General features: G+C 34.5%; 7 protein-coding genes, 5 non-coding genes and 2 pseudogenes across 12 annotated transcripts; 9 read left to right on the top strand and 5 right to left on the bottom strand.

The window, feature by feature from the left end:
- Positions 1 to 15,328: 15,328 nt before the first annotated feature.
- LOC143917358 (uncharacterized) lies at positions 15,329 to 20,607 on the bottom strand. The gene is made up of 4 exons (XM_077438838.1): positions 20,425 to 20,607; positions 18,374 to 18,417; positions 15,407 to 18,298; positions 15,329 to 15,333 (listed from the first exon to the last, which is right to left on the bottom strand). The coding sequence occupies exons 1-4, from the start codon at positions 20,496 to 20,498 to the stop codon at positions 15,329 to 15,331; spliced, it is 3,015 nt and encodes a 1,004-aa protein (XP_077294964.1). The 5' UTR covers positions 20,499 to 20,607.
- A 3,825-nt stretch (positions 20,608 to 24,432) lies between these two features.
- On the bottom strand, positions 24,433 to 41,120 carry LOC143917357 (uncharacterized). The gene is made up of 9 exons (XM_077438837.1): positions 40,937 to 41,120; positions 35,254 to 35,363; positions 33,755 to 34,034; positions 33,441 to 33,677; positions 31,636 to 31,857; positions 27,604 to 27,713; positions 25,957 to 26,236; positions 24,796 to 25,032; positions 24,433 to 24,719 (listed from the first exon to the last, which is right to left on the bottom strand). The coding sequence occupies exons 1-9, from the start codon at positions 41,118 to 41,120 to the stop codon at positions 24,433 to 24,435; spliced, it is 1,947 nt and encodes a 648-aa protein (XP_077294963.1).
- A 5,792-nt stretch (positions 41,121 to 46,912) lies between these two features.
- On the bottom strand, positions 46,913 to 51,774 carry LOC143917356 (sodium-dependent nutrient amino acid transporter 1-like). Its single transcript, XM_077438836.1, has 10 exons — positions 51,489 to 51,774; positions 50,090 to 50,324; positions 49,735 to 50,005; positions 48,530 to 48,633; positions 48,255 to 48,444; positions 47,990 to 48,166; positions 47,822 to 47,921; positions 47,560 to 47,742; positions 47,397 to 47,491; positions 46,913 to 47,319 (listed from the first exon to the last, which is right to left on the bottom strand). Exons 1-10 carry the CDS (start codon positions 51,772 to 51,774, stop codon positions 47,161 to 47,163), a joined length of 1,800 nt encoding a protein of 599 aa, XP_077294962.1. The 3' UTR covers positions 46,913 to 47,160.
- An 8,796-nt stretch (positions 51,775 to 60,570) lies between these two features.
- On the top strand, positions 60,571 to 65,590 carry LOC143917385 (uncharacterized). Its single transcript, XM_077438878.1, has 5 exons — positions 60,571 to 60,840; positions 60,923 to 61,056; positions 61,309 to 61,400; positions 61,477 to 61,690; positions 64,038 to 65,590. The coding sequence occupies exons 1-5, from the start codon at positions 60,728 to 60,730 to the stop codon at positions 64,406 to 64,408; spliced, it is 924 nt and encodes a 307-aa protein (XP_077295004.1). The 5' UTR covers positions 60,571 to 60,727; the 3' UTR covers positions 64,409 to 65,590.
- Positions 65,517 to 70,875, bottom strand: KdelR (ER lumen protein-retaining receptor). Its single transcript, XM_077438879.1, has 5 exons — positions 70,612 to 70,875; positions 67,848 to 68,107; positions 67,614 to 67,760; positions 67,420 to 67,525; positions 65,517 to 67,320 (listed from the first exon to the last, which is right to left on the bottom strand). Exons 1-5 carry the CDS (start codon positions 70,700 to 70,702, stop codon positions 67,286 to 67,288), a joined length of 639 nt encoding a protein of 212 aa, XP_077295005.1. The 5' UTR covers positions 70,703 to 70,875; the 3' UTR covers positions 65,517 to 67,285.
- A 5,939-nt stretch (positions 70,876 to 76,814) lies between these two features.
- On the top strand, positions 76,815 to 92,577 carry LOC143917408 (E3 ubiquitin-protein ligase ZNF598). The gene is made up of 8 exons (XM_077438911.1): positions 76,815 to 77,169; positions 84,548 to 84,802; positions 86,351 to 86,436; positions 86,518 to 86,756; positions 88,330 to 88,459; positions 88,536 to 88,846; positions 88,917 to 89,155; positions 90,252 to 92,577. Exons 1-8 carry the CDS (start codon positions 77,011 to 77,013, stop codon positions 91,605 to 91,607), a joined length of 2,775 nt encoding a protein of 924 aa, XP_077295037.1. The 5' UTR covers positions 76,815 to 77,010; the 3' UTR covers positions 91,608 to 92,577.
- Positions 92,578 to 107,263: 14,686 nt separating this feature from the next.
- LOC143917503 (5S ribosomal RNA) lies at positions 107,264 to 107,384 on the top strand (annotated as a pseudogene).
- Positions 107,385 to 107,467: 83 nt separating this feature from the next.
- LOC143917497 (5S ribosomal RNA) lies at positions 107,468 to 107,586 on the top strand. The gene has a single exon (XR_013261062.1). It is a non-coding gene; the product is annotated as a 5S ribosomal RNA (ribosomal RNA).
- Positions 107,587 to 107,670: 84 nt separating this feature from the next.
- LOC143917496 (5S ribosomal RNA) lies at positions 107,671 to 107,789 on the top strand. The gene has a single exon (XR_013261061.1). It is a non-coding gene; the product is annotated as a 5S ribosomal RNA (ribosomal RNA).
- Positions 107,790 to 107,873: 84 nt separating this feature from the next.
- Positions 107,874 to 107,992, top strand: LOC143917498 (5S ribosomal RNA). The gene has a single exon (XR_013261063.1). It is a non-coding gene; the product is annotated as a 5S ribosomal RNA (ribosomal RNA).
- An 83-nt stretch (positions 107,993 to 108,075) lies between these two features.
- On the top strand, positions 108,076 to 108,194 carry LOC143917514 (5S ribosomal RNA). The gene has a single exon (XR_013261076.1). It is a non-coding gene; the product is annotated as a 5S ribosomal RNA (ribosomal RNA).
- Positions 108,195 to 108,278: 84 nt separating this feature from the next.
- On the top strand, positions 108,279 to 108,397 carry LOC143917502 (5S ribosomal RNA; annotated as a pseudogene).
- Positions 108,398 to 108,481: 84 nt separating this feature from the next.
- LOC143917513 (5S ribosomal RNA) lies at positions 108,482 to 108,600 on the top strand. The gene has a single exon (XR_013261075.1). It is a non-coding gene; the product is annotated as a 5S ribosomal RNA (ribosomal RNA).
- Positions 108,601 to 124,377: 15,777 nt separating this feature from the next.
- Positions 124,378 to 129,343, bottom strand: LOC143917407 (uncharacterized). Its single transcript, XM_077438910.1, has 3 exons — positions 129,171 to 129,343; positions 128,508 to 128,548; positions 124,378 to 128,434 (listed from the first exon to the last, which is right to left on the bottom strand). Exons 1-3 carry the CDS (start codon positions 129,242 to 129,244, stop codon positions 124,434 to 124,436), a joined length of 4,116 nt encoding a protein of 1,371 aa, XP_077295036.1. The 5' UTR covers positions 129,245 to 129,343; the 3' UTR covers positions 124,378 to 124,433.
- Positions 129,344 to 144,179: the final 14,836 nt, after the last annotated feature.

The raw sequence follows: 144,179 nt of genomic DNA, 5'->3' as shown, positions 1-144,179 counted from the left end.
AAATATAGTATGTATAAATATTATAAAATACATTTTTATAGTAAAAATTTGCTCCCCCCCTTCTTATAATTAAAATAATGCTTGCATTTAATTCTGTGTTGAAAAACCGAAAATATTACATTTTATATTTTTGGTCCATTATTGTAATAAATGGTAAGTAATTATAAAAAATCGTCAGTGATTTACAAAAATGATCAGTAAATGAGCCATAGAAAAGCCTTGAAAAAAAAAACTGGTGAAAATATTCAGATCAGTAGAGAAACAATCAGTTATTATAATAAATAGACGATTATATATTTATCGATTGAAATTTTTTTATGAATGGTCAGTACATTAATAAAATGGTCACTATATTTTGACGCGTGTCTTAATTTATGATATATGAAGTTGTATTGTGCAATTACGATTACTGAAATGATTATTTAAAGCTAAAGTGTGGATGATTTTATAATTCTTTGAATTGGACATTTTTCTATTTTAAATGCAAAATAAAACTGACCACAATTTAAGTTACTGACCATTGAAATTGGAAAAAATCAAGCTCATTTGATGGCTCTATTGGAAATTAGCTAAGGCAATTCACAGAACAAAACAATCATTAGACGAAAACCAAAAAGAAAATATTAACCACTTGAAATGGATGGAAATAAAACAAACAAGAGAAAATACAAAAGAAAAACATTAACATAAAAAAAGAAACATTAAAAAAAAAACTACAAAAACCCATTTGTTTTAAGGAAATCAAAAGTTTATTTTTAAAAAGGTTCATATTACTAAAAGTCACTAATTCATTGGATAGATTATTCCAAACTTTAACCAATCTATTTAAAAAGATGGATTCTCTAATTATTTTGTAATAACTATTTTTTTTTTGAGTCTGAGAGAATGACCTCTCAGAAAAGTGTTATTGTTAAACGTAAGGAGGTTTATAATAGGACAATTTTAAAGGTTATTTAATTTTAATGTTCGTTTAGTTGATAAACTTTCTAATTTCTTCGACATCTGACTAATTAACATGACTAAAATATGAAACTTGGATTACATACTTTAATGAAGCCCAAGCCTTAACAAGGTTATTAATTATTCGATGAATTATTTCATCGAATTCATTTAAGGTTAATTTCACGACATTCAATATATTCGAGGGTTCAATCTCGAACGAGTTGGATTCGAAAGTTCCAAATTGCGTTTTGATATTTAAATCAAGGACTCTTGGAATATTTCACTCGACAAAACAATAATACCTGAATCTCATTAATGTTTAAATACGTTGAATGCCTTACCGAGTTTCACTCGGCCAAAATGCTAATGCATTTATCTTTCAACGACGAAAGTTGTAAAAATGTTTACTTTATATGAATTTATAATACCTTTTGTATGGCATATTCTTTTGGAAAATTAAAAAAACTCGTTTGACTAAACTTTTATAAGCAAACGGGTCAGACTCGATTTACAGAACGCGGATGAAATATGCAGTTGCTAATTTAAACGTGTTTTCGTTTATTGTCTCCATCATTAAAATTTACAGCAGTGTATAGTGTTGTAAATTTTAAATTATTTAACTGTGAATATTTCACCCCGATTTCGATACATTTTAGTTAATAAATGGAATATGAAAAGGCTTTTTTTTTCAATTTTCGCTCACACGATTGACGACGGTCAATTCGACTGCAGTGAACAAAAAATATTTATATTTATAATGTATGAACAACCTTCAAAATTTTCCGACCTCTTCAAAAACACGTCTACGGTCTAACTTTTGAAATGTGTGGAATTGTATGGAAAACAAACACACTTGCCCAGCGTAACCCTGGTGTTTTCGTATGAAAATCGCCAAATCCGTATAAATTCTGAGCTAGGACACCATGAGTTTGAAGTGTAAACTTTTATGAAAACCGTAGATTTATGTATATATGTAGGTTAAAGGCACGACACTTACCAGAAACCGACCCCTTTAAAAATCCATCTACGGTTTTAGTTTGGGTATTATGAGATAGTATAACAAGGTTGAAAACTGTAAATTTGTATAACGTAAAAATATACATAAAGATTTCTTTATTATTATTATAACGTTATATTTATCTTATTGGTAGAATTTAATTATGGAACGGAGAATTTAAATGAGATACGTAGAACTGTTTCAATTTAACTTTGCTTCACTATTGTGATGCTGATGTGTTGACTGCTACTCTCGGAGTCTCGATGGTATCGACTACCACTCTCGGAGTCTTGATGGTGATGACTGTCACTCTCGCAGTGGATGGTGATGACTAACTTAAATTCTAACAGTAAGGAGTTTATGTACTCTTCTTTAAAACAATGAAGTGTTGAAGACACGTGTCGTGCAATTTCGGTTTATCAGTATTTAAGGTGTCCTATGAATCAATGATGTTACTTATTAAATTAGGTGTGCCACAAATCAATGGTGCTACTCATTAACTTAGGTGTGCCACAAATCAATGGTGCGTCTTATCCCTACTGATTAATCGACTACATTGATAAGCTAGGTACATAACAATATATATGTATATATATATATATATATATATATATATATATATATATATATATATATATATATATATATATATATATGCTCTATTTTTAGAATAGCTTTGCCCATTCTAAAAATAGAGCATATTGAATCCAATGAGGGAATTTAATAAGAGTCTAAACTTCTAAAGAGAATTCGTCGGATTTCACTCGACTTATGCAAATAACCGTACGAAAAGCTCCTCAATTTTCCGGAATGGCGACTTTTGTCTGTTTCGTCACTCCGGTTTTTCTCCGTCGCTTTTCTCCATTCGCGTCGTAGTAATTTGATTACCGTTCAATCATTTGAGTAAACATCACAACTCGAACTTCGCACGCCAACAATAAATAAACACCAACACGCACAACATACATCTAATACATACCTATATATATAATATATAATAAAGCGAACTTATGTACGTAGAAGGAACAGCCTCTTTGATAAATGCGATACGAGGTTTCTTTAATTAAATTTGATCGGAAACGTGTCGATTATATCGCTCGCAAACTATATATGTATGTATTTAATTTAGATTGACTATGCGAAAGGAGTTTGTTGCGTAATAATTAAACATAATTTTATTTAAGGTCTTTTGAGTTAAAAAATAATGAAGTCAAAGTTAAAAAATAAAAAGAAAGGTAGATTGTTAAGTGAGTCTTTAAGTGGAAGTGAAAAATGGCTTAGGTGGAATTAGCATAAAAATGCTGGTGACATCTTTATTTCGCCTCCTAGCGTCTTTTTCTTGATTTTTTTATACACAGACAAACTTTACAGCCTGTAGAATGATATATTTATGTATATTTTATTTAAAAAAATAGTAATTTTCAATATAAAATAAAATAAATTAATGTGAAGCCACACACGTAAAATTTGAAACTTTTGTGTTGCATTTTGATTATAACGGAAAATAGGCAAATTTCCTATTTAAAAATCTGATTTTTATTCAAAAAATAATGTTTATTAATAAAAAACGGGATATTTTTTTTGTATCGTGAACTTTTCCGTAAAACATGATTTTTTCAATACCTAATTGTATTTAAGATTGACCCCAAATCATTGCTCCCATTTTCCTACTGTCAACATTTAATTTTCCAGTTTCCTACTTCAATTTTCCTATTATTCGTTTATTTTGTCGAGGTTAGCCAGTTATCAATAGAGTTTCTGTTATTAATCCACAAGAATAGTCGAAATATGATTTTTTATTTAATTCTCATATAAAGACAATTTAATATATTATTCCTATCAATTCAATTCATATTCGTGTAAATACGAGTAAATACTAGTACGAGCTTTTAGGTCGCAATTTTACCCATTTAAAATTCAGCATACTCTCAATTAACCCTTTTAAACGAAAACAAAAAATTGGGTGGCCAGAACACTATCCCAATAAACATGTGTCAATAGAACATACTCAATATAATATAGTATTAACAGTGGGAAAAAATCCCAAGTGAAAATACGTACTTTTGACTTTTGAGTACTGAAAAGTACTACAAATGAAAGATAAAATACCCGACTATACATGTACTATACTATGTAGATTCCAATATTCATTTTGACAGGAAATTGACAGATTTTGAGACATCAACCGAACAACACCTATAGATATAGAAAAATAGCGCGATTTAAAATACACATTCATATATCTCCGAATCTCGATCCAATCAACATTTTTCATTACCAGATTCATGTTCACTGGGCATAGATCTATAAGAAAATTCATATCTCGTCTCTAAGCCAAAAAAAGTCGTCATTTGTCAAACAGTGTTATTAGTATTATATAAAATACCTAACATTATATTAACTAGCAGTTTGGCTTAATGGTAGCGTGCATGTTTAGCACCAAGTGATCAGTGGATTCAATCCGCCATACGGCTGGTTAGATTTGGGGGTATTTGTGACTCCAAATAGATCGTTTCTTATCAGAGTTTCCAAATTTTATCTGAACATTTTTTAAACGGTTCTTCAAAATTGGCAAAAAATCGTCTTTCCTGTTGTCACAAATCTTCCGTATTTATTGTGTGTATAATTTTTAAAAAAAAATGTACAAAATCTAAATCCATAAATGTCTCAATGGATTAATTCTGTAATAAATTAATTGTTATTTCGTGTTCTTCAGCTTCTGGAAAAACAGTGATTTATGTAATAATAAAAAAATCCTGCATTGTTTGTAATTAATTGTCCAGGAAGGCGCTTTGGGGTCTTCCTGTGAAGCTTTCCTGGTATATATCTATGTAAAAATAATAAAATAAATACATATCAATTAATATCCACAGAGACATCTATATTCAAATTTGTAAATTTTCAGCATTTTAAACAATTCAGTAAATACATATCAATTAACATCCACAGGCATTTAAGGTCAAATTTGTAAGTTTGCAGCATTTTATACAATTCAGCAAAATTCGAGATTACTGAAAACTTGAGATTTTGCGAGAAAATGGGTAAAGTTATGAACTTGTTGGAACCGTTTCAATTCACAAATCCAGGGCCAGCAGAAACCAGTGGGATTTGAACACCATTTATTTAAAGTACACCTTCAATTTCTTCTACAGAAGTGAAAAAATTTTACTTCGAGATTTTGACTCCTTGATACTCAGCATTGGACCTTGATGACGTTTTAATAGTTTCTAGAAAATGTATATATTTTTAGATAGTTTTGAGAGTTGTAAAAAGATGACATTGATGGATAGTGGTGATACATGATACCATATTTGAGACCATTATTAGCACTCAGGTCTCAAAGGAAAATACGCTTTTCTGCATTGTTTGACTTAGCTTTTCACGAACGGCACAATACAGGGTAAGTTTTCTCATCCCTAAGAAAACACCCCCCCCCCCACCCAATTTCCCCACTACTGTCCTCTTTCCCTCTCATCCCTATCGCTTTATCGGTGAACTTTCACCTTGGTCTTATTTGTTCAGGCTTCTCGAGGGGTTTGTCGAGAGTTTCGACCAAATGTGACGATCACACGTATATGTCTATTACAGAATTATATTATGACAGTCATAAAGTCTTGGACGTTTGAGAATTGAATGGCTTTTTCCGTTTGCGCTTAAGTTTAACGGATTATCGCCTAGGCGTTAAGTTTAACGGAAAAACGATTTTTGTCAGTTTCAATGCTACATTTCTGAAAAATAATATATTTCTTAACAATTATGTATGATTCTCATGTAGCTTTATTTTTATAATAAAAATTATAATAAATTCCAGCTGGTTTAGTCAACTAATATTGCTGGAAAAAGTTTACATTTTTGGGATGAAATCATATTTTAATGAAACCAAATGTGATGATCACACGTATATGTCTGGTACAGAATTATATTATGACAGTCATAAAGCCTTGGACGTTTGAGAATCGAATGGCTTTATCTGTTTGCGCTTTAGCTTAACGGATTATCACCTAGGCGTTAAGTTTAACGGAAAAACGATTTTCGACAGTTTCAATGCTACATTTCTGAAAAATATAGTTCTAACAATTGTGTAAGACCGTCATGTTACTTTTCTTTTGTTACTTATTAATAAAATTTCGCCTCGTTTAGTTACCTAATATTCCTGGAACAAGTTCACATTTTTGGGATAAAATCATATTTTTATGGAATATATCAAACTCTCAATTCTAAAATCACATTTTGAGGATAAAATTAACATATTGTCTGAAATAATCAAATAAAATCTAAATTTGCAGCTCAGAAGTTTCACTCACAGTCTTCACATACATTTGGATTTAAAAAACTCTCAATTCGACCGTCTGAATTTGTACCTTGAATCAAATTGTACGTATGAAATTTCAGTTATCGTAATTTTCCTCGACGAAAAATGAAAATAGAAAGCCAGCAAATTCCCATGAAGATTGTACGAATACGTGTACGGATTTCGAGATGATACTTTCTTACACACATCCCGAAAGCAGGGGATTTCAATTTACTTTTTAAATATTGAATTTTTTATCGCAAGTGCTTCCTTCGTTTTTTTATTCACATTTTTATCCGTTTTCTCGCTGTAACTTTCGCACAGCGTAAATGTATTACGCACGTGCGCGTGCAGACCAAGAGACGCGCTCATATAACGAAAAGCAATAAAATGTATCTGAGGAATGAGGATAAAAAAAAAATACGTACGACTCGAATAAAAGACACTGTGCCAAGAAGTAAGAGCGAGTTTGTTTAACTTTGAGGTACGGTTTGGCGTTTTAAATGGAAATCCATTAAACTTTTCCGCTCTCATGTGAAAATGTGTGAATGGATCGACTTTACTACGAAATTTTGTTCAAAAATTCTTTAAATCGAATTTAAACTGCTTCAAACAATATATTGAAATTTAAACAATTTCATTTGAAATTCATGTAGTTTTAAAAAGTAGACGGTTAAAATTTGAAAAAATTAAGACTATCATGCTTATGATTTGCTTTTTTGCATCGTATTGCTTCATAAAATATCATAAATATCATAAAAAGAATAGATGAATGATTTTTTCAACAATACAACTCAAACAAAAAAAAAAAATTCAATTTTGTTGCATAAAATTATTGTACAATCGAAAATAGAAAGTTTAGGTTAAAAATAAATAAATAAAAAATTTTATATCTGAAAAATAAAATAAATAAATGATTTCAAATACTGTTTCCAGATTTCGCTCTTTAAGATATTATTATTATATATATATATATATATATATATATATATATATATATATATATATATATATATATATATATATATATATATATATATATATATATATATATATATATATATATATATATATATATATATATATATATATATATATATAATAATAATATCTTAAAGAGCGAAATCTGGAAACAGTATTTGAAATCATTTATTTATTTTATTTTTCAGATATAAAATTTTTTATTTATTTATTTTTAACCTAAACTTTCTATTTTCGATTGTACAATAATTTTATGCAACAAAATTGAATTTTTTTTTTTTGTTTGAGTTGTATTGTTGAAAAAATCATTCATCTATTCTTTTTATGATACTTTTGTAAATGATTTTTTCCAAATTGGACACCCATTCCAATCGTTTTTTGGGCCAGAAAAGGGTAGTTTCAAGTATTTTTTCAAAAAATTGGCAAACATACAAATAATTTCACCTTTAATATTATTATTTTATTTTAATACATATATACATACTACAGTGTCTTCACTGGTTACTACAATATGACACTTTGGCCAGATTTCATAACACATATTTTATATAATCATACATATATGTATGTATGAATATGTATGTACATATAAAATATATAAAAACACATTTAATTTTATTAAAAAACCATTCACATGCTACCCAAAAAATTTAAAAAAAATTGAATAAATAAGAAAAGAAAATTAAAAATCAAAAATTGAAAATCTTAAATTATAATTATATATGCATACATATTTTATAAGGTTAAATTCAAGGTTTATTAAAAATTTAAATCGTTTTTTAGATTTAACAGATTAAGTTTTTCATATTTTTTATATTATTATCAATACATATACAAATACATATTAAATTGAATTGACTCATCCTAGTGAGTTTTTTTTTCCTGAAAAGATAAGTAAGATAAATTTGATTAAAATATTCGCTTGTTTGATAAATATAAAATATCATTTATTTCTATATATCTATAATATACATATTTATAATATTTCCATTCAGTATAAAAAAATTGTATTATTAAATCGTCGTTCAGAAGTTGTATATATATATGTATGTATGTACATTCAAATGCCAAGTAATTAACTGGATAATATCATAAACGCACCTTTTATTGTTGTATTTCATTTTTGGAGTGTTATAGATTATGTGTAATTATTTAAATTTTAATTTGAACACCGCTGACGTTTCCATTTAAACGTTTCGTTTGTTCGCGAGTTTTGCCTCGCTTTGTGGCTCAATTTTTCAAGCGATAAAGACGAATTCGTATAAGTTTCCCGTCAATTTGTATCCGTCAACACCGCATCACCTCACACTTCCCGGTTTCAAACGGGAAAACAAGCCATCAACATCCGGGAAAACCCTTTTTCCATTCGCGCTCTCTCTCTCTCCGAGCAGGAATAAAAAAAAAAGGAAAAATATAATGGATTTCTTCCATCGCGTGTAAAATGCTCGTCATTTCGACGAGACAATGTCAACTTTATTCACGTAAAAGTATGTACTTATGTATATATGTATATGTACATATACTATATGTATTAATAATATATAAATAAATCGGTATTATAAGTATTATTTATTGGAACTGGCTGTAGGTGCAAGGCATTCCTTATGTCATATTTTATATTTGATATTTTTACGTATCTGCTATTATAATTTCCATTGTTTTTTTTATGATTATGTATGTATAAATGTATTTTTGTCTGTGTATATACATATTTTAATATTTATTTTTCTTTCTCTTTTTTCTGTTATAAAACACTAGCTGTATTAACCGGCTTCGCTCGGTATTTGTAATATAAACCACTTTGATTTTTGATTTTTAAATGCTTTTTATTATTACGAAATTATGTTCACAATACATCTTATATCTATTTTAATAGCTACTGATCTACTGATCATTTTCTATTTTACAATTTTAATTTAATTTGGTTAGTAATCACAGTATTATATTATTCTAATGTTAATCTAAAGCATAATAGGAAAAAGAGCTCAAAAACCTATTTACAATCCTTATAAATGTTCATAATACATCTAATACATAATATTAATTAAAGACTATCTAAAGTCGATGACCTAAAGCAGATTGTGTTTAGGTAATCTGTGTTTATACCTGAAGGGTATAGACATTTTGTTGTAATCACCGAGACTCTTCACAAGTGTGTTAGTATGGTTATTAGTGATTCTTTCATAGAATCTACTGGTTAGTTTGTTAGTAATGTCTGTAACAAACGGAATATTATATATAGCATGCAGTTTTTTCAGGTTAGTATATATGGGTGTATTATAAATTATTTTAAGGGATTTATTTTGTATTACTTGGAGCTTGGAAAGGTTAGTATTCGAGGCGTTATTCCATACAGGTGAAGCATAGGTTAATAATGGTAATATGAGCGCGCGATATAATTTTATTTTATTTAGCGTTGATAAAGAACTATGGCGATTAAATATTGGATATATTGAGGATATACCCCGCATCGCCTTGCATTTCGCTGCCTCAATGTGAGGTGCCCATCTCATTCTTTTATCAAACGTTACTCCTAAATATTTTATTACTGACTGCCATTTCAGACTTTCTCCAGAGGGGATTTTCAGATCTGAACTTGGCTTATGTTTTCTAACACTAAAGAATATGGCGTCTGTTTTGGTTTGATTAATTTGAATTTTCCACTTAGTGAAGTGTTCAGTCATTGTTTTAATTGCAAATTCAAGATTTTTAAGAATAGTGTCTGGTTTTTTGCTACTTGTGAAGCAAGCTGTATCATCTGCATATAGGGCTATGTGACAGTTTTTTGGAATAGGTATGTCATTTATATATATAGGAAGTCCGCTGGGTAGTAGGGAGGATTGCAGGAGAGAGAGACAAGTAAAGACGATCTCAATTCAATCTTATGTTTATTTAGAACAATAGGTAATCGATGCGCGTACGCAACCGGCGCGTCAAGGCGCGACGCCAACTACTGTCGCTACCGCACACGGTTCGGTAGTACCAACCTTAACATTAATACATACAGTGCGTAACTGTTCGGCATGAGCCACATCATTATACATAATTGTAATCATTCTTATATTAATATCCTACATATATATGGAGAACAAGAGTGGGCCAAGCAAGCTCCCCTGCGGAACGCCAGCTGCGATTATTTTTGGAGATGATAATTCATTATTTACGCTAACCACTAGCTTTCTACGAGTTAAGTACGATTTGATGATGAGAGTTAGGTAGTTTGGTATTTTGTTAATAAGGAGCTTATGAATGAGTCCATCGTGCCAAACCGTGTCGAAGGCCTTTTCTATGTCGAGACATACCATTCCGGTACTTCTCTTCATATTAAAGTTCTTCGTCACGTGTTCAGTTAGTCTTGTTAGTTGTTGGGTCGTGGAATGTCCAGTGCGAAATCCAAATTGTTCATTTATTAATTTCTTATTTACGACTTTAAGTAAACTTGTGTAGGTTATTTTTTCCAGAATTTTTGAAAGCGTGCAAAGTAAGTAATGGGTCGATAATTGGCCGGGTTTTTTGAGCTTTTATCGGGCTTAAGTATGGGAATTACGTTGGCTGTTTTCCAGTATTCTGGGAAATACCCGGTGAGTAAACATGCGTTGAATATTTTAGATAGTGAGACTAAAGCTTTAAATGGAAGTTGTTTGATTATGATGTTATCTATTGAATCTCGCCCAGGTGCCTTTTTATTTTTTAAATTACGTATTATATTTTGAATTTCACACGGATGCACCAATTTTATATTTTTAGTACTGTTAGTGGGAGTTTTTGTGATGATTTTAATGGACCGGTTGACTTTATTATGCGTTGGTATGTGATTGTAATGTTGTGTGAGTGTGTGATGTTTTTGGAAGGATTTTGATAATAGTTCTGCTTTGTCGCAATCACGCGTCACTGAGATTCCTGCATCATCTAATGGAGGAATCGAGTTTTTTGTCCTGCGAATCGCTTTAGCTAATTTCCATAGAGAGCCATCAACTGAGCTCAATTTTTCTAATTTTTTAGACCAAGCTTCATTTTTGATTTCTTTGATTCTAATTTTAATTTGATATGTGAGCTTATTAATTAATGTTTTCAATGCTGGATTTTTTGACGTTTGCCAATTGCCAAGAGTTTATTTTTACTTTTAATTAGATTTGCAACAAAGTCAGTTATCTCTAATTTGTGTTCAATGTATTGTGTCTTAGGTATGTGAAGGTGTTTGGATCGAGTTATTGATTCCGTTAGGTGTATAATGGAGCTGTCGATTTCGGTTTTGTTTGTGAGTGTGGTAGAAGTTAGAATGGTTTGGTCATTTATGTACGACTCGAACTCTCGCCGGTTAGCTCTCCCGTAATCCCAACTATGCTTGATGATTTCCTCGGGTTTCCCGTCGATTGAGAAGATTATCGGGAGATGATCAGACGACAGGGTTTGAAGGGCATTTGGTGTCGATATTTTTGGGCAGTTCTTGACGAGGACAAGATCTAGTGTGGATGGTTGTGAGTTATTTGTGGGATAGTGTGTGTATGTATCCGGATGAAGTAAGATTGTATCTGTTAGTTGAATGTATTTAAAAAGAGTTGTGCCTTGTTGGTCAGTGTTTACGCAACTCCATAACGGATGTTTGGCATTAAAGTCACCAGCTACCACTACCGAACTACCAATGTTAAATATTTTGTTAAGATCGGATGCCAATAATCGTTTTTGGGGAGGATTGTAAGCGGATACTACTATGTGACGGGTGTTGTTAATTGTTAGTTCGATGGCGATTAGTTCTAAATTTTTTAGTGGCGGAGTTATTACGCGACAATGTTTAATTGACGATTTTATAAAAATGGCAACTCCCCCTCCATGCTGTTCTCGGTCTTCGCGATAGCAGTTAAAGTTAGGTAGGTTAATACGGATATGAGGTTTTAAGAAGGTCTCGGAGATTAAAACTATATCAACACAGTACTCACCGATCACCGACTCTAGTTCGTCAATCTTATTCTTAAGTCCACGAGCATTCGAAGCTAGAATGTTCAGGCGCCTCCCGTTAATCAAAGACATCGAGATATTCGACAAGCATGAGTGCCAGCTCTAGTTTGTCGGTGCAACCGCTGGCCTTGGCACGAATCTCCTGGAGGATCTTCAACATCTTCGTCATAGACGCCATGGAAGTTAGGTCTGTTGTTGGTTGAATGTTGGGATTGGTTGGTTGGTGGGGTTTTTTAGGGATATTTGGGATATTTGGTGAAGGAGTTTTAATGGTCGGTAGCTTTGGGAAGTTATGATCGTTAACGACCGGGATATTTTGTGGCTGCACCACTGGGATTTTCCAAGGGTTGGCTTTGACAATTGATGCTCGATTCTTCCTCGATTCCAGCATTTTCAGATAGCTCTGTCTTTTTGGACAGTCTTTGAAGTTAGCGGGGTGAGATCCTGAACAGCCTGAGCAGACAGCAGGGGTAACTATTCCTTGATTGCATTGTGCGGTGAGGTGAGTGCCGGCACATTTGACGCACTTGGCCTGCCGATTGCAGTTTTTCGCAGCGTGTCCATATTCTTGGCATCTGAAACATTGAGTAATATTTTGTGATTTACTAGTATATTTAACGACACTGACCTTTGTGTAACAGATGTACCGGATTTCTTTAATCTTCTTTGCCGATACCGATGGCTCGAAGAACACCAAGTATAGCTCGGTGGCGTTGCTCCTAGGCTCCTTCGTCTTCATCTGTATGACTTTGGTTACAGGGAATCCCTGTCTGATGATGTCATCTTTAATATCAGCTTCCGGCAATTTCGGCAAGCCACGTACGACACTTTTTATTTCCTTTTCCTCCTTCCTGGAAAAGGTATGGAATTGTCGGTCTGGTGTCAATCCATCCCGAAGTTTTTTAAAGTCTTCAAGACTTTTACATTGTATCTTGACATTATTTTGACCAATGTAAGTCATTGTGAAGTCTTTTATAAACTTCTTGATCGACTCGATCATGCTGCCGTGAGTGCCAGTAGCTGTCATGATGATGGGCGGGATTCTTCCACCGCTTCTGGGGACATCGGAAACTTCCAAGAGCCCTTCAAATTTGTTTTTCTCCTGAATTTTAAATTCAGGAGCAACATCTTTCACGTTCTTTGCCGTATGTTTTGGAAACTGCCACTCGGTCTCCATCTGAGCGGTCTGAGAGCAGCCTGGTTGAGGAGCTTCGGTTGTAGTTATCAGTGTCTTCTTAAGTCGCTTTTTCAGGTTGGATCCTCGCATGGTGCCAACATGTGTTTTTTTGGTGTTCGTTTTGTGGGGGGTGTTTGTTGTGTATGTTAAAAGGTGTGGGTTTTTTGACGGTATGGCGTATCGCTGTATTATGAGCGCTCGCACAGAGAGTACGTCTTCGGCACGTCCGTTCTCACGGAGCGTCGAGAGACGAGTGATATAAACCACTTAAACATGACTAATCTAATAGTAAACATTTTATTAAATTTATTTTAATAGTTTTATTTTATATAAATTTATTTGAATACTTATTTGTTTTTTTTTTTTTATTAAATTGAATGTCACGAAAAAACAAACATATTATATAGTAAGTCTCTTATAAAAAATTATATGTATACGAAATTATATGTATAGCAAAATCCGGTGCCTGCGCCCCCTAGGGCAGAGCCCCCGGCGTCTGCGCCCCCTAAGGGGCAGAGCCCTAGGGCTTCGCTCCCAGCGTCTGCGCTCCCGGGGACCTTAAATCCTTTGAATAAAAAAAATCGAATTATTTGTTCGATGACGTCACAGATTTATGACCCAGCGAACGAAGGATACATACATACAAATTCTCTTTCCAAATTATATATTAGATTTCCTTCTTTGTTGTTTTTTATAATTTGTAATTATTATTATTAGTTGTTTATGTATATATAATATATGTTTTGTTTTTGTTATGTCTAATTTCTTTAGTTTTTATTTTGTTTCTTTTATTTTCTGTTATATTTTTGACCATTCTGGCGCAATAGAAATTCCTGTAATGCTACAATGGTCCAAACTTTAAATAAATAAATAAATAATTAAATATGTAATTAAAGTATGGCGAAAAAGTGAACCAGTTCTTACGGCGAGTTTTGATTTAAATACTGAACGTCTCGATATTTTATTTTAAATTACATTCGATTTTTTTTTGCAATGGAAATAATGTCCAAACTTTGGATGAATCGAAAGACATTTATAAAAATTTCTGATAATAACTTTTTTTATCGATTGGAACACTTCATATAAATTGCAGAAAACTGTAATTTATATACATATAAATAACATAAAATTTGAAAAATACCCACATATGCATGTATGTACATATGTATAATTGTTTTCCACACGGTTTTGTTTTTAAATACACTTATATGCAGATAGATTTTTTTCTAATATTTACATAAACAATACCATTTTAAATTAATATTATTAAAAGCTATCAACAATCAAAATTTTCAATTTGAAGCCACGATGAAAGTATACATATACATTTGTATGAATTCTAAATTTGTATATTTTAAGTATAAATGTGTATGAATGTATATTCTCAAAATCAAAGCAGATTGAAAAAAAATACAAATAAAATTTTATTTCATTTATATAAACAATTATCAAAATTATAAATTCATTTAAACTCATTATATGGTTTTAAAAGAATACACAATACATAGTAATATGAGTCTGCTTGGGTTATAATTAAAAAGTATTATAATATTATATCTTGATTTATATACATATATACATATTTACTTATCAATGTATGTATATACATAATTTAAATACGTGTGTTTAGTTAATTTACGCATTGACAGGTTAATACATATGTATGTAAATTCATTCTTCCGTGTATACTATAGCTGGGTTTTTATAGACAATATATGTACATTTGTAAATATACACTTTATTGTGAATGTATATATTAACTAATAAGTTTACAATTTAACTTAAACATGTACAATACATTAAAAATATACGGGATTTTTTTTTAACATTCATTTCATTTTTTTAAAATGCAAGCAAAATAAACATCAATTTACATAGTTTAATTTACAAACTTTTAAAACAGACGATTTATAACGTTACTTAAATTTATACACATTACTTAAATTGTATATTAAAAAATTATAAACAGATTTCGGTTATAAGTTTAACCTATTTTGATACAAAACTCACTGTGTATGTTCTAAACACTTACTTGCAATATTTAAAGTTATTAGAATCTTACCTGTAATTACAGGATTTGCATTTTCTTTTTCGTAATTTGATAAGAACACAGTCAATGCTCTTTGGCAATGGGATTTTGCCGCAACGTAATTACCCAAATTGCATTCTATTCTACCTAAATATGATAAACAATTAGCAGTTTCTGTGTGATCTTCTCCAAAAAACTTTAAATACACTGGTATTACCTTTTCAAAATGAACCTTTGCAGCTTCGTAGTTTTCCAAACTTAATTCAACATTTCCCAAGCCCATTAAAGCATCCACAGTACTTATATGATCTTCCCCGTAATTTTTCATACGCACTTCCAATACGTTCTCATATTCAGCTTTTGCCACATTGTAGTTACCCAAATTAAATTCAACGTTGGCTAGACCCATCAAAGCCACTGCAGTTTCTGTGTGATCGTCTCCGAAATGCATCAAACGAATTTCCAACACTTTTTCGTAAAATGTTCTTGCTGCGGAATAGTTAGCTAAATTTAACTCAACATTACCCAAGCCTAATAAATTTGCGGAAATTTCTAAAGGCTGTACTGCATTATTTTTCAAACGTACTTCCAAGCTTTTTTTATAATGAGCTTTCGCTAAAACGATGTTGCCCATATCAAATTCAACATCTCCCAAAGACAATAATACACTAGCAGTGTCTATATGATTTTCCCTATAACTTACCGTTAGAACTTCATCATAAAGTCTTTTAGCCGCAACGAAATTTCTCAATTTAGATTCAACTATTCCCAAACTATATTTTACATCAGCAGTTCTTACGTGATCTTCCCCGTAAGCCTCCAAAAAAACCTCTAGGGCTTTATCGTAGTGCACTTTTGCTGCTATATAATTACCTGAATGTAATTCTACATCACCCAAGCCCATTAAAACAGAAACAGTTTGCACGTGGTGTTCCCCATAATTTTTCAAACGCACTGCCAAAACTTTTTCATAATGAATTTTAGCTCCATCATAGTTCTCTAATTTTATCTCTATATTACCCAAGTTTAAAAATACAGACGATGTTTCTGTATGATCTTCGCCATAATTTGATAAACGCACTGCCAGCACTTTTTCATAATGAGCTTTCGCTAAAGTGTGGTTACCTAATTTTGATTCAACAATACCTATATTCAATATAACATTGGCAGTTTCTACGTGATTTTCTCCATAACTTTTCAAACGTACCGCTAGCACGTTTAAGAAGTGGGTTTTTGCAACGCTGTAATTGCCCAATTTTAATTCTACACTGCCCAAATTAAAAACAATTTGAGCTGTTCTTGTGTGGTCTTTTCCAAAAGCTTTCAAACTAATTGCTAAAACTTTCACATAATATTTTTTCGCAGCACTGTAGTTACCCAAATCTGATTCTAAAACTCCCAGGTTTAAATATATGTTTATAATTTTTGAATGCTCTTCTCCAAAAAATCTAAGCCGAATATCCAATACTTTATCATAATATTCTTTTGCAACACTGTAATTGCCTAGTTTTGATTCTATGACTCCCAAATTTAATAAGATAGTAGAAGTATTTAAGTGATATGTTCCATATTGCTTCAATCGTATCGCTAGCACCTTTTCGTAATGAGCTTTCGCTGATTTGTAGTTACCCAATTTTGATTCTATAATACCCAAGGACATCAAAGCACTTGCAGTTACTAAATGTTCATTTCCATAGGTCCTCAAACGCACGTCTAGCCCTTTTTGAAAATTATATTTTGCCACGGCATAGTTGCCCAATTTTAATTCCACTTTGCCCATATTTAAAGTCACGGTAGCCGTGACTATATGATCTTCGCCGTAATTTTTCGTTCTGATAGCTAAGACATTTTGGAATTGCAATTTTGCCGAATTATAGTTACCTAAACATATTTCTACGATGCCTAAGTTCATTAAAACATTGGCAGTCTCTACGTGTTCTTTTCCATAAGTTTTCAAACACACAACTAGAACTTTCTCGTAATACACATTGTCGATTTCAAATTCTTCATTTGAGCATTCCCAATTTGGAAACTCCTTGATTTCTTTCACCCTGTCGTTCAAAGAATCGATACTTAATTTTAAGCCTCCCTTGTTGCTTTTTTTATTATTAATGCGATCAATTTCTTCCACCAACTTCTGTCTGAATAATTGAGCCTCCTTCGTCATGTTTTTCTTGTTCATCAGTGAGAAACTTTCCCGGAACCTGCTCTCGCCAACGTCCAAAACATTTTCAACTAAAAACTTCCAATATGGTTTGATGACGTGTTCTAATTCTTGAATATCCTTATTATTCAATAGCCAATCTTTAAGTGCTTGTGCGAGCCTAGTTAAATTATATTCATTTGCCTTGGATTTCAAGATGCTTGTTAATTTATCATCAAACTTATAACGACAAGACTTGTCATTTTTCACATCAAGAATGTCATCAGAATCGACTATAGGCACCAACACATCTTTTAATTTTTTGATATCAGAAACGGATGTCAACGATTTAAATTGTTTCCACGCATCGGATACGATCATTTTGGGTCCTATTACGTTGTTCTTATCTAAAGGAAAATTCGTATAGACTATGAGGTCTTTTTGGGTTACTCCGTGAAAATAATCTTCCCGCACCAAATCCTTAAATGAAAAAAAGTACTTGACAATACTAAAATCACTCTGCTCAGTTGTTAGTAAGCCCATTGAGTCGATCTTTTTCTTTGACGCTGTGGTGTATTTAGCCTGAAGACACCTGCTGTATTTTTTTCCTTCTTTGTGGTATAGAAATAGCAAATCGTCAAATTTATAAGCTTCGTCAATTTCAACGCCAACATCGAATCTGTACTTGTTAATAGCACCTCTCAAAATGAAAAGCATGGCTATGTGTCCTTCGTAGTCTCGACCACTCTGGAACGCATTTTCCGCTTGCATCTTCGGATTTCCTATTAATATTTATACTTAACTAAATATGATATTTGCATTCAAAATTTCAATTAAAATACCAAAGTCGTACTTACCATTGACTGAAGATTTTTCAATTATTTTTTCTCCAATTAAATTTCTAAATGAATAAACACCATTAGTAAATATGAGGAAAAATAGTGAAATACATAGGGCAGGGTCACGTTTAAAATAAAAACCTTTTTGTCTTGAATTTAATGTAATATTGATTTATTTATTGTAACTCTAAATCCTTGTTTCAGAATTAAAAAATATTTAAGACTGCAAAACAAAAACAATACTAATTAGGTTGCATTCCAAAGCATCAATTTTCTTTGATCTTAGGATAAAAAAACAGTTCTCACATAAAAAAATTCGGGTGTGACCAACCCATGACTTTATCTATGTATTTGAGGAATATAAGAAGGTTACAAAACAAAATTCGATATTGAACTAATAACTATGATAGCGATACAAATTGAGCGCAAATATATGCAAATACTTGCACAAGACAAAAGTTCTACTTCCGGTTGTCGAATTTTGTTCAAATTTTTTTTATTATTTAAAATCAGTATAATTATTATACACATTAAATATTAAGAGGATAAAAATAACATAAAAGGTCAAAATAAAATAATGAAATATTGTTTTAAAAAAAAATACTACTTCCGGTTTACTAATTCTGACCAAAACGTAACCAAATCTAAGTTAGTACATAAATAATACAAATATAAATTTTCAGATTAATACGTTCAGGGGTGTGGTCAGGATCCAGGCGACAACATTTTTGACCTTCCTTCCGGAAGCTTCCGGAAGGGAAAAAATCCCACTTCCGGTTTATTAAATTTAATGATTTTTTTTTATTTTAATCACATTGATACAAGAATTATACTTGAATTTTTTCGTGAAGACCACACATGTTTAAGGGGTCGAAAAAAATAGTGGAAGAAAAATCGAACAAGAGTAAACTGCCACTTTCGGTTGACGGACGCTTACCAAATTTTATACATAGCTTGGTATTAAGCTTAAACTGATCGATATGAAATTTCAGTTCGATACATCAAAAGGCTTTTGAGAAAAACATAAAAAACCTCGATTCTCTAGAGTAAAAGTACTACTTCCGGTTCAGATAAAAATATTCAAAAAATATAAAATTATAAAAATTATTATTTCTTGTACATGTAAAAAAAATTCAGACCGATTCAGTTAGTAGTTTGGGAGAAAATCGAATTCAAAAACTTAAAAAAAAGAGGACACCTATAAGGGGAGGTACCATTTTCGGTCAACTTAAAAATTTGAAAAAAATGTACGTAGTGTCGATAAAAATTTCAGTAACCGATACTAAGTTTCAGTTCGATATGACAAACGGTGTTGAAAAAATCCCCAAAGTACACAGACAAACACACATTTTTTCTAGATCATGAAAACGTGATCAGTAATCGATTCTGAGTTCGAATCAGTCAAAATCTCGAGTTCGAATTTTTGCATGATCACAAAACTTCATCAATTGTTACTACGTATATAGATAAAGTAAAAATGACCTTGTGTATATATTATATAAATGCTTTATATGATTTAAACTATTCTTGGCACATTTAAATGCCTTGGAATCTTTTGGCAAACGATAGATAATCTTTATCCATATTTTGCAGTATATTTAGCAGTAAATTTGACGTGGTTTTTGGGACAATTAAAAGATAATAAATTAAAAATGTTTTTAGTAAAACATAAAACCAATATTTAAATTCTGGACAAATACAATAAAAATGTAGAAATTGTTACGGAATTTACGATGAATGTGACTTTTATATGTATGTTATACTAGCATCTATATTTACACAAATTTAACTACTTATATTTTGAAGCTAAAACAAAACAAGATATATATATAATTGTTTTATATAGTTGGGATCAACTTAAAGAAATATTCGATAAGATATGCATTATTATCTACTATGCCTATCAAATTATCGATTACGATATGTATGTATGTATTTATGTCTCTATATGATAACGGCACTGGTGTAAAAAATATTTATATACATCAAGTTATCCAGATTCAAAAATATATACATACATACATATCTAAATCCGCCTTAATTTAAAAACAATATAGTGTAGTACATACCTGTCAGTGATATCACTGGATTCTTCACTAATCAGGTGATTTAGATTGGTGTGGGCAATTTCTGGGATCGCCATTGTATTATTTATTATAAGAAAATTACATGTCTTGAATAATCAAAGATTTAAATAAACTCTATATAAATTAATGAGTACAGTCACTGTATTAGAAAAAATGCACGAGTGCAAAAATAAATGGGAGTCTTTACATATATAAGTAAATAGTATCTTATCATTTGAAGTAATCATCATGATAAAATATAGGTAATCAGATACAAAAAAGTTTGGCGCAATTTTCAAAACAGTCACTGAATAAATAAAAAAAAATTATCAATGTGCGAATCAGAATTCACCTCACGCAAACTCAGCTCATTTTTTTATCTTGTAAAAAGTGATTTATTTTCTAGAAAGGTTAGAATTTCTATAGAAAGCCATAAAATACGTCTCAATAAACTGTTAAGGAAGAATTAGGTCAACTTTTATCTCTTCGAACACAAAAGCGCAATAAAAAAAAATAAAGGTGTCTTCAGAAAAAATAAAATTCAACTATTATAATATATTATATTTGTTTCGGGCGCAGGAGACGCGTCGATTAATTCCGAGGCTGGAAAAGAAGTCGTAAAAATTGAATTTGAGAATTATTCGCAATTTTCGTATCTTCAGATGCGATTTACGAGGCGAAATTGGAAGCTCGCTTTTTTTTCGTCTCGTTTCGAACGAGCTTTTTAGGTTATTGACTATCGACTGGGCGAAAAGTGGAGGTCGAGAAGGATATGTGTTATTTTTATTACCACTACCGAAAACCGTCGTAAGCTTTTCCACGCTTAAAATATGAAAATTTATTATGGGGAAGAAATCAAATAAAATAAAACAATAGAGCAGAGCGCAAGGGGAAAAGTCCAAAATGTCTGGCAAATTTCCATAGACTATGCGGTAGGTTTGCGTAATATTTTCAGCATGAAAATAAGGTCGAGATTACGCTTAACGTCTTAGCAATAGTAAATATCGGAAGAGAAAATATACAAATCATTCGTCGAGGCAAAACAACGTAAACATCTTGTATAATAGGCACATCGTATTGCAGATCATAAACCAAAACAGCCCCTGTTCATTTATATAAATCAATTATTAAAATGCCCGTTTTGTGATATTAAAAACATAATTTACAAAAATTTTAAGTTGATAGCTGTTCATCAAAATCAGAGGCTTTAACTTTTTAATGACAGCTAGAAGCGATCATTAAAAGTTCTGAATCATCTGAACTATTTTTATTTAAAAGTGACCTAGATATTGAATGATTACACGACTCGTTTTTATTGTGTTCAATTTGATTTGTTTTTAAATGCTTTTTATTATATTACTAAATTATGTTCTCAGTGCATCTTATATCTATTTTAATAGCTATTGATCTACTGATTATTTTCTATTTTACAATTTTAATTTATTTTTGTTAGTAATTAAAGTATTATATTATTCTAATGTTAATATGTACAGCGTAATAGGAAAAAGGGCTCAAAAACCTATTTACAATTCTTATAAATGCTCATAATACATAATATTAATTAAAGACTCTAAAGTCGATGACCTAAAGTAGATTGTGTTTAGGTAATCTGTGTGTTATACCTGAAGGGTATAGACATTTAGTTGTAATCACCGAGACTCTTCACAAGTGTGTTAGTATGGTTATTAGTGATTCTGTCATAGAATCTACTGGTTAGTTTGTTAGTAATGCAGTTTTTTCAAGTTAATATATATGGGTGTATTATAAATTATTTTTAGAGATTTATTTTGTATTACTTGGAGCTTGGAAAATATTATTCTAATGTGAATGTACAGCATAGTAGGAAAAATAGCTCAAAAACCTATTTACAAATCTGTGTTCAATTTGAGTTATTTTATAGTCAAAATAACAAATGTCAAAGCGTTATTTAATTCATTGTAATCAGAAACTTCATTTCCCTACCTACGAATAATCAATTTAAGTAATAAATCAATCAAAAACATCATAATTTTACAAATCAGGATACGTGAATGTGTAATTTCCGCGTAGTTAAAATATACATAAGCGTAATTGGATTCGAATTCACTGAAACGTTATCACAATTTTACTATAATATATACATACGAAAATATGTGTACGTAGTATAAATGTATAGATGTTCAAAATCGAATTTGCCAAACACGCCCGGATGATTATCTCGTAATGAACATTACAAACCGAAATACACGCGAACGTATACACATTTACGTATGTATGTATATCGAAGTATGATTATACAGGGCTAAGTGTAAATACGGCCGATCAAATTGATCCAGGTATAACAGATTACGATGGCAAATGAGTCGAAAAGGTAAACTCATCGGAAGGTCCGAGGGTTAATAGTAAGACGATCCCAGCTTCCTGATCCGTGCGTCGGGAAAGCAATTTCCCGAAAGTAATAGCCTTCCCCGTGCTAGATCGATACTACATATTGCACGTATTCAGATGTGTGTTTGTTTGTACCATATTACATATATGTATACATATATTTGAATGGGGAGAGAAAAACCTGGCAAATTTCACGAATATCCGTTTCCTCGTCTGGGGAAAAATTAACTCTGTAACTTTGGGTCGTTTTTCACTCGCTTAATTGAATGTGAGCCTCTAGTTGAAATTAACTGGTACGGATAAGGTGTCTGGATATATAAATTTAGACTCGGATTTCGCTTCTAGTGCGATATAAACACGTGGATGGTTATGTGTGTATGTGCAAAAGTTTGAAAGTTTGCAATGGAACTAATTTCAAAGAGTGAAAATTTACATTGAGCTCACTTCAGATTCGATTAGATGTGTTATAAAGATTATGTATGTGGGTCTTTTAAATGTAATTTTATACCATTTGTGAGTATTAAGTTGGTATTTTAATTATACTATTCGGTTTATTCGGCTTCGCACGGTAGATATTTTCAATAAAAACGGCTTATAGTAAACATGGATTTATTTTTACTAATAGTATTTTCGTCATAGAAAATTTGATTTTTTCGATAACGTCACGGATTCGAACACCCAAAACTTGCATACATACAAAGTCTATTTCGAAATTATATATTAGATGTATATAAAAGATATGTGATCAGTATTTACATGAAAAACTATGTGTATTGAATTGTCAATATTAAAGTATACATATAATAATAATAAAGTACATTTCATTTTTCTTCTCAAATTTAAATGATTTTGGTTAGTTATTTTAATATAACAAATAGTCAATAAAATAATATAAAAAAACAGTTGGTAATTATAAATGATCAGTTATACATATTTTATTTTATTTTAATTTAACATATTTGCCACAGTGACATTACAGAGAACTCGAACGCGTCACTTTGGCAAAGCTGACCATACATCTTTTATTTAAAAGGATCGTCCTTTATTTCATTGGTCTGATCGTTTTAGTAAAATAATACTGACCATTTTGTCAATAAGATAGTTACATATATTGATATACATATGTATGTACATATATCCTGCTGCTGGCGAAACCTTGGACTGGAACCCCAGGTCGATCGTTATCAGAGTTTTCCAATATTTCTGATATTCATTGAAACGGTTACTGTAAAATTGGAATCCCCTTTTCTATCTCACTTGCTAATCTCAAGTTATTCAGCGTTTTAAGGTTCGCTAATGTGATTATAAAATGCTACAAAAGTTTCTCCATAGATGTCACTGTGGATGTTTATATGAATTCGTTGTATAAAATGCTTATGTATATAGATTGTATTGTATCTGTCAAAAAGCACTATGAAATAAAATAAGGCTTGTATTCATGCTCTATGAAATAAAATAAAATATTTACGTACATACGAGTATACATATATTATGTATGTATGTATGTAGGTATAAACACTTGTCAATTAGATGAGTGCTATTTTAAACAAAAACACAGCAAAATAATTATAATTTAGTTTATTTATTAAAGTAAAACAAATATTTAAGTATACAATTTAATATAAAGTTTAATCCTATAATTTATTATAGTATTCCAGCTTTTCCAAGACCGTATGGAGCTTCAGCTAAAGTTTGTAAGTAATATTTACCAGGTTTTGTAGTTTTTTTTAACCAATGTCCCAACAAAGCCTTCGCATTAGTCGTGCACTTTTTATTCTTAAACGCACCCCAGCTGTCACATTTGACAGATAAAAATGCTTTTCGGTTTTTGACACTTTCCATGTAATATCTCACAGCCATCGCATGATGGCAAGACATCATATGACATCCTGGCATCTCTGTACCATTGTTAGGGAAAAAATCAACGTGACCTATAAAATAATGACATTTTGATTTCGTCACAAACAAAAACAACAGTAACCTATTTTAATGTAATCGATTTCTAACCGACTGGAATTGTAACTCCAAGCACTCCCACGCTAGTGCGTATTGCATCGACCAAAATTGCATCAGTTTTCGTCAATTGCATTTCGACCGGTTCTCTGAAGAAGCAAGGACCTGCAGGATCGAGTCCCGTAATTCTGTCGATCTTCTCACCTGTCATGGTGAAGAATTCTTTGCCGACAAAACCACATAAATGAGCACCCAAACTGAGACCAATCATGTGAATATATCCAACGCCACCTGAAATGTTTAAAATTTAAATAATGTATGTACCTATACATATTGTCACGTTCTAATGAAAGATTAAATAAAATTTCCATTTTTTTAAAACTAATTCATTAACTAACCAAGATTTATTTATTACTAGCTTTATTACCCGGCTTCGCTCGGTATTTGTAATATAAAACGCTTAAACACGACTAATCTAATAGTAAACATTTTATTAAATTTATTTAAATACTCATTTGTTTTTTTATTAAATTGACTGTCACGAACAAACAAACATATACATATAGTAAGTCTCTTATAAAAAAATATTTGTACACCCCTGGGGTCTGCGCCCTTTAGGGGGCAGAGCCCTAGGGCTTCGCCATCGGCGTCTGCGCCCCCGGGAACTTCAAATGTTTTGAATCAGAAAAAAGAGAATTATTTGTTCGATGACGTCAGAACAATAGACTGTCGACTATTAATTAAATTGACGAAAAATACATAGGTACATACATACATAGAGAATTTAAATGAGATACGTAACAGTTTCACTTTAACTTTGATTCACTATTTAACTTTGTTCTGCTGCTGATGTGTTGACTGCTACTCTCGGAGTCTCGATGGTATCGACTACCACTCTCGGAGTCTTGATGTTGATGACTACCACTCTCTGATGACTAATTTAAATTCTAACAGTAATGAGTTTATATACTCTTCTTTAAAACAATGAAGTGTTGAAGACACGTGTCGTACAATTTCGGTTAATCAGTGTTTAAAGTGTGCTATAAATCAATGGTGAGTCTTTTCCCTACTGGTTAGTCCACTACATTGATAAGCGAGATACATAACAATATGTACACATGTAAGGTTTTAAAAGATTTGAAAGTGAAACTTCATGGAACTTGACCAAATGCTACATCACCGAAATATATAATATTATAAAAACAATGCACTCACTTGAACGCATGTCAGCAATCACTCTAGCCAATGATTTAGCCATGATTTGAACTGCGACAGTAGAATACAAATAGTTTTCAATCGTCACAATATTATGATCGTACGTCAATACATTTGAATTGCCTAAAGTCTGGATCTCCAAAGCGAGTGCTCTCCCCAAACTGTTATTGGATGTAGAGTCTTCTATATAGCCGTGAATTACTATGACTGTCGGCAAAGTTAAGTCGAATTCGGGTAATTCAGTTAAACATTGACTGGCGCCATTGAACGGACAACGAACCTGAAATCGAAAAATATGTAAGATATATGTATATGTATGTAAATATTTGTATTGAAAATTCAAAATGTTTTTATTCTATTGACAGATAATTTATACACTAATAATCAACTATCGAAATAGTGAAAATAGGCTAAATAAAACCAAATTATGACAATAAGGTATACACATTATTGTCTGCAGTGATTCTTTAACCCTTTGAATGCCGATCGCTTTTGTCAATAATCCCGTGAGCCTGAAATACTTATTATTACTTATTTTTTGAGTATGTATAAACAAGAATACTACCCGCTAAGCCTTTTCAGGTAGCATTGAAAAAAAAATGTTTGAATATGGGTCGTGTAATCCGTGTCAATGTTTATAAATACTTTACACCGGAATTTCTGAATTTATAACCATAGCAGAATTTCTCGACGGAAATCCCTAACTGCTGAGTATTTTAGATTGTGGCTTGGCATTTAGATTGTGAGCATTACATTTTAAATATAATAAAGAAGGTGGAACTATGTAGTTTTGGAAAAATACATTCATTAATAGACTTATTTTGTTTATTTTATATTGTTGCAAGATATATTAGAAAGTCTAAACACACCTTTACAAAACTCTAAATGTTGGCGGTAGTTATCTAGGGTTTGTTTGTATTAGCTATAATTTTTATACCTGCTTTCTATTGGATTTCTAAATACATAATTCTAGTTGGAAATTTGCAGCGTGGCGGGCTTTTAAACAGAAAAGACCTCACCACTCAAAGGGTTAAATATATTTTACTAATAACAAGATAAATCTTATTATTTGCTTCACTCTATATTAGTTCGTCGACATTTCTGCCCGGCAAAAATTTGTTATCTGATTTTGAACCAGTTCCAGTCTTTAGATTACTTTTGAACATGAGGGGTGGGGGGAGGGGGGCTAGCTGACATTGAAGTAAGCTTATGTCTCCAAAAATCGAGATACTCAATAGCTCAAATTTTGCGAAAGAGATAGAACAGGGATTCCAATTTGTTACAATCGTTACAATAAAAATCAGATAAATTCGCAAACTAAGGTGGATGACAATCGAACTTGGAGTCAAATATCCAAGGTCTGGCCAGCAGCACACATCAAGTATAGAACCCGTGACCACACAATTAAAAGCACTACATGCTAACCATTGCTCTATGGTGCTGTTTAATATAATATGTCGAAATACTGCTAATTTTTAATTCAAATGTTACTCTGAATGCGATGCTACTTTATTTCCATTGGGAATTATATTCGACATAAACGAATACATATAGGAAATCGTTCAATGCAACGTTTGGCAAAAGAGAACGCCGGTTGAGAAGCACTGGATTATCTAGTATTTAATGTAACATTTAGCAACTACTTACAGTCTTTTCGTTATCCAAACGCAGATCAAAGAAGGTATGCTGTATTTTCTGATTTACTTTACCTTCTATATTGTCATGCGATATTTTGAATGGAATCCGACCAAGGGGACCTTCGAATTGAAATGTTTTAATAATAAAAGTTAATCTATATTAAAGTTGTATGAGTTTTAAATTTAAAACTGCGTCTCAGTTTCCTCACCGCTTTACATACATATAGTATAATAAATGTACATGCAAAGCAGATTCAGAATAGCAAATATTTAAATTTTTGGTCAGGTATTAATTACAGTCCAGTCACTACATCCAAACATACGAATTTGATCAATATGTAATTTTATTTGATTTGCCAAAATTCCAAATTAAAAATTCGTTTAATTTTGGGTAATAGCTAAAAAAAATTATATGTAAAATTACAAACAATCTGTCATAAAGTAAATTTAACATTTAACTGTATAAAATTACATATTAAATATGAGAGTCTGACAAATCAATTTACATATGTACGAACTGCTATCAATGTAAAAACTGACCATTTTTATAATAGCTGACCATTTAAAATATAAAGCCACCGACCAATCAGAATTTAATCTGATTTGCAGTTTTTCTAGGCACGTACATACATATGTATTTAAAATAATAATATAAATAATGATACTATAAATTCTATACGTACAATTAAGAAAATAAAAAAGAGGTTCTAGTGGCCTTGTAAGATCAATTTGCATTTTGATACTTTGAATGCATCCAGCAATAATGAAGAACTGCAAAATAATACTCATCTTTTTCATTGTGATTTCTGTAAAAATCATTTATAATATATTATATGTATGTTAAAACCATTAAGAATAACCGTAGCCTGAAAAAGTGCAAACAGGATCTTTTCTTAGGCAAAAACCAAATGATCGCAATCAGATCAGAGAGCGGAGTAATAATTAGGAATAGAGAAGAAATCACAGACAGAGTTTACACGTTCTATGCAAAACTATACGAGAACAAAAACGGCCAATTCCCCGCTCCGGAATCGACACACGGCCAAAGGGTTCCTGCAGTATTGCCTAGCGAAGTAGAGGCCGCGCTAAAAACTGCAAAGAACGGTTAAACTCCAGGGGAAGATAATATTCCCGTTGACTTACTAAAATGTGGCGGCCCCCCCTTAATTAATATCTTAGCTAGGCTTTTCAGAAAATGCATCCAGAACCAAGCTATACCAGAAGGATGGAATAACGCAACTATCATTTTAATACACAAAAAAGGCGACAAAAACGATATCAAGAACTACCGACCCATTAGTTTACTTTCAGCGGTCTACAAGCTCTTCACGAAGGTTATTACAGAAAGGCTGAAAAATATCCTCGACGAGAACCAACCTATAGAGCAGGCAGGGTTTAGGGCAAATTTCAGCACAATGGACCACCTCCAAGTAGTTGGCGAACTAATCGAGCGCGCCAACGAATATCAAAGGCCATTGTGCCTAGGTTTCGTCAATTATGAGAAAGCCTTCGATACAGTTAGCCATAATGCAGTACTTAACGTTCTACAAACACAGGGAGTGCCGGAACCCTATGTGGGACTGTTAGCTGCAATATATAAGAATGCCACAGCTTCGGTTAAAATTTTTTCAGGTACAGATAGATTTAGCATAGGAAAAGTAGTAAGACAAGGAGATACAATCTCGCCCAAGTTATTCAATGCGGTGCTTGAGGGAGTTTTCAGGAAATTGGATTGGGACGCAGCCGGAGTAAGCATCAACGGTCGCTTCTTGAGTCACCTTCGGTTCGCAGACGATATAGTTTTAATAGCTCGTGATTCAGCTGACCTACTTAACAGACTAACACAGCTGGACAGGGAAAGTAGAAAAGTAGGATTAAAAATTAACGTAGATAAGACCAAACTAATGTTCAATAGTTATTGCATGCCTGATAGCATCCCATTAGATGATAAACCAGTAGAAGTAGTAAATAATTATTTATATTTAGGTCAAATAATTGACATGTCTGGTAGTAAAGATGAAGAGATAAAGAGACGTATGAAATTAGGATGGAGTGCATTTGGACGGATGAATGCTGTTTTTAAATCAAAAATGCCACTCTGCCTGAAGAAAAGGATCTTTGATCAATGCGTTTTGCCAGTGATGACGTATGGATGTGAAACTTGGAAACTGAACGCCAAGATGCTAAATAAAATCCAATGCACTCAAAGAGTATGGAACGCTGTATGCTTGGCATAACGAGGAAAGACAGAAAGCAGAACACGTGGGTGAGAAGTATGACAAGGGTAGTGGACATAGTGGATAGAGTGAAGAGATTGAAATGGCAATGGGCGGGTCACGTAGCTAGGAGGATGGACGGAAGGTGGACAAAAGAAGTGCTTGACTGGTACCCGAGAGAATGCAAAAGAGTAAAAGGAAGACCGCAAGGAAGATGGGTGAACGAAATTAGAAAAATGTGCGGACTGAGATGGATGAGTGTTGCGCAAAACAGAGACGAGTGGAAGCGTGTTGGAGAGGCCTTCATCCAGCAGTGGATGGCGAATGGCTGTAAATAATGATGATGATATGTATGTTATCAAATTTAGAATTTGGAACAATTTCATTTTTCCAATTTTTAAATTGGTCGACGAGTGGTAAGGGTTAAAAATTGTAATATAAATTTTTAATAATATTTGATTGTTGAATCCAAATCATTCAGATTTATGCGAAAGTTATACAATTCTTTTAATTTTTTTATATCTGCATTGATCTTTAACCCAGCTTGTTTCATTGATATTCAAAAACACGCATTTTGCAATCGATAATGTTACGTTATCGACAAAAGGTGATTTTGCAAATTAAATAAAATATTTTTCTGTACATTTCTGCATATAAGATAGACTTATCTGAACTCACAATAAAAAAAGCAATCAGTTTTTATTCCAAGACATTTTATGAATGTAAATTTTTAATTAAAAAATTAACAATGTATCGCAATTTTTATACTAACGAACATTAAGTAAAAAAAAAAAATTAAAAATGCTCAGGTTACAGTTACTTTGTAATAAAAAACTAATCTAGAGAAAAATGAAATCCCTGAACGTTAAACTCTTCACGACAAAATTTTCCGGACTGTTTATATTGTACTTTATTACATTGTCTCATTTTTAGTTTATCGTTTATTCAACTAAATAATTACAGGTACATAAATGTATGTATATTGATTCAATTTATTGTGTCATAATAAAATGAGACAAATTTTGAATCACTATTTCTTCTCTTCATTGAATTTTTTTAAATCAGAAAGGTACATTTTCGATTTGTCCACATCTATGTACATCACGTGTATGGTAATTTGTCGAACTTTGGTAAAAAAAATTGAATTAATTTGATGTTACGCTTCATCTACTACAAAACACACACAATTTTGATTAATTTAATTAGATTTTAACATTGAAAGTGATGGAAATTGTGGAAAAATAACCTTTTAATTCGAACCTGTCTATGTTCTGTGTTCCAAGCCGCGTTCCATAGCTCACTGATATATAAAATATCAAGACAGTTTCATACATATTTATGAAATCATGTTAAAATAAAAATCATATTGTAATTTTTCAACGAAAAAATATATATACACAATTTATTTTGCATTTTAATTCGATTCCTAAAAGAAAGAGTGAGTTTTTTGTTTATAATGGAACAAAGAGCACATATACATATGTATTTTTAATACATATGTACACCCTATGTGTGTGTGTAGGATTTCATTCATGAAGGGATTAATAAGTAAGGGTAATTAATAAGGCCCGTTTGGCGCTAAATTCCCAAAAATTGACCCAAAAATTCCAACTTAATCATACATATTCATACGTTGCATACACTTGTAAATTTTTGAGGTTTAGAAAATACACTAAAATGTATCTCGACCTTAATAAAACACATTTTTAGCTTGTAAAAATACAAATTAAAGCGTATTTATTCAAATAGTATAAAATTTTATGTTAACATTCCAGATTTGCCCAGTCCATATGGAGATTTGGCTAAAGTTTTCAGATAATATTTACCAGGTTTTGCATTGCTTTTTAACCAATGTCCCATTGAAGCCTTCGAGTCGTTGGAGCAATCTCTATTTTTAAATGCAGACCAACTCTGGCATTTGACAGACTTAAATGCATTGCGCCTTTTGACACTCTCAATGTAATAAAATACGGACATGGCGTGATGGCAAGGAAACAAATAGCATCCTGGCATGAATGTGCCATTGTTTGGGAAAAAATCCAAATGACCTATAAAAAAAATCCTTAATTAATGCTTAGAATATACAAAAATGCAGGTCAAAGTTTACTCCGACATTTCGGCGCTGACAAAATTGCGCTAATATTTCGACGCGTGACATTTCAGCGCAGCGTCATTTATGGATTTGTCATCGGATTAAAAAAATACTTGATGATTGTACTTAATATATTTGATGCGGAGGGTTCTGATTTTATATTGGAGTGGTCACGGTTCGATTCCCACTACATAGTAGCTGTTTGCTAGACCTTGGTTTGTGACTCCAGTTCAATCGCTTCCTTTCAGATTTTGCAAATTTTTCTGAATTTCATTGAAACAGTTCCTATAAATTGGCATTTCCGTTCCAATCACTCTTGCAAATCTCAAATTATTCAGAGTCTTGAGGTTCGCCAATTTCTATAATAAAATTCTAAATAGATGTCACTGTGGATGATGTTTGTATGAATTCACATTGTATAAAAATACTTGTATTAATTGTATTGTATATGTATTAGTACACTCGTCGCTTTGGATCGATCTGTTAAGGCAAATAAACGAATGTACATACATGTTCGATTGAAATAAAAATAAATAAATCATTCGCTTCTCGTGACACATTAACTGAAGTTATCGACCAATGGAAATTTACATAAATATAACGATATAAAAATTATTCGTATTGACATTTAAAAAATCACTAGAAGAACATTTAATAATAGTTTGATTTAAGAATCTATAAAAGTGCATCTTCTCATTTGCATTCTTCACTGTATGTACATATGTCCATATGTTCGATGAATGGAAATACTCCACTGACCGCCTTAAATAGACATTAAATTTATTAATTATTTAATTATTCTTATTATTATTTATTATTATTATTATTTATTATTATTTATTATTATTATTATTTATTATTATTATTATTTATTATTATTATTATTTATGTATTATTATTATTATTATTATTTATTATTATTTATTATTATTATTATTATTATTATTGTTTATATATTTATTTATGTATTTTTCTATATTTTCTATTCAATAATATTGTATTTATTGTCTATATGTATATATTATTTATATGGGCGTTGGAGGTTGCACTATTCTCCTATTCTCCCTATCGTTTAGAATGAAAGTTATTATTATTATTATTATTTTAAAACAAACTAAAATACCAATATGTAGTTTAGATTATTCATTGGACAGCTCTCTATCATTAGCCCGGATAGTGGTAATATATTGTAATATTTATTTATTTTGCAAACAAATTTTGTTTTTCTTGTTAAGATTAAATTTTTTGATACCCTCAAATGACGCTGCGCCAAAATGCCGGTGCGCGGTAATGTCTTTCGCCGAAATGATGCCGCGCTCAGTTGTACCGATCTGAAATCTCGGCGCGATTTTGTCCGCGCGAAAATGACGGGAAACCAGACGCAAGACATCTGGGCGCAAATACATACATATATAAGAATGATAATTTTTTAAACAAAAGGCTAAAATTATTTCTATTGCATATTTGATTAATTATTTCGTCACTTTTATTTTGTATGTATTTGCCAAGTTTCTTCCGGGTCCAGAATAGACTTCTTACCGACTGGATCAGTGATTCCATACCATCCCACGTTTGTGCGTATGGCATCGACGAATTTTGCATCAGTTTTCGTCAATTTCCTTTCTTGAGGTTCTTTGAAGAAGCAAGGTCCAGCAGGTTCGAGCCCTGTGATTCTGTCGATCTTTTCTCCTGTCAGTTTGAAAAATTCTTTGCCGATGAAACCACATAAATGGGCGCTTAAGCTGAGACCGATCATGTGAATATATCCGACGCCTTCTTTAATTTAAAATAAGAAATTTGAGTATGGGTCAAATTTGAGTTCAATGCACTACTTCTACTTAAATTGCACTTACTCGAACGCATTTGAGCAATCACTCTCGCCAATGACTTCCCTATAATTTGAATTGCCAAGGAAGAATAAAAATAGTTTTCAAACGTCACAGCATTGTGATCGTACGTCAACACATTTGAATTGCCCAAATTTTGTATCGCCAAAGCGGTTGTTCTCCCCAAACCATCTTTGCAATCGGAGCATTCTAAATGTCCGTGAAATATTATGACCGTCGGTAAAGATATGTTGAAATCGGGCGATTGAGTTAAACATTGACTGGCGCCAATAAACGGACAGTGAACCTGAAATCAAAATAATAATATATATATATAAAAACGGACGCGATATATGTATGTATGTTTGCGAGTATGTGGCGGACGCGTCAACCAACAACCAACTCCTGATATTGAGCGCCGAGCGACGTCAGCGTCAGATACGCTGCGCCGGAGCGTACACACATACACACATCCACGAAGACACACACACACATTCATTCATCATTTACTGGTATTTACTGAGAGTGACATTTTTTCGATTTGCCGGTTAACCGGTATACTGGTACTGCAATCTCTATCTCCAGTGGGGTGAGATTCATTCATTTAAAAACTTTTGAATATCTTTGCACTTTGCAACGACCCCATTCACTAATTATCGAAATTTTTGTCGATATTCGTAATGGTTTTTATAATCGATTGAGGAACGCTATATCGAATTTTAGTTATATTGTACAGGCAGCGGATACTCATTAGAGCAATATGGTTTTTGGCGTTATGGCTATTATTAACTTCGTAGAAAAAGCATTTTTTTGCTGTCTTACTTTCAACACTGTTAGAACTGTATTGTACAGAGACGTGCTAATGATTTTGGTGCCCTAGGCAAATAACAAAAAATCGCTCCTTTGTCTTTGTTTAATAGCTAAAAACATAATTAAACAAATAATATTATTATGAATATTAATTATTGTATTTAGATCGTATTCACATAATCTTTTTACCCTCGTAAAAAGTAGATATAGTTTTCTGAAATCACTATTGTCGGGCTTAAATCCAATGTTAAATAAAATGATTTGCGTGGATGGGTACCCACTAACTAAAGGAATAAGCTTTTCAATGAACTTTTAATAAATGTATTGTTCATGTTATATTTTTCGTCGTAAGAAAGTTTTACTTCACGCTTCGGGCGCCCTTCAGATTTTTGCGGCCTTGGCAAATGTCCTGTTGCCAATGCCTTGGTACGGTTCTGGTATTGTATTTTGAGATTGCCCTAACGAGTATTGGTTCTTTACTCGTGTGCTTTATTTAAAATATAATATTTTTCGATTGAAAGATTCTACAGCTAAATATCTGATTAAGAACAATTTTTTTAACGGCTCATTGATGTGTATATACATATGTGTAATATCTAAATAAATCACAGAACGGTACAATTAATGCAAAATTAAAAAAATATATTGTTTAATTGCTCAGTTAACTTGTGCCCAATTGTCTTTCGCCTAGTTTATAAAATTCAACGATTAATTACCTTTTTATTGTTGTCCAAGCGCAGATCAAAAAATGTGTGGCGTAATCCTATTTTAACTTTGCCTTTAATATTTTCATACGATATATTGAGTGTTTTTCGAGCAAATGAACCTTAAAATTAATACATGTTTTAATATGTAAAATAATATCATAATTTTGTAAATAGGTTTTTGAGCTATTTGTCCTATTATGCTGTACATTAACATTAGAATGATATAATACTATGATTACTAACAAAATTAAATTAAAATTGTAAAATAGAAAGTGATCAGTAGATCAGTAGCTATTAAAATAGATGTAAGATGTATTGTGAACATAATTTCGTAATAATAAAAAGCCTTTAAAAAACAAAATAATATCATATAATACAGATATCATAAGCTAATAATATTTTATATAACATAATATTTCAAATATGCGTATTACTTATTAACATGTGTTCATGTATTATACACGTAAAAAAATGAAATTATTGAAAATGCAATGCATACAATCACCAAAAGCTGATTGAAAATAACTTTGTAATAAATTCGTAGAATCAGACTGCATTTCAATACTTTGAATCCAACCAGCAATAATGATAGACTGCAAAATAATATTCATCTTTTTCCCTGTGATTTTCTGCAAATAGAATTCATTTTTAATTATATTAACAGATTTATTTCCCATTTTATTGGCTTTGTTTTTTTTGTTGTATCTGATTAAGTTTGCTGAACCCAAATATTAAATGAAAACGGTCATATTCCTGTTAACGATGCGTATTAATTGAATATAAAAAATATACATATTTTATATTATAAATATGTGGTGGCGTGTAATTTATACAAAAAATATGTTAAAACTATTTTTTAAAAACTGCATGATTTAGTGCACGTTGAAATTTTAGTAAATGTGTTTCATTGATATTTAAAATCACTTATTTAGAGTCGACAGTTATGTTTCAAACAAAAAGCAAAATGTACAACATGAAATTTAATATATGCAGCTATGTATGTTCAAAATAAAATTGCTTACTTTTAATTGATGAAATCCAACTAATAAATTGTCAAATTCGAAATAATTCATAGGAAAATATAAATACTGATAGGTATTATTAAAATAATTATAATGCAATTTTATTAGGAATCAACGTTGATTTCCTCGGCAACTGCAATATCATTTGCATACATGTGTACATATTTTGCTAATTCAAATGGTCGTTTACATAAGATTAACCAGATCTAACAAGGACAAACAGGGGTCAACGTTTTTAGTTGAATCATATAAATATGAAGCATAAGATTAATTGAAATCACTATATAATCTGTTAAATGGAATTTTACAAACAGGATACATTTTCATAATATATGTATAATAATTTTTTGGGAGTCTTTAATTATAATCGAAAAATCGTATTTATGTTGGCGTTAGTTCGGAATGATTTTTTTTAAGTCAAAAGCACCTGCGATTTTCTAATTTTATAGAATAGACATTTTGATCAATCCAATAAAATTATGTAAGTATATACCGACCAAAACACTTAACTAATTACTGATACATATGTACAAATGTAGTAACTAACTATTAACTGTAACTAAAAACTGGTCAAAAATTTTGTTGCCATGCGTATGTATGTACCTTTATATAACTGACTCAACTGACTGTATTCTGCTATATTTGTATAATATTCAGATTATATTTTTACATGACCGTAATACATATTTAGAAAAATAGTATATATATAGAAAAAAAATATATAAAATCAAATTTACAAATTTTTATTTTAATTCAACGCCTCGGGTGAAATTTTTTCAATAAATAGCATGATTAATTCATAAAATAATAGAATGTCGATTATTATATTCAATACGATATTTCAGTCGTATGAATTATCTAAAATAAAAATTTTTTTTCTATTGAAAAAATGCCTAGGGAGAGGGGGTGGTTTGACCCTGTGTTAAAAGCCCTCCCTTAAAAAACTTTCAACACTGTTAGAACTGTATTGTATTTTGAGATTGCCCTAACGAGTATTGGTTCTTTACTCGTGTGTTTTATATAAAATATTATATTTTTCGATTGACAGATGCTACAGCTAAATATCTGATTCAAAATATTTTTTTTAACGGCTCACTGATATGTATAATACATATGTATAAACATATCTAATATATAATTTTGAAAGAGACTTTGTATATATATATATGTATTGTTGGTTCGTAAATCCGTGACGTCATTGATTTTTTTTCAATTCAAAGGATTCAAAGTCTACGGGGGCGAAGCCTCTAGGGCTGTGCTACTCAAACTTTTTCAGCTGGCGGACCAGTATATATTTTTCAGTAATTCTCACGGACCAGCATCATATTTTAAAATAAAAAGGTTATATGTATGTATATGTATATGGTTGAAAACTTGTAAACAAATAAAATAAAAAAAAATCTAAGTAGTAAAATTTATTTTATTGAATTCAAAGAAGTACAATATGTATATACTTAGACAAAGATAAAAATGAAAAATAAAAAAAAACTAATGAGACATATGTACATATGAGCTTGTTTGTTATTAGATAACTTATCCAGTCGTGGTTTAATCGAAGACTATGCCACACGCAATGGATCAAAAATATCCACACTATTACGATGTTTTGTTTTAATTATACTCATGGTTGAGAAACCAGTATCGCAAAGGTAAGTTGATGCAAATGGTAAAATAGTTTTCACTGCAAGTTCATAAAAATATGGGAATTCTACTTTTAATCTGATCCAAAAGCCTGCAAGTGAAGTTGTGGTTTCAAAACATTTTTTTTTTTAATTCTTGATTTGTAGTCAGAACAATTAGTTTATCTTCCAAATTAGGTGATATTTCATCATTCCATGGAAAAAATTGATTTCGTATCCATCCTTTTCCCTTTCGTGGATCGTCATCTGGTGGAAAATAGAAATCGAATCGCTCTGATAAATTTGTCAAATGACAACGATTATATCGCGCAAAGACGTCATATTAAATGCTCCTCTCCTCCTTCGTAAATAATATCAGCCAAATTGTGAAACAGGTCAAAGCAATCGTTTGAAACATGGATCTTCCATTTTTTTTTAGTTTAGTTTCAACTCATCTGTATTGTCTGCCATTGTGAAACAAGATGACATTCTTCCTTGCATGGATAAGTTAAGGTCATTCAAAATGCAAAATATATCTGTCAAATAAGCTAGCTTGGCTAACCAGTCTATATTTTGAAATAGTTCTGACATAAGCTATTGTTTTATGTTTTTAATTACGTCTTTCTTCGGGGACCAGTAATGAGCCGCGGACCATAGTTTGAGTAGCACTGCTCTAGGAGCAAAGGCTCCGGGGGCGCAAGCAACAGATTCTGGTATACATATAATTTCGAAAGAGACAGTATATATGTATGTTTGTTTGTTCGTGACAGTCAATTTAATAAAATAAAGAAATGGGTATTCAAATAAATTTATATAAAATAAAACTATTCAAATAAATTTAATAAAATGTTTACTATTAGATTAGTCATGAAATATTACAAATAACGAGCGAAGCCGGGTAAAACCACTAGTGTATAATATTTAAATAAATCACAGAATGGTACAATTAATGCACAATTAAATTATTTCTCAAAAAAATACATTGCTTAATTGCTCAGTTAACTTGACCGTAATAAATATTTAGAAAAATACATAAAATCAAATTTAATTTTTTTATTTTAATTCAATGCCTCGGTTGAAATTTTTTCAATAAATATCCAATACAAAGCTTGATTAATTCATAAAAATAAAGAAATGTCTACTATTATAATCAACACGATATTCCAGTCTTATGAATTATCTAAAAAAAAACATTTTTTTCTATTGAAAAAACGCCTGTGGGGGGGGGGGTTGCGTTTGTGTTAAAGCCCTCCCTTAAAGTCCTGGCTATATATACATATATCCGTGTTGTTTTATATTACATTTATATTTTATATTATTAAAAAAAAATTATTTTAAATTTATTCACTTATGTATATGTAGGTACATATGTATAGGTACATACATATATGTAGTTATTTGATGGTCTTATATATGTTATTGTAATACCTATTGTTGTTTTTGTAAATAAATAAATAACGAAGTATCAACTTATTGCTAAGCTTTTAAAATTTCGTTTAAATATGAGATTTTATTATTGAATTAATTGAACATTACAAAAAATTACCTTTTAATTCGATTCCGTATACAACACTGCTTTGTGTGTTTCAAACCGTGTTCCGTAGCACATTGATGTGTGTCGAGACGAAATCTCATATATAATATACATATGTATACTAATACCGATTTATATTTGTGTAAAATTTTCATGTAGCATATTTAAGAATGGCTTCTTAGTTATAAAATTAATAAATTACACGCATTTTTTTATTTCAATATTCAAATAATAGGAGTACAACTTTTATTAACCACACTAAGTTTAAATATGTATCATCATCGATTCATCATAACGTATTGTTTTTTACTCATTGCAACGTGTAACATAATGAAAAAATGCTCTTTCGATTGCATTTTAACTGTTTGAATTTCAGCATGTACGAGATATTCATGGGGTTGCGCAGATGACATTGCGATGTACATTAATGATTGGCAATTCTTAAAATTGAGTTGGATCTTTCTGGCAAGTTTAAAATGGCAAAATCCGAGACAAAAGTATTAAATGAGCATGCGGGCGCTTGGTTTGCAATCGTTTGCAGCGCAGGGATATTTATTATAAAGTTTTCTTTTTGACTAAAATTAACTTGAACGCATATCTCTTCAAATTGCAATTTTCATTTTTTACGTCTAGTGTCTTTATATTTATGATTTTCAGTAAGAATATTAGAATCTTTTTCAATTTCACTGAATTGATTTCTCGTATTTTGAATAAACTCTGAAAGCGGTTTTATCAATCTTGTTCCTAACAACAAACTGTGCTGCATATTTTGTACTGATTTATTTGTAGCATTGATGCACTGTAACAATTTATCACACAAAGTAGTTAGTAATGCAGTCTCATATTAATCGAAATAAACTGTCAATTTTTTTGCCTCCAGTTTTCCCATAGGTTTTTCAAATACGAACGTACTGATTTTAATAAGAGCTTCTTTAATATTTTGATTTTAAAACAAAAACAGCCTCTGCTCTAGACGCCCATCGAATACTATTAATTCTTTTTAAATATTGGTTATTCAAAATATTACTTAAAAAAATATTCCATCGTTAAGTCGATGATGAAAAAAAAACACAAATTTGATCAAAAACAGAACGAAACAAACAAAGATAAAAAACAGATCGCCAATATCTCCGTTCTGTTTTTTTTTCTAAGTTTGTATCTATACGCCCATTAATCGATATCCGTTTTTGGAAAGTTAACTTCGATTTGAAATGAACTACGTGTTATGTTTTTCCAATCGTTAAATCCTGTTAACAATTTAGTTTTAGCTTGTGAAAATAGTTTACATACAGAACAATAAATGGATTTGCTTTTTTCTGAAAATATCAACCTGTGTCGGAGTCCTTTATTACCATTTGCTTTTACACAATTAAAATTTGATTCATAGATATTTTTATACTATGTTCGGTTTCTCTTTGTATACTCTACTTTTATTTTTTTTACGTATGGCACGGTTTATTTATTAAAAAAAAAGAATAATTTTTTCAGATATATGCTCTGGCCACAATCATTTTTACCTTTACTTTCTTCCTCATTTTCTTTTTCAGAAAACTGTTCTTCAGTACTTTCTGGGATCAGTTCTTCAGACGTTGTAGAATGCTGCTCATTAATTTTTCCAAAGGGGTGTTCATGTTCTTCTACAGGGCTGCGTTTCGATCCTTTCCAGTGGTTGGTCTTCGTTCCTTTCAGACAGCTGCTCATCAGTTCTTATATAGGGCTGTTTTTCGGCCCTTTCAAGAGGTTGATATTCATTCCTTTCAGGGAGCTGCTCTTCAGTTCTTTCAGAAGACTGTTCTTCAAGTTGTGCCAATATTCTGCCATTTTTAATGTAATTAATTAGCGAATTCTTTTGTAGCAGTGAAATTTATCTAGAAAGGCCAAACAATCGACGACGGCGAGAGCAATTATCGCAAAGCTTTATACTTTACATAAAAAAAGTAGTAAACTCCAAAATGCATAGGAATTTCCGAATTATAATTTTTCTCAGAACGATTTGGAGGCCCCTTAAATTTAGAGGCCACAGATATGTGCCAATTTTGCTGTTCGATAGTCCGCCACTGATGTTACATATGTATGTACATGTACCCAAAAAAATATTAAAAAATTGGAATAACTTAATTAAATAGAAGAATGCGTGCAAGACATTGAAAATACTGGAAAGGATATTTTTTTAATGTAATTACATACATATTATACACATATGTAGTATGTATGTACATATGTAGCAACTTATAAGTGAATTTAAAAAAATTACATTTTCGTTTTCATCCAAATGGAGATCAAAGAAAGTGTTGGCTAATTTCAAATTCTACCTTCAAATACTCTACCTTATATTTCTATATATTTCTATACGATATTTTGAAGACTTTTCTTTGAAGCGTATCTTAGCGTTGCAATTCACATATATATTTGCAATTCACAATTGCCTATTTTTTTATCAGAAATACCCAACGAAGCCAGAATTTTTTTAAACTTATTTAAATTGTATTATTATATTATATATAGATTTAGTACATACATACATACAATCGCTTATAGTCATTTGAACGATAGATCTTGAAAACCAATCTGCATTTTAATACTTTTAATACAACCAGCAATAATGAATAGCTGCAATAGACATAAATAAAAAGCTTTATTTTTTTATTAATTGATTAGTAAATAAATAAAACACCAAATTGATTTATTTTAAATGAAACTGGAGTGCTTAGCTTGAGCTTAAATATACTACTTTTGATTTGCTATAAAATACGTAATAAAATATATCGATCTAACAATTACAGTTTTAATTTTTATTGTTCAAATATATAAGTCAACGATTTAGTCTTGAATAACACATAAAAATATTTAAAGCATCTACAATACAATAATTCTGTAATAAAATCTGAACTACTAAGGAATGAAATCCTTGACCGTTAAACTTTTCAAGACCAAGTTTTCCGCAGTGTGTGCACTTTATTACAATGTCTCGTTTTAACTTTATTGTTTATACACTGCAAACTGCAACTGTGTCTAGTATATATAATATTATAGAGTAAAATAAATATTTTAACGAACAGTGCTGATGATTAACACAGAAAATCGTCGTTTCATCTGCCATTGCTATCCAACGATTTTCCAAACCGAGGGTATATAATATGAACGATTTTCCGAGGCGTTCAAATTTACACATAGCACATTCGTTCTCGTTATAGCAGAAATTTTTTGACAGATTTCAATTAGCGAAAGCCTATTTAGTTTGGCGTAACGAGTTATTAATTAATCCACTGCACGAGCATCAATTAAGCTAACGTCAGATTTACATATATTCAAATTTGACCACACTTTTAGTTGAATATTATACATGCATACATATGTATATATTTTATATATATGTGCATCCGTGAATGTTTTATATGAAATAATTTTTTGTTCATATTAAAAGTACGTGACTAAATTTGGACTATAATTAGACGAGAGTATCGATTTTGCAACATTTGAAAATAAAAAAGAAAATTGTGTGGTGAAGTCGATTCAAGAATACATACTTGGATAAGTTTTCCCCACACACAAAAAAAAAAACTTTCTTTTGGCAGTGAATCTCTTTAAGCTGGAAATAATACTAGACGTAGGTATCATCGCAAAAAAAGAAGAAAAATACAAGATATCTCAAACAAAGTGTCTAACTTACTTTAAGGGTCAATATATTACAATATATGTATATATATATGTATACATATGTATGTAACATGGTTATTTTGAATGTGCAAATATATTTTATTTGGAAGTATCAAAGATTTCATAATCCCTGCATATATTTAGAGCGTGTTTTCTTTATTAGCAAAAATGAAAAAGAGGCAACAGAAATTTAATACGGTTCTTGTGATATTGTCTTCATAGTATATTTACATACGATTGTTATAAAAGCACTGAAAGGAAACACACGTCTTTAGAAATGTATTTCAAAACGCTTAAAACAATGCTTGTTTTGTTGTCGAGAGAGAATTTAACTCTTCAGTGACTGAAAATGTTATTTCAAAACATCCAAAGACATTTATAGTTATATTTGAAGCAATAGGAAATTCCATAGAAGATTTTCAAATATTAATCAAAGTGGTCCAAAATGTTTCACCCTATAAAAAAAAGAAGTTTCTTTTCTAATTACAGCTTTTTATTGTTTCTTATTTTTTATAATTAAATTAAAACACATAAAAATTTGTTTCTTTAACAAATAATAAATTAAAAAAATAAAATAGCATATTATTAAAAGACATGGAAAGGAGGTTGCGTCGGGGTTGGTTCGCTCATTTGCGCTAATATTAGATATTCTCGTCAGATGAGAGCATTTCTCACGTCCCTTCTACCATCCCCTGCTTATGTTTTATTCCTGAGCCACCCCTGAAAATACGTGTGCTTTCCTCTGACGCTTTTCCGCTTGTTTTTCTTTCGTAATATTAGCGCATCAAACGAATTAATGCGAGGTTGACTACGAAAAGCGCATACAAAAGTCAAGAATTGATATACGCGCAATTTCAATATGAACAAGATATTTGTATTCAGTGAGTTCCGGCTGTTCCAAAACGTATTCCACGGTACACTGATGTTACTCAAGATGTGATTATATATTAAAAATGATATTACACATAAAAGTACTAAAGTTTTTTATTGACTTTTCAATTCGACTTTGAAAAACAATCGTTTTTGTAAAAAAAATTAGCAATCACATTTTTCATATATGGACTTATATGTACATATGTATATATTATTTATGTATGAAATTTTTTGCATAATTTTACACCATATATGTGTAGATATGTTCCAGGTACAAAAAAATAAATGGATACAACATATGTATATGTATAAATATATCATAAATGTATACAATTGCAAAGTGATATATCAGATTAAAAAGGGGGAAAATTAGGCTAGTTTAGAATATTAAAATTTAGATTGTGTAAGGTTTAATTAGTTTAGATTCTCCCTGCCATCCCATGAGTTGGCAACAGTAGCCTGTGTTTGGGATGGCCACACTCTGGCCGAGAGTTTTTACCGCGAAAACCAGGAGCGAGCCGTCTCGGCCATTCGCACTTCAATCGTCAAAGGGTACAGGCGTGCCCTCCCCCCTCTATCTCTCCCGAGCCGTCTCCATCGCAGACGCGCCCAGATATCAGCCATCTTGTTGAAGAACCGCGGGACGGTTGAGTTCCAACAGTTCATCTCCTGTATCTCCACGCAGCTTCCTACCCCCGTGCGGGTTAACCTTTCCGTGGTAGCCAAGGGCTCCGGAAACCCCTAGAAGCATCAGCCGCTGGAAGACCGAGACGAGGACTTCTGATCAGGAACCTAACGAAAATTACACGACATCCCAGGTCAGTCAATCTGTTCCCTTTGACCCCCACCACGGAACGAACGCACCTGGAAGAACGAAAAAACGTATCCCTGTACGCCCAGTAACTGTCCCATCGAGAGAGTTATATTCCCGCGTAAAATACGTCTGTTACAATAATAATTTATTATTAATAATTGTATTTATGTATTCATCAGTGTATGTAGTTTTATCATGTGTTAATTTTCCTTGGGTCTTTTCCTACATTGTGTAATTTATTCGAATCAAAAATAGTCCGATTGACGAATAATAATAAAATTCTGGTATATATAAGACATGTATTTGAGCCAGTTGCGTGGTTCGGTGATGGCGTTGATATTAAGCACCGAGAGGTCACCGGGTTCGATCCCATGAGCTGACCTCGATTTAAAATAATTTATTCCGAGTATAATCTTAAATATCTTGGATATTTGTGACTCCAAATCGATCGTTTCCTATCAGAGTTTGCCAATTTATCTGATTTCATTGTTGAAGCGGTTCCTACATCAAATTGGCAGCAGAAACCATCCTACCCACTATGTCACCACTATTTGAATATGATTTCAAATTTTTTTCATCTATAACATATATGTCTCGCTAATTTTTATATATAGTATTTGTATTATGCTTATATAGGTATGTATGTCTGGTCACGGTGACATATTTATTCTGTTATGTCACTGTGGCAAAAATATGTAAATAAATATATACAAACATGCATGTAGCGCACAAGTGCATGGATTTATGTGCAGTTTGCACTCAGTTCTGATTGGAAAACTCGACCCAAAGGCGAATTTAAAACCGTATGTCGTCAAAGCATCGATTTTGCGAATGTTTTTCACACCTAAATTGCTGTACAGCAATTTTCAACGAAGTGTCTCATATGTGCTGACAGTTTTTGCAGATTTGTCTATTCCAAGGCGATTTACAACTCGACGTATAAATTATAAGACATTACGAAGAAAATTGTGTACATGCACGCTCATTATTATATAGGTACAATATTTATGTAATAGCAAAAAAAATATATGTATAGATAGATGTGTCACAGTTTTATATGTGTATATTCGAGGTACATGGGTTGTTTACATACTACATACAATATGTGTTGTGTACATCCATATAGGCACAATGTTGTTCGGCTTTGATATATTAACTTGGTAATCCTCTGAGAGGACGCAGACCCATCTAAAAGTAAACAAAACGACGATATTTCGACCTTCAAGACGAGCTTGAAAGTAAACTGGAAATTCGTATAAAGATAGGAAAGAAAATCTCAAATTTCGATACATAAAGGAAAATTGCTTCTCCATTCTGTGTAGTGGTCGGAAAAACCTTCAGCTATGTGAAATTACATTCACTAAATCACCTCTACTGGGAAACTATAAATTTCCCAATTGTCGTACTGTTCCAAAAGAAAATGTTAGAAAAAAATTAATTCGGTTTGATTGAAAAAACCAAAAAAAAAATGTTTGCTTACTTCGATTAACACATCGTATTTTATTATTGAAAAATACATATACTTTCATTTTGATTCATAAAAAAAATAATAAATACTTGCATTACGAAAAGCAACATTCACTTATCAACAGTTTTTATTTAAAAATATATATATAATTATATCAATAAAATTGGCCTATATTTAAACGACAAGTAAAAAATTCACATTTTGATCAGTTAAACAAAACATTTGGTAGGTAAAAATAATGGATTGATCAGTGAATATAATAAATGATCAGTTGCTATGCGATCAGTTATTAAATAGAATGATAAGTATTTAAATAATATGAGCAGTAATTAAACCAAAATGATCAGTATATAAAACGAAATGATAAGATTTTAAAATAAATGATCAATTATTAAATGAACAGATGAAGTAGAGCTTTTTATTTAATAACTGATTGCATAGCAACTGATCAATACAAACTGATCATTTATTATATTCACTGATCAATTCATTATTTTTACCTACCAAATGTTTTGTTTAACTGATCAAAATGTGAATTTTTACTGATCATTTATATTATTTAACTGATCACTTATTTAATAAATTACTCATTAATCATTTTAACCCACTAAATAATTAGTTCCCAATTAAATTCAATTATGTACTTTCTATGGGAGTAAGTGAACAAAAATCACGATAAACCACGTGATTTATGTACTTCAAAATAGCTACAATATAAATATAAAATAAATCAAAATGAAAAATTGATTTTTTCATGAACTAATAAATAGGCATCTATTGGCAGAAAATTTATATTACAAATTTCAGCTGAAATATCACAGATATATTTAAATTGGTTCAAGTCTTGGATGAATAGTTTATTATATATAAATGCATGTTTTTTTTAACCTTATCGTTAAATAATGTTAAAACGAGCAATTAACTGTAGTTTAATATCCTAAAACGCGATCGAAAACCTTTTGAAATATCGTACGTGGTTTGAGCTTCGATTCTTGGTCTTTCTGTTGGGAAAAATTCAACCAATCGTTTTTAATAACTGGGTCTACTGGACCCCATTCTTCTTTAGGCTTGAACGCAGACAGGAACATCTAAAATATAAAACGAAGAATTTAATATATAAAACAACAACCGTGCTTAATAAAAACAAACATATTATAATACTCACTTCTTGCACACCCAAATGACGTCTCTTATAAAAAGAAAACAAAGCAAACATAGGCACCAGTGAAATTCCGAAAGCAGACAGAATCCACCCACAGACTAAAATGCAAGCAAACATTGTATCAAATATTGAACAGATATTTAATTAATTTTTTTTTCAAACATACCTATAGCACTTGTAGGATACGGAATGCCAGAATAATTTATGGCTGTGCTTAAAACAGTGATCAGTGAGTATATCAAAATGACGATCAGGATCAGAGGAGTCAAAACGGACCAACATAATCTCCAATATATGCTGACCTTCATGTTTAACATGAACTCTATATCGTTACAGAATCTTCTAACACCTATAAAGTCGACCGAATTAGAATATTCATAAAACTATGCTAGTTTGAAGGATTCTGTCAGGTTTCAACTGGCACTAACCATATATCCAAGCAACTCCAATGATTTGACCGAGTCCTAGTATGTATACGACGAATTTGCAACCGTGTTCGTCTACGAGATTTAAAATGAACATTCCACCCTATAAATAACAGTTCAATTAATCGATTGCATTGAGCATTTAAATCGACATAGATATATAGTACTTACAGGTGTTATATATAGCAACGATGCAAGAAAGCCGCATATTGTAACACCTGTGACAGCTTGCCACCTCTTGACTGAGGGAAATTTATCCTTGATGACTGTGACAGAACAGGAGATCATTGGAGAAATAGATCCTACACTCAATACGAACATCATGGAGAAGAACAACATTCCGAAAATCTATATAAACAAAGAAATTTTGATTAAAACATCAGAAAAGCATTCTGAAGTGTGAGAATAATCTGGGTACAATTTATTAGATCCTCACAACTGCTGTAACGTTGTCAAATTTGCTGATGGCTTCTGGATACGTCACAAACGCCAACTCCCAGCCACCTGTTACGACTTCGGTTATACTTTGGTTTTTTGTGTGAGCTAAATTTCCCAATATGCCGAAAATTGTCACGCCAGCAATCATGCTAGTCACCATGTCGAGTGTAGTCACTATCAAAGCGTCCCTGTAAAATATGAAAACGATTAACGCACTTGCGATTTTCTGTCAAAGTGTCAAATTGACGTCACTTGACTTTCAAGGAAACTAACCTGTACATATTATGGTGAAAATCGTTGTATGACGAATACATTATGATGACTCCGAAGCACACTGATAAGGAAAAGAAGCATTGACTAACAGCTTCGTACCATACCTGTCATTGCAAAAAAATGTATACATATGTATATGCATATTGTATGTAGTTGAACCGATCTAGCACGAGACTCACGTAAAAATTTTCTTTTTTGTTTTCTTATATGTCGTGCTCACTTGTACAGTACCCGGCCATATTACTTGTTATACTTTCCATATGCGTAAACTTTCACATTTTTTTTCTATTTAAGAACACCCTTGTCAACTGAATGTTTTTTTTTTGTATGCACCCATTTCTCCTTAATTTATTGCGTAACTTCTGATGACCATACAAAAAAAATCCGACCCTTTTTTATCATTATGCAAGAAATGCATCAAATTTAATGTATCCTCAAAACAGTGTTCGAGCGTCGGCTGAAGAAAACACATCTACATTGTTTTTACGCGACATCAATTGCTGATTTTAGTGATTTTATATAATTCAGTGTTGTCTTTGAAAATTTCTGGTGAGGTAAATTTATTTTATCAAATATGATTTCTCATTCTGTGTTTATTAAATAAAAAATAGATTTTCAAGAAAAAATGGGTGGTCCAGATATCTCAGATGATAAAAAACGGCCATTGAGGGACTTTTGGAATCTGGGAAGCTATCCAAACGAGAAATTTCCCAAATAATTGGAGTATCCGTCAATTCTGTGAAGCTAATAGTGAAGAATGTTGCAGTTATGGCACCCCTAGAATCAAGAAGGGTCAAAAAATGTGGCTCGCGCAAACGTCCATTGTTTATATTGTATGTCCAGATATATCGACTCCACGGTCACAATTTTTTTTTTAATTTTGTTAGTGGTTGTTGACCTATCCTCCCGAACCTCAGCTACAATTTGACTATCAATTCTGGGGTTTGTTTTTCGTTTGCAGCCACATTTTGGTCAAGAAATACAGCATTGTTCGTGCGTTTAGCGGTCGGTAGAATTTAACTTTTATTTTTTGTTAGTTTTGAGTTCGTGTTTCGTATTTTGAAAATATTTAAATTAACAAAATTTTAATATAAAATACGTTGTTAATATTATTAATTTATTTATTTATTTATGTATCTTCTAATATATAATCGGTTCTCGTAAGTCTCACGCTACATCGGATCGAATATATATGTAGTACCCACCATGGGATCTAAAAGTGCCATAAAGTTTGGATTTAAGAAGTACATTATTCCATCCATGGATCCTGGCAGAGTCACAGCTTTGATGAGTAAAATTGTTATTACAATATATGGGAAAATCGCCAAGAAGTACGCAGCTTTTCCGGTGCTTTTCACGCCCCTCAGCACGACAAAGAAGATCGTTATCCACGCCAATGCCAGGCACAAACACAATTTCAAACTAGGCGATCCAATTCCATCGTTGATGTTGGGCACTTGATTCAAAACACTACGTCTAAACACACATACATAAAACCCAATATTAAAGTACAATATTTTGACATTTTTCACATGCATAATAATCGTGTGAATCGCTTACACGAAGAAAAGCTCCGATGAGCTTTTTTCGTCGGACGTTATGTTGGAAAACATCCCTGAAACTAATACTTTCGTTAGTTTTGGCTCATCAGATGGAAAGCAGCCTGTCCAACTGCTGTCGCATTTTGACCAAGCAGTCGTAAAAGAAGCATACATATAATAGACTATCATTGCCATCAGTCCTGAGTAATACGTCATTACGTATGACACGGATAACGTTTGGCCAACGCCAATACCTGCAAGAAAAAGTTAAATAAATACCAAAATAATTAAAAGAAAAAATTAAATAAATCCCCAAATAGTTAAAAGAAGATCTTGAGAGTAATTCTAATACCCAGTACATATGTACATACTACATATGTAGTTTCCATTTCACAAAAGCACATTATATATGTATACAAAGGTCTGTATTTAATTGATCGGTTATTATAATGAACTAGTGTTGTGCCCAATGAAATTTGAACTGGTTGTTTCGGAAACTAATTGATACATGATTTAAAATAAAGTTACAATACGTATTATAATAATCAATCGGAATCAGAACTGAAAAAAGATAGCGGCAATCGGAATTGAAACAGGAATTGGGAATTGGAATTGAAGCAGAAATCGGGAATCGGGAATCACAATTGAAGCAGAAATCGGGAATCGTAATTGAAACAGGAATTGGGATTCAGAATTGAAGCAGGGATTTGGGATCGGAATTGAAGCAGAAATCGGGAATAGGAACTGAAACAGGATTCGGGAATCGGAATTAAATTAGACATCGGGAATCGGAACTGAAACAAGAATTAGGAATCGAAATTTAAGCAGAAATCGGGAATTGGAACTGAAACAGGGATCAGGAATTGGAATTGAAAAAGGAATCGGGAATTAGGACCGAAACAGAATTCCGGAACCGGAACTGAAATATATATATATATATATATATATATATATATATATATATATATATATATATATATATATATACATATATATATATATATATATATATATATATATATATATATATATATATATATATATATATATATATATATATATATATATATATATATATATATATATATATATGTATATATATATATATATATATATATATATACATATATATATATATATATATATGAGTGTGTGTATATATCATTATATTATTATATGCTCATGGATTGGTCTAAATGTCCAAAGTGATTCAAAACAAAAGCAAGTTTCAAGTTCCCGGATTAAATTGATACAATTAGTTAATTGTGATGACGCTACACCGCAGTTGCAAATTTCGACTACAATTGCAACCTGTAGTTATTCACAAGGCAACACAGCCACTTGCACGAAAAAAGCAGTAAATTTAAATACATTTTGAGTACTTGAGAAATTTTAAATGATATATTGTGTTTACATACCTCTCAGAGCCGGAATGAAGTCGTACACTTTGACGCAACCCTTGCTGGAAAACTGTCCCAAGACCATTTCCATAAAGTATATAGGTTTCGCCACCAAAAATAATACCAAAATGTATGGTATCAAAAATGCACCACCTCCATTTTTGTATGCGGTGTATGGGAAACGCCAAATATTTCCCAAGCCTACTGACATCGCTATACATGAGAGCAGGAATTCGATACTTTTGGTCCATTTGGCTCTTGGCTTCGACGGCACATCCTCTGCCATTTCCAATACTTCAGTCATCTAGTTAAATAAAAATATAATCAAAAAAACAACACTTCAACATCGCGTCCTAAGAGCGCAGTTTTGTTCCCGTTTTCATTTTCTATCGGAGCACATTTTAATATAGCGTCTTAAGTGTATAAGTGTAAACACTTCTATAGCTACTACAGCGAAAGCCTACAGGAAGTCCCCACTGTTACAAAGCAGTAACCGAACAAAGTGGCGCCAATTCGACAAGTTTCAAATACGTCACAGACACGTGGAGTCAGAGGACTTTGGGCCGGGCCGCACCGCTCAACTCGCGAACAACTTGGTTGAGGGCGACCAGACTAATGCATGCAAGTAGATGGGACATCGCCGCACCCGTCAACTTGTTTGTCGCACACATTTCCATACATTTTTTCGTGTCGCGCGACTAGTCGGCCGACAAAGTTGCACGGTGCGGCCCGGCCCTTATGGGGTGTCGGGGAGGGGGATGGGGTATTTTCGTCCAATAGGGGTCTAATGAGAGTCACGCATGCGCACTGCGTTTTAACCTAACCTTAAATAATACGAATATTTAAGAAGTCACCGGCGAAATATACATTTTTATAAGAAATGATAATGAAAAAAAATATATATTGAAATTATTATTGGCTGTAAAAACGAGGTGGAATTCAATGGCAACTATGATAAGACGATTCATTCAAATTTATGCTTGGTACACCTTTTTTTTTAATTTTCGAATATATTCGAATATCTCTTGATTTACTATTCGATATTCTTCGATATTAGATTCTTGGCGAATTATTATTATGGGCTCGAGCGACGCCGGGTATATTTGTTAGGGCACTTTGTAGAAACGAAAGCTTACTTTGTATATGGTGTTTGCCGACCAGGTGCTCAAGAGAAACTGAACTCATTCGCGCGTTCAATTGCATAAGTTAAGCTTGTATATTATGACTAATGCATTATTATCATTATTGTTTATTCAAATATCACCAGATGGAAAATTATTTCACATAATAGAGTTTCCGCACGGAAATTCCCGTTACGATCACCCAATTCAAATTTGATAAAATGCGGTCAAAGCAGTGTTTATCATCGGATGTGTGTTTTCCTTAAAAGTGTGGTTTTTCATCTACTTACTGATGTCTTGTTATGCAATTGCTTTAACGTCATTGCAATTCACTAAAAACATGACATGATAATTATAATTAAATCGATTGACTTTACAACAAATGTAGCAACATTTTTTTTTCAAATTTATGTATGTATTGTCATGTTTCAAAACGCAGTTTATATATTTTTTAAATTACTTGGTTAACAAACCAATATTTCTTTATTATTGTTACGTACGCCGCGGATTAAGCGAATAGAATCCCAGAGACTATGTGACCGTTCAAGGGTTATCTGTTAACGGATTAACTAAGTGCTTGCACTTAGGACCAATGGATATCTGTTAACGGATTAACTAAGTGCTTGCACTTACTTCCAGGATTATATCTGGACTCTAAGTGCATTTAGGCTAAACAATGACCCAATGTCGTGGGAATACATATCCGAATACGTGACTATACAACAGGTAAACAGCTAAGACGTCCTGAGAGATCAACCCTTTATAAGGCGGTACGTAGGCGATATCAGGTCATTCTGGACTGAGCACTGCGAGTGCGTGTATTTCCTTAATCATCAATAAATGCTGTGAGACGACTAAGGCCTTTTACTTGGATCCTCCACCCACCCCTACGCAACATTATCATAAAAACGTTACATTTATGTTATTGGTAGATATACATATGTATGTATTATATATTCGAAAACTACAGATTTAATTATGGAACGATGATGAATTTAAAATGAGATACGTAGAACTTTGTTTCACTAATTAACTTTTGTTCACTTTGTTCTGCTGCTGTGCTGACTGTCACTTGCGGGGTTGATATTAATGACTACCAATCTCGGAGTCTCGATGGTGATGACTCACTTATGTGATCGAATCGTGATCTATATAAATGATTTTTATCTTTTGGGTTGGGCAAAGTCCGGCATTCCTGGGTTGGGTAAAGTCCGGCACTCCTGTCTTATCTGATTATCCCTTTACAGGAATTTTAATGGACTTGTTACGTATATGAATGTGAGATAGTGAATTTGATTATTGTAGAAACTACATTAATAAGCGAGGTACGTAGGTGAGTGCAGCTGGGTGAAGACATGTGGGCGCAGTCTAATTGGGTACCAGACAACTGGCGTAAGACATCAGATCAAATATGAAAATTAATTTAAAATAAACCGGCAATATATGTAGCTCAGTGGTAAGCGTATAATGTTATCATCAAATGGGTCCTGGGTTCAACCCCTGGCCCGGTGCTGCTGGCCAGACCTAGGACATATATGACACCAAGTAGATGGTTTCCTATCAAAGTTTGCCAATTTATCTGATTTTATTGTTGAAACGGTTTTGAACAAATTGGCAACCTATCCCCATTTGTCACCATTATTTAAATAATAGTGTTGTACCCGATGACATATGTCATAGTGAGCGTAAATTGTCGGAAATTACTCTAACCCATTTATCTGGTAGTCTGCGCTCATCATTGTTTTCATGATTGATTGTGATTTATGAGTGAAATTTTGATTAACTCTCTTCCATTTGGGCCTTACAGGGATGTTTTGTATTTGTAGTTGTTTCTTACATATTTATTGAAACTTATATTTTATTTGATATTTTTACTTTATCTGTTATTATTAAATGTTATTTTTTATGTTTATGTATGGATGTATTTATGTTTATGTTTATTTTGTTTTTTTTTTTTTGTGTTATATTTTTTGACCATTGTGGCGCTTTAGGAATTCCTGTTATGCCACAATGGTCTGTTTAGAATAAATAAATAAATAAATAAATAAATGTATGTACCATCGCATGGGTGTTGGCATATAAAGTTATTAAATAAAAAAAATTAAAAGAAATGTGTCTCGTTTGTCATATGTTCGATCCTAACGCGGTCGAATTTTTTCAAATACCTTTTAAATATATTTAATTTAATAATTATATTTATAGTAATATGAAAAAAAAAATGGTAAAAATTACCTATTACATATAAACAATATAAAACACCGATAGAAAAATTAATTAATTAAATAAATTTTCAATAGATGACGGTAAATTATCTGTCAAGAAGAAACTATATAGAATTTTTTATTTTGTTATTGTATTCGTATATACGTTTTGGCAGTGGCTTAACTGTGACGTACATATGTATGTATGTCGAGTCAAAATGACTATTATAGTATGGCATGCGTTATCTCAGATATACAGACACACAGACATAATAGCGATATTATATTCTTAAATATAATTAAATTTTTTTAATAATACTGTTATTATGATATAAATTTATATAAAGTACCCCGTATTTTTTCCCGTAATAATATCATAGTAAATATTAATTAAAAATATATGTATGTACACTAGTTGTTTTATCCGACTTCGCTCAGTATTTGTAATATAAACAGCTTAAACATGACGAATCTAATAGTAGATATAATCATTTGTTTTTTTATTAAATTCATTTGAATCAAAAAAAAATAATATTCAACCATATCGAATCGTCGTCATAGAAACTTTGATTTGTTTTTCGATTACCAACAAACCTTACATACATTAAAAATCAAAAGTATCCGGAAACCCGTCAGAAATCTAAAAATTGCTATAATTTTTGCCAAAAATTATACAAATCTTGAAAATTGTTTTCGACGGTTACATAGCAGGTAAAGATAAAATACCTGTTTTCGAAATATATATACGATATATATTTCGAAGTATATATTGTATATAAATTGAAAAAAAATTTGAAACCAGTTGTTCCAAAATTGAGGTGACACCACTGATTGTACTGTAAATTTGCATTTGAAATCATTCTTTGAGTCTCATGCAGTGATTCATCTAATTTAAATATATCAAGTGGATGACACAGTTACCATTAAATGACCTAATTTAATAACTACATTGACAAATTTTCGCACCCTTTGATGAATCCCGCGAATTATTCATTGGCTTATTTGGTGAGTATACATCTGGGAACGAAACGATGCAATTACCATTATTGCCATAGATTGTTCAATTCAATGCACTTGGTTTGTCAAAATCTGAACTATAAATAAAATAATTGTTTTTGCCAATTTTTTTCGCTTCTCTTTTAGCCCACCCCTAGTCTAGGGTCCAGTGCATGTGCCACTATTACGCCTGTCTACATATTTGTAGGTTTATAGTTCTCACGTGAAAATCATCATCATTTCATTGGCATCAGCGATCATGTAGAAATGTCCCTTTGCCGCACTGATTAATTTTCTTCGGTGTGATTAAAAATTACATCTATTTTTATTTAAATAAAATATTCGATATGGTTTAGTAATTGTATAATCGATAAAGTAATCAAGTTGTAATCTTTAAACTTGATTCTTTTATGTTGTAATTATTCTATGCTAGGGGTTTTATTTGCTGCTTTTCAATATATGCATGTTTGTATTTACAATGTTAGTTGAATAAATCTTCTTGTATCTAACTAGTGGTTTTACCCGGCTTCGCTCGGTATTTGGAATATAAACCGCTTAAACATGACTAATCTTATAGTAAAATTTTTATTAAATTTATTTGAATAGTTTTATTTTATTTTATTATTAACCAGTAGCGTAGTCAAGTGGTGAATGTTGAATTATCTCGTACTTGATGTTACGAGTTCGATTCCCGCTAAGTCTCGCTATTGGCCAGACCTTGATTTGTCATGGTCAATCGTTTCTTATCAGAATTTGCCAATTTTTCTGATTTTCATTGAAACGATTCCTGTAAAATTGGCGTTTCCTTCCCAATTTTCTGTTGCGAACCTTTAGTTATTGTTATATCTTAGGTTTCGCCATATTGCTCACCATAGATGTCTCTGTGGTTGTTTATCGAATATTAAATTCGTATTGTTACATGAAAGTTATTCATCGTTATTTATCGTATTAATACAATATTTGTAATATCTGACGATAGATGTCAGATATTGTTTAGATTTACATGTATCTATGTAATAATTATGTGGACCAGGAAGTCGCATTTGGGGTTTACCTGTTAAGCCTTCCTGGTATATTTGTATTTATGTATGTAAAATAAATAAATAAATATAAATTTATTTAAATATAGATTTGTTTTTTTTATTAAATTGACTGTCACGAACAAACAAACATATGCAGTGGCGGACTGGCCATACAAGCGAACATGCCCGATGGCATGTGGGCCCCACTATCTGTTAGAAAATATGGGCCCTCAGTAAAATTAAATAACTTTTTAACTATTTCACGTGTGTAAAAATGTATAGGATATTGCAACTTTAGGACCTAAAGTTTGGGTATTTCAACAAAACAAATTTCTTACGATATACACAAATAACTAATACCTGCTTTAACAGCCCAAGGATCGGTTAACTTTTTTTATTAGGCTTGAAATGTAAGTTTCAACATTTGTGTGGGCCCTTTTGCCGGGCCTATTCCAACGTCAAGATTATGTATATACCAATACCTATGTAACAACTAACTACTGAAATAAAAATGGGAATAAACAAATTTTCGTGAATAATATAAACTGAATTGCTTAAAACAATTTTGATAGGACGATTCATCATCAACCAGCGATTTAAATTTACTTCATACTTTCAAAATAACATTTGATTATACTTCGATGATATAGTAAGATTTAAATACACAATTTTAAACAGTTTCCGAATATAAAATCTATTCCTAATCTAGACACACCCATGTAAATAGAAATATAGGATAGGGGCCCCCTCCCCAAAATCCCGATTTTCGATTAACATTAATTGAAAATATTATGCATTTTTTTCAGGGACGTAATTTGGGGGGGCCATAGGGGGGCACTCGCCTAAATTAAGGAATAGTGTGAATTTAGAAAATATTATGAATTTAATGATTAATGAGATACTATGGATCTATGAATGCTACGTGTATTTCTTATGTATGTTACTTTTGGGTAACTAATAAAATAATCGCTGCTATGTGCTTTGAAAAAAAACAAAACAAAACTTTATCTAATGTTATTACGTACATATGTACATAGATAAAGTGACAAGACAGTCGGTAGAAATTAAGTTAATTGATAGTTTTTTGGAGAATCAGTTTGATGGTCGATTAATGTTGACTATGTAAAGATTTGTGGAAAAAAATTTTCGCCTGCGGCGCTTTTTTCTCTTTTTACATAATATTTTTTTATAATTACTTTTTCAAAAATAAGCTTATTTTTTTCATATTTTATAACTCAATAAAGTAAAGAATATTTTCCATTTTTATTCCGATATAAAAAAGATTTTTTGAAAAAAAATTCAATTTGACCAATCTTTGCCTGCCCTGCCCCCCAAAGAAAAAGCTGAAATGACGTCCCTGATTGCTTTCTACCGAAAGTAAAAGCCGCTTTTATGCCGCATTCTTTTATGATGCATTATATTTACCTAGGACAAGGGTTAAAACGAAATATACAATATAATTTATGGATCTATTTTGCTTTTGCCATTTTTCTTGTACCTAAATTTGTTTATTCCCAATTTTGAAAAAAAAAAAAATTTCCCTTGATTTTTAGCGTTATGGAAAGAAGAAAATTTTGTTATATGGGGGGGGGGGGGACAAATTATTTTAACCCTGGGTGGGGCCCCCTTTGACTCCTGGCATGCACTGATTTCAGTCCCAGTCCGCCACTGAACATATGTATATACTAAGTCTCTTTCAAAATTATATGTATACCAGAATCCGGCGCTGCGAAGGCCCGTCCCCCGTCCCTATGTCGTCATGAATACTTTGACTTGTTTACAAAGTTCCCAACGAATGTTACATAATACATACATACAAAGTCTCTTTCGAAATTATATTAGATATATAATTTCGAAAGAGACTTTGTATGTATGCTTGGTTCATAGAGTCCGTGACGTTCAATTTAAAAAACAAAAAACAAATGAATATTCAAATAAATTTTAATAAAATAAAACTATTTAAATAAATTTAATAAAATGTTTACTATTATTGTAGATTGGTAATGTTTTAACGGTTTATATTACAAATACCGAGCGAAGCCGGGTAAAAACACTAGTGTATAATAAAGAGGAAAATTGTATATAAACAATTTTAATATATGTATGTATGTATGTATATTGACGCAGAATTTACGCACGTTTGTTCATAGTTACATAAATAATATTAAATAGTTGTTGATACAAAACATTCATTTTCATTGTGTTATATTCCTAAATAAATCACTGAATCATTTTACGGAAAACTTTGATGTTTCATAGTTTTTGAATGTAAAATATAATATTTGAGTCATTATTTTTTGACACAAAATATTGTACAAACTCTGTTTTACAGTCGTAATAAAATAATAGAAAATTATTCAATTATAATTAGAGTGACCATTCATCCCGTTTTAGCCGGAGGAGTCCCATTTTTAACGTGCTTTGTGTTCGTCCCGTTGTTTTCGAAAAAATTGTTTGATTTGTCCCGTTTTGTTCGTCCACTGATGCACAGAAGATTTTTTTTGTAAAAAAAATCGCTTTGTGCAATTATTTTCATCATAACTATAGGTGGAAATATTATAAAAATTTTGGAAGTGCAACACATTTTTTTTTATAAATGAGAGGGGGAGACAATTTTTATGCAAAGCGTCCTGTTTTGATTTCTATGAAATATGGTCACCCTAATTATAAGGCTCAACAAGTTCAAAAGACATTTTCAATGACTTGGCTAGTGAAAAAGAGAAGGTTGCCACTAAGAAACAGGAAAAACTAAATTAAACACTGTCAAAAAAGAGATGAAACCCTGACATATGTATGTTTTTGTTGTTCAACTAGAATTATGGTTAAAAATGGTAATCGGATTATTACGCACATTGCGATCTCCCAAAAGACAATTTTTGCCATGAAAATCGGGAATACGGAATATTTGGCACTCGAGTTCTCGTTAGTATGATAGCTATAGTTAATATGATGGACTTTCAAGCTGCCGGATGTTCCGTTATACAGATTTTAGTGACTTTTGGGCGAACGCTTTGTGGGCAATAATCACCGAACCGTTAAATATAGTGACCTCAACTAATAAACATTATTTTCTTTCTCAAATATTCATACATCCTTATACTAGTTCAATTTAGGTAAACGGACTACTAGTCATATGTAAACCAGTCACAGGACAACCGGTCGCTCTAGATCGGTCACACGTGATCACCCGTCACACTAAAACTGGTCACACCCTAAAACTGGTCACGATAAAACTGGTCACGATAAAACTGGTCACACCCTAAAATCGGTCAACCAGTTTTCTCGTGACCGATTTTAGGGTGTGACCAGTTTTAGTGTGACGGGTGATCACGTGTGACCAATCTAGAGCGACCGGTTGTCCTGTGACCAGTTCATATTTGACTAGTAATCACCGAACCTTCAATTTAATAGTCTATTTACTTATTTTACAAATGAAAAGATACGTGTTCGCAGATCTGCGAATCAGTTTATCGTCTAAAATCTGAAATTTGATAATATTATGATTTCTATTCGATCAATAATTTTGAATGAATAATTGTTGAATAAATTCCCCTCTATTTGAAATTGTTTTTAATTTTTAGTGGGTTTGGATGGAATGGGGGGGAAATGTTCGCGAATTTCCAACTGTTGAAGGAATTAATTATGGTATTAAAATATTATGTTATCAAATATGGTTGGTTGTATTTATTTAATTTAAATTTAAAGAGTGTTTAAAATGTGAAATTTTTTTAATTTAACTTTTTTTTATTAAATTATAATTATCCGACGAGACGTGTTCGCAAATCTCACGTCTCAATATGTCATCTGACATTTGACACCAGATAACAACATTGCTCAACTGATACGAAACTAATTTCCGTTAAATATCATTCAAAGAACAAACGTAAGACACAATTTAACAATATAAAAACGTATAAATGTATCAGAGCCTATTGACGAGGACTTTCACGCTGTGGAAAAGATCACTCATAACCTCAAAGGAAGTGTTGGTACTTTGCCCCTTTGCTATCGCTCCGGCGTCCAATAAGAGGTCATTTAGTTAGAATCGTCATCATAATTCTACACTTTTTATATACGAACTAATTCATTGTAAGACCAATCTTTAATTTCAGAAATTTCCACCACGTCATGGACAATTCTAATATAAACAAATTGTTTCAAGGGGTCGAAGATCGATACAATGGCGTGACTATAGATTCCAACTCGGAGTCGTGCAGCTTTGACGATTTTCCTAACAAGCTCAAAGGTCAATATGTATTCAATGATATTTAATGTTTATTTGTTATCCCTGAAATAATTTGTGCTATAGCTATTTCTATAAATGTAGCTCTAATGATCATTGATAAATTGAACATTAATATTGACACCAATATACATAGAGTATGCAAATTAAAGTCTATAAATTGTAACTGTTAATCTAACTCGTCCAATATACTAGGATTCTTGGTACCATTCCTAGTCATATATGTGTGTAATATATTTAAAATTAAATTTGTAGAATCTCTCGCAGCATGGATAACCGCCGGCCGACGAGGAATATGGTTCAAAATCCACGTGAAAGACAGCGATTGGGTACCGGAATTAGCAAAAGTTAGTAAATCCTACATCACAATCGATCAATTCCGCACGATATATGGACATAACATTGCTTTACACGATGTTTCAGAGCGGTTTCGACTACCATCACGCTCGTGAAGGATTCGTAATGATGTATAAATGGCTGCCGAAGGACAACGAGCCGTGCAACGTTCCACCGTACGCTCACACCAACTTGGGGGTCGGAGCAGTCGTGATCAACGACGCTAACCAGGTGCTCGTGGTCAGAGAGAAATACTTGAATGTACCACATTGGAAATTGCCCGGCGGATACGTCGAAAGAGGTACCAAATATGATATATTGAGCTATCCTGAAACTTGATGTATCGGTGAAGCAGAAATTATCTTAATCAAAACTAGTTCTTTTATATAACATGAACAAATATAGTAAGTTAACAAGCCAGCACTTGTCGCTTGTGAAAAATCCCATGTCCGAGTGTGACGCATCATACGATGACTTAAACTGTTTGCCCGTGGCCGTCTTCTATGGAAGCTTTGGGCGACAAGTCTGTAGCGCGGTTGTCTTCCATAGAATTTCTGAACTTTGCACGGGATTTTGAGCCTTATATGCGCCTATTTCAACTGCTTTAAGGTTCAAAATTGGTTGAATATATTACTGAGAGTTGAATACCATCTATTAAATTTGCTTAAAATGAATATATACAAGTCAAAATTAGTTTTTTATGGAACCATACTGAAACCTCGTTTAGGTGACGTCACGTCTGTTGAACAATGGCGACGATACATCTCAATTGTATGAAGAATGATTATTTGACAATTAAGCCAAAGCTACGAGATATATTATGTATTTTATTGTTTAAAATAGTACTTTATGTGTTAATTAACATATCTGGTTACTTGAGTAAATATTAAAATCTGTATTTAAGGTCGAAAACTCGATTGCCAAATTCGCGAAAAATGTGCCGCGTACAGGGCTTGTTCGCTATATTTATTAAAAGGCTAAAACCAGCAGAATATACTAGTGGTTAGCATATAATGCTTTGAACAGAGTGGTCACGATTTCAAATCCCACTGGTTTCGGCTAGCCACACCTTGGATTTGTGACTCCGGGTCGATGGTTTCCTATCAGAGTTTGTCAATCTATCTGATTTTCATTGAAATGGTTCCAACAAATCGGCAACCTTACCCACTTTCTCGCAAAATCTCGAGTTTTCAGCCATCTCGAATTTCGCTGAATTTTATAAAATGGTGCGCATTTACAAATTTGACCATAGATGTCTCTATGGATGTTAATTGATATATATTTTATTTTATTTTATTTTTATTACACTCAATGTACACTCGTCATTACAGATCGCTCCAATGCGATGAGTGTACGAAAACGGTCAGACAACGTATACAATACGTTGAATGGTCAGACAACGTATACAGTACGTTCAATAAACATCGTATACAATAATTAATCAAGTACAGAAATAATAATCATAGAGACATCTATGGATTATTTTCAGATTTTGTGCACAATTATTATTACAATTTTTATACACATAATAAACACGAAATTATAGAGACATCTATAGATTTCAGATTTCTGTGCATAATTTTTACAAATTATACACAAAGATTTTGTGACAACAGGAAATGATCTATTACCAATTTTCAGGAATCGTTTCAACAATGATCAGATAAAATTGGCGAACTCTGATAGAGAAACGATCGATTTGGAGTCACAAACCCCCAAATCTAACCAGCAGTTTGGTGATCGAACCAGTGATCTCAGTGGTGCTAAATATATACGCTACCATTAAGCCAAACTGCTGGCTTATATATTTACTGAATTGTTTAAAATGCTGCACATTTACAAATTTGACCATAGATGTCTCTGTGGATATTAATTGATTTTTTTTTTGTATAATAATGTTACATACGCCGCGGATTAAGCGAATGGAATCCCAGAGACTATGTGACCGCTCAGGGGTTATCTGTTATCGGATTAACTAAGTGCTTGCACTTAGACCAACGGATATCTGTTATCGGATTAACTAAGTGCTTGCACTTACCTTCCAGGATTATATCTGGACTCTAAGTGCATTTAGGCTAAACAATGACCGTTATTAGTCTTTTCTCACAATCGGTACGGGGAGACCCAATGTCGTGGAAATACATATCCGAATACGTGACTATACAACAGGTAAACAGATTAGACGACCTGAGAGATCTACCCTTTATAAGGCGGTACGTAGGCAATATCAGGTCATTCTGGACTGAGCACTGCCAGTGCGTGTATCTCCTTAATCATCAATAAATGCTGTGAGACGACTGTTGGCCTTTTACTTGGATCCTCCACCCACTCCTACGCAACAATACTAATAATATTTGTATCAAATGTACAATGTTTCTGGCCAGAAAGGCGCATTGTGGTTACCTGTTAGGGCTTCCTGGTATGAATTAAAGATAAAATAAACTATCGACAGTCAAAACTAATCACGATCGACTTATATAATCAAATGGGTGACTATTTTTCGTTTATATTTACTAAAAATAGTAATGAAATCATTATCAATAAATTTCCCATTATCCTTCTAGGCCGTATAAAACGCAAAAAGCTCATAGTTAAACTGGCCCGTTTGAAACTATATCTTCTTATGTCTATTTTATGTTAATCCACAGGCGAAGACATATCCGACGCGGCGATGAGAGAAGTCAAAGAAGAGACTGGCATCGATACCGAGTTTCATTCGATCGTCTCTTTCAGACACGCTCACAAGATGATGTTCGGCAATTCCGACGTGTACATAATCGTTAATCTGATACCCAAGTCGACCGACATCGTCCAATGTCAGCGGGAGCTGATGGGTTGTCAGTGGATGGACATTGAAGAGTATTTGAATCACCCCGACGTGCACATGCTGAATAGAATGCTCGTGCAGAAGACGCTAGAGTACAAAAGTAAAGGCATCAAATTCGGCGGCGTCAAAGACACATACCAAATGTACACCATGAGAAAAGAGTTAACCATATTCACGCTGTCTAATTTGTAGTATGTGAAGCAGTAGATTTAGATTGTAGTTTTTTTCACGGTGAATGATGTGAAGTGTCGGTGAATACGATCAATTCACTATGTTTTTGCAGCAAAGTGAGTCGTTTCGTATTCATCGGCTTTTGTTTAGTAATTGTATATATTTTCTATTGTCTTGGGATCTACTTTGAACTTGAAGGCTGCCGTAATTTCGAAGATTCCGAGACAATTAAGTTATAACACTGACTTTGATTCTTATTTCACACAAGTAATGATAATTGCATGAAGATTTGTGCAATCAGGTTTTGTATGCCATAGTTTTGACTAATCTAGAAGATTTTTAGTGGTAAATTTGTAATTGGAAGATCGTTTTTTTCGTCTAATTTTATAATACTGATATACTGTTGTTGGTAATTTAAGCGCCACAATCATGGTAATAGTTTTAGTTCATTTTTTAACTAATATGAGTGTTATATGTATAATTTTAAATATTCTGTAAGATCATTTAAATTAGTCTGCACTGCCAAAAGATTATTAGAAGTAAAAAATTTTGTAACACAAATATGTATATACGAATGAAATTTCAGCTAGAACAATGTTATAGCCACCATTTTCGTTTTCTCTTATAGAATTCAATGCATAGATTCGATTTTGAATTTTTGGTGCTTACAGCATTGTTCTATCTATTTCAAATATTTAAATAAAACGAGTACATTTGAATAAAAATGTATGTAGATATATAATGTAAAAAGAAAAAAGGCTGTAATTGTATTGCAATATTAGATAAAATCGAATTTGTATATGAATATGATTGTTTATTATAATAATAATGCATAGACGTCGTCGTCGATAGTTTAGGCTAAATATTTATTAATAAAGAAACGTCACTGTAAAAATGTATAAAGATGTCGACGATGCCGAGCAAATTATTTGTTATATATTTATGTACATGTTAAGTCATAAACTTTTTATTGTTTGTTATTGATCTTTTTTTTTATATATATATTATACATGTAAATTAGTAACGAAGTGGTGACCTCGATTTCAAATCATGACTTGTGGTAAAAAGTGTTCCAATTCTAATATTATGACGAAAAACAATTATTGATATGCTCCAAAAATAAATAAATAAGTTGTCGAAGAGATGAAAAAAAATGTTTTTTATTGATTGAATTTCAAAACTTCATAAACAATAGATCCATGCAAACATTTGTCTTCTTATTTCGCTAACATATTGTAAATACATAATATATATTGTACATTCTTTTTTAAATTAACATTTAATACTAATACACAAAAAAAAAGGAAAATTTTATTTAATTGTAAACTTTTCTTATTAAAAAAAAAAAAAATGCAACAAACAATAGGTTTCTCATAAAATTCCAAAAATAAATATATTCACGGGTTCATCGCACAGATTAACTATCGGGTGTGAACCTAAACAATACTATATTTTAAGTTCAACGTCGAGCGTTGAGAATCATCGTCAAATGCAACAAGTTTTAAAACGACTAAAATTTAAATACACATATATATATATATATATCTGACAAGGAACCGTCAAATTCAAATTCAATTCCTATTGATTCGATCCGGTCAGAAACGACGAATGAAACTTAACATCTGAGACTATGTAAAGCTGCAAATCCACCGAAAATAATAATATTCAGTCCAATAAATTATAATGCAATTCATTTAAATTAATCAATCGTATCATTCGCAAATATTTGGCATTAATAGAATAAGATTTTAAACGTCACCTATGTACTTACGTAAGGGAGTGGGATATTTACTCGTTAGATCTACTGCAATCCTAATTTTTTTCATTTTTTAAACATTATAAATTATTAAGTTTATCCTTATGCATAGCGATAATAAAAAATAGAAAAAAAATAGGTTATCATAATAATATTCAAATTAAAAAGTGCTAGAAAGCGACGAGCGAGGTGTAATTATTGTCTCGTTTTATTCTTCGACGGTGCGAACCTTCGCCGTCCTGTGATGTCAACTCGTCTACATTTAGCGGTTATTCTATACAATCAACAAAACTCAATTTAAAATCTACAATGAATGAAATTGTTGTAATAGTTGAAAAAAAAACAGGAATCGATGTGTTTATTTTGTACATTAGTGTCGACATCGCAACGGCTATCCGGAATTTTCAGCACCGAGAAGGAATGTCGGCACGGAATAGTCGGCATTACACCTCGGTTATCATAGTCTCAGCCGTTGAATTTGAAGTATTATTCTAATGACGGTGATCTAGGAACGAGGACTATACAACATTCGGTAACATTTTCATTACAAATTCATCCTATATATTCATTACGAAGTTACAATTTTATACAAATAAAAACTGATAGCAAACCAAGATATCCAGATTCATCACCACCCACACACCATCTCTAATAAAAAATGTCATTTACCGGATACGTTACGACAATACATTGCGTTAATAACTACTATACTCTCTTGTGCATACTTCATTTCAAAATATTCGGCAGTCTCGATTATACATTTAAAAAGAGAAATTAAAAACACACTTATTTTTTTTTAATATATGAATGTTAAATATCTTCGTTTCTCAAGATCATTCACAGAACAATAGAGAGTATCAAATAATAAAAATAAAATAAAAGGAATGATTAAAAACAGATTTTAAAATACGGTACTTTTCCATCTATATATGGTACAAAACAATATTTAAAAATAAAACTAGGAAGATGCACTTTGGAATATGTTCAAATTTTGAAGATGATATTATATATAATTCATTAACATTATATACTCTTTTCGACGACGTCCTCGTATTTCCAATAATGTTCAAAACACTGTCACACAACATTCAAACGAAATTAAGTAATACACAAGATTCACTTTTATATTATTCAGATTGCGTTTACGCCGGCAACTGCAATTTTTTCCCTTTAAGTACTGAAAAAACAAACAAAGCAACATATTAATCGATTAATAAACGTATATTATACAATAGAAAACGATTCGACGGTCACACTTATTACATATATATTATACCTTTAGTAATATAGAGGTAGAAAAAGTCACAGTATAAAACGGTTTGCACGGCTCCGGCCACTATGGCGATCAAATCGTGATGATTTTCTACCATGTAACGGTAAACCTGAAATAAAAAACACATTTCCATATAGAAATTCATTCAACAACATGTAAACAATTCAAATATATATGTATATAAACAAAATAATTACCCAATTCAATAAATACAAAGCCCGGTACGAGCCGAGAGCGAATAGATAATGCGACGTAATACTTTCAGCTTCGCCTGTCTTCGAGACGAGGAACAGCTGAGGCAAAATGGCAACCGACTCCAAGTAAATCGAAAACGTCCACAGAATCTGAAATCAACACCAACATTGTTTAAGCAAAATGGCATAAGGAAGACAAGTATATGGAAGTTTTCAAGACCCAATGATTCTATGTACCTCCAAGACGGTGAAGTCGTGGTTGATGAGCAGGGCGAGCGCGGCAGCCGGGATAATCAAGAATTCGATCCTGAACGTGTCGTGGTTGTGGTCGTACGTGGCTTTGAACTTGATGTACATCAGGTAAAGCGTGGCGTACGACGCGACTATGAAGATCAGCTTCATGAACGTGTTGTACGCCGATATGTACGTCGTCACCAGGTCCAGGTATCTCGTTGTGTACACGATGGCGAACAGTATTTGAGACTTTCCCGATATGCCTGCGAAATTACAACATATATGTATATATCGTATGTAAGATCAGACTGTTCGAAATGTTCGGCAACGTGACGGCCACCTGGTTAACCGGCTATTAACATTTTCAGTTGTTTGCAGAACATGTTTTATGTTTACATTGTGAAATTCGCTGTATTTTTATCGTAGACGAAATCTATTACCGATACATATGCATATAAAATTATATGTCTTTCTGTAATAATTCCTTACCGTTTAAGTATATGGTTATATAACTTATCTGCTATGAGAAGAATATATACTCGTATATACAAATATACGATCAAAAACTTAGTCATGATTCTAGAAATGTTTAAAACAATGTCACAATGAAGCGTTTACGGATAAAACATCTAACACAACGTCCACGACTAAATGATAAAGCGACATAATGCTCACTGACGAAAAGATTACGTGACCTAATTCGAAATTTCGAAGGACGAAATTATAACGCGACTAAATGGCTATGGACAAAATGATCACGTGATTTAATGCTCACGGACGAAATGATTACGCGACATAATGTTGACGATCGAAAGGATAACGCGATATAATGCTCATGGACGAAACAATTACGCGACATTAATGCTCATGGACGAAATGATATGAGACATAATGCTCACTGACGAAATAAATACGCGACATAATGTTGACGGACAAAATGATTGCGCAAATAAATGGCTATGGAAAAGATGATTAAGTGACATGATGCTAATGGACAAAATGACTGCGTGACTAAACAGCTACGGACAAAATGATTACGCGACATAATGCTCATAATGGACTAGCGGTTAGAATATTATGCTTTCGAGCAGATTCCCACTAGTAGCTGTTGGCTAGCCCTGGGTTTGTGACTCCAGGTCGATAGTTTCCTTTAAGTGTTTGCCAATTTTTCTGATTTTCATTGAAACAATTCCTGTAAATTGGCATTTCATTCCCAATATCTCTTGCAAATCTCAAGTTATTCAGCGTCTTAAGGTTCGCCAATTTCTATAATAAAATTCAGCAAAAATTTCTCCATATATGTCACTGTGGATGTTTGTAAGAATTCGCACTGTATGAAAATGCTTGTATTATTGTATATAAGTTGACCCGTAGCTTAGGAGCGATCCGTAAAGGCGAGTGTAAATGTTCGATTGAAAAAAGTCATGGACGAAATGATTATGCGACATAATGTTAACGTACAAAAACAATACAAATCATATGCTGATTTGTGACATAATGTCCGTGAACATTATGTCGCGTTATCATTTTGTAAACATTAATTGGCGTTATCATTAAGTCGTGGACATTGTGTCATTGGACATTTTTTCTGTAAACGTTTCGTCATGCAACTGTTTCAAACATGTAGGAATACATACTAGGCGTCGCCCAAGTCGTGATTATAATTTCATATTCGATATATATGTATGCAATCTTAGGCTTCAGCAACGCCTGGTATATTTGCCAATTATAATGTATTCAATAGAAGATGGGACAAAATCAACATGATGATAATCGTCATTATCTGATCTGTTTAATCAAACAGATCAGCTCTTTGAGGTTTGGTGTTTCAAATCGTAGGATAAATTGGACTCAATCCAACAGCCGATTCTATCCAATATGTACAAAGCGGAATTGAATAAGATAGAGGTCATCATGACGACCGCCCTCATTGTTTAGTTGAGCCAAAAGAATACACAAAATTGGACGACTAGGCCGGAGCATCAATATTTTTATTTCTATCGCACATATTTCATTTTCAGCAGAGAATGAAGATCTGAAAAAATCAATTGTAAACTTATTAAATATATAATTATTGTACTTGTTTGTGTTCCCGGTGAGATCTCCTACATTCTACAATCTATATGCAAAGATAGAAGCATACATCTCTCATATCTCCGAAAACCTGTAAAGATTTTCATACCATCGATGAAAGGTCCAGACAGCCGATAGATAGCACGTCAATTACTGATACCGATAGGTCAGTACATTTAAAGCAATCCGACTCAATCTGGGGCACGACACCGTGCATAAATCAAATCCACACAACAAAACACCAATCAATAATTGTGCAGATAACCCAATAAACTAGTAACCAGGCAGTCGGTAAAAATACAAAAAAAAAAAACTCGAATCAAAATGTAATATGATTCATATCAGCCGACTGTAGAGATTTGATATCGTAAATTAATCCAGTATTTAAGTATATCAAGAAAATATCACAGGCCGATTCGTGTTTTTTTAATGACTCATCAGCCCTACTAGTGTAAGTCTTTGAAGTTTACTCATTAGTAATGCATATATAGATTGGGTATGGGACATCTGTTTATTCGATGGAATGTGACGTTTACAAATATACAATATAATTAGCACATGATCATTATGAATGATGACTGGTTGGGGGTGGGAGAGGGGGTGGATGTGAGGGGTGGTGTTGAAGATTGAGGGGAGTATGTGGAAGTGGGTGGTGGGTGGGTGGGTGTGTGTGAGTGTGAGTGTTGGCGTGTACCGGCACAAGATCTGGTGCGCCATATCTTGAGCAGCAGGATGATGATGGCGAGCAGATGCGACAGGTCGCCGAGGAGCCGGAAGACGTTCATGACTGGTGAGGAGTCGGCCGAGACGGAGACGGAGACGGAGACGGAGACGATGACGACGACGACGAGCGGTGACGGTGACGTGTCACGCAGCGCGACACACACCGACAGAGACTCGCAGACCACTCGGCACGCCGAGCCGGCACACTCTAACCTCTCCGTTCACAGCCATGTCTGACGGACACGTCACACTTTGGCTTCCGCTCTTCGAATCGTCTGCGCGGCTTTATTTCGATTTTAGCTTTATCCAGGCCGAACTTGTAGACTCGTTCTAAATAAAATGCTACTCTGTCCCGATTTTAAAAATTTAAACATATCAAATTCAGTACTGTTCTTTGTATTGTAGGCGGGGTAGGATGTGTTGACCGTAACCCAGCCTAACGAAACACTGTTGTGCTTGTTTTAATAAAGTTTTATTGTTTGCCTAAATATTGTATTAGAATATGTATTAGATATACTAAATATAATATAATATAATACCTAAATAGGTATTAGAATATGTGGGCAAAAGTATGTCGTTCAGCGGTCTCTGGATATGGTATAGTGTCGCTGGCTCGGCATTCGGCTATATTCAGAAGGTCTTTGGATGCGGCAGTGTGTTGCTGGCTCGGCGTTCGGCTATGTTCAGAAGGTCTCTGGTGCGGCAGTGTGTTGCTGGCTCGTTGTTCGGCTATGTTCAGAAGGTCTCTGGATGCGGCATTGTGTTGCTGGCTCGGCGTTTGGCTATGTTCAGAAGGTCTCTGGTCTGCTGCTGTGTGTCGACGCTTGCTGCTGTGGGTCGACTAGTCTGCTGCTGTGTGTCGACGCTTGCTGCTGTGGGTCGACTGGTGTTGTTTGGGTTGTACCTCATTTTATAGTGTTTCTGGTTGCTGGCTGTTGTTGATGCGTATGCGAGGAATGTGTTTTTGTCGATGGGGTAGACTTTTCTGGAACGATTGGCACCGTTCCGCTCGATGTAGTTTAATGGCTGCAGGTGTGCTTCGACTGGTTTGTTTCCGCTCTACTGGTAGGGGTGGAGCTTTCTCGAAGGTTTTGGCACCGTTCCGCTTGAGTTTAGTTTAATGGCTGCAGGTGTGCTTCGACTGGTTTGTTTCCGCTCTACTGGTAGGGGTGGAGCTTTCTCGAAGGTTTGGCGATTGATTCCAAGAAGTGCACGTGTTGTTTACGTGTGCGAGTTCTGCGAGGAATGTGGTTTGTTGTTGTGGAATATTCTCGAATGTTTCGATGACGATGACGATGACGAGATTCCTACAGTATATATTCAGTGCCGGCCTTACACCCAATAGCGCTATGGGGACTGATCTAGTTGTGAAGGTGTTCTTCACCACCAGTCCGCCATGTATTATAGACGAGTTCATCTGTGTTTTAGTAGTTAATACTGCTGTTTGTTTGAATAAGGTACTTTATTGTTTGAATATACAAGTGTGTCCGAGCCAAAAACCCTCATGGCCGTTGGTTGTCCTCTTACGGCTTCGGCTTTTGTTTTCTCTCTTTTACACTGACCATCTGTCAGTCGTGCTAGATTCTCCCGTGGGTCCGGCGCCCGGTGATCCCGGCGCGGACCGCCAGATGCAGCGTCCCTCGTAAAAGCCGGCCTCGAACTAAGGCAGGCTGGCCCCGTGATCCACCCAAGCGATCACGGCGAGCGCTCATTGGCATCATAGAAGCCCTCCGAGGAGTATGGCTTCTTCCATAGTCGTACCACACCGACTATACTCGACCACGTGTTCGACCCAAGCCTCGAGCACGACGAGCTCTCAGACGCTCGTGAGACTCCGACCGAGAAGGTCTTGGCGTGGCTGGTCTACCCTTCCTGACCAGCCACAGCCTACTCGATCCACAGCCTCCGCCATAAAGGGGCACAGGCGCCGAGAAACTCCCCGGCGCGCCATCTATTCATCAATAAAAACGAGATCATAACCGTTACTCTCTGTATAATTCCCCCACCCCGCACCGTTCCAGAGCAAGCTGATCGAGACGACGACACACACACATAGCCACTGGTCACCCATACATATACACACATTACAGCTGCTGCAGCTATCGTTCAGCTACTCTGTCCCGATTTTAAAAATTTAAACATATCGAATTCAGCACTGTTCTTTGTATATATTCAGTGCGGGCCTTACACCCAATGGCGCCCTCGGGCATTTTTTTCTAAACACCTGTAAGACAGGGAAGGTATGTTGACTGTATCCCGGTCTAACGAAACACGTGTTGTGTAGTTTGAAAGAGGATCGTTTATTTTCGTTCAATTTGGTACAATGGTTATTGTACGTACGAAGAGGTTTCTTCGGAGAAGTGATCTGTATGAACTGCAGAGGCTCACTCTGCCGGTGGAGGTTGCTGCGTTGCTTTATAATCGTTTTGGGTTGAAGTGTGTCGTGTGCACATCTTTTGTTCTTGGTACTCGCGCTGACCTATAGCGTGGTTTTATGGGTTCATACGCCTGGACGTACATAGTTCGTGGTTTTTATGGGTTCAATGTGTTCTTCCTTTGTTTCCAAGACACGTGTATAGAAACACGTGTCGACCTTTTTACGAGGCGAGCGTGTGCCATGCGTTAATGACTTTCCTGGATATGTGTCGCAGTGACCTGATGAGATCATTTAAGTTGTACTATATAAAAAACTGGATTACAATCCTCTTTTTTCCCCGCCTTGGGACCTTGCTACATTTGTGTCAGCAAAGCATAGAAACCCAAATGTTTGTAAATTGTGCCGTTTTATAAAATTTAATACAATGAATGGATTAATTTTACCTTGAACTTTGTTCAGACTATGTCTGATGATCGGCTTTCGTGGCCTTACGACCCACAATTTGGCCGGTATATTTTTGTGCTGACCACCCTGACACAGCGGTTTGCCAGCCACTGACAGTTGCGCGCCAACGGCTTCGGCATAAACACGCAGTTAGCTCCTCGCCACCGAAATCACCAGCTCGGCCACTGGTGATGGTGGACGATATTTGGAGACCAGCTCTAGTATCCGTCCGGTGTGCACCAGAGGAAGCCTGGTCTGTCTTCGTCCAGAAGGCAGACAACTGAGCTACGCGTGGCAAACCTCAAAAAGCACGCGTGGTTACTTTGTTTACTCCCCCCCCCCCTTTTCCCCCCTGCTTGATCTCTGTATACCTTATACAAAATACAGTCGCAATACATAAACAGATTTACGCCTTTTTTCCACATCACGCATCCCACGCACACTACGAACGAGAAAGGAACAGAGCAGAGCAGCCATCATCAGCAGAGACCAGACCACCGACGACGAAGTAAGGCACCGTGAGGAAACCAGTCCCGCCCACGCTTACCACGAGCTATCTCACAAACCGACTTCAGGTGTCTCTTGAGTTGAGGACCCCTGGCGTCTGTACAAACTTTATTTGAAAGAAAGGAAGAAATTGATAAGTTCATTGCTAATAATGGTAAACGGACTACTAAACCGATCTAGAGCGACCGGTTGTCCTGTGACCGGTTCACATTTGACTAGTAATCACCGAACCATAATAATATCAGATTTTGAATTCGGTTTTTTCCAGTAGATTGTTTGACTAGAATTTGCCGACTACAAATGTAGGACCTTTGGCGCTCTAATTTTAATTTTAAAGCGCTTTTGGCGCATCAATCGGCACCCCAACTTATTTGGTGCCATCGGGAACTGCCCGGTCCAGCCCCCCCCACCCCCCCTAAAACCGGCACTGTATAGTGTATATCTTAGATATGTATTTTTGTGCAAGCTACGGTTGTATTTCTGTAGAGGTATATTTATAGGACGGGTGATAGGTAAAGCCCGGACCCTGAAGGGGCTGTATATTGTTAAAATGTTGTAAATACATTGTTAAAGGTTTGCCGAACCTTTTTTACAAAGGATTTACAACAATTGAACAATAAACGGCACGATTCCGGTCCTACCTCTAGTGATAGGTTTCGACCGTTTCCCGGCCTATGGAAACTCGGTTGAGTTTTGAAGAGTATACTTAATTGCAGAGCCACACAACCTCTGAATATTCGCGGCACACATTGTTTACGACTCGTAGAGTTTGTCACCTACGGTGTCACGAAAAATCACTCACGAATTTTACACTCAACGGCGTTACGCGCATGAAATTTCACTCACGTGACAACTGGCTTACGACCATTACACTCACAGATAAATCACTCACGCGACAAATCGCTCACTGACTTACAATCAGAAATAAATCACTCACGCGACATTTCGCTCACATGTAACGCCGTTGAGTGTAAAGTTCGTGAGTGATTTGTCGCGGAACCGTACTTCATCGGCAGTCACTAGCTATTCCGTATATGTATAGGTGACAAAACGCTAACTAACATCGGCTTTCTCCCTCACACGCGATCTTAATTGCACGCGTTAGATCGAAGTGCTGTACGCGGCACAAATAATACCGGGGCACTCGCCTTACGATGCTCTTCTTTATTGTATGTATAGTTAATACAAGTGTTTAGTATTTAGGCAGCGCGGGATGATAATTGATGGTATGTTGACCATGTCCCACGGCCTATAGAAACACGCGGTTGAGTTGGGTAGAAGAGGATTTTTATTTCTCGAAATGAATACAGTTGTCGAAGTCGGAGTAACGGGGGTGTTGAAATAATAGAGCGTGTTTAGATCGTGTGTTGTTTATTGAGTTGTCGTACTCCGAGTGGGGCGCTTCTGTCAGACGCGCCGAATCGCGCGCGTCCCAGCGCTGCCAACCTGCATAAAAGCCGGTGTGGTAGCCCCCAAGACCGCTGGCTCGGCAAGCCTCCACACAGTTGTATTTGTAAGTACGACGAAGTATATATATATGTAATGTCGTTGCCCATTGATCTATATCATTTTATTTTAGATTTGGTACAGATGCATTGTGTTAACAGATTGCACAATTTTTTTTATAATAAAGCTATGAATGTCGATAAAAATGATTTTTGGGGGGGGGGGGGGAGGTGTGCCTGTCGGTAATCCGACAATTATGGCAGCCCTAATCTAGTAGGGTCTAAGCTTTGCTTGTAATTTTTGTAAATTATAATTCTTATTGTAACGCGACGTTCTCCCCATCGTCCCATAGGGCAACACTCGCCCTTTATTTCGAGTGGCCACCCATAAAAAAGCCTTATAGGCGCGCGCGCATGTAGAGCGAGCCTCTCTCACCCGCGTTCGCCCGTCGAAGAAAGATCTCTCCTGTGCACGTCTCCAGGGGGAGACGGGGCCCAGAGATCCACCATCAGTGCTGAAGAACCGCTTTGAGGTCGAGTGTAGCTGCACTCCCTCCCCTGAGTTCCAGCACAACGTCCCCTGCATTCCTCACGCCGTTTCCGGAGAAACCTCAGCCGTGAGAGGACCGACCAGAGGACCGCAGAGCCTCTTCTCTCTACAGCCAGCCGTCAGCCGGGAAGGACCTCCCTATCCGGCATCTCCGCCGAGCGTCTTCAGAGACGCCCAGAGATCGCCATCTTGTGTCCACACGAGGCAGTACGGAGTTTGTCTCCTGCCTCCCCTTCCCGCTGCTGTGACCCGACCAGCGGTGCTTCAACGAAGACGATTTGCAGTCAGGAACCTCCCCGACTATATATATATATAACACTATCCCAAGGTTAGTCCACGTTTCCATAGAACCCGACCCTTGGAAGAACGACGTAAACGCCCTCTAGATCTTCCATCGCGAGATCAGATAAGCGCGCGTAAATCCGTTCGTTACATTATCAAATTAAACCGACACTTATTTTTAAGATTATGAGGAGCGGTGAAGTGAAATGATGGGGTGATTTTGTGGGAACTCTTGTATCTTGCGTGGTGGTAGGTCCACAACCTTCCCAACGAACGGCCCACAGGCCAATTTTAAAACCAGTAGCGTAAAAATGCTGCATTTTTTGTAATTGACCAGGAAGGCGCATTGGAATATATGTATGTATATATTTGTATATATATGTATGTATGTAAAAAATAAAAAAAACATGTTAAATTCATAAAAAAATTAAGAATGAATAATTTCTTACATACGAATTTGAAAATTCCGGTCACGAATTTAAAACTCAATGAGTATCATCCCCTAACCGTCAATAAGTGGTTGGATAAAAATAAAAAAGAGCGAAAATGTGAATCGAAATATGGCCGTGTTTTGGCGCGTTATTGTCTGTATAGTGCGGTCGGTTTTGATAGCGAGTGTTCAGAGGCGAGAGAGCAGGCGTGACAGGTGGCAGGCGAGTGCAGGCGGAGAGCGAAGAGTGAAGACAGCTGTCCTCGTTTCTTCAGCGTCCCGAGTTGCGAGTGCGAGTGCGAGCGCGAAGAGAGCCAAGTGCCAAGAGAGCGAAGATGAGCTCCACGGAAGGCGACTGCGTGGTGTGCTTCAAGCCGGTGGACGTGCTGTCGGTGGGCGAGTGCGACCACCCCGTCTGCTTCGAGTGCTCCACTCGCATGAGGGTGCTCTGCCTCCAGGACGAGTGCCCCATCTGCCGACACCACCTCGACAAGGTCTGAAACCCCTCACCCCTCACCCCTCACCTCCTACCCCTACTCACCTCCACGTCGCACCCTCGCTATTGTGCAATACCGATTATACCGTATTGCACAATAGTGAGGGTGCAATACTCGTCATGTTGTCCAATTGGTTGCACTCCACTCTTGCACAATAGTTGGTGAGCGATGAGATTAGCTAAGGATATAATATATTTTTTTTCGTTATTTGTTTAGACCTATATGTGATAATATGTACTCTATGTATATGATATATTTGAATGAATTAGAAATGCACGAAAAACCAAATATCGGAATGATCGAAAATCGAAAGATCTTAAGTCGAAAGATCAAAAAAAAGGGTGATTTGCTTAATTTGGAACAAAAGAAACAGGCTTTTCCTCCCGTATTCTGCGCGCGCACATTAATACGGGAGGAAAAGCCTGTTTTTCTTGTTCCTGTTGTATCCTGATCTCGCAAGATAAGTGAGGATGTACGTGAGTATGCACCGTTTACCATGCACCCTTATTTTTGATCTATCGATTTTCGATATTTGGTTTTTCGTGCATTTCTAATTCGATCCCGTGAGGTAGACCCGATATATTTAGGGTTGCCAAGTGTAGCGACTTCAGAATAATTAGCCTAATGAGTCACACATTGAAGATCCTACTAAAGATAATACAGGGCAGAATTTACTCACGGTGTGAAGAGGCGATTAGCAGAGCAGTTTGGGTTCAGACAATGCTTGGGTACCCGAGAGGCCCTTTTCTGTATGAAAACACTACTCCAAAGATGCAGAGAAGTCCGTAAACCTGTGTACATCTGCTTTATAGACTTTGAAAAGGCCTTTGACCGTGTCCAACACGCTCGCCTGATGGAAACATTAAAAAATATTGGCCTGGATGACAGAGATGTCAGATTGCTACGAAATATTTATTGGAATCAGACTGCAGTAGTACGTGTCGATGATCAATTTACTGATGAGATTCCTATAGAACGGGGCGTCAGGCAAGGATGCATCCTATCACCTACTCTTTTTAACACCTACACCGAATCCATCTTCCACAATGCTCTCCAAGAGGCGGAGGGCATCAAGGTGGGCGGCGAGACGATCACCAATATAAGATATGCTGATGACACGGCACTAGTCGCTGAAAATTTAGCAGACCTGCAAATATCTCTAGACCGTGTACATCAAGAAAGCAATCGAAGAGGTCTGCGCATAAATCTAAAGGAGACAAAATTTATGATAGTAGATAGAATGCAAACAGACACCGGGAATCTGACCTTGGATGGAGAGGTGATAGAAAGAGTAAAAAGATTCAAATACCTGGGTACCTTGCTGAATGAAGAGATGGACCCAGATGAAGATCTAAGAATCGGCATCGAGATGGCTAGAACGGCATTTGTAAAAATGAAGGCGGCGCTTACAAACAAGCATCTCAATGTTCATACGCGGTTGAGATTCGCGAAGAGCTACGTCTGGACAGTATTACTACACGGATGTGAGACGTGGACTCTGAAAACCAAGATGATCAGCCGCATTGAAGCTTTTGAGATGTGGGTCTATAGGCGTATGCTGAAGATTCCGTGGACCAAAAGGATATCAAACGAAGCTGTCCTCGGCGTGATGGGGAGAGGCAGGGAACTTGTTTCTGTCATCAAGCGGAGAAAGATGGAGTACCTCGGACACATGATACGGGGTCCAAAATATGAATTTCTCCGTTTGATAACCATGGGGAAAATAGAAGGAAAAAAATGGATCGGCAGGAAAAAGTTATCTTGGCTTCGAAACATGCGCATGTGGAATGATATGAGCGCCGAAGAGCTGTTCCGAGCCGCTGAAGACCGATGCGGATATATTCAAATAATCGACGAGGTGGTCGCCAACGTCCGGATGCGGACAAGGCATTAACAAGAAGAAGAATCATTCTTCATACAATTGAGACGTATCGTCGCCATTGTACAACAGACGTGACGTCACATAAACGAGGTTTCAGTATGGTTCCACAAAAAACTAATTTTGACTTGTATATATGAATTTTAAGCAAATTGAATAGACGGCATTCAACTCTCAGTAATATATTCAACCAATTTTGAACCTTAAAACGGTTGAAATAGACGCATATAAGGCTCAAAATCCCATGCAAAGTTCGGAAATTCTATGGAAGACAGCCACGCTTATATTTTTTATTTTTATTTTACATATATACCAGGAAGGCCTTACAGGTAAATCCTACAGGTATAGACTTGTCGCCCAAAGCTTCCATAGAAGACGGCCTTATTTTACAAGGTAATCGCAAAATGCCATCAGTAAAGGAAAGATTATATTTATAATCATAATGTATAAATGTATTTTTATGTAGTATCAAAATAATTTTTAGTAGAAGTCCAATTATCTTGAAAGTAATACTACATGCCTTAATCCACTTGCACAATAACCGGAACATGCATATGTAGTTAGGAACATGAAAAGTGGGCTTACAAATTATTTGTTGAATTTAATCATCTTCGTTCTCACTTTCAATTTCATCATCTGTGTCGCTATATTTATCTACACTGCTAATTTGGTGCAAAAGTTTCTTATTTTCTTTATAAAATTCTATACATGAAATATTTTTGTAATTATATACTACGCTTCAAATACCACAGATGGTGGAAATTTTCAACTTATTTCTTTCTTTAGTCCACTGTCCGCTGATCATGGAAAATATTCTAATGGAAGTAAATACTCAATACTGGCAATAGCCAGGTTGCTTCATTTCTCCACTCACGTCATATCCTGTGAGAGACTAAATATAGTACAGACTGCGTGAAATTATTGTCAAAATTGAAAAAGAGGACATTATGGGTATAATATAAAAAAAAGAACAAAAGAATTGTGTTAAAAAAGAGAACATGTTCTCTTAAAAAGAGACCTGTTGGTAACCTTAGATATATAAGGATCCAAAATGAAAGGTCTAATTCGCTTTATGGGTGACGATGTAATATAATCAAACCAGTAAACTATGTGTTAAGACATCCAACTTGAATGCTGAGGAGTTTGAAGAAATCAGCAATTGGCAATTCACCGACAAGAAGCTGAATCCAGCCGTTGAAAGAATGCATATATCATTTTACATACATACGACACTTGTGATATGTCCAAGTCAAATGACGAATACGTACATGAATGGTATCGAACGAATTATTCGGTTTCAAATTTCACGCCGGCTTTACCGGCAAATTTTCAATGCCAAAGTTCACATGTAAGCGAGTAGATTATGATTTTTATTACTCTGTTAGTAATAAATACACAATGGAGATAAGCCACGTTTCCATATTCAGATCATTAGAAAAGAAGATACGACTATTTTTAAATGAAAAATACCGGTGAGTCGAGACATGGATGCTAAAGAGAGAAAGAGACATGCTAGATGTCTTTGGAACGTGATGCTGGAGGTGGATGCTGTGCATTCCATAGACTGCTAGACAAAGCTGCCAGTTTCTTAGACTCCACATCATGTATTCCTACTTTGACCGTATCGACAGGAGTAATGTGGAGACTCTAGAGAAGCTGGCAGTTGCCGGGACACTGGATGGAAGGTGAGTGAGAGGATGGTCTCCCGTAAGATGGTCAGACCGAATTAAAGAACCGATGGGATCGTCCCTAAACGTTGTTTTCAACTCGGTACAAGACCCGGAGCAGATTATCCACCGAATTTCAGATGATAGAAATGATCGGCGTTGAGCAGACGAGAAAGTAGGAGAGTTTTCAACTTTGTACTTTCTAATAATGTTTAAATTTGTCGGAATCATTGCTAAAAAAATAACTTTCGTCATATTATTGTATGGCTAATGCTTTTATTCCAATTAAAGCTATATCGTTACGTATTAAGCGGTAGAGTTTACAAGGTTGTTGTGGCCTTTCACTCTCTCGTTTTGCAGAATAGGCATATTTCGTTATCACAGACTTGATTATACGCCCGATCAAGGTCTTCAACCTTACGGGCTGATCTACATTTTGGATCCGAGCCGTTTTCTTTTCTGTCGATTCTTTACGGTTCGCTCGTGCAGATAATTGCCTCGGCGATCGTATTGAGATAAGATTGTTGACGCTACTAATGGTTGGACTGTTTATTGAAGTTTTAAATTCTTTCGTATATTTAAATTGAATGTAAGAAGTTCGACAAATTTATTAAGACTTCTATCGTATGTATGTGGAATACTATACAACCGGATGATTCATTTCAGTTTCGAATTGCTTTTGTATTCTACATATTTAATGTGCGGTGTTGACTAGTGGTTAGCATATTATGTTTTCGATCAGAGTGGTCACGGGTTCGAGTCCTACTAGAGTCCTGCTGCTGGCCAGACCTTGGTTTGTGACTCCAGGTTGATCTTTTCTTATCAGAGTTTGCCAATCCTGTAATATTGGCTTCTCCTTCTTATCTCTCTTGCTAATATTAAGTTATTCGGCGTCTTGAGGTTCGCCAATTTGATTATGAAATGCTGCAAAAATTCCTGTATGAATTCGCTTTGTATACAATGCTTATGTATATTGAATATTAATTGTTTTGTATCTGTTTAAGTGCACTCGTCGCTTTGGAGCGATCTGTAACGGCGAGTGTTCATGTTCTATGAAATAAAAATCATAAAATACTCATACATTCACCGTAAGTTGAAAATTCCTCGCTCGTCGGATCACCTTTCATGTATTTGTGCAAATTTTGCAATTTGATTCTTGCGATATCTTAAGAGCGATTCTTCAATGTGACCTTACGATTGCAATGATGTCGATGATCAAGCATTTTCACTTTTGTTTGGAGTTTGTTAAATATTTTGATTTATTTAGGCGGATAGCTTGTTGTAGAAAAATTCGTTTATTTTATCGAGTTAGCCAGTTATCAATAGAATTTTTGTTATTAATCCTCAAGAATAGTCGAAATATGATTTTTCTAATTGGAATTTTATTTAATTCTCATATTAAAATAATTTAATATATTATCCCTATTAATTCAATTCAGATTCGTGTAAATACTAGTACGAGCTTTTTGCTCGCAATTTTACCGATTTAAAGTTCAGCACACTTTTAAACGAAAACAAAAAATAGTGTGGTCAGAACACTATCCCAATAAACATGTTTCAATAGAAAATACTCAATATAAAATAGTATTAACAGTGGGAAAAAATCCCAAGTGAAAATACGTACTTTTAACTGTTGATTTAAACTGGACGACTACTTAGAGAGATTTGAAAGCTGAAAAGTACTACAAATGATAGATAAAATACCCGACTGTAGATTTCAATATTCATTTTGAACAGGAAATTGACGGATTTTGAGACATCGACCGAACAACACACAAGCTATAGAAAAATCACGCGATTTAAAAACACATATCTCCGAATCTTGAGCCAATCAACATTTTTTATTACCAGATTCGTGTTCACTGGGCATAGATATATAAGAAAAGTCATATCTCGTCTCTGAACCATTTTTCGTGTCGAACAGTGTAACATAAGTAGTCACAATGACAGTTAAATATAAGGAGAGAAATTGGGAATGTCTTGCATATGTATGTATGTATGTACAATTACTAGCCATTACTACAAAACATAAATCACATCTAATAATGAAAATAGTGATGAGTGCAGTCTACTAGACAAATAGGTTAACATAATCTCTGATAATCTACGCTCATTGAGGAGAAAAGTATTACATTCATGTTTCATTAAGAAGTCGGATAACTTTTGGAATAGGAGCCAACTGATAAAGAACATTTACATTCGATAATAACTACATACATACCGTTTTGCATAATATCTGAACGTAACTTTCCTTTTGTTAACTCGGATTTCTCTTGAGATATGCTAGGCTATTCTCCAAGCTAGAGTATAATGCGATAGTGTGGAATCCGCATGAAGCAAATTACTCTCTAATGATTGAGAAAGTGCAAAAAGCATTTTTTCGTTTCCTATATAGGAAAGAGTATAGGTATTACCCATATCTCTACCCTACTCTTTTCCTTTTGGGTATAATTCCCTTGAACTTCGGAGAAACTCATTAATTATTTTTGGTCTCCAGCTTTTATGTGGTGATACGTCATGCCCGTCGTTGCTGGAACAGTTGGGACTTTCATGTCCCTAATAATAATTCGCTCTATTGTCACGGATATTCCATTGGATCCGTGTTGTTGAAGCGTGTGGAATCTATGGTCGACTTGGTATCACTTTTGATCCTCACCTTTCACAACCTCATCAAGACAGTCGCTGACGTTTCCTTTCATCGACTTGGATTTGTCTTGAGATATGCTAGGTTATTCTCCAACCCCTTGTCTTCTCGCTTGCTTTTCAACTCGCTCGTTAGAAGTAAGCTAGAGTATAATGCGGTTGTGTGGAATCCGCATGAAGCAAACTACTCTCTTATTATCGAAAAAGTGCAAAAGCATTTATTCGTTTTCTATATAAGAAAGAGTATGGGTACTACCCATATCTCTATCCTACTCCTTTCCTTTTGCGCATGCTTGGGTATAATTTCCTTGAACTTTGGAGAAACTTCTTGCTAATTTGTTTCGTTCTCCAGCTACTGCGTGGTAATACGTCATGCCCGTTGTTGCTGGAACAGTTGGGACTTTATGTACCTAATAATTATGTGCGTGGTAGACATCATTTGATGGTTGCACCTCCTACTCTCACAGTTCTTTATCGAATGGCTCCTATTCCAAGAGCTATCCGACTTCTCAATGAAATCGTTGCTGCTGAGCCTGAATGTGATATTTTTCACCCTAGTGTCTGGTAGCCTGCACTCATCCTTATTTTTATAATTGTATGTGATGTATGAGTGGAATTTCTCTCTTCCATTTGGGCCTCGCAGGGATGTGTTGTATTTACGGCTGGTTCTTATATATTGGTGCTGGCTGTCAATGCAAGATATTCCATACTATGTATTTTGTTTATTTGATTTTTTATTGTATCTACTATTTATTAATTAATGTATTTTTGCCTGTATATATTATTTTTCTTCTCTTTATTATATTTTCAACTATTGTGGAGCGTTGGGGATTTTTGTAATGCCACAATGGTCTGTACTTAAATAAATAAATAGTTGAATTTTATGATATACGTAAACAGGAATGTGATGTATGTTAACAGGAACTTATCCATAATAGTAGTAAAAAATGAAATCTTTAATATATATATGTATGTAATAATAGAATTTTGAAAATTCTGGAACCATCTTGTGAGAATAGGGGTTTATCCCGATTCTAAGAATATTTCAATCATATGCAGATGGAGGAACTAAGCGTTCCCAAGTTATTATTTAGTCTTAGAAATGTATCTTAGTTTTAAAAACTGCATAGTTTCTTTCTCCAGCTTGTGGATTTCTGAATTTTGACTTATTATTTTTGTTTTTCAGGTCGTCTTCACTCCCGATTGTCAGCCGTTCAAGTCGATCAGCGCCAGCTCCTTCAACCACAGCCTGTACGATCGCTCGTTCAAGATCGGCTTCGTCAACGAGACGATCAAATCGGCGTATTTGAAGTTGCTCGAACACAGTTGCCGAAAATGTGGAAAGTCTACGCCACCTTTTGAATCGTTTGACGCTCTCAAAGACCACATGCGGGTCAAACACGACTTGTTCTTTTGCGAACTGTGCGTGACTAATTTGAAGGTATCAACAAACGTTTCGATATATTTCATATATACATAGAACACTTTCATAATTTAATCAACCTTAGAAGAACTCCCTATTAGATTTAATTATCTTGTATCAACGTTTTTTCTAGTTTTTATAGCTTTTTTTCGTTCTTTTTTAAAGTTTCTAGTCGTTTTTGGAGAAGGCTGATAGTATGGAGCAAATTCTGTTTCCTATTATAACTGTAGGGGAAACTGTTGTAATGCTTCAAAAAGTTTATAAGGAGCCACAATCAAACGGGAGGAAATCTCCGGATTCCCATGACCTAAAAAGCAACGTGAAGATGTTGCTGATTTATTAAGGGTATTAAAAGAGTTTTGTAATTCGTTACTTTTGGGAAAACAGTCAACTGGCAGTTTTATTTCTAACTTTTGAAGCAGTTGTGCAATTTTGTGCAAGGAAAAGTTTTTGAAAGTGTGGGTGCATCACAACGATAGATAGATAGATAAAAACTCCTATAAAATAGGCTTGATCTGAAACTTTATTCTGTTTCCTCGAATTACAAGAGAATTGAATGAGTTGGAAGCAGCGGCTAAATAGAAAACGAAACAGATTTTACACTTCAAATTCGTCATTTTAAAAATCAAATTCGTCGATTTACAAATCGAATTCGTCGTTTTACAAATCAAATTCGTCATTTTACAAATCAAATTCGTCATGTTGCAAATTAAATTCGTCATGTTGCAAATCAAATTAAACAATTGAATGTATTTTATATATAAAAAAAAATGAGAATTCGTTTTTAATCAGACCTTTATACTTTAATTAATACCATTATTAATTTCATACTAAATTATGAAATTATATTATTTATTATAATAATATAATTTAATTCTTAATTATATTATTTCATACTTATTAAAAGTATGAAATTAATAACGGTATTAATTAATAAATGAAAACAATTATTATTTATTAATTAATTAATTACTAAATGAAAACTCTGACATTGTCTGCAGCTGCAGCAAATGAACCTTTATAAATTATAAATAATAAATAATACATTGTATAATACATATATTCTCTATTCATACATATTCTCTTTTTCTCTATAATATTCTCTATAAAGTTCCCTATGTATAATAAAATGAATATTAAAAAAATACATCCAATTGTTTAATTTGATTTGCAACATGACGATTTTGATTTGTAAAACGACGAATTTGATTTGTAAAACGACGAATTCGATTTGTAAAACGACGAATTTGATTTTTAAAATGACGAATTTGATTTTTAAAATGACGACTTTGAAGTGTAAAATCTGTTTCGTTTTCTATTGAGCCGCTTCCAACTCATTCAATTCTCTTATAATTCGAGGAAACAGAATAAAGTTCCAGATCAAGCCTATAAAACAAAGATGAAGGGTGTGAAAAACCAAAGATAAAGGGTTTAAGAAGTTGAGTCAAAGGTACATATTACGTCTATTAGGGAGTTTTTTTGGAGATGATGATTTTTTAAACTAAAATCTGACCTCTTTTCGGTACACAACAGTTGGCATATGTATAATAATATGTAATATTGTAGATTTTCACCGGGGAGCGAAAGTACTATACTAAAGCTCAGCTGGCTCTTCACAGACGCAAAGGAGATCCGGATGATTCCTCGCACAAGTACGTCTGACGATGTGAAACTAAACGTACTCACTGTACGTAGGTTTGATGCAGTCTTCATGGTTTCTTTTGTGATTTCAGAGGTCATCCGCTGTGCCAGTTTTGCGATACGCGTTTCATGGACACCGACGAGCTGTATCGCCACTTGAGGAAGCATCATCTCTATTGCCATCTGTGTGACGCCGACGGTTTCGATCACTACTACGGATCTTACAGCTGTCTGCGCGATCACTTCCGCAAGGAGCATTATCTGTGCGAGGAGGGGGAGTGCTCCGAGCTCAATCTGACGGCAGTGTTTCGGTCCGATATCGATTTAAAAGGTGATACCATAAATGAGGAGTTTGGGTGTGCATATTGGGGCGACATGATACGGCTACATAAATATATGCTGTTACTTTGCATTTTAAAAAGTACCGTATTCATGCCATGTTTCAGCTGTTTCCATTTTATTAACTTTTAGTTATTATTAATAGGCGTGTATTTAATTGATCGGTAATTTATTCAGCTTTTGATCAACAAAACTAACTAAATTGTCAGTAAATATTTCGAAATCATCAGTGAGTATTCTAAATGAGCAGTATGCTGTGATCAGTTGTCATATACTCAGTTATTAAACTAAATAATCAGGTATAAGACCTTAGTGATCGGATAATACAATGAAACGGTCGATGATTATTATAAGATGATCAGTGATATAATTTTATTTTTTATTTTTTATGACAACACATACCAGGAAGGCATTACAGGCAACCCCAATGCGTCTTCCTGGCCAATTACAAATATTGCAGCATTTTTTATTCATTATATAAGTAAAACTCGCAAATCAATGAGACATCTATCAAATCGTACACAAACTTATTTATTACACATTAATCAAACACAAATTATTGGTGATATATTGTATATATAGGAAGGGTTTTGGCCAATTTTTACCGGGAACCGTTTCAACAATGAAATCAGAGAAATTTGGCAAACTCTGATAGGAAACGATCAATCTGGAGTCACAAATCCAGGTCTAACCAGCAGCATACTCTGAAAAGTTCATTTTCACTCGAGGCCCGGCCCTGGGATCGAACCAGGCACCTCACGACGCTAAGCAGAAGCTTAACAACCGAGCTATGCTGCTGGCTACAACCATTTAAAAATGATCACTTCATTTTGATAGCCCGAAAATCGTCAGTGTTGCCATATCGCATTATGGCTCCTAGTATAAAAAATCCTGATGATTTTTGCCACTCCCCCCTCTCCGTTTTCAACCCCCTCGGTCCTCGCCCCTCGCTCCAGGTTCAGTTCAATCTCACTGTCATTAATAAATACCGACCCTATAATAGTGAATAGGGCCAACACTAACTTAACCTAAACTTAAATGAATAAATACCGACCCTAATAATCCAATCTTAAATTAATAGGGCCAATTCTAACTTAACCTAACCTAACCTAACCTGACCCTTAAATAAATAAGTGTTGGCTGCTAAGATATGTTTCTTTTGTGAAAATATTGATGAAATAAAACTTTATTAAAAAAAAAGATATTATGATGTGTATGGATGGATATTACGGTGTGTGGACCATGAGGAGAGTGGGAATGGACAGTAGCGGGGCGACGCGCTATCATCCAACTGTCAAAAATTATAATTTCACTGATAGAAAATCCTCTTTGAATCAGTATTTAAATAAAATAGTGATTAAAAAGATTTATTTATTATTTATTAGAATAAAAATGAATAATTTACTGATCGTTTAGAATATGATTTTTTTTTTACTCACCACTTTTGGAATTATAAACTAACCGAATAATTTGTTGCCTTATTATTAATATATGTTTTCACATATTCCCGGTTGGGAATCGTAATCTTGGTCGATACAACGTTGTTAATTCAAGTATTCTTCCAGCTCATAAGGCATGTGAGCACGGTCGAGGCTTGAGCAAGCAGGCGGCGAGGCAAGCCAGAACCCTCGAACTGCAATTCACACTCACGCCGAGACCGCGTGGACCACCTCCGATGAACGTACGACCCGAAAGGTAACCTTCACCGTACAAGGAAACCGTATTAGAAGTACTCGGACGTGGATTAATATTAGAGTTTATAATGATGCAGGGTCGAGGAGGAGCAGATTCGCGAAGCCATCCGAGAAGACTATCCCCGCAATGGCACAACGGTGTCCATCGACACTGGAAGCAAGGAGCAGTTTCCCTCGTTGGGTGTCACACCCACCGGGCCGGTTTTGACGATGAGACCTCAGGCGATGGTCGTCCGACAGAGCTCGGGAGCGCTGGTGAAGACCGAGCAGAACTTTCCGACGCTCGGCGGGGACTCGGGCGGCTCCGGTACTCCGACCGTGCGGGTGAACATCACTCACCAGCCTAGCGTCTCCGCGGGGCCGTCGAACGCCATCATCAAGTCGACGGGTATATATGCGTTGTCTTTTAACATGTAATCGGTGTGAGCAGTGTTTCAATTCTGTGTTTTGCGTTTCAGCCAAACCCAACGTTTCTATTCAATTGCACAATCGTCCAACTTCGGCGAGCCAGTTTAAGATATCCGAAGCGCCCAAGCAGCATAAGCAAATCACGTCGAGGCCCAAATCAGAGTTGAGGAGTGTAGATGAGACGAAGCGCTTTGAAGAGGAGTTTCCTAGTTTGAGTAAAAGGGATAAGAGTCTGTTGATGAATGATTATTCCAGTACAGTTTCGATGAATAATTCCCTCGCCAAGAAGGTAAGCTTTGATCGTTGTGATATTATTATGTAAGTCAGTGTTGAGGTTTTTAATACATTTTAGAATATTCTCACAAACTCGTAGCCAGGCCCGAGGGTATATGAGGGTATACCGAGGGTATAGGCGCTCCTAGGCAGATTGGTTTCCCACACTTAAATTTCATGAAAGTTCTTGAAATTTTATGTTGAAGAAAAATATATTAAGACAAAAACAAAATATTAAATAAAATTTTCATTCAAAAGAGGCACGTTTTATGTATTAAAATGAATATATAAATTCGGTAATGTAGACATTAATTTATATTCAATAATGAATTGAATAATTTTATAGAGTGACATTTCTTCTGTCGAATATGATTTGGTTGAGATATTTAATTTCGTGGAGCAAATATATCCTTGATATATATGTATGTATATATACATGTATTTCAGCGGTATTTTATATAAAATACCATTCCAAATTTTATAAGTTTAATTCGTGAGTCGTTGATATTTGACAGTCAACTTCCTGCGTTCCTCGTAAATTATAATATTTTACAGTCAGTATTGTTACTTCGAGTAGAAAAATGAAGTTGAATATACAATGTTGTACAAGTTCAAAGAAAGCCAAATTTTTATTTTTTCAATGTAATAATTAAAAATAGAAAAATGGGGGCGCCTTGCAGCGCCCCTTGTCTATGGCGCCCTAGGCACGTGTCTAGCCCTGCTCGTAGCTAGAATTTTGTAAATGAATAGTCTCCGGACATGGTGAACTGGGACATCTGAACATAAAATCACCACTATTTTCTATTTTTCGCCCAAATAGTTTGCGACTTGATAAATAGTACTCCATCTCTATTTGCTGTGGTTGCAAAACATCACCAAAGACAAGTCGCACGATTGTGACATCAATTAGATAAGGAATTTGTGATTAACAATCAGCTGGAAACTTGAATTCGATTTAACATATGTTTTATGCAGGCTTGTCTTAGCTGTTGCGATGGCCTTGAATGCCACCAAATCTTCATTTATTTGAAGAAAAGAGATGGGAGAGTGTTCAGATGAATCTTAGCCAACTTTGTGTCATATTGCTAGTAATGATTTTTTTTTCGTTTTAGTTGGGGAGTGCTGCTCCAGTTCGTGTAGTTCCTATTGCTCCAGTGGCGATTGTTTCTCAACCTAAAGCACCACCTCCTCCGACATCGAATGCCTTTCCTGCACTGTGTCCTTCGAAATCTTCACAGTCTTTGTCACAGCCTCAGTGGATAGTGCCGGTCAAGGCGGAGAAAAAAGAACGCCTCAAACAATTGAAGGTCGCCCCGGCGCCGCAGATTCCCTCCGTTTCCGATCTAAACAATACTCAAGACTTCCCGTCGCTCGTTTCGAACAGTCGGAGCAAAAGCAAGAAGGGCAACAAGAGTGAAACGCAGCGGCAAGTAGAAGATAATTCTAAAAAAGAGAAAAAAAAGGTGTTAAAGATCACTGACGATGTTAAAGTTAATAACACGCCGGAAAACACCCGGAAAACTGTGCCACCGGATTCGATGTACGAAAAGAAGTTGAAGGAGGCTCTTTTGGGTGCCGAATCTAAGAGAAAAAGTGACCCGGAATCGACGTGGGTCGAATGGAAGGGCAAGAAGAACCACATGAATGGAAAAGTCGAGGAGCAGTGTGTTAATTTTGAAAAATTAAAATTGAACTCGAATAGCGCCCCGTCGAAGAAAATCATCGAACCTCCCGTCTTAGATGATTTCCCGGCGTTGAATGCTGGAAAAGGAATACCGGGATTCCGCAACGCCAAAAACGAAAGCATCCTCGCGAGCAACACGAATAAAGTCACGCTTAGCGAAAACGCCAAAAACAAGCTGTCCTATAGCGAAAATTTGAAAATAAAAAACGTCATTAACAACAAAGTCAACAACAACAATGACGCCGACAACGACAAATGCAAGCAGTCCGACTTCATCGGTTCTCCGGCTTCGGTCTTCCACGGTTCCGTTCCGCCGTGCAACGGCTTCACATTCACCAACTCCTCGGGTCAGAGCTACAACATTCCCGTGCACAATTACTTGGAGCCGCCAAACTTCAACCAGCGCAATAAGGCCCTCGTCGTCAACTTCATGAAGGCGATGTGCTCCAAAGAGTCCATCCTCGAGTTCAAGGAGGTGTCGCGGCAGTTCCGCGAAGGCGTCTACTCGGCTGAGGCTTACTACGAGCACTGCCGCGGCTCCATCAAGGAGGAGTTCGAAGTGCTGTTTCCGGAGCTACTCGCCCTGCTGCCAGATATCAGCAAGCAGCGCGAGCTGCACAAGATCTACAGCGATATAACCGAGTGCAATTTGGAAGTCTGCTCAACCTGCGGACAGATCCTCTTACCCAATGATGCCGAGTCACACGTGGCTTCACACAGTTTGCTCACGCACTTTCCAGCATTGGGAGCTCCCGTACAAGCAACTCCTGTTTGGCGGAAATAGACGAGATCCGTCATAATGTCGTTCGTTTAGTTTCTTGTTTGTTTGAAGACCTTATCTTGTATAATATGTAAAGGTACGTATTACAGCAGTTGATGTTATCGTTGGCTGTGTTAGTAAGCCCTACCGACATTTCATAATACCCTTACTATACCATCTAGGTAAAGTGCTGTTTGTGAAATGCCTTGATATATACGATGGTCTATGCCTAAGTAAGAATGGTTTTTTCAATGAGAATATGTTTCAACACTGTAGACGTTTTTAAGATTGGGAGATCAGCTTGATCATCTCCTTGTTGAATCCGATCAGTGCCAGTTTGCATCCGTTTTCCACCCCATAGCACTCTTAGTTTCAGAAAAGTCAGATATATCCAGATGTTATGAAGGATGGTCCCCTCAGGTTGCATTCCAAAGCATTAACTTGCATTGTTAGTATATGAAAATGATTGTTACTTAAAAATTGACCCTCGTATATTCTGTCTACGTAGACGTGTATAGTGTAACTGTAAATATTGATTGTCAAACTCGTGCAAATACTTTCATGATGGACAAGTGTCTTCAAACAAATGGCCGAAACGGCTAATTATATTCATGGTGCCTTATAGTTTCGCTTGGATCCTTTTATCGATTTTTTTTTTGCTATGAAAGGATTCCTACTGCGACGGGTAGTTTATGACCTTTTTCTTTTCATTTTTTAAAAATTTTATTTATCGATAATCGTGACGTGATAATTCGTCTGTGCATAGTTTAATATTTTGTGATAAGTATGTTTTTATATAATGTGTACAATATGTCCATGAAAATATTTTATTGTATGTTATTTCTTTTGCTCGACCGAGGCTTATTATACACGCATGTAACTAATAATGGATATACCTATTGAACGGTATTTTTGTTGACTATTCCATGAAATTACTATTAAAATGTTTTGTTACCACAATAAACTATGAGTCTGTACTGCTTTTATTTCATTTTTTTAATGTTTTTCTTGTAAAATTTCAACGAAAATCAGGATAGACAGGATCAAAATGAGATTTTTATTACGTATGTTGTCTACTTTGGATTTGTGAAAATACATATGTTGGGATGATCCAGATGGGGTTGGAAAACACAAATGAGCGCAATCTGTATAAGGCTTGGTTTTAAGTTTATGAGGCAATTGGTGTATCAGTCTTGCTGCCTAGAAATAGTTAATTATACTTTCATTACATTAATACGTTCGATTTTCAGATACAGATAGATTTAGCATAGGAAAAGGAGTAGGGCAAGGAGACATCATCTCTCCTAAACTACATATTCAATGTGATGTTTGAGGCCGTTTTCAGGAACCTGGAATGGGACACAGCAGGAGTAACCACTAACGGTCGCTTCTTGAGTTATGTATCTTCGGTTCGCAGACGATATAGTTTTAATAGCTCGCGATCTGACTAAACTACTTAACAGACTTACACAGCTGGACAGGGAACGTAGGAAAGTAGGATTAAAAAGTAACATAGATAAGACCAAACTAATGTTCAATAGTTGGTGCATGCCTGATATTATTTCATAAGATGATAACACAGTAGAAGTAGTAAATAATTATTTATATTTAGGTCAAATACAAATAAGAGATAAAGAGACATATGAAATTAGGGTGGAGTGCATTTGGACGGATGCATGTTTTTAAATAAAAAACGCTACTCTGCCTGAAGAAAAAGATCTTCGATAATGCGTTTTGCCAGTGATGTATTTTTTTTTTATTTTTTTATTTATTTATTCATATACATATATTTACAGGATATAATGTTTATTACAAAGTTGGACATGTATTCCTTATCAGATAAGAGTAGCTCTTGTGCCTGATAAGGGAGCTACGATTCTATTATAAATTCTTAAAATCTATTATAATATTTTCTATATAAAAATTACATTAAAATTTTTCAGTGCAAGTTTTTTTTGAAAAAGTATTTAATTTTTTTTACTTGTTCTGTTTGGTTAACAATACAGCGCAATTCAGAAGGGAGATTATTATAGTTATTTATGGATGTGAAACTTGGACATTGAACGTCAAGATGTAACACAAAGTCCAAAGCACTCGAGGAGGTATGGAACGCTGTATGCTCGGCATAATGAGGAAAGACACGAAGCGGAATACGTAGGTGAGAAGTATGACGAGGCCATAGTGGATAGAATAAAGATATTAAAATGGCGATGGGTGGGCCACGTGGCTAGAAGAATAGATGACAGGTGGACAGAAGAAGTACTAGAATGGTAACCGAGATAAAGGGTAAATGGAAGAGCGCAGGGAAAATAGGTAGAGGAAATTAGGAAATTGTGGGGTGAGATGGATGAGAGTTGCGCAATTATCGCACATTATCGGTGATAATGGCAATATTGTTTATGTTTTCATTATTATTTATAAGAAACCAATTATTAGTCTATAATAGATAAAATTGTAACTACATATTATTGAATTCCATATTATAATTAAATATCGAAAGGTTAAACAGAACATACACAATTTAAATTAATTTTCGAGATCATCAATCATATACGACGATTCGCACTCATGAGCCTTCGTTGTATTGGGCCGGTGTGTACGCAGCATAAGACGAATGTATATGATTATTAATTGAAAATATTATTACCAGGGGCGTCATTTGGGAGGGGACTGGGGACTATCTACGTTGTTTAATGTATTATTTATTTAATTTTTGTTTTATTTTATTTTATTTTACATAGTTATATACCAGGAAGGCTTGACATGAAGACCCCAATGCGCCTTATTGGAAAATTAATTACAAACAATGCAGCATTTTATTATTACATAGATCACTGTATTTTGAGAAGCAAATAATGAATCCATTGAGACATCTATGGATTTAGATTTGTACATATATTTTACAAATTGTACATACAATAAATACAGAAGATTTGTGACAACAGGAAAGATGATTTTTTGCCAATTTTGAGGAACCGTTTCAACAATGATAAGATAAAATTGGAAAACTAAGAAACTAAAAAAAATAAGAAACGATCGATTTTGAGTCACAAATACCCCCAAATCTAACCAGCATATAGCATACAGCAGTATAGCGGATCGAACCCACTGATCACTTTGAGCCATTGAGCCATAATTCATAATAATAGCCAGCACCATTGAGCGATACTGCTGGCTATTATTATGAATTAAAATACTAAAATACTGTTGCGTAGGGGTGGGTGGAGGATCCAAGTAAAAGGCCAACAGTCGTTACACAGCATTTATTGATGATTAAGGAGATACACGCACTGGCAGTGCTCAGTCCAGAATGACATGATATCGCCTAAGTATCGCCTTATAAGGGATAGATCTCTCAGGGCATCTTCGACGTCTAATTTGTTTACCTATTGTTATCGTCACGTACGGATATGTCTTCCCACGACATTCGCTCCCGCGGAACAGGTCAATTCTGGGAAGTACAATCATTGTTTAGCTTTCATGCACTTAGCTTGTCGCTAATCCTTAAAACCACTTACACCGGTCACACGGTCTCCCAGGACGCTACCCGGCCTAATCCGATCGCAATTACTCGGCGTCTCTTTTTAGTATACGTAACAATACTAAACCAACAAACCAAGTCTCTTAACACATTGCGGGGAGCTGTGACAAATCGCTTGTGACCTACCGCGGGCGATTACATGTTAGCGTAATCCCGCAATTATTTGCAAATTACATAAAATGTCATAACTTTCAAAGTATTTAACATATTTTAATATATTTTTTAATATCAAACTCACCAAATCCTGGAGCAGCAGAACATTAACCTTAACTTAACAAAATAAAGAAAAAAAAAGAGTATTTATACTTTACCTGACGATAACCACCAGACTAAGTAATCGGTACAAATACTGTACAGACTCCAGGGATGTTCAACTCGAGAGCACCCCGGAAGTCGGTTTTGTGAGATAGCTAGTGGTAAGCTTGGGCGGGGCTGGTTTCCTCAAGGTGCCTTCCTTCGTCGTCGGTGGTCTGGTCTCTGCTGATGTCGGCTGCTCTGCTATGTCCCTTTCTCCTTCGTAATGTGCGTGGGATGCGTGATGTGGAAAAAGGGAGGAAATTGTATAATAATAAAAACAGGTTGTAATTCTGTTTGTATGGTGACTGTATTTTATATATGTATAAATACAGAGAATAAGCAGGGGGGGGGGGGGGAGTCCGTCGTGAAATTAGCGCGCACGTGTTCGAGAGGTTATGATAACTTCACTCCTCACGTGACTACGTGATCTGACTTCGACGAAGAAAGACCAGGATTTCCTCACTTCTCACCGGACGTATACTGAAGCTGTACTTCCAGTATCGTCTGCCGATCCAGGCTGAGCTGATCGGGACTCGGTGGTGGGAACAAACTCGGTAGCGAACAGAGATGTTCACTCGACCGAAGCGGAAAACGAATAGGAGGCGGGGATGCGCGCTCGGCGCCGATCTCCCTCCAAAACGGCTCCTTTGGTCGTAACGCCACGAAAGCTGACCATGAAGACTTGGTCGGAACATACTCCCCCCGTTGGAAGTCAGAGGATCGAATTCCAAAACAAACAAGAATTAATGGTGCACAAGCGACTAATGAAATACACAAAAACCAAGCAAATAAGCAAAAAAATAACAACAAAATAAAAAACAACACAACACATAACCCAGTCAGCAAACAAAATAACATTAGTCCATCGTCAATTTCCCATCCTACATAAGCAGCTGACTAAGCCGGCAAGAAACAAACAAAAAATAGACAAACAAACAACCAAAACACCAACAAATAACCAACACCAATGCTAGGTAACAATATTGTTCAATCGTTATATGTCCCAATCTATCCCGATAGCTCTATTACAAAGCACCAATCAAACCAACAAGAGAAGCATAAAAGAAAAGCAACTCAAAAACTTAAGTTAAAACACATAAACTGAATCCACAACACAGATACAAACAACGCGCCAACTTTAATGTGGGACGTTATGAACGTTCGCCACACCGTTGCACAAATTCACTGAGTGCTGCTCGACTGGCAGTCGAGCTACTCGCCGGACTGCTCGCTTGGTGTTGCTGATGGAGGAGTAGTAGGACCTACTCCTGTGCCCCTGTCTGCCAGGGGCCGCTGCTGCATGTGCTGGTGTGGTAGCACCCTCGCTCCGGGCTGATCGACCAGATCCTCCTGCTGTTGCGCAACTAGTGGTGCGCCAACTAGGAACTGGCCAGGAGTTATGGGAGCTGGGTTGGGAAGGTCGAAAGATGTGAGGGTTAAAGGGCGCGGGTACATTGCGCTTCGGCAAGCGGAATCTTCGTACCGCGGAAATACGCGATTCGTCCAGGGGACGCGTAACTGTCTTGACTGGACGTCTCGCGCCAAAACAAGATAACGGATCACGACCCGTTGTGTGATGGCAATTCCGAGAATCGCTTGAAACTGTGGGCGCTTCTAGAGAGCCGCCCAATATCCAGCCGAAAGCTGTATTCATCATCGCGATGCGTCCTCCTCTGTCACCGCGTGACTTGGAGGGAACTAAAATGGTACGTTTGCCATTGCGTAACATCGCATGATAGGCGTCGCTGCCTATCACCATATCCATTGTACCGGGAATATCGAATGACGGATCGGCAAGGGGGAGATGAAGCGGCAAATGGCTCCGAATCTCGGACACGTTGCGCGATGGAAGTTGATTCGCGATCTCGGGCATGATTGCGCAATCGAGATCAACACTGGAGCCCTGATTGGGGATGCGCGGTAGAATTCGAATTACCGCGCCACTAGTAATGGACGTCCTATTTGAACCTATTCCTACCAGGTTGACGTCCATCCTTTTCGACTTTAAGGCGAGTCGCCTTCTTAAGTCTTTAGAGATGAGGTTGAGTTCGGAGCCGTTATCTAACAATGCTCGAACCTTGTGCGAACGCCCATCTCCGCCGCGAACTTGTACTTCCACGGTGGATAACAGGACAGTTCGGGCGTGAGAAGGCGATACGCGTCTCACCGAGTGTAAAACCAACGATGATTTTACGGGTTTGGCGTTCTCTGATTTCTTGGGGCTCCGATAATGTTTGGCCTTATTTGAAGGCGAAGTTTGGTATGGAGTTGAGTCATGTAACATGGTGTGATGGGCATGACCGCATTTGAAGCATCTCTGCTTTGTTTGGCACGCGTGAACTATGTGCCCTGGCCTCAAGCAGTTGAGACATAGTCGACGTTTTATGGCGTTCGACCTACGCTCATCACCGCTCATTTGGCGGAATGATGGACAGGCTAGCAGAGAATGACTTCCGCTGCAACTGATGCAGGAGGGGCGTTCCCTCCTCACATGCAGAACTGCTGCCTTCGGATTCGTAATGGTTCTTGGTCGAGGATTCGACTCGCCTTTTAAGACGAAGTCGGCATTTTCCATCGATTGGCACTGGCACGTTAGAAAATGCATTATTTTGCTAAACGTGCAGTCTTCATACTTGGGAGTCTGAAGCTCCCATTGCTGAAGTGTACTCCGGTCGAGTTTTCTGGTGATAAACATCACCAGAATCTCGTTCCAGGTCTCGACCCGGACGCCCAAGTTAACGAGCGCACGTACATGCATGTTGGCATCATCTATGAGACGACGCAGACTGACGTGATTGTTGCTCACAACTGGCTCGGCTTCAAGCAATGCCTGAAGGTGATGCTGAACAATAATTTTCTTGTTGTTATAGCGCTGATCCAAAATAGACCACGCGCTCGTAAATGAATTTGAAGCTAATTCCAGGCCGTCAACTAAACGTTGGGGCTCTCCTTTTAGGCTTCTTAGTAAGTATTGGAACCGGGCGATTTGCGAACTCTCGCCGGCCATAGCGGCCAAGAAGCGTTGTGAAAAAAGCGGCCAATTTTGGACGTTGCCTTCGAAGGTGGGCAACTCCAAACGGGGCAATTTTATTGCCGAATTTGATTGCGGTACAGGTGACATTGTGAGGTTAGCGCCATCTAACGGTGAAGCGCTCAATTGCGGCTCACGCAAATTGATTGCTTCGGTGCATCGCACGAAGGCGGCCATATGCTCCCTATCAAATAGGTCCACGACGGATTCGGAGGCCTGCGCCTCTTCTTGGTCCAGCTCGTTTATCTGAGCTTGGATCGCTTCGAATTCAGACAGTAATGGTCTGATTGTTTCGAGCCTGATTCTGAGCTCGAAGATGCTCAGATCGTCCCCCAATTGATTCGCGTTTCTCGTTAACCGAGCGCGAATTCTTTTCCGCGTATTTTTAAGCGTACTCAAAGACGCCATTATTGAAATGCGACGAAATCAAACAAAGGAAAAAATGGACGCGGGAAAAAACAAAATGGACGTTGACGACCAAAAAAAATAGCAACAACAACAGAAAAATGCTAATTACGACCAACCTGGATTCGACGACGTTGGAAGACCAGCTCTGAAGACATACGGAATCGAAGGACCAAAATGTACAGACTCCAGGGATGTTCAACTCGAGAGCACCCCGGAAGTCGGTTTTGTGAGATAGCTAGTGGTAAGCTTGGGCGGGGCTGGTTTCCTCAAGGTGCCTTCCTTCGTCGTCGGTGGTCTGGTCTCTGCTGATGTCGGCTGCTCTGCTATGTCCCTTTCTCCTTCGTAATGTGCGTGGGATGCGTGATGTGGAAAAAGGGAGGAAATTGTATAATAATAAAAACAGGTTGTAATTCTGTTTGTATGGTGACTGTATTTTATATATGTATAAATACAGAGAATAAGCAGGGGGGGGGGGGGGAGTCCGTCGTGAAATTAGCGCGCACGTGTTCGAGAGGTTATGATAACTTCACTCCTCACGTGACTACGTGATCTGACTTCGACGAAGAAAGACCAGGATTTCCTCACTTCTCACCGGACGTATACTGAAGCTGTACTTCCAGTATCGTCTGCCGATCCAGGCTGAGCTGATCGGGACTCGGTGGTGGGAACAAACTCGGTAGCGAACAGAGATGTTCACTCGACCGAAGCGGAAAACGAATAGGAGGCGGGGATGCGCGCTCGGCGCCGATCTCCCTCCAAAACGGCTCCTTTGGTCGTAACGCCACGAAAGCTGACCATGAAGACTTGGTCGGAACAAATACCCTTCCCGCGTAAAGGTAAAGAGTAAAGGGTATTAATACTGTTACGTACGCCGCCGATTAAGCGAATAGAATCCCAGAGACTATGTGACCGTTCAGGGGTTATCTGTTATCGGATTAACTAAGTGCTTGCACTTAGGACCAACGGATATCTGTTAACGGATTAACTAAGTGCTTGCACTTACTTCCAGGATTATATCTGGACTCTAAGTGCATTTAGGCTAAACAATAACCGTTATTAGTCCTTTCTCAGAATCGGTACGGGGAGACCCAATGTCGTGGGAATACATATCCGAATACGTGACTATACAATAGGCAAACATATTAGACGTCCTGAGAGATCTACCCTTTATAAGGCGGTACGTAGGCGATATCATGTCATTCTGGACTGAGCACTGCCAGTGCGTGTATCTCCTTAATCATCAATAAATGCTGTGAAACGACTAAGGCCTTTTACTTGGATCCTCCACCCACCCCTACGCAACAATACTATTACTATTAATAGGGTATTAATACTATACTATTAATAGGGTATTAATCAGTCGGCGTAAAGGGTATTAATACCCGTCCCGCACTGAATGTGCAGATTTTTAAAAATTATTTTACTATTAATTTTATTGATAAAAATATATTTATTTATTTTATTCATTTATTTATTTATTCAAATAGCAAAACTGCTAATACATATAATACAAAATAACAACAAAAATTTAAATAAAACAATGATTAAAAGAAATAGTAAAAATTCATATACACTCATATTTTTAATATAATACACCCCCCTCCTAGAAAGTCATTTTTTACAAAAACTTTGCCCCCGCCCTGGGAAAAGCTGAAATGACGCCCCTGATCATTAGCATAGAGCGAAAAAAATCGAAATTTTAATGAGTAATCGACCTTTTTGTAAGCTCCCCCTGTGAAGGATCGATCCTCCTTTGAGGATTAGTGCGTTTGAAGAAGACTTTGTCGTCGATTCGAAATTTAATTAAGAGCCTTGCAACGAAAGGGGCATTTATTGTGTATTGTGTTGTCAGAGCGTGTCGTCGTAGAGTACAAATTGAATGTCGGTCAATTGAATGCAACGCTCGCTACAAGCCTGACTGATTTCCCTGAAGGAATATGGCGGCGTGTCATTTTGTCAAACAAAAACTGATTATGTTTGCCCTCGCGTTCCCAATAAATCAACTGGAGATAAAGTAATATGGTCTCTTAAAGCGAACAAAATATTTCACAGTACAAGTTTGTGTGTATGTATACTTGTCATCTCACAGTATAGCTGTTTTATTATGTCAATATATACGCGTACAGTTATTCAATGCGGTGATTGAGGGAGTTTTCAGGAATTTGGAGTGGGACTCCAGCTGATCTCCTTAACAGACTAACGCAGCTGGAGAGGGAAAGTAGGAAAGTAGGATTAAAAATGAACATAGATAAGACCAAACTAATGTTCAATAGTTATTGCATGCGTGCTAGCATCTCATTAGATGATAAACCAGTAGAAGTAGTAAATAATTATTTATATTTAGGTCAAATGATTGACATGTCCGGTAGTAAAGATAAAGTTATAAAGAGACGTGTCAAATAAGGATAGAGTGCATTTGGACGAATGAATGTTGTTTTTAAATCAAAAATGCCACTCTGCCTGAAGAAAAAGATCTTCAATTAATGCGTTTTGCCAGTGATGACGTATTTATGTGAAACTTGGACATTAAACGCCAAGATGCTACACAAAGTCCCATGCACTCAAAAAAGTATGGAACGCTGTATGCCAATTTACAATTTAAAGGAGCAGTTTCAAAGAAAATCAGAAAAATTGGCAACAACTGAAAGGAAACGAGAAGGGATATGATCGCCTGACTCTGAAAGGATATGATCGTCTACGAAAGGCGAACATATCCTCACCTCTAAGATAAAAGAGCTCGGATTAAATAGCCCACATATGTATGTATACAATATTGACAAAATACGATAAAAAATATTTTATCTTATCGGTAAATGTAATTGTATTTGGTAAGGGTACAATTTGATGCTATGCATAGTGTCGTATTAGAGAAACCTGTCACGTTACTGAAGAAGTTTATGATTTATGGGTTTATTAAAAGGCAGTTATGGGTCATACTGTACATAGGCAATAATTATGTAATAGTTGGTTTTAAAGCGTTGCTTTTGGCTCAATTGACGAAAGCCCCTTAAGAGAGTAAATGGAGCAAGAAGGGCTCTTCGAAATGCGTTTTGTCTATTTTCTAAGGATATCCGATAATTACATTTTTTTTTTTGGCGAAACCCTTCACGAAAGAAAGTGCGGTACGCTTTCTTTCCTTTCGCTGAAAAATGTATTTAAAAAAGAAGTCTCTCTTTTCCTTTTTGTCGTTGTTTGATGAGGGGGAAATAAGGGGTTAAAAGAACGAACCCTTCAGTGGCCGCCTCGCTTTCAACCCCTACCCTACCCTCCCACAAGACCAAATCAATTACGGCGAAAAGGACTAAGTATACAAACTGTATCAATCGCCGCCAATATTGGAAGACAGGGTGACCCGTCATTCATCTCACTATATAAGTACAAATATTAATTTCCATCATTATTTACACAGTATAAAAAACTTCGGACGAATTTCTATCTAATTACATATACACAGGGCTTTCTTTTGAAAAAAATGTACCGGGACTCACTTCTTGTCAAGCTTTTTTATTGGAAAATATTATATTCAAATTATATTATAGTATAGAATATTCGTTTGAAACATAAAAAAATGCTGAAACAAAAAGGTGCCGGAACGCCGTTCCACCGCGTTGCATGAGAAAAAAAGCCCTGTTTATATGTACATAAGTATGCACATACCTAAATACATATGTATATATATAGGCCAAAAAGTTGCTTCATTACTCATTAGACTGCTAATCCTACAAAAGAGCTCCATTAGACTGCTAATCCTACAAAAGAGCTCCATTAGACTGTGGCCAATCTAAGAAATTTAACTTGAACAATTATAATTTTGTATTTGGAGATTTTGCATACAAAATTTCAAATAAAGAACGTTCGTTTGCTATGAAAATTATAGTTTTCAAGTTGGAACTACCAAATATGTATAATATTTTATTTTTTTTATTTACTTTTATATTTTCACATGATGCTATTGTTACGTACGCCGCGGATTAAGCGAATAGAATCCCAGAGACTGTGTGACCGTTCAAGGATTATCTGTAACGGATTAACTAAATGCATACCGTGCGACTGGTATAAGTGGTTTTAAGGATTAGCGACAAGCTAAGTGCATGTAAGCTAAACAATGATTGCACTTCTCATACCGTGGGAATACATATCCGAATACGTGACTATACAGTAGGTAAACAGATTAGACGTCCTGAGAGATCTACCCCTTATAAGGCGGTACGTAAGCGATATCAGGTCATTCTGGACGGAGCACTGGCAATGCGTGTATCTCCTTAATCATCAATAAATGCTGTGATACGACTGTTGGCTTTTTACTTCGATCCTCCACCCACCCCTACGCAACACTATTACGGATTGCCTCTGATTGACATTTATGGTATTAAACTTGTACGTATATACATTTATAAATTAAAATTTGATATTATATTCAAATAGTAGGTGGGATGGGTTTGCCTATTTGACGAGGAACCGTTTTAACAATTAAATCAGATAAATTTGCAAATTTTGATAGGAAACAATCGACTTGGAGTCACAAATATCCGTCTGACTAGCAATACTACAAAAATACTTAAAAGAATAAATTATTTTCAATCGAGGTCTTGAACTTCAGGGCTTGAACCCAGGAACCTCTCGGTGGTTAGAGTAACCAACCACCACCTATAAAAGCAACCACCAAGCTATACTCTTGGCTAACTTAGATTATATGTAATTTTTAGAAGGGCTCAAGGAGTAATTTCACCCTCGAAATGGTTTTTACTAAAGTTTAATTGAAGTTTTGGGTCAGAAATAGGGAGGATGAAAAATTTCAAGGTTAATAGACTGCTTAATTTCACTAATTTTACAATCGATACATACACGCAGGGCCGACGAGAGGGAGGGAAAGGGTATGCAAATAGCCCGGGGCCCCCGCAAATAGTATGTACATTTTTAGCAAAAGTATAAAACCATTATTTGGCCTTTATACTCTTAGGGTTTTTTGGACACCAAGCAATATGGTATAACTGTTTTCGAGTGGCGGGTTTTACCTACTTTTTATGGCATAATAAACTTTAGCGAAAGATCCGTTCTGGTATTCAGAATGGTCAGTTCCCTCGTCACAATATCCAAAACAAATTAGTAAAATAACCCTTGACCGATTCAAGCCGGTTAAAGTACGAGATTAGTGCATTTTTACATCGATAATAAAGATAAAATCTTTCACATTTACCTATTTGCAAATTTTCTATGAAACTTTTAACTTAAAATTGCAAATGTGATGCACGTGCTATTCCTAGAATAATTCAACAGAAATATACTAATAAATGATTGATTTTAATCGTTAAAAGTATCCGTTTGTCTTTCGACTTTGGGAAAATGCGTTATTCAAACACGTTAAAATTTTGCTGTATAATAGCGAACGGTAGACTGGATTTAGAATATTTCAAAGTTAGTTTTTAAATTAATAATATTTGTCGATTATGAATTCATTTTTATTATTCAACTGTTTTCTATGTTGATTATTTTAAACCACAATGAACATGTATGTATGAACATATATGTATATAGAGACATTTTAAAAAGCGCCCACAGAAAAAAATCATCCCACATTCAATACATTATTACCTACTACGTATGTACCTGCTTTTCCATAAATAATATAAGTTGATATTTTATGTTTTTTTTATGTTATATGTTTAATTTTTATTTCATGTATGACTGCATTATTTTTTTTTAAATTAAACTATTTTTTAACGTGTATATATATGTACATATGTTTTAATTATTTAATTTTTCATTTTATGTGTTGTTACAGTTTATTGTTGTATTTAATCAATTTCATTTGTTTCACTGTACATATTGTATTTACGTATATAAATTAATATGAAATATATTTTTATTAATTAGCAACGATTTGAATTGAAATATCCACATCACTTTTTTTTATACATATTATGAAATTATTTTTTTACTAAAATAGGTCAGGGGGGGGGGGCGGATTTTTAAATTTGTACCGGGGCCCGGATTTTCTCTTTACGGCCTTGCATACACGTATTTTAAATAACGTGTGTTAAAAAACCATCTTTTTCTGTTATTTCATCCTGAAATAATCACCAGCTGATTATTTCATTTTTAAGTGCTTTTTATTATTACAAAATTATGTTCACAATACATCTTATATCTATTTTAATAGCTACTGATCTAATGATCATTTTCTATTTTACAATTTAATTTAATTTCGTTAGTAATCATAGTGTTGCGTAGGGGTGGGTGGAGGATCCAAGTAAAAGGCCAACAGTCGTTTCACAGCATTTATTGATGATTAAGGAGATACACGCACTGGCAGTGCTCAGTCCAGAATGACATGATATCGCCTACGTACCGCCTTATAAAGGGTAGATCTCTCAGGACGTCTAATCTGTTTACCTGTTGTATAGTCACGTATTCCACGACATTGGGTCTCCCCGTACCGATTCTGAGAAAGGACTAATAACGGTTATTGTTTAGTCTAAATGCACTTAGAGTCCAGATATAATCCTGGAAGTAAGTGCAAGCACTTAGTTAATCCGATAACAGATAACCCTTGAACGGTCACATAGTCTCTGGGATTCTATTCGCTTAATCCGCGGCGTACGTAACAATAGTATTATATTATTCTGATTATGAAACGTTGTATTATTGAAACAATTTAATTTAATTTGGTTAGTAATCATAGTATTATATTATTCTGATTATGAAACGTTGTATTATTGAAACAATTTAATTTAATTTGGTTAGTCATCATAGTATTATATTATTCTGATTATGAAACGTATGTATTACACGAAAAGTAAACGCGATCCTGTATTTTTTATAACTGCAAAATACTAGACGTTAAATGAGATTATGTTTTAACCGATAATGGACACACATAAATCGTTTTTATTTTTTGGTCTTGAACGAAAGTTGGGTACGTTTCGAATTCTAGCGATTTTCAGATAAGCCGAATCGCACACACAAAAATAGAATTGGAAACGATGTAGGTGTGGGTGAGGGAGGGGGGAGAGGGGGGGGGGGAGTCGCAGTCGCTTAAGTTACATTTCAATTACGCAAGAGGAAATAGAAGAAATGGGGAGTGTCGAATTATAGGGGGCGAAATCTGAAAAAGGAATTCCGGTTAATGTTGTTTGGAACATGTCTTAATACGCCCCTGTATTCGTGAGAGCGCAGAGCCAAACCGACCGTTTTCGTAGCGGAATTGTATTATAATTCCAAGTCTCAATTCCGAGAGGGTAACATTCTATAAATAATATGTATAGTACGTGCCGTTATGTATGTTTAATCTACATATACAGTCGAAGTGTGTCTTCCAGTTGTAATATATGTATTTTGATTAGTTGGAATATATTCCATCTAACCTGATACCAAATACCGTTATAGTTGGTGTATTTTCAGGGGTTTGGTGCATCCGCTCTAAAATCGCCAGATTAACAGAACGGTAGCTTTAAACGTAATTCTCGTTTTCTCGAATGATATATTGCACATCAGATGACGAGTAACCTCTCGATGTGCACATATGCAATTATTAAAATTGAGTTGGATCTTTCTGTCGAGTTTAATAAGGCAAGATTCGGAACTTATCGAATCTTGCCTTATTAAACTCGCCTGAAAGATCCAACTCAATTTTAATAATTGCATCTGTGCACATCGAAAGGTTACCCGTCATCTGATGTGCAATCTATCATTCGAGAAGATGAGAATTACATTTAAAGCAGCCGTCCGTTAATATGTCGTTCAATTTGTCTGGCGATTTTCGAGCGGATGCACCGCATCCATTTTCAGGTGTAATACTGTATTTTATTTGCACACTCGCCTTTACAGATCGCTCCAAAGCGAAGAGTGTACTATGTAATACAGACACAATACAATAATATAATTAATACAAGCATTTTTATACAGTGTGAATTCATACAAACATCATCCACAGGGACATTTATAGAGAAATTTTCGCAGAATTTTATTATTGAACCTCAACGCTGAATAACTTTAATTTTGCAAGAAATATTGGAAAGGAAATGCCAATTTACAGGAACGATTTCAATGAAAATCAGAAAAATTGATAAACTCTGAAAGGAAACGATCAATCTGGGGTCACAAACCAAGATCTGACCAACAGTTACTAGTGGGAGTCGAGTGTCAAACCATGACTAGTATAAATATATCTCGCCTAAGCTACGTAAGTTGATTCATACGGCTCGGATTCGATACCCGGTAGGGGAACATTTTTTTTTACATTATTTGTATTGAATAAAACACAATGTGTGTAAATGATAAAATAATATTGATAGGGATCGATCTAAATGCTGTTTTTTCTTTGCGAGATTTTCAACGCGGATTTTTAGCGCGCAAGTTGAGATTTCATGTAATATTAGTAGAGAATTTAGTACTGAGACGTTCGCCAACGACCATACCACGTTGAATACACCGGTTCTCGTCCGATCACCGAAGATAAGCAACCCTGGGCGCCGTCGGTACTTGGATGGGTGAGACCGCTTGGGAACACCGCGTGCCGTTGGCCCCCTTTTTATTTGTTTTCTTGCCATTTTTTTTATTACCTACATATTTTACAGTCAGAAATACTTCATGCCTGGTGCAATCCTCGCCAACGACCATACCACGTTGAATACACCGGTTCTCGTCCGATCACCGAAGTTAAGCAACATTGGGCGCGGTCAGTACTTGGATGGGTGACCGCTTGGGAACACCGCGTGCCGTTGGCCCCACTTTTTATTTGTTTTCTTGGCATTTTTTCGGTTACCTACACATTTTACAGTCTGAAATACTTCATGCCTGGTGCAATCCTCGCCAACGACCATACCACGTTGAATACACCGGTTCTCGTCCGATCACCGAAGTTAAGCAACATTGGGCGCGGTCAGTACTTGGATGGGTGACCGCTTGGGAACACCGCGTGCCGTTGGCCCCACTTTTTATTTGTTTTCTTGGCATTTTTTCGGTTACCTACACATTTTACAGTCTGAAATACTTCATGCCTGGTGCAATCCTCGCCAACGACCATACCACGTTGAACACACCGGTTCTCGTCCGATCACCGAAGTTAAGCAACATTGGGCGCGGTCAGTACTTGGATGGGTGACCGCTTGGGAACACCGCGTGCCGTTGGCCCCCTTTTTATTTGTTTTCTTGCCATTTTTTTTATTACCTACATATTTTACAGTCAGAAATACTTCATGCCTGGTGCAATCCTCGCCAACGACCATACCACGTTGAATACACCGGTTCTCGTCCGATCACCGAAGTTAAGCAACATTGGGCGCGGTCAGTACTTGGATGGGTGACCGCTTGGGAACACCGCGTGCCGTTGGCCCCACTTTTTATTTGTTTTCTTGTCATTTTTTCGGTTACCTACATATTTTACAGTCTGAAATACTTCATGCCTGGTGCAATCCTCGCCAACGACCATACCACGTTGAATACACCGATTCTCGTCCTATCACCGAAGTTAAGCAACATTGGGCGCGGTCAGTACTTGGATGGGTGACCGCTTGGGAACACCGCGTGCCGTTGGCCCCACTTTTTATTTGTTTTCTTGCCATTTTTTCGGTTACCTACATATTTTACAGTCTGAAATACTTCATGCCTGGTGCAATCCTCGCCAACGACCATACCACGTTGAATACACCGGTTCTCGTCCGATCACCGAAGTTAAGCAACATTGGGCGCGGTCAGTACTTGGATGGGTGACCGCTTGGGAACACCGCGTGCCGTTGGCCCCCTTTTTATTTGTTTTCTTGCCATTTTTTTTATTACCTACATATTTTACAGTCAGAAATACTTCATGCCTGGTGCAATCCTCGCCAACGATCATATTGTTGGTCACATTTTTGAAAGTTTATTAGCGCTTGTAGAGATAACAGCGAAAGCATATTTCAAGTGAAAATATATTTTCACTAGTAAAAATATATTTTCATCAACTCAAGCAGTGAAAATGTATCAAACAAGTTGAAATGTATTCTGTGAAATGGCCTATAACGCCAGTTGGAATATATTACAACTGAAAATATATTGCGACTGTAACATATGGATTGGTCAGTATTTTAATTAAATTTTCAGTTTAATTTCACACTTGGTACGCAGCTTGATATTTGAAGTTACATATGTATGTACATTGGAGTTAAAAGTTACTGACCAAAAGTTTTTTCGCCTAGTACAGCGGTTCCTAACCTGTGGTACGCGGTTGATGGTTGGTCATGCAGGAATGATTGATTTACAATCATAAAAAAATAGAAATATTTTTTATATAATTAATAAACATTGTCTTAATTAGTCATCGTCGACGTTAATATGTGCAGTTGATGATCGAAAATCTGGCAATCGATACAATTTCCTCAGATCCGGCATGGATTTTGGAGTGCATTTTTAAATTTACCACGATAGCGCTCCAATAAATAAATAACTTGAGTTTGATACTTGAGAACAACTCGATAATGATCTTTAATGTTGCAGATAAAATTGAAAGTATGATTAAAAAATTAGATTTTTGGAATCTATGCATCGAAAACGATCAAACTGAAGTATTTGAAACTTTACATCATTTCTTATCTGTAAACAAGAATAGTGTGTCTCGGGATATACGTGAAAAATAATTGAACATTTAATAGGAATGAAATCTTCTTTTACGCATTGCTTCCCAAACCTTAAGAAGCAAACAATTGGGTTTCAAACCCCTTGGATAATGAAAATATTCGGACAGCTACCAAGGAAAAGAAGAACTTGATTGAACTTTCAAATTATAGCATTTAATTCGAAATAAATAAGGTTATTAATTTTTGTCTAGGTATTAGTAAAGAATATGAACAGCTTTCTGACATGTAGAGCTTATTAGCGATAAAAGGTTTTTATTGAAACCATTTTTTTCAACAAAATTTCTTACCAAAACAGATTTACATATTGCGTGTCTTCACATTCCTTACCATGTAAATACTATATTTATTTATTTTTATTTAATTTATACCAGGTAAACAGGCCTAACAGGTAAACCCAATGTGCCTTCCTGGCCAAAGACAATTATATAAACATATATGTACACTATCCATATATACACAAATACTTACACGCATACACAAATACACATACATACATATATACATAAAAATATAAAAACACATATATACACATACATACATACATACATACACACATACACATATACATATGTATATATACACATATATATACATATATACATATACACATCCAAATACATACATCCATATATGTACATACACACATTATACATGCATATACACATAAACACATAGGTACACATAAATAAAGATAAATATAAAAATAAATAAAAAAATCATACATATGTATATAAATAAAGATAAAACCAACATACATACACATTATGCTAAATAATAATATTACAAAATGAAAACAATATGTGTAAATATGTAGCTAGAAGCCATTTAAAATATGCTGCCTGACAGAACTGTATGATGAAGTAAAAACATCAAGGCTCCCAGAAAGCAGGTTAAGTAATCGAATGGCTCTTGAAAGGGGTGAGTCATCAAGCACACTAGTTCTGGCCCGAATAGGCAGAAATAGAGTTCTGGAGCGAGATTCTCTCAGTTTCTCGGGTACCCTAAGTTTAAGGTTACACAGAACTTCAGGAAAATGACATTCACCCCTTATAATTTTCAGAAAAAGCTTACCAAGTTGATTATTTCTACGTCGAGCTAAGGAGTCAAAGCCCAAGGAGCTAAATTAAGCAAGGAGCAAGGAGAATAATTACACTTGCAAAAACAAATTTCATGAAATACAATCATTTTTATATGGTGGTACAATTTAGCGCTATCATGTACCAAGTGGTACATGAGTATAAAAAGGTTGGGTATCAATGGCCTAGAAAGTAGACATACATATATAGTGTATACATACCTATTTATACATAGATGTGTCTATCGAATGTCAATGCACGCATTTATGCTGTCGAGTATTTTTTTTTGTTTCTGATTGTTTAACGTTTTCAGTCGATCCTTTTCAGTGAGTCCAGGGCCTTAGTTGAATACGAAGCTTGAGATGAAAGAGGGATGTGAATAAAAATTGGTTTGGTGTGTGTGCAGTACATATTGAAGCTGGCAATTTCAAAGACTGATGGGCGTTCCGTATCCGGTGAAATAAAAGCGGAGGAAGCGGGTGAAATGAGCGTGAAGATTCGTGATGAGCTCGTCTCCACAGACGAGGGTTTCCACCGTCTCTCCTCAACCTCTTGTACCACCCCTCTCCCCTGTCCTTCCGCTTGATATGCGTTTTGTTGCCACAGCTGAATCACTACTAACTCCAATTCCATTCTCGATGATTATTTATTGCATCGATGGTACCATCAAATTTAAATTCTCTTTTTAAATATAAAAATATTTGTCAGATGATCAAACCACGAAATCAAAATCATAACTACACCTAGACAAAAATAACCAATTCTTTCCTACAAAATAAACAACTATTTCATCAATTGCGTCCAACATTAATTATACCTAAGTATCATCACCGCTTGCGACCTAAAATGGTCCTCTCTTACTAACCATATTGTGAACAAATGTTACACATTTTGTTGTATGTAATAAAACGTGTATTCAATTTTATTAACTTAACTATATGTAACGTATACTAAACAGAGCCGCCGAGTAATTGCGATCGGACTAGGCCGGGTAGCGTCCTGAGAGACCGTGTGACCGGGGTAAGTGGTTTTAGGGATTAGCGACAAGCTAAGTGCATGAAAGCTAAACAATGATTGCACTTCTCATACCGTGGGAATACATATCCGAATACGTGACTATACAGTAGGTAAACAGATTAGACGTCCTGAGAGATCTACCCCTTATAAGGCGGTACGTAGGCGATATCATGTCATTCTGGACTGAGCAGTGACAGTGCGTGTATCTCCTTAATTATCAATAAATGCTGTGATACGACTATTGGCCTTTTACTTGGATCCTCCACCCACCCCTACGCAACATATATTATCAAAAAATATAGAGTGAAAAACAGAAATAGTTATAGGCGTTTAAGCAATTAAAACTAGATGACGGCGAAAACGGATATTCACCAAGAAAACGCCGAGGCGAGCGCGGTAGGCGAATAATGCTACCGAACATTTTGGGCGATTAATGTCAGGCACTTATTGGTGGGAGAATTTTCAAACGCGTCTAACACGATATTTTTGCACCATCGTAATGGCGGAGGATCCATTTACTTATATTGATGACCGAAATGAGCAATATGGCAAAGTATGAAAACGATCGGATAAGAGGCAATTTTTTTCAGAATTGTAATCGTAAGTGAAACTAAAAAGAGGTTTGTAAAAATATACAAAACTTTTATCAGACCTAAACTAGAATACGCTTTTAGCATATGGAATCCTCATTTAAAAAAAAGATGTTATACATATGTATGTATCGAAAGGGTACAAAGGAGAATTACAAAGATTCCTTCTGAACTAAATTCACTTTCTTATAACGAAAGATTGAAAAGAATTAATTAGAAAGACTACACTGGAGACGGGAAGAATAGGAGGCGACTTAATCGAAGTCTTTAAAATACTAAATAATCATAATAAATGTCATATCTTATTACATTCATTGAAAACACTCACCTCAGACTCGCTTAGACTCTAAAAAGAAAAATCTGATAAATTGATCAGAGATTCATTCTTTTCAAATTGAGTGGTTTCAGTTTGTAATAGTCTTCCCAATAATATTGTAATTTCTGATAACCTTAATATTTCTAAGAATAAGCTTCATATATTTCTTAAACTTAAAGGATTTCTGTACATCTTCTTATGCGGTTTGTTTTAAAGTATGAAACAGTATTAAAACAGCATGTACATATCTGTCACGAACAGACTGTTTTTTTTTATTTTATATCAATCGAACATATGTACACTAACTAGCCTTTACAGATCTTTCCAATGCGACGGGTGTACTAATACAGATGCATTACAATAATACAATTAATACAAGCATTTTTATACAATGCGAATTCATACAAACATCATCCACAGTGACATCCATGGAGAAATTGTTGCAGCATTTTATTATGGAAATTGGCGAACCTCGAGACGATGGATAGCTTGAGATTTGTAAGAGAGATTGGAAAGGAAATGCCAATGTACAGGGACCGTTTAAATGAGATTCAGAAAAATTGGCAAACTCTGAAAGGTAACGATCGAACTGGAGTCACAAACTAAGTTTTGACCAACAGCTACTAGTGGGAATCGAACCGTGATCACTCCACTCGAAGGCATAATATACTAACCACTAGTCCACACTGTTGGTTTATATTTAATTTCCGTAATGAAAATATAACTATACGGATTGAATGTGTAATTGGATATGAATTCACTGAAACGTCAGTGTAATATAGAGGATGCAGTAGGTACGTTTTCAAATATAATATCCAAAAACGCAAAATATTTTCAGCTTAGTGCTAGCCCTGTCGAAATTCAACGATAAATGACGTTTAAATTTCAGTCGTATTCCTTTTATTAGTGAAACGAAATAGGTAGAACTTTTAGAGTATCCTGTTTCAAAGCAAACGAAAGGGCATTTATTTGGACTTGCGCGCAACGGGTTACATCCAAAAGTAATTACTATAATATTTATTAAAAACAAATATCAAAACATTTTTTGGTATGTTTAAATATTTTAACACATTTTTATGAACATATTTTAAAATATTACATATGTGTACCTACATATATTTTATTTTTTTATTTTATACCAGGAAGGCCTTACTGGTAAACCCCAATGCGCCTTCCTGGCCAATTACAAACAATACAGCATTTTTATTATATAAGTCGCTGAATTACGAGACACTGAAAACTCGCAAATTAACGAGACATCTATTGTACATAAATTTTATTGTACATTAATCATACTCAAATAGTGGTGACATAGTAGGTAGGAAGTTTTTTAGCCAATTTTTTAATCAGGAACCGTTTCAACAATGAAATCAGAGAAAATTGGCAAACTCTGATAGGAAACGATTGACCTGGAGTCACAAATATCCAGGTCTGACTAGCAGCACTACAGATATACTCAGAAAAATTCTTTTCAATCGAGGTCAGCTCATGGGATCGAACCCGGCGCCTCTTGACGCTAAGCAGAAGCTTAACGACCGAGCTATGCTGCTGGCAATATGTACATAAATTCTAATTTCGGTTGAAAAATACACTTTTTATATTTGAAAAAGATTCAGTTCAATCCATTGAGCGTTATAAAGGAAAAAAAAACAAATTTACATCAAAGTACATATGTATTTGTAGGGTTGAATTTATGAACGTGCGGTCGTGAGCACATGAAGTGTTTGTGAACGAAAGTAAATGTTATTTTTCTGTAATTGAGATTTTTATTTTTAGATTTACTTGTATTTGCTATAGTTAACATTTCATTAATTACAGTCGCCCACTGATAGCACGTAAAAACAAAATGTATATAATATTATTTTTTTATTTATTTTTGATTGTTTTTACTTTATTTTATTATTGAACCGATCAACCGTATTATATAAGAATTGATGTGATTTATAAAAATTATAAGTGTAGTTTATATTAATTGTAGTTGCAATATACGTATATTTGTACCACTGTGCGTTGTTACAGAAATAAAAGTGATACAGTTCGTTGCACCGATCCAAAGCTCAAAGTAACGATTTCAAGTGCAGATATACAGTATACCCAAATATACATATACATTTTATCTTTATTATTTTTGTATATAATATAAATAATTATATTGAATTTATATTTGAAACGTCTCCAAAATGAGGTATTGACCTATTCTTATTCCTCTCAATTGATTTTCACGCTACCTTTCCAGGTGAAAATTTAATATTTGATGGAAGCATATACATATGTACATAGAGAGGAACGTTTCATTGTAATAATACATAGCTGTATCAACAGAAATCTATAGTAGAATGAATATTACTGTATCAACAACTATCCAACAATAACGCACGGTGTGGCCCGGCTCTTACCTTTTGCATGAACGATTTCAACCGATAGTTTGTACTGAGTTGCAAGCGATTTGGCCAAATCGACCGAATCCAATTTTCTATTTTGAGATTCTACCGTTTGCGTATTTTATTTTGTATTTTAAATGTTTATAGCATAAGTCCAAAAATTCTAATTTTAAATATTTAAACATTTACATATAATGTGTAATTTTTTCAACGAATGGTATTTAAATGAAATGGTTAGAATTAAGGCTTCCAAGTCGGTTTAAACCGAAACCGCGGGTTATTTGACCATTTTTCAAAAAACCGGCTTTTATGGCTCGATCAACCGACTTTTTAAGGTTTTCTTTAATTAATGTTTTTTTTCCTTAGAACAATTATAAATTTCAAATTTCTATGAACGATCAAAATAAATGTGTATATCCAAACTTTCGGTAGTTGGATTATTAGTCACATTGCGGTAGTCACAAAGATAATTTTTGCCATTAAAATCGCGAATACGCAATATTTAGCACTGAAGTTCTCGTTAGTATCATAGACTTTTCGGCTACCAGATGATCCGTTTTAAAGATTTTAGTGACTTTGTGACCAGTAATCACCGAACCAAACTTCTGCGGGAATAGGCGTATATTTCTTTGAACAACAAAAAAATGTACAGCACTTTAGCGGTGGCTTTAAGATTTAGTAATGGACGAAGACCAGGTCATAAACCAATAAAATATTATTGAAAATAGTTTCAATAACCTACACAAGGCCTTTCAAAATTTGAAATTGAGTTTTCTATAATTTGTAGTTTTGGCATGTTCAGGTATAAATGTATAAAAAAAGTTTTCGCAAATAAGAATTCGTTGTTGTTTTAAGCTAAAACAGATGTGTAAAATATCTTTGAAAAATCGAAATATGTCATAGTTCATTACGTTTTCGAACACAAATTTATCTCAGCAGAGTTCTTATTCATGATTCCACGATTATAGTTTTTCTACGAGGTAAGACATTATTTTTTAATATATTCATGATAGTAGCTTATTTAAATCATTTAATTATTTGTGCGTATTAAGGATTTACCATTTTACGGCTGTGATATACATATAATCCAAATAATAATACTAATAATAATATATAAAAATGATCTAATAATAATGATCACTTTAATTTATAAGCAATTCTTCTTTTGCATAATATAATATGTATGTATATTTAAAAAATTTTTTTCGATATAAAAATTTCAAACTTTAAAAAAAATCTTAATTTTCTGAAACCGGTGAAAGCTGGTCAACCGGCTTTTTCTTTTGGGCGGTTTTTTGGAACCCCTAGGTTAGAATTATGATTTTTTTTCAATAATTTTATTGTAGTTTGCTTGGATGTATATTGTTATAGATATACATATGTGTATACTATCTGAATGAAAGTTGTGAATAATAGAGACGAAATACCGAAGGAAAAAATCGTAAAAGCAATAAATTAAAAGCCAACGAAGATACGTCTTAATAATACATAGACAAAACAAAATATTATATAAAAGTTATAATCCAGTGCTAGGAAAACACAAGCGAAATTGTTTGCGCAGTGTCGCACTCGTATATCACTTTATTTATTTATTTATTTTACTTTTTATTGTCGACTTAACACTTGATCGTCGCGAACTTTTTCGACTCTGTGCAGGGGTCGTCAACTCGATTATGATTATTGCGGAATTTCCTCATAAGACGGAGTTCGTTAACGAGTTTCAGAGATGCGAATTAGCTCATTAATCTCGTCAGAGCGGGCGCAGCAAAAGGGTTAAGTTTCTGAAGCGGTGATGGAAAAAAAAAGTATACCAAACGCTACGGTAATTACAATCGACGGCAAAAGATCAAAAACAAACATAAGTATTTGTTTATTTGTAACTATGTGGAGGAACAGATTAAGGAAGATACAGGACAAGGGTTTATCAATTATTCCATAGCGTTTGCAATTCTGATTTTGGCTGAGAATTCGAGTTTGCTTCCGAATACGTATGATTTTACTAATTGAGAACTGTGAAGTATTATATTCTGGATTGATGCAGATAGTGAAAATATAGATTAACTCAATCCCGGAAAGCTCACGATTGAAGTCAAGAAGAAGAAGAAATGCAAAAATAATATTTGAGGTCAAATTTAGACTGAAGTAGAAATACTTTGGAGCGATTTGAGTTGGGTGGATTTTTCTGTGAAATTATAGGATCTGTTCCAAAATAATCATAAGAGTAGTTCATTGGGAAAACGAGAAGTATAATTAGGTAAAGTTTGAACTACCACGTTTTTCAATAAATGAAACGTAAATATTGTGACTTCAGTTACTATACATATATCCATAAAATAATCTCAAATTGGTATTTCACTTACATTCAACTGTCAAAAATTATAATTTAACTAATAGGGGTCAGTGAATATGTAATTTCCGTAATGAAAATATAACTATCCCCAGTGAAAATGTAATTTGATATGATTTCACTGAAACGTGCACTATCGCACGGCGCATTAGCGGTCAAATTACAGATTCACTGACATTTAGAAGTTAATTTATAATTCTATTGTTACGTACGTAGTCACTACTTGGGTCAGTGAAATTATAATTTCACCAGTAATATGGGAGTGGTATGGGAAGCTTAGTGTGAAAAAAAACCCGGTAAATAGCTTCAATAATAATATTTGTAATTACGATTTCACCGACGCTAAAGTTTGAGGCACCATTGTGTAGTCAAAGAAATGTGTTCGTTGGTAACCATATTACCGGTTGGTTTATACGACACGGCTTTGAAGAGTCATTAGTTAAGCTCCAACCATCACTTGAAACGGGAACGGGAATGGGAACGGGAACACAACGGGATTGCGAACGCAACGGGAACGGGAATTGCATACGTTATTGAGGCATTGCAACACATGCCGGGTTCAGTTAGTAGGTACTATTATATAAAATTGGTAGATGTCCCGTTTTGAGGGAAAAAATAAATGGTCACGATAGGCATGCCACACCGTCAAATTCTTTGCCACTCACATTTCCATACATTTTTTTCTGGTCGCGCAACTAGTCGGCCGACAAAGTTGCACGGTGTGGCCCGAGTCTAAGTCTTTTGCCCAGATGGCTTGAGGAATTTGTGATCTGAAGCTCGATCCCAATTTATTTATCTGTTTTATCAGCTTGTCAGCTGTCAATTTATTATCTGTTTTATCAGCTTTCAGGGAATCTATCTGTTTATTTGTGTGTATCAGATATTATTGCGTTGTTGCAGAGATACCCAAAAGTTCTCAGGTCACCCTGAGAACTTTTACTACCCCAAAAATTCACATTGAATTTGGTGGATGTAATAATACAAACAAAAGCTATTTGAAATAAATTCTTCACAAGCAAGTTGCTTACCCCTGTTATGCGGAGTGTATAACTTCAATATCTGGGCAAATGGAATTTTCGCTCTTTGTGGACGGGGATAGAATAGACGCCGACGCCGTCCTTCTTATCTCACACAGGCTTGTACCTGAACCTCATACCCTACTTACCTCCCCTCCAGTATCATTTGAGCACCTAGGCTTCGGTGCACACGGACGCCACTGGAGAAAGAGACCGGACAAGCCGACAAGACAAGCGTCACTTTGCCGGATATAAGTCGTATCGTCGACACGATAGGAGGTGTTATCAGAAATGTAATGACATGCAAAAGAACTTCGGATATTATAAAAAAAAACAAGTGTTGTGCCCGTTGATTTCAACGGGTGGCTTCAGAAAGGAATTGATGCACGAATTAAAATAAAATTATATGTTATCTATATATATATATATAAAATTGAATGTCTGCTTGTCTGTCTATCACGTATAGGCTCCTAAATCAATCAACCGATTACGATGGAACTTTCAGGATTTGTTGTATGCATGTCGGGGAAGATTACTGTGATAAAAATAAAAAAAATCGATAAAAAATCGCCCTAAAACGGGAACGGAAACGGGAAAATCGGGAATGAGTGTCATTGCAACGCAATTGATAAATAGCACCATTGATTTGTGGCACACCTACTTTAATAAGTAACACCATTGTTTTGTAGCACACCTTAGACACTGACTAACCAAAATTGTACGACACGTGTCTTCAACACTTCATTGTTTTAAAGAATAGTATATAAACTCATTACTGTTAGAATTTAAGTCAGTCATCACCAACGAGACTCCAAGAGCGGTAGTCTTTGACAGCTCAAAGTTTTATGCGACACCTACTGGGAGTTTATTTAAAGATAGCAAGAAGATACAGATGTGAACACTTGGACTGTAATATATACATACATTTGTATGATAACTATCGTGTGTGTTATGTACCTCGCTTATCAATGTAGTCGACTAACCAGTATGGATAAGACACCACTGATTTGTGGCACACCTAATTTAATAAGTAGCACCATTGATGTGTGGCACACCTAATTTAATAAGTAACACAATTGTTTTGTAGCACACCTTAGACACTGACTAACCAAAATTGTACGACACGTGTCTTCAACACTTCATTGTTTTAAAGAATAGTATATAAACTCATTACTGTTAGAATTTAAGTCAGTCATCACCAACGAGACTCCAAGAGCGGTAGTCGATACCATCGAGACTCCGAGAGTAGCAGTCAACACATCAGCAGAACAAAGTTAAATAGTGAAGCAAAGTTAAAATGCAACAGTTCTACGCATCTCATTACATACCTCCTTTACGTTACACTTACGATTACAATTCAGGAAAAAGTTTGCCTCTTATCCGATCGTTTTCATACTTTGCCATATTGCTCATTTTGGTCATCAATATAAGTAGATGGAGCCTCCGTCATTACGATAGAGATAAAATATCGTATAAGAAGCATTTCAGGTCTGAATATTTTTAATCTCGGTGACAGTTGGTAGTCATTAATTTTATACATAGATGGCGGTAGTAAAAAAAAATATTGGTGTTTTTATTCAAAATAATAATTTAATATACAAATTATACAAGAGGTATGTTTTTAAAAAACTTTTTTTTAATTCTCCGTTCCATAATTAAATTTTACCAATAAGATAAATGTAACGTAATAATAATAATAAAGAAATCTTGGTTAGTTAACCAAGTAGTTTTAAAAAAAATAAAAATTATTTAATTATTCATTGGAACGTGACAATACATACATACAAACATACATATATACATCCCGTCCGTTTTTATATATTATTGATGCAACTTGGTGGCATAAGTGTGGAATTTTAAACGATCTGTCTTTAATGTTTATCGTTACGTTAGCGATGCGAGAGTGTGAAGGTAATTTGGAAAGGTTGCGTTCGAAGACGAATTATTGTGATGAGTTCTTCTCTTCCTCAAAGTTCAATGTCGAAAGTGTATCTACAGTGTCTGCATTTTTTATTTTGCCATGCAACAAGAACATGGTAAAATAAAAACTATAGAGACTTTTGCGAAGAGATCGGCTGCCAAATGCAATTTTATTGGGGACAATAGGAGGTGAAGAGGAGCTTGAATCGGCTGCAACTGTACATACCAAATAGTGGTATGAAAAATCAATAAATAGTATTACGCGCTGCATGTGACGGAACAGTTTGGAAATGGAAAATTCATTAGTTTTCCTAAAATAGACAAGAACTTGCAATGTACTTACGGAAGAGTGGGTAGCACTTATTATATATATGTATGTAAAAAGACGCTAACTTGTGTGTGTATCGAATCCATGACCTCAAAATAGCTTCTTATAGGTATACCTGAGTTCAACGGTCTCAACGATGACACCAAAGTCGATTCTTGAATTGGCCTTTTATTCTAATATTAATTGAATTTTTCGTTCTCGCCATATAAAATACGCAATTATAATAATTTTATTTAGCATGGTTTTGAGCCATTTTTTTATATATTATTCAATTAAATATATATTTTTTAATTAAAATTAATTATATATTAACGATATTCGAAAAAGAAAATTAATATTATTTTATGTGGGCACGACGAGGTATCGAACCCAGGTCCCACAATTCTCGGTGGGAACGCGCTAACTCGGCTATCATCTTCCCCAGAAGATGCACATCATAAATGTATGTAATTTGTTATGTGTAATAATAATATTCAACGTTACGAGATCAATGACTGTTTGTTTATAATCGGAAAGTATTACATTTTATAAACTAAACTTTTGTATGCATTTTGAATCTATTTCATTCTATTCTATTTCATTTCCGATTCTCAATTCCTGTTTCAGTTCTGAATCCCGATTCCTGTTTCAGTCCTATTTCCCATCCCTGTTTCAGTTCCGATTCCCGATTTCTGTTTCAGTTCCAATTCCAATTAATTATTACTATTCGTATTGTAACTTTATTTTTAATCAGATCAATTTTTTTCCGAAACAACCCGTTGAATTTTCAACGGGCATAAAACTAGTAATACAATAGTTAGTATGTCATATTGTTAAGTGTTCTTTTATGTTGTAAGCCTGTGGTTGCAGTTCAGATAACGACTGTTGAACCTATTGATGATGACTAGTCACCGGACCCTGAGGGGGCCGTGTATTGTTCAAATGTTGTAAATGCATTGTTAAAGGTTTGCCGAACCTTTTTTACAAAGCATTTACAACAATTGAACAATAAACGGCACGCTTCCGGTCCTACCTCTAATGATGACTTTACAAGTTGGAAAAATATAGGTACTATTTTTTCGTATTCTTCTTCTATCGTATCTTCATTTAAAATGTTTTTATTTGAATATGTATTAATAGATATTTTTCATACACAGTCATTTCATACATATATTGAAAAACATCATTCATGTCATTCCGAAGCCTTACAGTAATCATAAAAAGCAGGACAATTACATATGAAACAAAATTACCAGAGCGGAAACAAATCAATCTTCACTAAATTTAACCCATTAAATTAGAAATATGACAATGAATTTTGTAGGTTTGCTCTCATTTGTGGTATATCAGTGCTTAAAAAAATGCGCAATTTTAACAGATATTTGGCTTTTTGTAACTCAAAATCTAAAATGTTGTACTAAATTGAGTATTGGAATCAATTTTCAAATGTTTTTTCATTTGATTGTGATTTTTATTGCTTTAAAATACGTTTAATTAATTATCTAGCGAATTTTAAAAGTCAAAAATATACTTTTTTTCCCGTAATAATATTTGAGTTTGTTTCGCTAATTTTTCACTTTGCCATGTTTATAATGATTTGTTTTTTATCTCAATATTTTTTTTAACCAAAGGTACTCTTGTTCTCTTTGCCCTTTCGCTTCTTTTCCCCTTCCTGGAGAATTAGCTCACAAACCTAGCCTATTTGGTGGATTATCAAATTTAAAAAAATACAGCATTAGGGCAACAATTTTTGAAAACGGTCAAGGGATATGCGAGTGAAAAAGTTGGGAGCTACTGGTTCAAATATTTTTTTTACAAATTAAATAATATTGTATTGAAAATTTGGATAAAAAAATATGTTTGATTACAACAACTATTGAAAAGCTTTTAAACCTTTATATAGATCAGAATAAATTCGGTGAGTAAGTCAAGTGCATGCATATTGAGCTGTTTAGTGCATGCACAAGAGACGTCTGCTATTCGTCTTGTTTGAATTGTATTGGTTTGATATTTAAATTCAAGATGATCAAATTGAGCATGGACGGATGCATTAAGCTCGTTTCATCTTTGAATCTAATTTGATATAAATGCCCATACATATGTATGTGCAATATTTGTGTGAACTGAGGGTGGGTTAAACATGTTGATAGTTCCAGGTCAGATTCAATTATTTTAAGTTGACCGATTCTGTTAGATAATTCTGATTGCTGTAAGACTGTTTTTGGTTACTTTATCTGTTTATAGAGAAACAACAGGAATGGCTTATTTTATAATAAAAATATACTGGGAAATAAGTGAAATTAAAATATTTATTTGTTAATCCAATATAGTGTTTATGTATATCTATAGTACATATTAGAGTGCTTCCCATTTTATTTTGTTTTACAAAAAATATACGTAAACAAATAATCGTGTAAAATTCGTTTTTTTTCATTTAAAATTTTTTTTTTTTTTAATTATATCTATAATTTATTTTTAAAGGCCACGATATTCTGTGGAATATTATTTGAATCAAAACCAAAATTCTGTTGGTTTTGAATTGAAATAAAGTTAATTTAATATTCTTTGACTTAAATTTTCTTTCAAAACAAAAAAAAAACTTTTCCGAAAACAATATCAAACTTATTTATGTTCGTACATATGTTTATATACATATATGTATACTCTACTGTGAGCTTATCTAATATACTGTCATGTTTCAATGAAAGATTAATACATTTTAGTTTACTCGTTCCACCGCTGCCACCAAAATTATCATTGCAGCGTTTCAATGAAAACTAACCAAGTTTTATTTATTAATATTAAAATGTTACATTTATATTATATTATATTATATTGGAAAAACGATAGATTATGGAACGATGATAGTTTAATATGAGATATGTAGAACTATTTCACGATAACTTTAACTTTTGTTCACTTTTTTCTGCTGCTGTGCTGACCGTCATTTGCGAGGTCGATACTTGCGGGGTCTTGATGATGACAACTGTAACTCTCAGAGTCGATGATGATGACTAACAACTGTCATCTGCGGAGTCGATGGTGATGACTGACTTGAATTCTATCAGTATGAGTTTATATACTTTTCTTTAAGACAATGTAATGTATTGAAGACACGTTTCATACAATTTCGGTTAGTCAGTAAATTGGGTGTGCCACAAATCAATGGTTCTACTTATTGATTTAGGTGTGTCACACATCAATGGGTGGGTCACAAATGAATGGTGTGTCTTATTGCTACTGGTTAGTCAACTAAATTGATAAGCGAGGTATGTAACACTGGGTTGGGCAAAGTCCGGCACTCCTGTCATTGATAAGGAAGGTACATAATAAATACATATAAAAAACTTTTATTATTTATTTATTTATTTTAATTTTAATACACATACTACATTGTCTTCCATACTATCTTCGGCTACCCCAATATGAAATACATAAAAAACTGAACAGACACTGCCCAGATAAAACATAAAAAAACTATATTATATAAAAATATTACATATAAAGTTACATATAATATTACATATAAAATATTACATATTTTTGATTTTTCAATTTATTAATTCTCAATTTTTCAATTTTTAATTTTTATGTACAATTTTTTAAATGTTTTATTTTATTTGTTTTTCTATTATTGTCGTTTTATTTTTTCTTATGTATTTGATCTTTTATGTATTGTCTGGCCACAGTGTCATATTGGGGTGACCTGTAAAGACTCTGTGGTATACTTGTATATTAAAATAAATAAATAAATAAAAACAGATTAAACAAAAGTTTACAAAACTAGTTTGCTTAAAGGCTAGACTAAAGTTTGGTGAAATATTTATTAAATAATACCAATTGTAAGTAATTAAAATTATAATTAAAACAATTGACAGGAAATATTTTATACTGAGTAATGAAGTATTATTATAATTATTTTTTCTTTCTAACATATCATAACCACTATGTAGACCATGTATATTATTATAAGGACCGTTTAAATTTAAGTTAGATCGGAAAATATAAGGATCGTTTCACATCCATTAGAACATTCATAGTTTTTTCATGCTCTAAGCCGTAATGCTTTGCATATACTGCTAAAACTTTTTCAAAATGATCTTTTGCAGTGGCGTGGTCACCTAAAATTAATTTTAATTTTCCCAAATTGTACAAAACCAAAGCAGTTTTTACGTGTTGTTCTCCAAGATTTATCGAACATATTCTCAATGACTTTTCATAAAGATCTTTTGCAACTGAAAAGTTACTCAATCTCTTTTCTACGTTACCCAAATTAAGAAAGGCACGTGCAGTTTCTATGTGCTCTTCACCATAATTGAGTAAACAAAAATCTAAAAATATTTGAAAATGAATTTTTGCTAACTCATGATTACCTATTTCTGCTTCAACAATACCCAAGTTTAATGAGGCCAAAGCAGTTTTTTTATTTTGTTCTCCATACATTTTTGAATAGAAGAGTCGTGTCTTTTCATGGTATGCTTTTGCTTTATCAAAGTTACCCAAATTTTGTTCTGCTACTCCCAAACTTGATAGGGCTATTGCAGTTTCAACGTGGTGTTCACCATAATTTGACAAATACACTGCGTATACGCTCTCGAAATGATTTTTCGCTGTGAAAAAGTTACCCAATTCTGATTCCGCAATACCTAACTTTAACAAGACTACAGCAGTTTTTGTATGTCGTTCTCCATACAATTTATTAAATACTGGCAAAATATTTTCGAAGTGAGCTTTAGCAGCGGTATAATTACCCAATTCGTTTTCTACAGAACCTAAATTTATCAACACATCGAGAGTGCTTACATGTTGCTCTCCAAAATATGCCTTCAAAATTTTTAGAGCTTTACAATATTGAAGTTTGGCTTTTGTGTAGTTACCCAAACCTGATTCTATGCTGCCTAAATTGGTTAAAGCCATGGTTGTTCTAATATGTTGATCACCGTAATGTGTCGTAAACACCGATAATGCTTTTGTAACGTGGGGTTTTGCCACGACAAAGTTACCCAACTTTATATCAATGCCAAATAAATTTAATAATGCGGCAGCAGTCTCCACGTGTTCCTCGCCATATTTTTGTAAAAACGCATTTAGCGTTTTAGTATAATAGATTTTTGCTTTGTCATTATTATCCAAATTTGATTCTACGTTTCCCAACATTTGTAAAATGACAGCACTTTCTACGCTGTGTTCACCATGATGAGCAGAAATTACCGATAAAGCTATCAATAAGTAACATCTTCCTTCTTTGTAATTCCCCAATTTATTTTCTACTCTACCTAAATTCGAGAAAGCATAAGCAGTATTTAAATGTGATTCTCCGTAGCTCAATATACAAGACATTAAATATTTTTCATAGAGCGCCTTTGCTGAATCACAGTTGCCCAAATTTGATTCTACTCTAGCTAAATGTTTTATAAGAACCATCATTCTGCCATCTTCTTCTCCATGTTTTTCTTTTACTAATTGCAGTAGTTTTTCTAAAACTGGCGCTTCTTTTTTTGGATCCATCAAATCATCATAGCAGTCTCTCAACATCCATAACAATTTTTCAAGATAGTTTGCTTTCTTTGTATTTGAAAACGATTTTCCAACTTCGTCTATATATGACACGCATGCTTCTAAATGCTGTGTTAATTTCTTCTTTTTAGTTAATTCAATAAAAGATCCACGGATTTGATCACTATTACTCAAAAAACATTGTACCAATAATAAAATCGTTTTAACAATGTAGTGTTCCTCTTTTTCCATTTGTTTCAGCATCAATCTGGTAATCATCTGTACCAAACTATGAATATTCAGCAGACCAGATTCGATCCTGATAATCGAGTAATCTTTCAAGATTTGAAAGATTTCATTCAAATCCGTTTTGAAGAACTTTGAAAACCACTTTGCGTCGATGTTATTAGGGGCCATAAATGACATTACACCGAGAACTTCGAAGGCTTTTTCTCCGATGTTTTCTAATTTTGAAATTGAATTTATAATATTTTTGAAATTCAAGTAAGTGGTTTTTTCATAAGAACTAACGCTTTTTGGTAACTGAGATTCTAAAATAGATTTTGCGTTTTCAGAAAAATGATCGATGCAACATTCAATTGTGAATTGTGAATTATTTTCAGATTCTTTCATAATATATGCTGCCACTTGTTGGATGGCTAGGGGAAAACACTCCAAAATTTGGACAAGCCGTTCAATATGTTTTCTTTCAGTCGATTCCTTCATATTTGCTTGATTTTCTATTAATTTGATTGCATTTTCTTGAGTTAAAACCTTGAGATCTGTTTTTTGTTCAGTTATCCAACAAGAATTGGAAGAAGTGACTAAAATAAATGGCAAATTACCATTGCCGGCCTCATTTGGCATGAATGCTTTGATCGCATCCTGATTTTGAATATCGTCAAAGACGAACAGGCATTTTTTTGATAGGAACTCTTTATACACATTCGTGACAATGATGTCGATATCTTCAAATGCATCATTAGAGATTTCTAATGTCTTAGCTAGTTCTCGAAAAGAGTCCTCGATGGATGCACGCGAACTCCCGTCGATCCAAAGAATTTTATTTTCAAATCGACTGCTGTATTGTTTCACAAATCTACGAATCAGTTCCGATTTTCCTAATCCTGGCAACCCACAGATGACATTAATCTGCTCATTCATTGTTGTTCCCCTTCGAATTTTCTTGAGCAAAGCTTCCAATTCCTCGTCCCTGCCAATGAAGGATTTTAGTGGTTCTTGAACTCCGAATTTTACATCCTTCCATTGATTTTCCAAAAATCGTTTTCCTCTTTCGTCAGTCATGTATGTTTCTTTCATCTCCTTTATATTTTTCTTCTTTCTATGCACTTCTAAATCCTTCCATTTGAAAATTTCAGCGTGAAAGTACTGAAAAATTTCTTCAACATACCTATTTATATCATCTTCCGTGTAAAATTCATCGCTGCCGTACAGTTTTCGTTGTTCTTCTAAAATGTCGGCTTTTATAATATCTTTTAACTCTGCGTTGTTCAGCTGGCTTACTGCAAAAACAAGCAGTTTTAAAAAAACTTGTATTTCTTCTTCTTTAATTACATTGTTGATATCGAATTCTTCATTTGAACATTCCCATTTTGGAAATTCCTTGATATCTTTCATCCTCTCGTTTAAGGAATCAACACTTAATGTTCCCTTGTTGCGTTTTTTCTTATTTATGCGATCAATTTCATCCATCAATTTCTGTTTGAATAATTGAGTCTCCTTCGTCATTGTTTTCTTGTTCGTCAATGAGAAACTTTCTCGAAACTTGCTCTCACCAACGTCCAAAACATTTTCAGTTAAAAACTTCCAATAAGGTCTGATGACGTTTTCCAATTCTTGTATTTCCTTATTATTCAAAAGCCAATCTTTAAGCGCTTGTGCGAGTCTTGTTAAATTATATTCGTTGGCTTTGGATTTCAAGATGTTTGTTAATTTATTATCAAACCTATAACGACAAGAATCATCTTTTTTCACGTCAAGAATGTCATCAGGATCAGTTATGGGTACCAACAAATCTTTTAATTTTTTAATGTCAGAAATGGATGTAATAGATTTGAAATATTTCCATGCATCGGATATGACCATTTTGGGTCCAATAGCACTATCCTTATCTAACGGACAATTTGTATAAACTATGAGGTCTTCTTGAATTATCCCTTGGAAGTAGTCCTCACGAACCATATCTTTAAACGAAAAAAAGTACTTGACAATACTAAAATCACTCTGCTCACCAGTTAGCACACTCATAGAATCTATTTTCTTATTATCCTTCGTCGTATACTTAGCTTGAAGACATCGGCCAAATTTTTTCCCTTCCTTACGGTATAGAAAGACCAAATCGTCAAATTTATGAGCTTCCTGAATTTCAACACCCACTTTAAATCTATACTTGTTAATAGCACCTCTCAATATGAACAGCATAGCTATGTGGCCCTCGTAATCGCGACCGCTTTCTGTTTGCATCTTTGGGTTATCTACAAAAGTTATACATAGCAATATTTTCACTTCAAATTTTAATTATGTATAATATCATATGTTTTTACTCACCATGGGCTGTTGATTTTTCTATTTTTTTACGAACTGGCATACTAAAAATAAATAAAAAATATTGCAACAGCATACATATGCATGTGCATACATGCAAATTATTAAAAAAAAATGGACTGACATCTGAACCAGACAAAATAAATACAATTTGGTGGATATGTATGTTTAGAAGGAAGTTTGAAAGAGTTTATATTATAATATAATCATCTATAGGTATAAATGAGTGAATTTAGATTTTTGTTATTTCAATAGATGTAAAAAGGACACATTCTATCCCTAAAATATTAGATATAAGATAATAACCCCAGCCTCCCTCATGTTAAGTGAAATTTCGCTGGAGAAAAACGAAATTTCTTATATTTATGGAAACGTCCTCCGACTATTTTCAGATAACCTGTTTTTTGGAATATTTTTTTGTACACCATTAATTACGTATTGCAATGTATGTAGTTAGGTTATAAAGCAAGTCCAACAGATAAAGATAATATACGAGTTATGAGAATTTCGATAGTTTTTTTATGACATGCAGTCAAACGTCCTATGCACAAAGGATATAATTACTGTGTCAAAATGAAAATTATATGTAACCAGCAATACCCTATTTTCTTATAAAATTTAATGAATGTAAGCATCAAATATAATAATAAATGATCAAAAATTCACCTGCTATGCCCAAGTCCATTTGATATTTCACCTAATTGATTCTGTTTTGAATTGGTTATTTCTGGGTTCGCCATTTCTTCGTTTGTAGTTCGATAAATCAAAAACGTTAACAGTTGCTACTAGTAAAAATATTTAAACGTGTCACATGTTTGGTTGCAACTCGAATGAGTGCCGAAAATGATAAATATCGTGGGCATATTTCGTATCGATTGGTTGTTGATAAGATACGATATCACTTGATAACGTTTTATTCTTAAATTATTTTGTATAACATCAATTACGATGCTGTAAATAAAAAAAAAATGGTCTACCTGAGATAAAACCTGTCCCTATACTATTGGATCTATAATATCTTATTTTAAATTTTATTCGGAATTTCCGTTCTCAAAATATTATCATATGGCACAGCAATGGCAAACCTGACAGATTTGGACATTAAATCAATTTCACATCAATATGATAATGAACCGATTGAAATGTATTGAACATTTTATCTCCATATGACGATTTACTAATAAATCGAATTTTCACTAAAGCGATAACGAACGATGACTCCGCCGCTTAATGTGATCGTTAGCTAATTTTAAGAATAACATTTTAAAATTACAAAATCCCACATTACTCTTGTTTTACGATGCAGTCTGGAATTGTTGCATTTTCATTCAAGTGAGGCCACTTAAAAAAAAAAAAAAAAGGTCTACCTGGGATGAAACCTGTCCCTATTCTATAGGGTCTATAATATCTTATTTTAAATTTTATTCGGAGTATCCGTCCTCAAAATATTATCATATTATATTATCATATCAAAATATTATCATATCAAAATATTATCATATCAAAATATTATCATATAGTAAAAATCGTTTGGTATAGGGTGTTAAAGTATGGTTAGTTTTATTTATGTGGTGAGTGATTATGTACGCTTTTCCACGAATATAAGCACGTTATATCAAATGTCATAAATGATGTAGGATTTGACCTCGTTATTACTTCCTCATTAACGACACTGAGCCCGAAAGTCGCCGGCAAAGTTGCCCCGACCCGATTAAAATGAGTAATTCATGAAAAAGTTCAGGCGCCTTTTATGAAAGGAGCCTTTTCTTCATGGCGGTGAATTTTCCAATAGGTGGTCGGCTGCGGAAAAACTTGCGGGAAAATTTTGTTTATAACCTCTCTCTCTCTCCGCTGCGAGACGACGGGGGAGGAGTGTTGGAAAGCCCGAGAGGAGGTAGAGTTACGAATTCAATGAAAATTACCATAAATTTGGCCAAAATACAGCAACAATAAACCGGAAGGAGATGGAGGGCTCCCGCGGTCGCTCGCCACCTCCGGTCTGGAAGTTTTTCCAATAAAATAAATTCCATTTGAGCCGGCCTAATGAGGCGATCGACTCGAATTTTCACTAAGGCGATAACGAACGACGCCTCCGCCGCTTAGTGTGATCGTTGGTTCATTTTCAGATTTACTCTAGAAAAATCCCACATTACTCTTGTTTTACGATGCAGTCTGGAAATGTTGCGTTTTCATTCAAATGAGCCCACTTTAGTGGGGAAAACCAACGCGGATTTTCATATCATAGAAGAGATTGGGTCTTCAACCACTCATACATGTTAACATACATAAGTATATAATTTACTACGAAATGAATTAATATATTAGTCCATTTTCTCTAATTGAAAACTGGACTTTTTATTATTCTTATCTATGAATTAAGAATGTCTCTTATTTGGAAAAACTCATAAAACTACTTTAAATACCATCAAAGGAAGTGATATGTCGATATTATGCAACCACAGCTTTGCATGATTGCATCCATTGAGAATATATAGATATAATATATATAGGATCCGGATGTGAAGGATTCCAAGTGAAACGCGCAGATTAAGTCAGAACTATTTATTATAACATGTCGTCGGGCTTGTTCTCCAACAAGTGACCATAACAACACGCATCCGGTCTCTCATGCATACTACACACACACACACTTTATCCCTAGAAGTTTGACCAACCACACATACGGCTCGGCTGGTTTAAAATCATTCCTACATTCGGTCATTCCTGACTGTCATTCGCCCTCGGATGACATTCTTCGTCTTTTATATTTTTACAGCATTTCATCTCATATTCTTTTACATTTCATCTTCCACTCTATACAATGTATCTTACATTCTTATAAAACATTTCCTCTATCATCCTCAACAATGTTTAATCTTCCATTCCATAAAATCATCTTATATTCTTCTAAACATGCTTTCAATTGTCACAATTACAATTTACATCACAATTACAATCATCATCACAATTACGATCATCATCACAACTACATTTCAATACACTTATACATCAATCATTTTACAATTTACATAACAATTACAATTATAACAAATAAATCGTTACACATTTTACTACAAATCAATTTTTACATTTCAACACAATTCAATCTTCAATAAAGTTACACATAAATCATCACAATTTAAGTTACACATAAATCATCACAATAACAATTTAAAATTATTTCAAGCAATACAAAACAGAAAGGTATCACAATTACAATTTAAAATTATTACAAGCAATACAAAACATTAAAATCAATACCTTTACAATGACAAGTTAAATCTTTACATCGGAAACAATCACATTTTAAAACATTACTAGAATTACATTTCAACACAATTATCTTATATTCTTCTAAGCATGTAACCAAATTAAAACATTATTCAATATACAAAGCACTTCCCAAAACATGAAAATACTAGAATAAGCGATAAAACAATTAAGGCTTAACTAAAACCCCTCCGGGTATTCCACTTCTCTAATTCACTAACGCACACTTCACTTCCATCGGTACAACTTAAATACTATCCAATGCCGGCGGCGATTCTCCGTGACCGTCCGACGAACCCGCCGTCGCCCCACAGATTTCCTGCTAGTAATTTACCATAAATGAAGTCAATATATTGGTTCTGGCTCACTGATACATCCAATAAGTCTTTTCTCAATCCATGGTTCTATTTTCTTTTCCATTGAAGTAACATCAATCCGACTACAACCGAGCTTGAAAGTGAATTTTGAATTTCCGAGCTTTGGTGTTGAAATTTTGACTGGGTCCCTTATTCCTTCTTGTGATTTAGCCGTATCTTTTCCTTTGTCTTTATGTTTCTCCTTTTCTTTATTCTCATCTTCAGAATTCTTCAAATGACTATAATCCTTAGATCCTTTTCTAAATTGATCATCGGGTGGTTCATCCATATTTGAAAATGGTATGTGTCCGTAATCCAAAAGTATTTTTCTGTGCAAACCATCACTGTTCACACTTACATCGGCCATGTTTACATCTCCGTCAGCCATGTTCGCATCGTCCTCTTCATTATTGGAAACAATGAGGTCTCTTATTTCTTCTTGTAATTTAGTCATATCTTTTCCACCCGTGTCCACACCGTCCTCTTGTGTTGGAATACTGACTGGTTCTCTTATTTCTTCTTGTGATTTAGCCATATCTTTCTCTTTGTCTTTATGTTTCTCCTTTTCTTTATTCTCATCTTCAGAATTCTTCAAATGACTATAATCCTTAGATCCTTTTCTAAATTGATCATCGGGTGGTTCATCTGTATTTGAAAACGGTATGTCTCCGTAGTCCCAAAGTCTTCTTCTTTTCAAACCATCACCGTCCATACTTCCATCAGCCAGGTTCACACCTGCATCACCCGTGTCCATACCGTCATCTTGTGTTGGAATACTGACTGGTTCTCTTATTTCTTCTTGTGATTTAGTCATATCTGTTTCACCCGTGACTAGTCGCACTGAAGAAGCGTCTAAAGTAGTTTGAGACGGCGATGCTGCAGGCTGTGTAGGAGCCATTACCATCTGACCATTTGACATCTTTAGTGTCTCACCGGCCCCACTTGAATCGGAGTCAATGGGCTCTGCTTGAGCAAACATTTCTCGTTCTCTAAACACGAGCTCTTCATCATCCCACTTGAACTCTTCTATCAGCTTCTGCTTCAAGATAGTCCATGATCTAATTATCCCTTCTGAATCCAGGAACATTCTCGCTGTTCCTACGCAATATACTCTCCCGTAGACCATTTGCTGCAGGGGTGTCCAGTGGAAGAACTTCGCGAATTCTTCCATGCGCTCAATCCACTGGCTGATTGGCACACCGCCGATCCCCTTAAACCGTGGCGCGTAAGTCTCAAATTTGTCTCTATCAAAATATGGCACTTCGTCTTCTTCTTCTTCTTCATCCTCGTCGTCATCATCTTCGTCTAAGTCCGCGAACCTTTGCATCTCCACGACAGTTAGCCGACGTACAACTGACGCTGCCAATGGCGTTGTCGTCTTCCTCGTCTTGGATATCATCATCGTGGTGTGGCGTGTTCGCTGTCGTGACGTCACCCACGTCATCGGCTTCGTCTTTATGCTCGTACGCGTTCTAGCTGTCATCGCGCGTCCTTAACCTCAACTGTCACAATTCCGCGTCGTCGTCTGACCGCTCCTGGCTGTCACTAGAATGTCTTCGGGCATCCCGGACGAGCCCCCAAATATAGGATCAGGATGTGAAGGATTCCAAGTGAAACGCGCAGATTAATCAGAACTATTTATTATAACATGTCGTCGGGCTTGTTCTCCAACAAGTGACCATAACAACACGCATCCGGTCTCTCATGCATACCACACACACACACTTTATCCCTAGCAGTTTGACCAACTACACATACGGCTCGGCTCGTTTAAAAATCATTCTAACATATATATGTATATATTACATCTATATATATATATATATATATATATATATATATATATATATATATATATATTTCGCTCAGTATTTGTAATATAAACAGCTTAAACATGGCGAATCTAATAGTAAATATTAATTTGCTTTTTTATTAAATTTATTTGAATCGAAAAAATATAATATTCAACCAATTAAATTGTTGTCATAGAAACTTTGTTTTGTTTTCGAAGTTCCCAACCAAAAATACTTAACATATGTACATACAAAGTCTCATTTGAAATTATATGTATATTAGATTTTTCTATGCCACTTGGTTGGTATTTAAAATTTTATATATATTTTTAAGTACAAATCTTACATACATATGCGTTATGTTACAGAAACAGTGTGTAAAGTAACTTAGTGCATAAATTTACTAGTCAATGTTAGTATTTATACTGTCAAAACTTATCAGTTACCGTATACATGAAACAGGCTAAGGAAAAATTCGAAAAAAAATCTAATTCTAAAAAAAAAAGTCCAAAATTGACTCGATTTTCAAAAATTTATATTTCAAAAATCTAAAAACTTATACCTAGAGAAAATTTAAAATGAAAAAAAGGGATGTGTTAAATTAAATAAAAATATCATAATAAGCTTGGGTTAGGTCAGGGGTCGGCAACCTGCGGCTCACGAGCCACATGCGGCTCTTTGGTTGTGAAGCTGCGGCTCTTTAGTTCCATACGCAAATATTATTTATTTTATCAAAAAAAAAAAAAACGTTCTGAATCGATTAACGAGGATTAGGCACCGAGTCACTTGTAGTCGCTTTTCACCGCACCCCTCCCCCGTCACACGCGTCGTCACTGACGTCAGTCCGTCGGAAGCTCTCGAATTCCACAAAGAACAATACAGACATAATTTATTTGTTTGCAGTGAATTGTTCACCCCAGCTCGCAGTTTCGTCATCCGCTCACCGCTTCCACGAAATGGTACGCACGGCCTGAATCGTGTTGCAGATTTTGTCCTCAGCTGCAATGATATTCGAAGCATATATTGACATTTTCTTCTTTTTATGAGACCTGTGCTATTTAGAATCGAATATGATTTTCTCAGTCGTACTTTGGATTTTCAAGTGCTTAGATCTCGTTACGCGGTGTGTGTGTTTGTTGTACTAAGACGCTGTTATTGTTTGTTATTGAAGTACAAGTTAGTGTTGTAAGTAAATGTTTAATTGTTTCAATTTTTTACTTAAATAATAAGTAATTATTTAATAATGCCAAATATGTATATATATATTATCTAATTTGTTGTGAAAACACTACTTATGTATGTATGTATGAATAAATAGATATTTTTTCTTATGAATATTTATAGATTAGTTTTTTTTATCAAAAAACTTTATTTATGCGAGTACTATTTATTGTTGGCAAGAAAAAATTTTGTGGCTCTTTAAAAACTTTGAAATTTTGTAAATTGTAATTTTTGGCTCTTCCATCTCAAAAGGTTGCCGACCCCTGGGTTAGGTTACAATAAATCGAAATAATGACTCTTCATTGTAATAAAGAGAATGTAACATTCCAAATTTATTTTCAGTTGTAATATAATATATCCCAACTGGCGCTTTGGGCCATTCACATTCGAATACAATTTAACTAGTAGATTACATATTATTATTATATAAGCCAGCAGTATGGCTTAATGGTAGCGTCTATTTTTAGCACCAAGTGATCAGTGGATTCGATCCGCTATACTGCTGGTTAGATTTGGGGGTATTTGTGACTCCAAATCGACCGTTTCTTATCAGAGTTTGCCAATTTTATAGTGATCATTGTTGAAACGGTTTCTCAAAATTGGCAAAAAATCATATTTCCTGTTGTCACAAATCTTCTGTATTTATTGTGTGTATAATTTGTAAAAAATATGTACAAAATCTAAATTCATAGACGTCTCAATGAATTAATTACGTAATTAATTATTATTTCGTGTTCTCCAGCTTCTGGAAATACAGTGATTTATGTAATAATAAAATACTGCATTGTTTATAATTTATTGTCCTGGAAGATGTATTGGGGTCTTCCTGTCAAATATTCCTGTTATATATCTATATAAAATGGACATACAGCTCTACAAACGCATATAAACTTTCAGCAATGTGCGCCAGTTGTAATATAACAATTGAGTTTTGATGGTTCTGTCATTTTCACGAATGCATAAGAATTCAATAATGGGTTAATATATGCTAGGTATTACATATGTTAATCAATATTTTATAAGGATGACTCTAAGGATTTGTTTGAATGTGACGAAACCACATAATATCTAAATATATTGTATAAACGTATTAAACTTGTATTACATTATATATTTTTCAGGTGTAAATATTTGATTTTTAAATGCTTTTTATTATTACGGAATTATGTTTCACAATACATCTTATATCTATTTTAATAGCTACTGATCTACTGATAATTTTCTATTTTCCAATTTAATTTAATTTGGTTAATAACACTGTTCGACACGAAAAATGGTTCAGAGACGAGATATGACTTTTCTTATAGATCAATGCCCAGTAAACACGAATCTGGTAATAAAAAATGTTGATTGGCTCGAGATTCAAGTACGAGCTTTTTGCTCGCAATTTTACCGATTTAAAGTTCAGAACACTTCCAATTAATCCTTTTAAACGAAAACAAAAACAGTGTGGTCAGAACACTATCTCAATAAACATGTTTCAATAGAAAAAACTCAATATAAAATAGTATTAACAGTGGGAAAAAATCCCAAGTGAAAATACGAACTTTTGATTTGAACTGGATGACTACTTAGAGAGATTTGAAAGCTGAAAACTACAAATGGAAGATAAAATACCCGACTATAGATTTCAATATTCATTTTGAACAGGAAATTGACAGATTTTGAGACATCGACCGAACAACACCAAGATATAGAAAAATCGCGCGATTTATAAAACACATACATATATCTCCGAATCTCGAGCCAATCAACATTTTTTATTACCAGATTCGTGTTCACTGGGCATAATCCTATAAAAAAAGTCATATCTCGTCTCTGAACCAAAAAAAAGTCGTCATATTATATTATTCTAATGTTAATGTACAGCATAATAGGAAAAGGAGCTCAAAAACCTATTTACAATTCTTATAAATGCTCATAATACATCTAATATATAATATTAATTATGTAAATACTCTCTAAATTCGATGACCTAGAGCAGATTGTGTTTATGTTATCTGTGTGTTATTCCTGAAGGGTATAGCCATTTTGTTGTAATCACCGAGACTCATCAAAAGTGTGTTAGTATGGTTATTAGTGATTCTGTCATAGAATATACTGGTTGTGTAAATATTTCCCCTGATGCCTACGTTTCGGAAATGTGAGTTTTGTAATGTGGAAGTGGACTCTGCGCCATTGTTTATGCGGGTAAAATGATACATTTGTAAAGGAAAAATGCGACCAGACACTTCGCATACGATCTCACATCTCATTTTTCAGCCCCCGTGATTTATTTTATTTACAATACTTTTTAATAAATTTGTAAAACCAAAAAATAAACAACGGCATTGTAAAAGCGACATTTAAGTTGCAGATACAGGGCGCACACATTCGCTCCACAACGACAGCCATTTTTACGGCTTCAAAAGGATTTTGTTTTATGTGCGATAAGGGCATCCCCCTATCCAGCATCCCACCCCCCTGTGAAGAAAAATAAACGAAGCTTACGGGAACTTCACAAAATAAAAACGTTTATGCGTCAGTAGTAAAGTCCCGGGGTGCTAGGTTAATTTATTCAGGCCATCAATCCGGCCGGTGTTGTGTGACGCACTGCTTTTGGGCATTCGCGGGGCAAATTAGCCATGAAAAAAAATTCCCGCTGGAAAATGGTGAAAATTATTATATTTTCGGCGAAAATGTTGCGAGCAATTAGCGGGCGGAAAGCTCTCGCGCGTGTCAGTCGATATTTTGCACTTCGAATGGTTCGTCTGCTATTTGCCAATTTTGATTGAATAATAGGTGTAGGAAAATTTTCAAGATATTAAAAAAGATTCATTGGGTTTTTACAAACCTGAAAGTGAAATAAATACCTGAAATATTTTAATTATATATTAAATTTTAGATGACTTTGAAAATAATGTAAAAACATTGGATGTGACTTTATCTATGTACTAGCTGAACCTGGCATGCGTTGCAATGCCAGAATAAGGCATTTAATTCCCGTTCCCGTTCCCGTTTCCGTTCCCATTCCCGTTTGCTTTCCCACTTCAATTAGTTTAAGACGTTAGTTGAGCTAATTAACTCAACTAACGTTTCTTTAACGCCGTGTCGTCATAAACCAACTAGTAACGGGGTTACCAACAAACACATTTCCTTGAATACACAAAGACACTTCATACTTTCGCGTCGGTAAAATCGTAATTACGAATATTATTATTAAGAGTTTTTTTCACAATAAGCTTCCCGGACATGCATACAACAAATCCTGAAAGATCTGAAAGTCTATAAGAGCCAAGGGCGAAGTCCTAGGGGGAGCAGACGCCGAAGGCGGACCCCTGGGGGACGCAGACGTCGGGGGCGAAGTCCTAGGACTCCGTTCCCTAGAGGGCGCAGAAGCCGGGGGTGTACATATATTTTTTTATAAGAAACTTACTATATATGTTTGTTTGTTCTTGACAGTCAATTTAATAAAAAAAGCAAATGAGTATTCAAATAAATTTAATAAAATGTTTATTATTAGATTAATCATGTTTAAGCGGTTTATATTACAAATACCGAGCGAAGTCGGATAATACAGCTAGTGTATAATAAACCTAATATATAATTTCGAAAGAGACGACGATTCGATATATATTTTTTTGATTCAAATAAATTTAATAAAAAAACGAATGAATTTTTACTATTAGATTGGCCATGTTTAAGCTGTTTATATTACAAATACTGAGCGAAGCCGGGTAAAACAACTAGTATAATATAATACATATATAAAAACGAAATAAAAATCTATAGTTCGGATTGTCTATGCAATGAGTCTTATTAAAATTTGTAACGAACGGTTTTACGCGCGTTATTACTGATCTCGCGGTGGGAGATCCAGAGGGCGGATACGTCGTTCTTCTTCCAGGGTCGGGTTATAGGGAAACGTGAACTATCCTTGGGATACAGTTTATATAGTCGGGGAGGTTCCTGGCTGCAAATCGTCTCGTTGATAACAGCTTCCTCGTGGTCGGGACGCTGGCTCTGCGATCCGGGCCGGTCCACTCGCGTCTGATGTTACTCCAGAAACAGCGTGAGCAATACGAGGACATTGGCTGGAACTCTTGGGAGGGAGTGATGCTGCACTCGACCTTACAGCGGTTCTTCAGCAAGATGGTGGATCTCTGCGCCCCGTCTCCTCGTGGAGACGTGCACAGGAGAGATCCTTCTTCGGCGATGGATGGTGGGTAAGAGAGTTGCTCTCGATGCGCGCGCGTCTATATCGCGCGCTTTTCTGTGTGGCCACTCGAAATAAAGGGCGAGTGTTGCCCAATGGGACTATGGGGAGAACGTCGCGTTACAAATTTCAATAAAGCAAACTAGAAGTCGAAATATTGTTTGGGCTTAAAAACGTGTCGTAAAGTTTCAAAGTATCTTGCCCCAGTCGGGATTATTTTGAAACATCTTTGCTTCCCAGATTAGATGTCCGTGAACTGTATATTATTATATTTCCGAACGATAACCTCTTTTATATGAAGTTTATTATGAAAGTGGATGTCTTTGGACGCGTTTTTCGTCGCACGCAAATCCGCCTTAAATATTTTAGAGCGTATTTAAGAGTTTGTCGCCGAAAAGGGAATGTTTACAATTTGCGCAAAGAGGCCTCAGCTTAAATATGAATTTTCCAAGACGTTCTATCCAACGGGGTGGTCCCACATCCTTCCATTTCCTCCCACCACCCTCCCTCCTTCAGGGTCGTCTCGTGCCGTATGAAATATTCAGCGGGGACAAAAAGAAACAGATTGGTTTGTTTCTGGGGCGGCCAACTAAAAAGGCTGACGGGGGATCCTTTTAGTTGGTTTTTCTGCAAACCATAATTTTCAGAAATACCGTCTCACCCCCCCCCCCTCCACCTCTCAGCCCCCGCCTTTGGGTGAAGGCCGAACAAAGGGAAAAGCTTCTAAAAAATGATCGTATACGAAGGCGAGCTCTTACTATATGCATTGTACTATACTCGGTCATCTTTTGTTTAAATAGCATGAAAAATAAATTAAAACAAAAGCTATGCCTTGGTGCTTTGTGGAAATTGGATGGCTTAAATTTTTCGAATATTTTAATCTTTTGCTTTAAATTTCATTCATTGAATCAAAATTAATATCAATTTATATTGCAGTACCTACATTACTATATATGTATATATAAAATATAAAATGGTTCGTATTTCTATATTTTTTTAGATGTTCTACGATTTGTATGTGTTTATAATAGTCTCCATTCAAATATATAATTACTAAAGCCCGGACCCTGAGGGAGCTGTATATTGTTCAAATGTTGTAAATGTATTGTTAAAGGTTTGCTGAACCTTTTTTACAAAGGATTTGCAACAATTGAACAATAAACGGCACGCTTCCGGTCCTACCTCTAATAATTACAGTCATATTAACAATTATATAATAAAATTTATTATATGTACTATGTTTCGGACTAATGATATATTTTTTACAAACCTCCTTTACGTTTCCCTTACGATTACAATTCAGGAAAAAATTTGCCTCTTATCCGATCGTTTTCATACTATCGTTTAAGACGCGTTTGAAGTTTGTAAATTTTAAATCTGGGTGTCTATGTCTACTACGTTATGTAGTCTTTAATTTTATAAATAGATGGCGGTAGTAAAATAAAATTATTGGTATTTTCATCCAAAATAATAATTTATATATCTTAATATTATATACAAAACTAAAAAAGAGGTTTGTTTTTAAAAAACTTTTTTTTACAAGGCTATTTTTTATTTTCCTAAAGCTACATTTAATCATAAGATTCAACGTAGATAAATTATTGTCAGATTACTATTGGAGTGTGTTAGATTAAAGATGAAAAATTGGAAAAAAAACTTTTCGATTCTATATACATATATACATACATATGTACATATGTAATAGCAGCGTCCAAATTTTCAATAATTGAAGAAAAAAAAATCTGTGAATTATAAATGAATTCCATTTGAGAAAAATTCGTAATGGTATCATGGTAAATATAATTTTTTTAATAACAATAATAAATATGTAAATAAACAAATTAAAATGAAATTTTAATTGTGAAGTATATTTTCCTTACAAAATTAAATCAATGGAGATAAAATTATATAGAAATTATAAAGAAATTTTCATATTAGTCCTTGGATTTTATTTGATTGAGTAACTCAGTTATTACTTTATCTTTTTATATTACTCACGGCATTTTTTCAGGCTCGGAATTCAAATTTTTTGGTTCGTTTGTTTTGATATACATATTGTGTATTTTGAAAATATATATTTAATATAATTACTTCTATATCAAATAATAAAAATTGGAATAATTTTGAAAAGAAAATAATGTTTAATTAATAAATGAGTTAAAAAATATTAATATTAAAAAAATATAAAACCATTTAGATATAATTTTAAGAGAGATAATAAAAATTCATTATGAAATTAAGATGTGTATGTGTATAAAGAATATAAATGTATGTATGTAAGTTCGATATTAATTTAATATATCTTCAACTAAAAAAAAACAAATTTTAGCATGGATTTATTTAATTCAAAAGGATGTAGCATTTTTTAACTAGCTTATTCTAAGAATATACATAAACATTTGCTATAACAAACTTGATTTATTGTGTTATATGTAGGGATTACAATACCGATATTTCGGTTTACCGTTAAATCGTTAAAATTTCGGCATCAGTAAATACCGATAAATTTTAAATTTGACTGGTTAATACCCGAAACTGTATTAGGGTTATCGTTTTTAAAAAAATTATAGACAAATACAGTTATGTAATCCGCAAAAAAATACTTTTTTCCTTTACCTGTAAATATCTGTATACCGGTAATAAGAAATATCATTCACCGCTTACCAGTTTCTGAAATTTGACGGTAAATTACAATCCCTAGTTGTGAGCATGTTTTTCACCACAGGAGGCCAAGAACGAACTCGTGCCGTTCGATTCAGTTTTTGCACTTTCTCATTTTAACGTTTTTAAGAAGTTTTAAAAAATATGGTATCCAGTATTTGTCGATAAATACTGTTATATATGTAGAGTTCGAAGATATAGGGAGGATTGCGGGAGAGATAATCAAAGACGATGTTGGTCCATCAATGTACGTTTATTGTACATTAACTATACACATGTGCGCGTACGCACCTACCGGTAATAAATAAATAATACCTAAATAAATAAATATATATATATATATATATATATATATATATATATATATATATATATATATATATATATATATATTTATTTATTTATTTCTATTTCCTTTAGATCATCAGTTGCTCAAATTTTAATTAAAACAATAAAAAATATCTGCGAAATCAGCATTTTTTCTTCACAATACAATTTCTGTTTTGTCAAGCATATTGAATGCACATGTATAAATACATATGTAAAAAAAATAAAAAAAAATACACCATTATAAATACTCACTGCTTAGTATTTATTCATCGCATTATCTTGTCAATAAATATCGTTCTATCTCGATATCCGTTAACTCCAACTCCTACTGGCGACGACTTGACCAAATCGGCACATTCAATACGAACGAGTAAATCTTACAAAACAACCCCATTTAGATACTATCTGGAGGAATTCAATTCCGCACATTATTATCCGAAAGAATTAAATCATACGATAAGAACACACACACACACACATACATATGTACATTCTGTAGACCGCCAACTCCACCCATTCGAAATTGTTCGACGTTCAAATCCCTTTATCTGTTGTGCATTTTGTCGATATACAGGGTCGTGTCGTAATTGGGATACATGTCACCTGCAGTCACTGTTAACGAGACTGGGTATGTATTATATTATGCGGACACAAAGCTGGCGCATATTGACTGCACCCTGCAAACATGTATACAAATTTATGTATATATATATATATATGTATATACATATGTACACTGTCACGTTCCAATGAAAGATTAAATAATTTTTAAAACTACTTGGTTAACTAACTAAGATTTCTTTATTATTATTATTACGTTACATTTATCTTATTGGTAGAATTTAATTATGGAACGGAGAATTTAAATGATATACGAAGAACTGTTTCACTTTAACTTTTCTTGACTATTTAACTTTTTTCTGCTGCTAATGTGTTGACTGCTACTCTCGGAGTCTCGATGGTATCGGCTACCACTCTCGGAGTCTCGATGGTGATAACCAACTTAAATTCTAACAGTGATGATTTTATACACTCTTCTTTAAAACAATGAAGTGTTGAAGACACGTATAATTTTGGTTAGTCAGTGTTTAAGGTGTGCTACAAATCAATGGTATTACTTATTAAATTAGGTGTGCCACACATCAATGGTGCTACTTATTAAATTAGGTGTGCCACAAATCAGTGGTGTCTTATCCATACTGGTTAGTCGACTACATTGATAAGTGAGGTACATAACAACACACATACGATAGCTATCATACAAAAGTATATATTACAGTCCAAGTGTTCACACACATATGTATGTATGTATCTTCTTGCTATCTTTAAATAAACTCCCAGTAGGTTTCGCATAAGACTTTGAGCTGTCAAAAACTTTGAGATGTCAAAACACCAAGTATTTATAAGCAGCAGAATCTATAGCATATATGTAATGCTTTGAACAGAGTGGTCACGGGTTCAATCTCACTGGTTTCTGCCGGCCAGATCTTGTATTTGTCGGTCTCCAGGTCGATCGTTTCATATCAGAGTTTACCAATTTATCTGATTTTCATTGAAAGGGTTCCAACAAATTGGCAACCTTACCCATTTTTTCGAAAAATCTCGAGTCTTCAGCAATCTCGAATTTTGCTGGATTGTATAAAATGCTGCAAATTTACAAATTTGTCCATAAATGTCTCTGTGGATTTTAACTGATATGTATTTACTGAATTGTTTAAAATGCTGCACATTTACAAATTCGACCATAGAAGTCTCTGTGGATATTAATTGATATGTATTTATGTACTTTGTATAATACTAATAATATTTGTATTAATATCAAATGTGCAATGTTTCTGGCAAGTAAGGC

Source organism: Arctopsyche grandis, chromosome 9, assembly GCF_051622035.1.
Source record: "Arctopsyche grandis isolate Sample6627 chromosome 9, ASM5162203v2, whole genome shotgun sequence".
Classification (NCBI taxonomy): Eukaryota; Metazoa; Arthropoda; class Insecta; order Trichoptera; family Hydropsychidae; genus Arctopsyche; species Arctopsyche grandis.
This window is presented reverse-complemented; position numbering and strand designations above follow the sequence as displayed.

Coding starts and splice junctions, on each gene's coding strand:
- LOC143917358 (XM_077438838.1), bottom strand. CDS start 20,498: ATGGCGATCCCAGAAATTGCCCACACCAATCTAAATCACCTGATTAGT. Junction 18,418..20,424: donor TCCAGTGATATCACTGACAG/GTATGTACTACA, acceptor TTATTCATTTAG/AAATTTAATTGGAGAAAAAA. Junction 18,299..18,373: donor TGAAAAATCTTCAGTCAATG/GTAAGTACGACT, acceptor AAATATTAATAG/GAAATCCGAAGATGCAAGCG.
- KdelR (XM_077438879.1), bottom strand. CDS start 70,702: ATGAACGTCTTCCGGCTCCTCGGCGACCTGTCGCATCTGCTCGCCATC. Junction 68,108..70,611: donor GCGCACCAGATCTTGTGCCG/GTACACGCCAAC, acceptor GTAATTTCGCAG/GCATATCGGGAAAGTCTCAA. Junction 67,526..67,613: donor CTTTGTATTTATTGAATTGG/GTAATTATTTTG, acceptor TTTTTATTTCAG/GTTTACCGTTACATGGTAGA.
- LOC143917356 (XM_077438836.1), bottom strand. CDS start 51,774: ATGACTGAAGTATTGGAAATGGCAGAGGATGTGCCGTCGAAGCCAAGA. Junction 48,445..48,529: donor TTTCACCATAATATGTACAG/GTTAGTTTCCTT, acceptor CATATTTTACAG/GGACGCTTTGATAGTGACTA. Junction 47,922..47,989: donor CGTTGCTATATATAACACCT/GTAAGTACTATA, acceptor TGTTATTTATAG/GGTGGAATGTTCATTTTAAA.
- LOC143917357 (XM_077438837.1), bottom strand. CDS start 41,120: ATGAGCAGCTGTCTGAAAGGAACGAAGACCAACCACTGGAAAGGATCG. Junction 26,237..27,603: donor GTTTGGATAACGAAAAGACT/GTAAGTAGTTGC, acceptor TTTCGATTTCAG/GTTCGTTGTCCGTTCAATGG. Junction 24,720..24,795: donor TGGAGTTACAATTCCAGTCG/GTTAGAAATCGA, acceptor ATTATTTTATAG/GTCACGTTGATTTTTTCCCT.
- LOC143917407 (XM_077438910.1), bottom strand. CDS start 129,244: ATGGCGAACCCAGAAATAACCAATTCAAAACAGAATCAATTAGGTGAA. Junction 128,549..129,170: donor AATGGACTTGGGCATAGCAG/GTGAATTTTTGA, acceptor ATTTATTTTTAG/TATGCCAGTTCGTAAAAAAA. Junction 128,435..128,507: donor AGAAAAATCAACAGCCCATG/GTGAGTAAAAAC, acceptor TAACTTTTGTAG/ATAACCCAAAGATGCAAACA.
- LOC143917385 (XM_077438878.1), top strand. CDS start 60,728: ATGTATCAGAGCCTATTGACGAGGACTTTCACGCTGTGGAAAAGATCA. Junction 60,841..60,922: donor GCTCCGGCGTCCAATAAGAG/GTCATTTAGTTA, acceptor CTTTAATTTCAG/AAATTTCCACCACGTCATGG. Junction 61,401..61,476: donor GGGTACCGGAATTAGCAAAA/GTTAGTAAATCC, acceptor ACGATGTTTCAG/AGCGGTTTCGACTACCATCA.
- LOC143917408 (XM_077438911.1), top strand. CDS start 77,011: ATGAGCTCCACGGAAGGCGACTGCGTGGTGTGCTTCAAGCCGGTGGAC. Junction 84,803..86,350: donor TGTGCGTGACTAATTTGAAG/GTATCAACAAAC, acceptor GTAATATTGTAG/ATTTTCACCGGGGAGCGAAA. Junction 88,460..88,535: donor ATGAACGTACGACCCGAAAG/GTAACCTTCACC, acceptor ATAATGATGCAG/GGTCGAGGAGGAGCAGATTC.